Consider the following 120,071-nt stretch of genomic DNA (forward strand, 5'->3'; position numbering starts at 1 on the left):
TAAAAATACAAAATTAGCTGGACTAGGTGGCGTGCGCCTGTAATCCCAGCTACTCGGGAGGCTGAGGCAGGAGACTCACTTGAACCCGGGAGGCAGAGGTTGCAGTGAGCCGAGGTGGCGCCATTGCACTCCAGCCTGGGCGACGAGAGTGAAACAACGTCTGGAAAAACAAAAAAAAAAAAACAAAACAAAACTTGCGGAAAGAATGAAATGACCAAGACTTCTGCAGGGCCGCCCGTCAGGTTCTCAACTAGTCACTCTTCACATCTGATTCATATCTTAAAGCAGCCTCGCAGGTAGGTCTGCATCATTTTCCCATCCTACATCGGAGGCGCTGAAGCCCAGGCGGGCTTCCCGAATCGCCCGGGCCCACGCTGCAGAGTGAAAGCCACAGCGGCAAAGCCTGCACGCTGGACGCTGCGCCGGAGCGTCCCCAGGTGCAGCAGGCTGCGCTCCGTAAGTGGGTCCTGGCGGGAACCGCGTCCTGCTGAACCCCGATCAGGCCCGGGGAGACCCTGGGAGCGACGCGGCGGGCGGGGTCTGGGCCCGCGGCAGTGGCTGAAGCCTCGGCTCGCTCTTCCTCACAAGGTGCGAATCCAGCGCCTCCAGCTCGGGAGGGACCTGACGTGCGGGACGCGTCCGCCTCAGAACCCGAGGCGCGGCACATACTCGGCAAAGGCTGCCGGCGTCCCCGCAGCAGTGGGAGGAGACTAGGGATGCCCGGAGGAAGACGCTGACCCGGCGAGCACCTGAGCGCCCACCTGTGGCTCATCCCGGAGAGCCCCCACCGACCCGGGCGGGGCCTGGGGGGGCGTGGCTCCCGTCTCGCTCAGCCAATCAGTTCCCCGGAGCAGCCGCCCGCCCCCTCCTGGGGAGACAGCGCTTGCGCACTCGGGCCGAGGTCTCCTCGGGCCCCGCCCCCGGGGCGGTGCTGACGCTCGCGCCGACGCGCTCGACGTTGGGCACGTCGACGCCGGCGCCGCGCAGCCGGGCCCGCTCCTCCTCCGCTCCGCCAGTGTCCGGCCGCGGGCCGGCCTTAGTGACTGGGGCGGCGGGCCCCGGGGCCGCGGCGTGGGGCGGGCAGGCGGACGCCGGCCGCGGGCTGCCTTCGTCGGCTCCCAAGCTCGCCCGGAGCGAGCAGCCGCCCGCGAGCCGCCGCGGAGCCTCCTCGCCCGCTCCCGCCGGTGAGCAAGGTAAGGGAGCGGGACACTGAGGCAGGCTCGGGGCCCAGGCGTCACCGGCTGGTCTCGGTCTCTGCGGCGGCCACGCAGCCGGTTGGATGTGTTCGCGGGGAAGGGTGCGCTCCGGGGCGGGTGGGGGCGAGGCCGCGGCGCCGGGTCGCGCTGGGAGAGCTCTGGCGGGACCCCAGCGCCCCGAGGGATGGCTCCGGGGACTGCGCGCCGCCCCTCCCCGAGCCCTGCGCCCCGTGACCCGGGCGCTGGGGCGAGGGGCGGGGAACTGCGGCCGCTGAAAGCCCCGGCCCGAGCGGGCTCCGTTGTCAACGGTCCTCACCTCCGGGGTCCGGGGCTCCCGCCGCACCTGATACAGGAGGGGAAGGAGTGCTGTTCGAGCAGGCTGGAGGTCACCATCCCCATCAGGTGCGCCGCCTGGGCCATTCTCTCTCAGGGGTCCATCGCGCCCCGAATACTGCCCGAAAGACTCAGAAGCGACTTCCCCATCCCCTCGCGCTGTCTTTATATCCCAGACACTTAATAGCCTCTCATCATCTCACCTTTCACTTTTCCCTCTTTCCTAGCCGCCTCCGGCTGTATATCGACCTGCTATATTTCCATTGTGAGTTTTTTTTTTTTCGGTTGTAAACTTACGTAAGTTAGGTTGACTGATCAACCGTTGCAGCCATTGAAAAAAAACACTTCTACCAGCGTTTAACGAATCCAGTTCCTTTTAGTGCTCACCAGCTCCAGCTCAAGAATTCAGGGAGCCGTCAGTTCTTCACAGGAGCTGACTGCACACATTCCTGCAAGATGCCTGATGGATTTTGTACTTGTCAGTTTTGCTGGCTGTATGCTCCTTCTGTGCTTTTCCTGAAAAATGATTGGGTGACATGTGTTTTGACTTTCTTCCCCCCCCACCCCCCACTGGGAAGTAAAAAAAAATTAGGTAACAGAAGCACACTTGTTTTCGACAAAAACAAGTACAGCTTTGCAAACAGACTACCCCAGGGTTTGCCCTTTTTTGTGAGGGTAGTCCTCTGGTATCTTGACCCCTTCCCTGGATTTTTGTCTGTGTTAATGTCTTCGTGTTGTGTATTTCTGCACTTAATATTTGCCCGGTATATGTTTTCCCAGCTTATTTACACACAAAGCGTAACAGATCTGAGGATAATGAGGCTGCCCATCTTTTTAGCTACAGATACCTGTAAAGTTGCATATTTGTAGGAACCTGTATTCTGCACTTGATGACTGTAGCCTGGCTCTTTCATTTCAAGATGATGTGCGAGGTGATGCCGACCATCAGCGAAGCAGAAGGACCCCCTGGAGGAGGTGGAAGCCATGGTTCTGGCTCCCCTTCGCAGCCAGACGCAGATTCACATTTTGAACAGTTGATGGTCTCCATGTTGGAAGAAAGGGACCGCCTTCTTGACACACTGAGAGAGACTCAAGAAACACTGGCCTTAACCCAGGGGAAGTTACACGAGGTTGGTCATGAAAGAGATTCCTTGCAGAGACAGCTCAACACGGCACTTCCACAGGTATGAGTGCTTTTAACTTGAGACTCTGTAGATTATTCTCCACTAAATGTTTTTTTTTTTTTAATTGGTGTCATCTTTTGTTAATGTTTCAGAGGAGTATTTTCCATAACCATTGGTGAAATGATGGTTTCTGGTGTTTCTAAGTCAAATACAAAGTTCCTAGGGATTAAACTTCTTAGGGAGAACAAATTGTTGTACTCTAAAGTCATGTGAAAATACCTCATTATTTTCATTCCTATCTTTGGGAACTGCCTAGGTTCAGGAAGTTCTCCAGAGTTTCTGAAAAAGGGCTCTGAAGCAACCAATCTATGTGGTGCCTCCGTTCTGTTGTCTTAAACCTTCTCTTGCTAAACTTGTGCTTCCCATGGATTGTGTCTCATGTGTTTCTAATTTCCTAATATAATTTAGTAGACAAATAGGATTGATTTCACAGAAAAAAATATTTTGATAGCCCACCTTTATCAGAACATCTAGGTTTTGTAAGTCACATTTGTTTTAGGGGATAGAAGACTAGAGATTGATTCCTTAGGAACTTCTTCCTTGGTAGACGAGAATTTTAAAGCTTAGGCCGGGTGTGTTGGCTCATGCCTGTAATCCCAGCACTTTGGGAGGCTGAGGCAGGCGGATCACCTGAGGTCAGGAGTTTGAGTGAGACCAGCCTGGCCAACATGGCAAAACCCTGTCTCTACCAAAAATACAAAAATTAGTGGAGCGTGGTAACGCACACCTGTAGTCCCAGCTACTCAGAGGCTGAGGCATAAGAATCACTTGAGACAGGGAGGCAGAGGTTGCAGAGGAGCCAGATTGCACCACTGTCTCAAAAAAAAAAAAATTTTAAAGCTTAGAACAACTGAAATTATTTCTCTGAGTATATTACATTTGGACCAGTGTTTGAAAGACTTTGCTCATGGAGTTGAATGAGGATTTGCTTAATGGTAGGTAAAGGGAGAAAGTGTAAAAACTAGAAAAGTGTCAGGTGAGTGTCACGGAACATAGTGGTAGAGAAGTGGGTTACTTAGGTGTTTCAGAGCTGTCTAGGCCCTATGTTACTCATCCTAAGTGCCTTTGGGGTGCATTGAGGTAGACCCGCAGAAACACACATTTATACTTGCATGATGGGTCTGCAGTGATAACTTAGTAAATGAATAATTACTAGCCTTAATGTATTTCTTGGCTGTAGTCAGTTCTCCAGGAAGATTGATAAGCCAAACGTGGGTTTCCTTTATAGCAACAATGATTTGACATTAGAGCTGTATGTTCCTTTTTTGTTGGATTAGAGAATCATTAAGATTTTTCTCATTTTAATCTTATAAAATACTAAGTTTATTAAGGTCGAATTTTATTACTGCAATTTTTTTTTTTTTTGAGGCGGAGTCTTGCTCTGTCCCCCAGGCTGGAGTGCAGTGGTGCAATCTCAGCTCACTGCAAGCTCCGCCTCCCGGGTTTACACCATTCTCCTGCCTCAGCCTCCCGAGTAGCTGGGACCTACAGGCGCCCGCCACCTCACCAGGCTAGTTTTTCGTATTTTTTAGTAGAGATGGGGTTTCACCGTGTTAGCCAGGATGATTTCCATCTCCTGACCTCGTGATCCACTCGTCTCGGCCTCCCAAAGTGCTGGGATTACAGTCTTGAGCCACCGCACCCGGCCTTGTTGGGTCTTTTAATTTTAGCTGTTCTGGTGGCTGTTAGCTGGTAGGTGGCTCAGTATGGTCTGAATTTGCTGCTCCCTGATGGCCAGGAACATGCAGAGGTAAAGCATCTCTTCCTGTGTTCACTGACCATCTGGATGTCTTGTGAGACGGTTATCTTTTGCCCATCGGTTGGTTGGGTTGTCTAGTTTGTTTCTTACTGATTTGAAGGAGTTTTCTCTATATTCTGAGTACATATGTGCATGACAGATTGTTTTTAGACTCTCGTGTTTACCTTTTCACTTTCTCAGTGGTATCTTTTGATACACAGAAGTTTTAAATTTTTAATGTAGCCCAGTTGATCAATCTTTTCAGTAATGTTTAATGCTCTTTGTGTCCTGCTTAAGAAATTTGCTAGGTCAAGTTCATGAAGATACTCTACATTGTCTTCTGAAAACTGTAGTTTTAAATCTTCTGTCTGAAATTGACTTTGTTTATGGTATGTGATGGGGCCAAGAGTCTCTCTTTTTTTTTTTAATGGATATCTAGTTGACCCTGCATAATTTCTTAAAAAGACCATTCTTTCCCCAGTGTACTACATGCAGTGTCATCTATGTCATCTCAGTCCAGTGACTGTAAGTGTGTGGGTCTGTTTCTGGACTCTCTTCTGCTCCTTTGATCTTTTTGTCATCTTTGCATAAATAGCACAATGTCTAAATTGCCGTAGATATAGTCTGTCTTGAGATCTGGTAATTTAAGAAAAAGGTTCTCATTCGGTTGCCCAGACTAGTGTCAAACTCCTGGTCTCCAGCAATCCTCTCTCCTTGGTCTCCCAAAGTGCTGGGATTTCCATTGTGAGCCACCACACCTGGCCCTGTAGATGTTCTTTATCCAGATGTAAAAATTCTTCTCTTCTTAGTTTGCCAAGAGTTTTTTAAATACCGTGAGCAGATGTTACATTTCTTAACATGGATTTTCTGCATCTTTTGAGACAGTCATGTGATTTTTCTGTTATGTGGGAATTTAACTGTCTTTATTTGTTTGTTTATTTTTGAGGTGGGGTCTTGCTCCATTACCCAGCCCGGAGTGCAGTGGCGCCATCATAGCTCTCTGTAGCCTTGAGCTCCTGGGCTAAAGTGATCTTCCCACTCAGCCTCTCAGGTAGTTGGAATTATAGATGCACGTCACTGCGCCTTGCTTTTTTTTTTTTTTTTAATTGCTTATTGTTTGTAGCCTGGGGAAACAACCTCAGGAACTCCTGAGAAAGAGCACCTCCCTTTTAAAAAAGATTTACAATTGTAGAATAATTCCAACCTGATCTTGATGTATTCTCCTTTTACTGGATTGTATTTGGTAATATTTTGTTTAGGATTATTGCATTTATATTCACAAGAAAGATTGACTTGTAATTTTACTTTCCTTCAATGCCCTTATTGGGATTTGGTATTGAGGTTATGCTGGTTTCATAAAACAAGGTGGAATATATTCCTTCTTTTTCTACTCCCTAGAAGAGTTCCTTCGAAATTTGTGTTATCTTCCTTAAATGTTTTAAAACATTCTTTGGCAAAACCAGCTCCTGTAGTATTTTTAGAATTAATTTTATAGGTAGATGTAGGATTTTGAATATTTCTTCATGTGTCTATTTAGATAAAGCATTTTTCCCTGCTAGGGATTTGTTCAGGCCACCCAGACTTTCCAATTTGTAAGTTTAAAGTGGTTTACAGTCCTTATTATCTGCAAGATCTGTAGTGATGTCCCCTTTTAATAATTTTTGATATTGGTAATTCGTATATTGTCTCTTAATCAGTCTTGAGGGTTTATCAGTTTTGTAAGTTCTTTCAAGGAACCAACTGTTAGCTTTACTTTTTTTCTACTTACATTTGTTTCTATTGCATTAATTTCTACTTTTTTTTAAGCTTTGTTTTTTGAGATTTTTTTTATATATATATATATGTATATGTATATGTCTTTTTTTTTTTTTTTTTTTTTAGGTATATTTTTTTTTTTTTTTTTTTTTTTTTTTTTTGAGGCAGAGTTTCATTGTGTCTCCCAGGCTGGAGTGCAGTGGCATGATCTCAGCTTGCTGCAACCTCTGCCTCCAGGTTTCAAGCAATTCTCCTGCCTCAGCCCCCTCCCCGGTAGCTGAGATTACAGGCACCCGCCACCACGCCCAGCTAATTTTTGTATTTTTAATAGAGATGGGGTTTTGCCATGTTGGCCAGGCTGGTCTCGAACTCCTGGCCACAAGTGATCCACCCGCTTTGGCCTCCCAAAGTGCTGGGATTACAGATGTAAGCCATTGCACCTGGCCTTTTCTAGTTTCTTGAATAGATACTTGTTTTAACTTTTTTCTTTCTAATATATGTTTTTAAGCCTATACATTTCTCTCTAAACACACTTTTAGATGCATGTCACAAGTTTTTTTTTTTTTTGAGACGGAGTCTCGCTCTGTCGCCCAGGCTGGAGTGCAGTGGCCGGATCTCAGCTCACTGCAAGCTCCACCTCCCGGGTTTACACCATTCTCCTGCCTCAGCCTCCCGAGTAGCTGGGACTACAGGCGCCTGCCACCTCGCCCGGCTAGTTTTTTGTATTTTTTAGTAGAGACGGGTTTTCACCGGGTAGCCAGGATGGTCTCGATCTCCTGACCTCGTGATCCACCCGTCTCGGCCTCCCAAAGTGCTGGGATTACAGGCTTGAGCCACCGCGCCTGGCCTACAAGTTTTGATATGTCAAATTTTCATTATCTTTTATGTAAAAATAATGTTGTAATTTTCACTGCGGTGTTGTTTGTTGTTCATACAATTTTTAGAAGTGTATTTCTCAACTTCACTGTTTGTGGGGATTTTCTAGATACCTTTTTGTCGATTTCTAGCTTAATTATTTTAACATCCCTAAATATATTCTGCATTATTTAAATCCTTTGAAATGTGTTGAACTTTCCTAATAGCCCAGCATATACTCAGTTTTGTTAAATGTTTCCCAGGCACTTGAAAGTAATATATATTGATAGGAATGTAGTGTTCTATGTACATCAGTTATATCAATTGTTTGAGTCATGTAATTCAAATTCTAGTAGCCACATGCACAGATACAGTATACATTTTCAATTTAAGCCTGATTTATTACTTTTACTGCTTCCCAGACACTGCTGTTTCCTTAGATACTTGAGCTGGATTTAACTCCCTCCTACCTTTTGTGTCATTGTTTTATATATTTCAGTTTAATTTAATTTATATTTATTTTTAAAAATAGAGACAGCGTCTTGCTGTACTGCCCCAGCTGGTCTTCAGCTCCTGGCCTCAGGTGATCCTCCGCTGTTAGCCTCCCAAAACGGTGGGATCCAGGTGTGAGCCACTACACACTTTTAGCTGCGTCTTACAAGTTTATGTATTTTAGTTTTAGATATACTTTTCGCAGTATCATAATTGTTTTGTACAGTTAATGTTTATTTAGATTTATCCTCATAGTTACCTTTTTTTTTTTTGCTCTTCATTCTTTATTGTTGTTTCATGTTTCTGTCGGGGATTGCAGTTGTTGTTTGTTTGTTTTTTTCTTTTTTTCTTTTTTGAGACAGAGTCTCACTCTGTCACCTAGGCTGGAGTGCAGTAGCACAATCTCGGCCCACTGCAACCTCCATCTCCCGTGTTTGAGCGATTTTCTTGCCTCAACCTTCTGAGTAGCTGGAACTACAGGCGTGTGCCACCACATCCGGCTAATTATTGTATTTTTAGTAGAGACTGGGTTTCACCATGTTGGCCAGGCTGGTCTCAAGCTCCTGACCTCAAGTGATCTGCCTGCCTCAGCCTCCAAAGTGCTGGGAGTACAGATGTGAGCCCCTGCACCCAGCCTGTATTTCTTTTCCCTGAAGAACTTTATAAGGCATTTCTTTTAGTTCATATCTGTGGATAATGAATTGTCATTTTTGTTTGCCTGAAAATTTTCTTTTTTTTTTTTTTTTTGAGACGGGGTCTGGCTCTGTCTCCCAGGCTGGAGTGCAGTGGCCGGATCTCGGCTCACTGCAAGCTCCGCCTCCCGGGTTCACGCCATTCTCCTGCCTCAGCCTCCCGAGTAGCTGGGACTACAGGCGCCCGCCACCTCACCCGGCTAGTTTTTTGTAATTTTTAGTAGAGACGGGGTTTCACCGTGTTAGCCAGGATGGTCTCGATCTCCTGACCTCGTGATCCGCCCGTCTCGGCCTCCCAAAGTGCTGGGATTACAGGCTTGAGCCACCGCGCCCGGCCTGAAAATTTTCTATTTTACCTTTAGTTTTTTGTTTCTTGTTTTTTTTTAAGATGGAGTCTTGCTCCGTCGCCAGTCTGGAATGCAGTGGCACGATCTTGGCCCACTGCAGCCTCCGCCCCTGGGGTTCAAGCAATTCTTCTGCCTCAGCCTCCCGAGTAGCTGGGTCTACAGGCACGTGCCACCACGCCCAGCTAATTTTTGTATTTTTAGTAGAGATGGGGCTTCACCATGTTGGCCAGGATGGTCTCGATCTCTTGACCTTGTGATCTGCCCTCCTCAGCCTCCCAAAGTGCTGGGATTACAGGCATGAGCCACCACTCCTGGCCTTTTTTTTTTTTTTAAATAGAGGCGATGTTTCACCATGTTGCCCAGGCTGGGGTCAAACTCCTTGGCTCAAGCAGCTGCCTGCCTCAGCCTCCTAAAGTGCTGGGATCACCGGTGTGAGCCACCGTGCCCAACTTGCCTTCACTTTTGAAGAATGATTTTGCTGGGTATAGAATTATGGGTTCATGGTCATTTCCTTGCACCATTTTGTAGCAGCGAATTCATTGTTTTTTAGCTCACTTCCTTTTTCTTGACAAGTCAGCTTTTGGTGTTATTGTTGTTCCATTTGAAGTAATACTTCTTTTTTTTTCCCTTCTGGTTGCTTTTATTTTTATTTTTTGGAGAGGATATGACTTTTCTGAGTTTATCCACCAGAGTGGAAATAATGTCTGTGCAAAACCAAATGTTTGTTACTATAACTCTCCATCACAATTAAAATCCAAACAGTTTTTTGAAAACAGTCAACTCAATCAAAACCCACTACTTCAGAATCAATAGCTTCTTTGAAGCCACGGTAACAAATATGGTTAAGACTTGAATGTAGAAATTTGTTGGTTGGAAAGCTAATTAAACTTCCTACTTGCTCAAGTAGAATTACAGAAAGGCAGAATTGTGTTTTTCACAGAGATACAGTTCACTGGAATCAGCAACACTGGACAGCTGGTAGAGTGTTTAGGGTCCTGAGATAATAAGGAATCCAGGCAGCCTTTAGACAGTCTGCTGTTGTCCTTTGTTCCCAATTAGGTATTTGTGGATGTGTGGAATGACACCTTTACCAGCAATTGTAGACTTGATGAGAGACTGCAATTCTTCATCTCCACGAATGGCAAGTTGCAAGTAATGAGGGATAATATACTGTACTGTGAAGTCTTTTGATGGGTTTCTTGCCAGTTCAAGTACCTCTGCAGTGAGGTACTCCAGGATGGCTGTGCTATTCACAGCGGCAGTTGTGCCCACATGTCCAGGACTGATTGTCCTAGATTTCAGGTGTCAGTGAATACGGCCCACCAGGAACTGCAAATTGGCTCTCTGTGAGTGGGAAGCTGCCTTTGTTGGCCTTTCTGGAGTCCTTCCCAGCCTTACTGCCAGCCATTTTCAATTCTGCTGAAGCTCAAACAGGCAAGGCAGTGAAGGGACTAATCAGACACACAGCAAGATCTCACCAGCTACTCTTTCCTTCCACCAGGATTTGAAGCTGCCTCTGGTGGCTTGTAAGATTTTCTTTGCTTTAGGCATTAGCAAAACTCGATATTTGTTGTATTGGTGGCCTGTTCCTAATCAATTTTGGAAGTGTTGGCTCTTCTCTGTATAAATATTCCTATTTTTCACTCATCTTCACTCTGAGGGCCTCCATTTTTGTGTACATTAGGCTTTTCTTTTTTTTGAGATGGAGTTTCGCTCTTGTTGCCCAAGCTGGAGTGCAATGGCGTGATATACATTAGGCTTTTATCATGTCCTACATGTCTCTTGTGCTCCTTTCTGTATTTTCTAGACCTTTTCTGTGTATGTGTCTAGATGTGTGTGTGTGTATATATATGTGCATGTGTATATATATATATTTATTTATTTATTTTTTAGAGACTGGGTCTCTCTCTTGCCCAGGCTGGTCTTGAACTCTTGGGCTCAGGCAATCTTCCTGCCTTGGCCTCCTAAACTGCGAGGATTACAGACATGAGCCACTGTGTCTGGCCTGTGTGGCGGGGGTGTGTGTGTGTATATGTATATATGTATATATATATTTTTGGGATAGGGTCTTGCTCTGTTGCCCAGGCTGGAGTGTAGTGGTGCAATCTCAGCTCACTGCAGCCTCTGCCTTCTGGGCTTAAGCGGTCCTCCCACTTCATTTCCTGAGTAGCAGGGACTACAGGTGCGCACCACCACACCTGGCTAATTTCTGTATTTTCAGTGGAGATGGGGTTTTGCCGTGTTGCACAGACTGGTCTCAAACTCCTGGGCTTAAGCGATCCACTCGCCTCACTCTCCTAGTGTGTTGGCATTACAGGCTTGAGGCAGCGTGTGTGTGTGTGTGTATTTAAGAGACAGGTGGCTGGATGCGGTGGCTCACGCCTGTAATCCCAGCACTTTGGGAGGCCAAGGTGGGTGGATCACCTGAAGTCAGGAGTTCAAGACCAGCCTGGCCAACATGGTGAAACCCTGTCTCTACTAAAAATACAAAAAATAGCCGGGCGTGGCCGGCGCCTGTCATCCCAGCTACTCGGGAGGCTGAGGCAGGAGACTTGCTTGATCCTGGGAGGCGGAGGTTTCAGTGAGCCAAGATCATGCCATTGCACTCCGGCCTGGGTGGCAAGAGCGAAACTCCGTCTTGGAAAAAAAAAAAAAGAGACAGGTACTCTGTTGTTGCCGAGGCTGGAGTGCAGTGGTGCGCGCGATCACTGTTCACTGCAGCCTCAAACTCCAGGGCTCATGCAATCCTTTTGCCTTAGCCTTTTGAGTAGCTGAGACTATAGGCATGTGCCACCATGCCCAGCTAATTTTTAAATTTTTTTGTAGAGGTGGGGTCTTGCTATTTTGCCCAGGCTGGTCTTAAACTCCCGACCTCAAGTGATCCTCCCACCTCTACATGTCAAAGCACTGGGATGACAGGTGTGAGCTATTGTGCCCAAACTCTCAAGTCCAGGTATTTTTACTGACCCATCTTCCACCTCACTCACCCTCTCTTCATTTGTGTCCATCACCGTTTAGCCCATAGATTGAGTTCTTAATTTCAGTTGTAATTTTCAGTTCTAGAGTCTGCATCATTCCTTTTACTATTCTAGTTCTCTAGTGAAATGCTTTCCTTTTGTCAGGTATATTTTTGACTAGCTGACATTTGCATTGGGTAACATTATATAGGTCACCTCTGGATCCATTTCTGTTTTTCTTTTTTCTCTTGGTTCATTTGTTGATAGGCTTATTTTTATTTTTTTAATTGAGTCAGACATTATGTATGAAAAACTGTAGAAGCGCTGGGTGATGCCCTCTTCCTTCAGAAAGTTTCCCTGTGTCATCTGGCACATGCCCAAAGTAGGAACAGATCATCTCAGCTCAGGGCCTGGGTGACCAGAGGCTGGGATTCAGTCAGTAAGCCTCCGTTGGAGCTGCCTTCCCCCAAACCCCTGCTCCCGGTGTAACCATCCGGGGGTTCCATCTGAAACCCTGGAGTGTTTCCCAGGGCCCCTCTTTCTTGGCGTGTCTTGGAGCCCAAGTTTTGTCTCCTTAACACCATGAGACTACTGAAAGCCCAGCTTCTCAGCCAGGTTTGCAGAGTGTTGGGCTCATTTCCTGTGTCTCCCTTTTCTCTGGGATCTTGGCCCCTTAAGTCCTGGCTGACTGTCAGGCCTGTACTTCTTTTTGTCTTCCCATACCCTTGGGGCTTTCTAGAGCTCTTTAGCCGCTACTTTCTGCTGAGTTTTCTTCCCAGTTTATCAATGTACTGCCCCCAAATCCTTCCAAATTGTCAAATGCATTGACAGAAAGAGTGGGGGCTCCGAATAGTGGACTCACCTCAGTGGGCCTCTCTTTTGTTTGGAATATTGGTCCCTTCAGTTGTGGCTGCCTTGGCATCTCTTTGATGCCTGCAGACTTTTAAGTCATACTCTCCTTTTCCAGTTCTTGGTGGGTTGCCGTGCTACAGGCCACCCTGCATATCACTGAAAGTGCAGTCAAAGCGGGCGTGCTCGCTCTGTCTGCGGCATGTGCGGAGGCTGTAGACATTGGTTATCGTTACTTGATAGGGAGCATACAGAACCCCCTTACCTTGCTTAGTCTGCCTTGTCCAGTTTCTTTCTTTTTTTTTTTCCCAGTCTGCTTCTCATGACATTGTCCAGTTTCTAATCAGAATCCCCCATTTGCCCCTACCCAGTCACTTAACACTTAAAGACAATAGAGCAAGTGGCCCGCCCAGCGGGAGACACAGCCCTTGGCCTCCAGTTCCCGTCTTGGCCACTGTGTGGGCTCTTCCACCGTGCTCTAGTCTCTACTCTTCCCTTTGCCCTGTGCCAGACCAAGGGAGGGTTTGTGATGACATATGTGGCAGTGGCAAAGGAGGAGGCTAGGGAGGTAGGAGAGGTTGTGTGCGTGGTGTTTAGTCTTTTTTTGGAGATGGGGTCTTGCTATGTTGCCCAGGCTGGTCTCGAACTCCAGGGCTCAAGCAATCCTTCTGACTTGGCTTCCTGAGTAGCTATCACTACAGACATGAACCACTGTGCCCAGCTACCTAATGTTTATTCTGTGACTTGATCACATGTGTGTTTTCTTTTCAGTGCTGCTTTTTTTTTTTTGAAACAGAGTCTTGCTATGTTGCCCAGGCTGGAGTACAGTGGTGTGATCTCGGCTCACTGCAAGCTCTGCCTCCTGGGTTCACGCCACTCTCCTCAGCCTCCCCAGTAGCTGGGACTACAGGCAACTGCCACTACACCCAGCTAATTTTTGTTTTGTATTTTTAGTAGAGTTGGGGTTTCACCATGTTAGCCAGGATGGTCTCGATCTCTTGACCTCATGATCTGCCAGCCTTGGCCTCCCAAAGTGTTGGGATTACAGGCGTGAGCCACTGCACCCAGCCTTTTTGTTTTTTGTTTTGTTTTTTTTTAGAAGGAGTTTTGCTCTTGTCGCCCAGGCTGGAGTGCAGTGGCGTTTAGTGCAATGGCTGGAGTGCAAAGACAGCCCGTTTAGGAGGCGATCTCAGCTCACTGCAACCTCCGCCTCCCAGGTTCAAGCGACTCTCCTGCCTCAGCCTCCTGAGTAGCTGGGACTATAGGTGCGCATCACCATGCCCGGCTGATTTTTGTATTTTTAGTAGAGACGGGGTTTCACCATGTTGGTCAGGCTGGTCTCGAACTTCTGACCTCAGGTGATCTGCCCGCCTTGGCCTCCCACAGAGCTGGGATTACAGACATGAGCCATCATGCCTGACCAACCAACCGAGTGCTTTTTTTTTTTTTTTTTAAACAAATACTGCCTGTGGGCTTCTCTCTAATTTCATTTTAAAGTTTCAGCTGCATTTTCAAATTGAGATTTTATTTTAAACTTGAGTACAGTGATTTTTACAGTCTTTTTGAAAGCAACAAATGAGATTTTTAGAAGACCTCTCGCTTGAAGAACTCTAATGTATGAAACCTAGAAAAGAGACTGTTCACCTTTCATTGCAGGTGAGGTCCCAAATTTTGCCAGTCGGTCTCCCAGTCTGCTAACCCCTGAGGCAGGGCGTACAAAACTCAGAAGACTCTAACAAATGAGGTCTTCAAATCAAATCCAAACTTAGTGAAAAAGAAGTCTACCTGTGTCAGGGGTGTTCCCTGTCAAAGTGATGGGTGAGCTTCTGCTGGTTGCAGTGGAAGGTGTGCTGGTTGGATTGGGAAGGCAAGAGGGTGCAAGACAGCCCGTTTAGGAGGCGGTTCCTGCATTGTGGGTATGAAGTGTTACAGCCCAAACTAGGATGCTAGAATCCAAGGGCAGAGGGCAATAGAAAAGCACAACCTGGCAGAGCTGTGTGGGACTAGAGGATGAGAGCCGAGTGGCAGATGCCATGGTCAGGCTTGCTGGGAGACGGGGGTGGGGGAGGGTAAAGAGGAGACGCTGGTGTTTGGCAGTGTTGAGAGGTATTTGTGGTTGTCACAACTAGGGGCAGGGATGCTCCTAAACATTCTGCGGTGGAGCCCCCTCAACAAAGAATTATCTGGCCCCAAATGTTGGAAGTGTCCAGGTTTAGGTATAAAGAATCAGAAGCTTTTCTCAAGTATTGCTATTAGGTTGGTGCAATAGTGTTTGTGTTTTTGCTTTATTTTTAATGGCAAAAACTGCAATTATTTTTCCTTCAACCTAATATGAGGCAAAGTTGGCTACAACTGTAATTTGTTAAGTGCTGCAAACAAGGTACTTGCTAAGCTTAACTTAGTGAACAAGTTAGGACGAATTGGAATTAGGTAAAACTAGCTAAATGACTCTTCCCCGAGGATAAATACTAATGACTACCCCTTCAGATGGTGCCCCTCATGTGCTTTACTGACTGCTTTCTTAGTAGTAGTTGGTAAAACACCTCTTAAAATATCATACTTGCTTTCATCATCTTTGGTTTATGAAATCGTTGAATATATCCTTTCAGAATAATATTTGGCCATTTACATCTCTCTTTTGCACACACTGAACTTGCCATCTTGTCTTCCTGTTTCTACACCTTTAATTGTCAGCAAGGAGACAGAGTCCTCCCTCCTATTTTGTTGAGCCCTGTGTGAATATTACCGTTCTAGGCTCCTGCAGACACTGGTAGAGACAGACAGGGTCTCCGCCAGAAGGCTTTCACAGTACACCCATGTTCAAAGCAGGTGCAGGTTGTGAGACACATTCAGTTAGAATGAAGGGGTTCACAAGAAATCCATTATCTCGGTTGAGTAGGGTGGGCTGCCAGGCACACTGTGGTCCAGGAAGGTGAGGCTTTCGAGGGGATTGGCTTGGAGCTGAGAGATGAAGGCTAAGAGGAACCAGGTATGAGAGCTTTCTTGGCAGTGGGGCTACTTGAGCAAAATCCAGAGCAAGGGAGAGCTTAGCATTTAGCTGAGTCAAAGCTGGGGTCTGTGGCCATGGTTACTCAGCCTGGAGGGAAGGGAAGAGTGAACAAGGTAAGGTTGGCTAGGTAGGTTGACATGGGATCAGACAGAGGCAAAGATTTGCTTGTTTCTGTTTTGTTTAAGTACCTTAGGGCTTCAGTACTTTGTGTGCATCGTGGCCTCAGGGGAGGGAATGATGTGATTTGGCTGCGTTGTTATTTATTTATTTTTATTTTTGTATTTATTTATTTAAGATGGAGTCTCACACTGTTGCCCAGGCTGTAGTGCAGTGGCACGATCTCGGCTCACTGCAACCTCCGCCTCACGGGTTCAAGCGATTCTCCTGCCTCAGCCTCCCAAGTAACTGGGATTACAGGCGCCCGCCACCATGCCCAGCTAATTTTTAGTAGAGATGGGAGTTTCACCATGTTGCCCAGGCTGGTCTCGAACTCCTGACCTCAGGTGATCCTCCTGCCTCGGCCTGCCAAGTTTTTAAAAGATCATGCTATGTGGATAATGAGCTGGGGATGGAGGGAAGAATGGACCTAGGGTGGAAACCACTGGTTAGAGTAGAGCCACTTCGAGTGCATGGGTTTGGGCTACAAAGTTAGCAAAAATTAAAAACTCTTGCTGGGTGCGGTGGCTCATGCCTGTAATAGGAGGCTGAGATGGGCAGATCACCTTGAGGTCAGGAGTTCGAGACCAGCTTGGCCAACATGGTGAAACCCTGTCTCTACTAAAAATACAAACATTGGTTGGGTGTGGTGGTGGGCGCCTGTAGTCCCAGCTACTCAGGAGGCTGAGGCAGGAGAGTCGCTTGAACCCGGGAGGCGGAGGTTACAGTGAGCTGTGATCGCACCACTGCATTCCAGCCTGGGGGACAGAGCGAGACTCCATCTCAAAAAAAACCCCCAAAAACCCCTTAACATCACCCATCCCATAAAGCACAGAACAATGTATACTTTTTAATTGTCATACACATAAATGCATACTGTTTTAATGCAGTATACATAATGTTTATGTATGTAATGTATACATTTATTCAGGTATTTTGAGTGTCTGTATGTGCCATGCACTGTTGTAGGTGCTGAATATTCCGTAGGTAAAAAGGGTTATTTAGCCCACATTTCTTTTCGTTGTATGAAGAGAAATGGAAAAAACCAGACTTACGTAGTTCAGTTTGAACAAGTTAAATGCATGGATGATGTAATGTGGGAGCACTTTCCGCTTTTCATTTACGTTTGTGTAGACAGAACTCAGGGAGGTGGTTTTCCTTGGGAGTTTCACTGCCCACTGTACTCCTCTGCTCTCGACACCTGTGCCTCGCAGATGCGTTACCTGACTGTCACGCTGTGTACTTTCCTTTGGGTAGGCTTTAGGCTCCTTAAATTCAACATGGACTCAAACCGTCTTTCCCCCACATGGGTCCCCCTCCTGTGAATGGCAGTTTTCTACGTAGTCAGGTGGCTATGTCTCTTTTCTTCTGAGATGGAGTCTCGCCCTGTTGCCCAGGCTGGAGTACAGTGTCGCAATCTCAGCTCAGTGCAACCTCTGGCTCCTGTGTTCAAGCGATTTTCCTCCCTCAGCCTCCCAAATAGCTGGGACCGCAGGCACATGCCACCACGCCCAGCTAATTTTTGTATTTTTGTAGAGACGGTTTCACCGTGTTGGCCAGGCTGGTCTTGAACTCCTGACCTCTGGTGATCTGCCCGCCTTGGCCTCCCAAAGTGCTGGGATTACAGGCGTGAGCCGCTGCTCCCGGCCCTATGTCTCTTTTGTGCGCTAACCTTATCCTTCTAGTCTCCAGGACCTGTGACATGGACCTTTCCATCTCTTGGAGGTTACCCCTGAGGCCCACCGACTCTCAGATCTGAACCCTTTGTCTTCACTGGGTTGACTCCCATGTCCCCTGGCTGTTGTGGAGCTTCTTTCCAGTATCTTATCCCTCATTGCAGCAAGATCTTTCTTTTTTTCTTTTTGAGACAGGGTCTCACTTAGTCACCCAGGCGGAGTGCAGTGGTGTGATCAGGCTCAAGCAATGCTCCTACCTCAGCCTTGTAAGAAGCTGGGACTACAGGTGTGCGCCATTACGGCTGGCTAATTTTTGTGTGTGTGTGTGTGTGTGTTTATACACATATATATATACATACACACACACAGACACATATATGTCATTATTATTATTTTGTAGAGGAGTGGGGTCTTGCTATGTTGCCTAGGCTGGTCTCGAACTCTTGAGCTCAAGTGATTCGCCCACCTCAGCTTCCCAGAGTGCTGGGATTACAGGCATGAGCCACCGCGCCCAGCCTCCCCTCTGCTTTTTGTATCCCTTCGAGGCTCACAGTTCCCAGAGGTCTCCTTCTTGGTGGTAGAAAGCGGGGCCACTGCCTGAGGTGTGATTGCAGACCGCTCCTCTGACTCTCTCTCTGCAATTACTTGTTCCCGGGAGACTTTCAGCCTCATGGTTGTAGTGTCCATTGGTGTTCCCTGCTCGTGTCACTTCTTACCTGGAAGTTGCAAAGAGGTGATTTTTCCAGCTCTCCGTCTGTGTACAGTGATGAACAGATATTCCTGTACGAAGAAGAGCGTTCTCCTTTGTTCGCTTTCCAGCTCTCTCAGTCACTGAGTACACTGCGTATTAGAATCAGGCATCGTCGTTACTCCTTGGATGCTCATATTGTCCCTTTCAGATTGGCTCCTGTGTCTTTTTGCCAAGACCCCATTAGTTTTTGAGTGCTTCATTGCTTTCTGGCACAGAAATTTGTCCCAGGCCTGCTTTGTACTTTTCCTGCATCAGATCTGAAATCATTCCTCTCAGGAGGCCTGGTTCCCTTTAGTTGGAAGTGGCGTTTAGAAATCAGCATTTGGGGCTAGGTGTACCCATTTTCACGGGGATAGCATTTTTTTTTTTTTTTTTTGAGACGGAGTCTTGCTATGTCGCCCAGACTGGGGTACAGTGGCGCCATCTCAGCTCACTGCAAGCTCCGCCTTCCGGGTTCAAGTGATTCTCCTGCCTCACTCTCCTGAGTAGCTGGGATTACAGGCCAACACCACCACGCTTGGCTAATTTTTCTTTTTGTATTTTTAGTATTGACAGAGTTTCACCATGTTGGCTAGGCTGGTCTCAAACTCCTCAGAACTCCACCTGTCCTGGCCTCCCAAAGTGCTGGGATTACAGGTGTGAGCCCCTGTGCCCTGCTGAAGGTAGCATCTTTTATGTCCTTTCATTGGACCAGAGCTAGAAAAAAGCGTTCATTAAAAAAACTTCCAATTTCATATTGATTCTTCAAAATAAAATTTTTCCCCCTTGTTTTATATTTATACAGCTTAAACTGATGATTTTGATTTCTAATGATATTAACATTGTTTTCCTTATCTATGATATACATAAAATGGGTTCAACATTTTAATACATTGTTCTTATAATCAACCCTTTGAGTGAAGTTTAGGATTCCTTAGCAATTGTTTTGGCTTTAGAAATAAATACATCTTAAGAATATGTAGTTAGAATAGGCCGGGCGCGGTGGCTCAAGCCTGTAATCCCAGCACTTTGGGAGGCCGAGGCGGGTGGATCACGAGGTCAGGAGATCGAGACCATCCCGGCTAACATGGTGAAACCCCGTCTCTACTAAAAATACAAAAAACTAGCTGGGCGTGTTAGCGGTGCCTGTAGTCCCAGCTACTCAGAGGCTGAGGCGGGAGAATGGCCTGAACCCGGGAGGTGGAGCTTGCAGTGAGCCGAGATCGCGCCACTGCACTCCAGCCTGGGCAACACAGCGAGACTCCGTCTCAAAAAAAAAAAAAAAAAAAAGAATATATAGTTAGAATAATGGGTTTAAAACAATTTGTTGTAACATAACCAAAGTAATTACCAATTTGATAAACAGGTTCATTTGTTCCTATTTATTCTTAATTTCAGAGTTTGCATTTTATAAACTTTTTAAGTAGCTGGGACTACAGGCATGCGCCACCAGCATGCGCCACCATGTCCAGCTTTTTAAGTGTTGGGATTACAGGCGTGACTCACTGCGCCCAGCCAAGTCTATTCTTTTTCAAACCAGGTGTGGTGGCACACGCCTGTAGTCCAAGCTGTTTGAGAGGCTGAGGTGGGAGGATCGCTTGAGAACAGGAGTTTGAGGCCAGCCTGGTTAACATAGCAAGACCCTGTCTCTCAAAAACACATTTTTAAAAAAGTTTTTCAGCCAGGTGCAGTGGCTCACGCTTGTAATCCCAGGACTTTGGGAGGCCGAGGCAGGTGGATCACTTGAGCTCAGGTGTTTGAGAGCAGCCTGGGCAACATGGCGAAACCCCGTCTCTACAAAAAGTAAAAAAATTAGCCAGGCTTGGTGGTGCATGTCTGTAGTCCCAGCTACTCAGGAGGCTGAGGCCCGAGAATCGCTTGAGCCTGGGAGATGGAGGTTGCAGTGATCCAAGACCATACCACTGCACTCCATCCTGGGTGACAGAACGAAACTTTGTGTAAAAAAAAAAAGTTTATTATTTTTCAAATACACAAAACGTACGTGGTTCAAAAGACCAGAACTGTGTAAAAATGTAAGGTCAGAAGTCTTACACCCAGCCCTGTGGCACCCACCGCCAATAGGCGGAGTGAGGACATGTTGGGTTTGCGTGGAATAGTCCCAGTTTGTGCCTGTTATCCTGGAGCAGTTAGTGACAGCACCTTCTTTCACTCTCAGGACTGAAGCACAGCTAAGGCTTTGTTGGCGCCTGCTCGTGCTAATTTAGAGATGTGGACAAAATGTTTCCACTTTGTGGATTTTTTTCCCCTGTAGCTAAAAGTAAGGGCTTGGCCGAATCCTGCAGACTTGGATTGAGGTTCTCTTGGCAGGGGAGGTCTAACCATGGAGTTCATACTCTTTTCACAGAGTCTCATTCTTATTCGGAGGAGGAAATTTCATTTTACTCTGAAAATAAATTTGGGAACTTGAAGCATATTGTACGTTTCCAAGTTTTTCTGCTTTGCAAAGGACTAATTATTCTTCCTGCTTATGTAGTTTTAAACCTTTGCCAGTACTAATATAAAAATTGATTTCAGGTAGTGACATGCTGAAGTTGTTGAATCATATAGAAAAATTAAAGTTCTACTTAAGATGAATCAGTATTTCTGAGCAATTGATCTCTTGAAATCTTTTTTTTTTCCTTGAGACAGTTTCACTCTTGTTGCCCAGGCTAGAAGGTAGTGGCAAGATCTCGGCTCACTGCAACCTCTGCCTGCCAGGTTCAGGCGATTCTCCTGCCTCCGCCTCCCGAGTAGCTGGGATTACAGGCACGCGCCACCACGACCAGCTAATTTTGTATTTTTAGTAGAGATGGGGTTTCTCCATGTTGGTCAGGCTGGTCTTGAACTCCTGACCTCAGGTGATCTGCCCGCCTGGGCCTCCCAAAGTGCTGGGAGGATTACAGGCGTGAGCCACTGCGCCCGGCTGATCTCTTGAAATCTTAAGGTGCTGTGAAGAAGCTAGTGCAGTCTCTTCCACCTTAAAAATAATTTATGGGGGAAAACATGAATGACAGCCGAGGTCATAGTATCCTACGTACCCTAAAAGAAATGTGGCAGGATGAGATTATTTTGATTTGTCTGAGTATTAATTTGAATACTCTGATGTGGTATTTCTTTTCATACAAATTAAAATCTAAAGAACTTCACTTGTGATTACGTGTGAGATCCCACTGATGCAGGAAAGCTTAAAGAAATTCTAAGTAAAATTTTACTTAGCTGCCCCGTGGCTCAGCTCGTTTTCCTCCACCATAGACGCTGAGACATTCACATTGGCCGGTGATGCTTAGCCGACAGGCATTGTGCTCTTTGTGCTACCTGAAGGCACTTTACAAACAGTGATTCAGTGCATTTCCCTTCCTCTTTCTTTTTGTGACTGATGGAGATCTGTTGACTTAAATAAATAGTTTATTTATGTAATTATGTATTTTTGAGACAGAGTCTCACTCTGTCATCCAGGCTGGAGTGCAGTGGCATGGTCACAGCTCACCATGGCCTCCATCTCTCTGGGCTCAGGCAATCCTCCCACCTCAGCCTCCCCAGTAGCTGGAACCACAGGCATGTGCCACCACACCTGGCTAATTTATTTATTTATTTATTTATTTATTTAGAGACAGTCTCGCACTGTTGCCCAGGCTGGAGTGCAGTGGCATGATCTCGGGTTCAAGCAATTCTCCTGCCTCAGCCTCCTGAGTAGCTGGGACTACAGGCGCCCACCACCACGCCCGGCTAATTTTTTGTGTTTTTAGTAGAGATGGGGTTTCACTGTGTTAGCCAGGATGGTCTCGATCTCCTGACCTCATGATCTGCCCGCCTCCGCCTCCCAAAGTGCTAGGATTACAGGCGTGAGCCACTGCGCCCGGCCAGTCGCCTGGCTAATTTTTGTATTTTTTTGTAGACAGAGGGTTTTCCCATGTTTCCCAGGCTGGTCTTGAACTCCTGGGCTCAAGTGACCCCCCTGCCTAGGCCTCCCAGGTGCTGGGATCACTCATGTGAGCCATCACGCCCGGCTACTGAATAGTTTAGAAGCAGGCCATGTGCATCCTTTCTGATTGCCTCTGTAGGTAGATTCCACTCTGCCTCCCCTGTGTGGATTCCCGCGTTGGGGTGCGGGCTGGCAGGTTGGCAAGGAGAGCTGTAGGTTTGTGTGGAGCGTGGGCTTGGAGCCAGCTGAACTCACACGTCCCCTTTCCCTTGTTACCTTTGTCACGTTCCCTTATTACTGAGCCTTCTGTTTTCTTACAATAAATTAGAGATAATAATCATTTGAGTAGTTTTTAGCAAGTAGGTATTGTCTACTGTGTGTAGGGTACCGTCCAGGGGCTGGGTATATGGATGTTTGGGAGACAGAATGAGATAATAGTGAATGTGTATTGCCTCTAAGCCTCTTTATCGGAATGAGCCACTGAAACCTCGTAACAGCACTATAAAGCAGAACACTATTATATACCCCATTTTGTAGATGAAGAAATTGAGGCATAGAGATGTTTGGAAACTCGTTCGGGATCCCCTAGACATTACATGGTAGCGGCTGTTTTTGAACCCAAGCAGTCTGACTCCAGAGTTCCTCAACTGCATGAAAAGATTGGGCACAACAGTATTCCTCGCACCCCTCTGTCCCTCTGTAGTATTACTGGAGTGCACACACTTATGGTTCTTTAGCAGAGGGATTTGTCTCTCAGTCAGATCCCCTTCCTCCCCTCGGTACCTGCTCCACCTTTGAGCAGCCAGGGCAGCTGCTTGGGCTTCCCTGCCCGGGATGGGTGCCTAGTCTGAGCAAAGTGCCTGCCCATGTGGCCTGCTGCCTGGTGCTATTCTGTCCCCAGTGTTGAGCATAGCCCCTGGCACACCGTAGACACACACACAGTGATGCGTCCTGGAATGATGAAATAATTTCCTAAACAGGATCTTTTAACGATTACCTACCTGTTTTTCAGTGGCTCATCTAATTCTGTTCCTAGCTCTTCCACGCGGTTAATCCAAGGCATTTAAAATTTCAGTTTTTTTCCCCTTCTTCATTGCTTTTTCCAGAAACTTTTTCACAGTGCAGAACAAGGGGATTTAAGTGTGCTATATGTTGGCTTCATAGCAAGTGTGTGACGCTATTGTTTGGTTTCCCATCAATCAACTCTTGGCCCATCATAAAATTAAAATTTGCTAACCTGCAATTTCGTTGGTATTTTGATGATAACTTGAAACAAATCACTGGAACAGTAGAGAAGCAAATGAAACCAATGACTTGGGAACAGAACAGAGTCGTGGTGGCAAGGCCACTCCCCCTACCCCACTGCGTTTGGCACATAGGAGCTGCGGATTCACAGAGTGTGAGAGCAGGTGGCTCAGGAGCCAGCGGCATCTTCTGGTCTGCCATCACTTAATCTGCCGGAGTCTTGTGTTCCTTCTCTGTAGAATAAAGTAGGTGGACTGGGCCCTGTAGTTTAAAGCTTTCTGGAAGAAGCCAGGCTCCGAAGGGTCTTTTCCATAGGTAAAACTGTGCAGAGTGGCTCAGGGCAAAGTCAGCTGCCCTGGGGAGCCACTTGCTGAGACCCTCAGCCTCTGCTTTACCCTGCCCTCGAAGGGGTCTTAGGAAGACAGTTGGAAAGCCCTAGGACTAGTGATTTGATCCCTTTCAGCTCTCTGATTCTTGAAATATTCTGTACTTGCTGCACAGTTTTTTTTGTTTTTTTTTGACAGGGTCTTCCTGTGTCACCCAGGCTGGAGAATGCAGTGTGATCAAGGCTCACTGTAGCCTCAACTTCCTGGGCTCAAGCAATCCTCCCGTGTCAGCCTCTCGAGTAGCTGGGACCATCGGTGTGCTGTGCACCACCATGCCCAGCTGAGTTTTGTGTTTTTTGTAGACACAGGGTTTTGCCATGTTTCCCAGACTGGTCTCAAACTCCTGGCCTCAAGCGATCCTTCTACCTTGGCCTCCCGAAGTGCTGGGATTACAGGTGTGAGCCACTACACATGGCCTGCACAGTTCTTTTTTTGCAAATTGTAGATAAAGGTTAAACTTTGATTCCAGTATTCACCTGCAGAAGACATGAGTGAGTATTTGGAGATGGCGAGGCGATGAAAGTTGGTGAGGGTCAAGGGAGAGGAACACTGGGAAGGAAATCCAGTGTTCCTGCTAAAGGGATACGTCCACATCCTTTAGACATGTGACAGAAAGCAGGATTTTGGTGCCTTTGAGTGGGATGTAACTCCTACCTTGAGTATCATGAGGCTTTGCAACAAAGGCAAAAAGTCAAAAGGGAAATGGTGAGAATTTTCTTCATCACATTTGTTTCTGTGTTTATGGAGAGTTGCTTGTTAGTGCGGTTTGATTTTGAGGTTGTGTGTAAGAGCATGACCTTGGGGTCTGGACTGTTCCGTTAGCTCTCCGCTGCTCACTGTGAGATGTGCTTCACAGACTTGTGGTGAAGATAGTTAATTCCCATGAAGCTCTCAGAAGAGAGCCTGGTATTTAATAAGCATTCAATAAATGTTAGTCATTCTTCTAATAGTCATTATTGAATGGGCTACAGAAGTTTGGTTTTGGTGAAGAATGCTTTTCCTTGTGATTCCCAAAGTTAATTGTGGTCAATAGAAAACAAAACTAGAGAGGCTGGGCACCATGGCTCATGCCTGTCATCCCAGCACTTTGGGAGGCTGAGGTGGGAGGATCACTTGAGGTCAGGAGTTCGAGACCAGCCTGGGCAATATAGCAGGACCCTATTTCTACAAAAAATCGAAAAGATTTGTGTGTGGTGGTGCATGCTTGTAGTCCCAGCTACTCAGGAGGCTGAGGCAAGAGGATCGCCTGAACCTAGCAGATTAAGGCTGCAGTGAGCCATGATCACACCACTAGTACTCCAGCCCGGGTGACAGAGCAAGACTTGTCTCTAAAATGAAAAAAAAAGAGAAAAATGAAAAAGAAGGTGTAAACTGTATGGAAACGTATGGTGTCCACAGTAACAGTCTCTCCTTGCACTCAGTGTGTCCACAGTGGGTGTATTGTCTGAAGGGCGCATTCATGCTTGAGAAGAATGGATGAAATTCAAAATATGAGTAACGGGTAAAATAAGCCTGCTAAGTCAAAGGGCCTGTTACGCACTACCTGTGTATACGAGTAACGGGTAAAATAAACCTGCTAAGTCAAAGGGCTTGTTATGCACTCCCTGTGTGATCAGCACAGAACAATTATTGTAAGGATTCTGACTGGGTCACAGTGTCTCTGGGAAGGTGGAGAACCAGGCTTGGAGGATGCTGGTTAGCCAGGCCCCGCTAGCTGGGCCCCGTTTCCCCCTAATGTCTGTGCTCCGAGGTTGTCACCAGCAGATGCAGGAGGCTGGGAGAGCAAGTTTCTGCTGCTTTCAGCCCCTCGTCTGGGCCACTTGCTGTTCCTCAAGAGTGGACCGTTTCCCATCCATAGGAAGAGGCTCAGATGCTGGGTGGCCAGCATGCCTGACAAATGGCAACAGCATAACTGAAACCCTTGACAGCTGGGCCTTAAGATCTGAAGAGAGCAGTTTCGCATTTGCTTGCATGGCGGTGGTAATGCTCCTTCCCTCTGGAATGATCAGGAAACAATGCCATGTGATTCTCTCCTCTCTGCTCTGACTTTCCTCTAGGAAGAAGAACACATATTGAATGAAAATCCAAATCAGGTGTTTGGATTTCCTTCCGTCAACTTTTCTGTTGTATCACTGCCCATGTTATTTTTATTCCTGTTCCTGATTATTCTATTTCAAGGAGAAAGGTTCATAAACAAGAAATATTGCCTTTTTGATGGTGTGGAGTGGGGTGCCTGGTTGTCAGCTGAGTGGTAGAAGGCTCATGCAGGAGGAAGTAGTGGGTGGGTAGAATAAAGGTTTTATATCGGAAAGAATCTGCATTCCAAGGTTGTTTTCTTGTGCAAACCATAGAAATACTTGTTCCTAAAACAGTTCAATGATGAATTAAGAGATTGCTTAAAAGCACATTCCTATAGATAGGGTCTGGGTGCTTTTCACAAACCCATGAATGCCTGGCACTTTCTTTTTTATGTTCCCTAAACTATTTTTACTCTAAATGGTTGTTATTAAAAGGCCCAGGTGCTGCCAGGAAGTGACATTTTCTAGAGTGTACCTGATAGTGTTCATTCCAGAACCTGTTTATTAAAAGACTTCCAGGCTGATCTGTCCCACAGTGCTGGCCTGAGAACATCAGCTGCTACTCAGAGGGCTTCCCTGGGCTCGGGGAATATTATAGGTAGAATTAATGAGAACTAACATAAAGTATCTACCCTGCTAGCCTGCACAGAGTAGACATTCGTTTGATGTGAGGCATCTCTCTGCAAACCGCTCAGCACAGCCCCCCAACACAGGGAAGATGGAGAGAACTCAGCTGCTCTGTGCACTTGGTTTTGGTCCCCACCATGGTATCTTCCCCTGAAGACACCATCTGCATTGGGCTGTGAGTCCCAAGCCACTTACTAGCTGAGTGACCTTTGTACCTCTCTCATCTGCCTGGGTCTGTATTCTAATTTGTAAAATGAGGTAATTATGAGTGCCTTACTGGGCTGCTGAGAGTAAAATGTGATAAAATATATGAAAGTATTTTAAAAATTATAAGGCATTAGAGAAATATAGTTATTGCAGTTTACATCTTTTGAGTACCTAGTATATAGCACCTTAGAAATATTTTTTGTTCAGGAAATTGCTTGAATTTTGTTCAGGAAATTGCTTGAATTAATAGGGGTACTTGTTCTTAAGTTTGTATTTCTATTTACTAAGCTTAATAGAACACAGGGAGAAAATTTCTAATACAGGACCTTCGTTTACAGTTGTGTATCTGGACCTTTGGCTCATCTTGAGATGCCTTCTTGTTAAAGTAGAGGGTGAAACCATTCATAGAGCTCTCGTCTGACTGCTTTGCCGGTCGCAGTATGCAGCACATGAACGTTTCACGGGACCACCGTGCAGTAATGTGAGCTGTCAGTATTACTCAGTGAATTCCATATGCACTGACCGTGTGAACACTTCTGCTTTGCTCGGTTCCTGGTTGTGGCTTGGGGTTTTAACAGTGATGGGCACAGCCTTTCAGCTGGGAAGCGTGGAGTCTAAGTAGACTCATGGAAGTGCAGTGAAGCGGTGGCTGTGCAGTGGCACAGTAGACAGAATCCAGTGTAGCTCAGGAAAGGAGCTGGCCCCGTTGCCCTCCGAGGGGCCAGGAGAGCCTTCCCAGAGGAGGTGGAATGGTTGAACTGAGGGTTGTGAGGTCTGATTCAGCATCGAGGGGATCATGGGAGTGAGCAGCAGTGGGAAGAGAGGCTTGATTGGAGGAGGGAGCACCCAGCAGCTGTGAAGGGTAGGGCAGCCACACTGGTCCTTAGAGGGGATGCTTTCCCAGGGAGCAGTGGGAGAAGGGTGGCTGACCAGGAAACAGGAAAGGCAGGGAGGGCTGTGAGCTCACAAGAAGGTGGCTATCCAGGGCTGAAGTACGTTCTCTAAGAGCCTTGTGGGAGGTTGGAGATGGGCAGTGGAGTCTGGACAGGCAGAGGGAGGGCACTGTAGCAGCTGAGCTGTGAGCTGGAGACAGGGCACTTGAGGCACTTCCTTGGTTGACAATAAACCCTTTCTTTTTATCATTTCTACCAGTCAGTTATGTCGTTTTCTGGTAGGCAATGTCGTGCTTGTTTAAGAAAACTGCGTGAGACAGAATCAAAAACTTTTACAAGTCCATTTATATTTGTACATTCAGCCTTAGCTGTATGGTCTCGAACACTAGAGTGTTGTGTTTTCTTGACTCATCAACAGAATATCATACTCTGACACACTTTTTTTTTTTAAGAGATGTGATCCCACTGTGTTGCCCAGGCTGATCTTGAACTCCTGGGCTCAAGCAATCCTCCTGCCTCGGCGTCCCAAGTAGCTGGGACTACAGATGTGCCACCACACCACAGGAGGAAATCCCTAGTAAAGCATCTTTCACTTCCAGCTTTATACCAAGACCTTTGATTCATTCTGAGATACCTGTTTATTAAATGAGCAAACTTCCCATCTTTGACCTGATATCTCTAAGACCATGTCACAGACTGAAAGGAAAGTGGCAGCCCAGTTTTCCTTGGTCTTGCGTATGCTGAGGCTTGAGTTTTCAGTTGTGGTCTTCGGTGTCTGTGAAAATACTGGCCAGTGTTCTCAGCTGGCGTTCCTTGCATTCTTTCAGCATTGCACTGTGGTTCTAGACCCCGGTCTGACGCAGTGTCGGGCAGCCCTTCTGCGTGTTTGTGCTGCTCTTCGGTAGCACTTGGTCTAGCAGAACATACCAAGTCCTGTCTGCAGAACCTTGACATGTCAGGCTTGGAAAGTGGTCTCAGAATGCTTACTCACACACATCTGGGACATTTCCAATGTAATAAATGTCTCGGAAAAAGTTTGGCAGATTGTTTAATTACATGTAAAAGCTGCTTGTGGCTTTCCTTGCTAATATGAGCCTGAAAAATGCTAACTACAATTATAATGAAATCAGGGAAAGCTTGCACATACGCTAAGGTTTTTCTGGAGAATTGCTTACCTGTGAACTCTGAAGCCGTTCCTGAGTGGTGCCAGTGTGGTATTGTAGCATAAGAAGAAATGTACATTTGGTCTGTGCCCTGGCCCCTGGCACAGAGCTCCTCAAACCCCTGGACTCTCAGGAGTGCTGAGAGTGTCCTTATGTGCTGATCAGGTGACTGGTGACTGGCCACCCTAGGTAGCCTCAAGGTAAGGACTGGTCACTGGAGGCCGGGCATGGTGGCTCACACCTATAACCCCAGCACTTTGGGAGGCTGAGGCAGGCGGATCACTTGAGGTCAGGAGTTCAAGAACAGCCTGGCTAACATGGTGAAGCCCCATCTCTACTAAAAATACAAAAATTAGCTGGGCGTGGTGGTGTGCACCTCTAATCCCAGCTACTCGGGAGGCTGAGACAGGAGAATCGCTTGAACCCGGGAGGCCGAGGTTGCGGTGAGCTGAGATTGTACCACTGCACTCCAGCCTGGGAGACAGAGCGAGACTTTGTCTCAAAAAAAGAAAAGAAAAAAAGAAAAAAGGGCTGGTCACTGGGAACACCTAGGCAGGATTAGAGGGTTAGGACTTTGAACTCCATGCCTTAGCTTCTGGTTGAAGGTTGGACTATCTAGTGGCCAATGATGTAATCAGTCATGCCTATGTAATGAAGCCTAAACCCTAAAATGATAGGATTCTGGGGGCCCTGGGTTCCTGAACATGTAGCAGTTTCTGGAGGGTAGTGCCCTAAGAGGGCATGGAAGCACCACACTCCTTCCCACTTACTTTGCCCTGTGCATCTCTCCTGTGCACCTGGGTCCTTTGTGATAGCCTTAAAAAAAATAATTAAAGATGGGAACGCACTGTGTTGCCCAGGCTGGTCTCAAATTCCTGGCCTTAAGCAGCCCTCCCGCCTTAGCCTCCCAAAGTGCTGGGATTACAGATGTGAGCCAACATGCTCAGCCTGTGATATCCTTTATAATAAATGGGTAAGTGTAAGTAAAGTGCTTCTCTGAGTTCTGTGAGCTGCTGCAGCAAATTTAGTCGAACCTGAGAAGGGTATTATGGGAACCATGATTCATAGCTGCTTGGTCTGAAGCACAGGTCACAACCTGGGACTTGTGCTTAGCACCTGCAGAGGACTGGAGCGGTCTTGTGGGACTAAGCCTTAACCCTGTGGGATCGACACACTCTCCAGGTAGACAGTGCAAAATTGCATGGGATTAGAGGCACACAGCTGCAGAATTGCATGGGATTAGAGGCACACAGCTGCAGAATTGCATGGGATTAGAGGCACACAGCTGCAGAATTGCATGGGATTAGAGGCACACAGCTGCAGAATTGCGTGGGATTAGAGGCACACAGCTGCAGAATTGCGTGGGATTAGAGGCACCCGGCTGCAGAATTGCGTGGGATTAGAGGCACCCGGCTGCAGAATTGCGTGGGATTAGAGGCACCCGGCTGCAGAATTGCGTGGGATTAGAGGCACACGGCTGCAGAATTGCGTGGGATTAGAGGCACCCGGCTGCAGGATTGCGTGGGATTAGAGGCACCCGGCTGCGTGGGATTAGGCACCGGCTGCAGGAGTGCGTGGGATTAGAGGCACCGGCTGCAGTGCGTGGGATTAGAGGCACCGCGACTGCAGGGAGTGGCGTGGGATTGAGGCACGGCTGCAGGTGCTACACCCGACATCTGGTGTCAGCAGTGGCGGTGTAGGTGGAAGTAGGGAAAACGCTTTGATTTTTCCTATCCTCATTGGCCAGGGAGGTCAGCACCCCCTCGTTTTACTAGAGAAGGGATGTTAATCAAGTGCTCTGCCCTTCTCAAGTTCAAGGTGCCTGAGACACTGGCACCCCTCCTGGCACCTGTGTCTATTTGCTCCATGTTTTGATTGTCCTATCACTGCCAGCGTCACTAGGCATGACCACCGTGTTCCAGAGCATGTGGCAGTTTGTGAGTGACAGAGTGGCAGCCAGTGGCCTAGTGTCCCGCAGGCAGAGCAGACTGTTTGTTTCTCTATGGCAAGTATGCGGCAGTGCCACCAAATGGTGGTGTCAAATGATGCCCAAATGGCTCACCAAAACCTGAGTGACAGTTTCCACAGCAAAAAAAAAAGGGGGGGAGAAAACATAGGTTCAGAATTTCTTGGAAATGTTTGAAATGCATGTGATAGAACTCTAGGTAGGAAGTGGGCTTGTTAGATACAGTAACTTAGCATGCATGCAACTAGAGTAAACAGTTTGACCTACCAACCCAGCGACCCATCTGTTTATTTTACTTTTTTTTTTTTTTTGAGACAAGGTCTCACTCTGGCCAAGCTAGAGTGCAGTGGCATGATCACCGCTTCCGCAGCTTCGACCTCCTGGGCTCAAGGGATCCTCTCACCCCAGCCTCTTAAGTAACTGGGACTGCAGAGGCACACCACCACGCCTGGCTAATTTTTGTAATTTTTGTAGAGATGGGTTTTCACCCTGCTGCCTAGGCTGGTCTCGAACTGCTGAGTTCAAGCAGTCTGCCTGCCTTGGCTCCCGAAGTGTTGGATTACAGACGTGAGCCCCTGAGGCTGGCCCCCATCTGTTTGTTTTAATAAATATGTAGGACTGAATTTGACTCACAGTTGACTAAGTTACATTCTAAAGTGGCCGGAAAACTTTTATTGGTAGTTTCCTTCATAGGAAAATTGGGAGGTTCTCACTCAAAATTGGCTTATATGGCCGGGCACGGTAGCTCACGCCTGTAATCCCAGCACTTTGGGAGGCCGAGGCGGGCAGATCACAAGGTCAGGAGATTGAGACCATCCTGGCTAACATGGTGAAACCCCATCTCTACTAAAAATACAGAAAATTAGCTGGGTGTGGTGGCGGACACCAGTAGTCCCAGCTACTTGGAAGGCTGAGGCAGGAGAATGGTGTGAACCCGGGAGGTGGAGCTTGCAGTGAGCTGAGATGTGCCACTGCACTCCAGCCTGGGCGACAGAGCGAGACTCTCTCAAAAAAAAATTGGCTTATATTTGGGCATATGTTAGGATACATGTAATGTTTAAATGAAAGCAATAATTTGAATATCAAGGTAACTAGTGATAAGTTTATGGTTATTTATACTGTTAAGTAATAGGGTATTTTAATCTATCCCTTATTGCCATGGGGAGGTTTAAAAAAGCAACATTAAAAAAGGAGAAATTGTGCTGACATTTGAACAAAATAAATGGATTAGTTTTCAAGTAATGTTTTATTTTTAGGAATAGTAAGGCAGCCCTCATTTTGCGTGGTGGTACTGTGGGACTAGAAAAATGGCCTTTTGGGCCAAAGTGGTGCAAAGTGACCTTTTTCTTTTGGAGTAAACATATGCGCACGCACATGCGCTTACCTGCGAAGCAATCTGAATTGCCAGTGGGGAAATGGATTACTTGCGATCTTTAATTTTTGTTGTTGTTGTTGTTAAGGCATAAAAATCTCTCTTACTGTAAATTATAAACATAGAGGAATGACAAGCAGTAACACATTGATGAAATACACTGTAATTTATAACATTAGAAACATTGATAGTTAAAGTACATAACCCTTTGACACAGCAGGTTCATTTCTAGGTGGATAGCTTAGAGCAATCTGGCGTCTCCTTTTAATAGTATTTTAACGTACAATTTTTATCATAAAATGACATTCCTAAAAAAACCTTACCTAAGCACATAATTTTAGAAAAATCAATACAGTGTCTCAATTGTAATGTAAAATAAATAAGAGGAAATTAGTTTACAGTAAAATGTTTCATTGTATAAATGCTTGGGCATGACAACGCTAGAAGACAACAGGCCCGATGTGTGTACTTTCTGATGACCAATGTTTGGCTTTAAGAGAAGATTGTCAGAAGCTACTGCAAAGAAGAATATAGGAACACGAAGGAAGAGGTGACTCTGCTGGATAAAAATGTGTTAGGATAGGTAAAAGTAGACCAGTCATTTATACGTAATAAGAGAAAAGGTAAATAATGAAGTTAGAGATAACATGCCATTCGTATTATAGATTGTCACCTGGAGACAATGAGGAAGTATTATAATCTCACAAAAAAAACCCTAAGCCGCCTTTGTTTCCAATGAAATGTCAGAATCATTCCCTGGGTCATGTCAGACTCGGAGGAGCAACAAGACACCACAGAAAACATATGCTTCCCACCTCACCCAGCAGATGGCCAGGCACGCACCCAGTCGAGTACATGAAAAGATTTTGGAGATTCCTGTATGATAGGCAATGGGGAATGGAGAATGGATCTGAAAAAAGGGAAAATTAACATCAAGGTTTAATAACACACCAGGATGGTAAGGCCACAAGGAAACAAGCATTTTATTATGTTGCTGGCCTACTGGGGATAATTTAGCAGTATCTTTTAAATTACAAATTCCCTTTGACCCAGAAATTCTAAGATTTTATCTTACTGATATACTTTGTACAGGTATAGAATGATGCATGTACAAGGTTATTCATTGCCATATTATTTGTAATAGCAAAAGATTGGAAGCAGGAACGTAAACCTCATCAGTAGGTGAACAGTTAAATTATGATTCATATTCTATGTATGCCAGGAAGCTGTAAAAAGGGAGGAGGATGTTATGAGCTGATATGGAAATATCCTTAACTGAAGAAAAGCAAGGACGAAGGAATATATTTGCCTATATATGCATTAAAAAACATCTCTAGATAAACAGGAAAGGCACAAGTTTATTACCTACTGTGTGGAAGAGTGAACAGGGCTGAAAGGGAGATTTCTCTATATCCACCTTTATTACTGATTCAAAAAAAATTTAGTACTTTTTCTAAAGGTGTGTGTAAAAAAAAAAAAGAAATAAAAAGGTCTGTTAGGCTGGGTGTGATAGCCCCTGTAATCCCAGCACTTTGGGAAGCCATGGCAGGAGGATCCCTTGAGCCAGGAGTTCAAGACCAGCCTGGGCAACATAGACAGACCTTATCTCTACAAAAAAAATTTTAAAAATTAACTGGGCATGATAGTGTGCACCTGTGGTCCCAGCTCTTAGGAGGCTGAAGTGGGAGGATTGGTTGAGTATGGGTGTTCAGGGCTGCAGTGAGCCATGGTTACAGCACTGCACTCTGGCCTGGGCAACAGAGCAAGACTTGTCTCTAAAAGCAAATAAAAAAGCCCTGTCCTAAGCTCCTTTCCTTTGCTGCTGCTACCACTGTTATTAAACCTTGTTGGGGCCAAAATGTATTTAGAAATACGGGTTATACACTGACCTTAGTGATGGCTTTATTATTTATTTATTTATTTATTTTGAGACAGAGTTTTCCTCCTGTTGTCCAGGCTGCAGTGCAATGGCGCGATCTCGGCTCACCGCAACCTCCGCCTCCTGGGTTCAAGCGATTCTCCTGCCTCAGCCTCCTGAGTAGCTGGGATTACAGGCATGTGCTACCATGCCCGGCTAATTTTGTATTTTTAGTAGAGATGGGGTTTCTTCATGTTGGTCAGGCTGGTCTTGAACTCCCGACCTCAGGTGATCCGCTTGCCTCAGCCTCCTAAAGTGCTGGGATTACAGGCATTAGCCACTGTGTCTGGTCATTGATGGCTTTAGACTATCAAGTTCAAACAGGCGTTTTCTGATTTCATGCTTTGAAGACAGTTTATGATTCAGTAATTTTTTGGCACGTGCATAGGTCTATTAGATATTTGAAATTGAAAAATATTTTGTATTCCTGTAAGCATGATCAGTGCCAAAAGTCACATACTTGCTCTGTTGGGAACTTCGAAAAATACTGTATAAACTGGATGTCGTATGTTAATGTTATTTTCTAGTGTTTTAAATTTATCCGAAACTCTTGTAAGCGAATATTCTTTTTAAAAAATTGATTGCAGAGGCTGGGCACAGTGGCTCACCCCTATAATCCCAGCATTTTGGGAGGTCAAGGTGGGAGATTCGCTTGAGGCCAGGAGTTCAAGACCAGTCTGGGCAACATCACATCTCTTAAAAAACAAACAAACAAACAAACAAATGACTTGGGCACTGTGGTGCACATCTGTAGCCCTAGCTACTTGGGAGGCTGATCCTAGGAGTTGGAGGCTGCAGGGAGCTATGATTGTGCCACTTCACTTCAGTCTGGGTGACAGGGCGAGACTCTCGAAGAGGTAAACAAATATAAGAATAAAAAGGTGATTGTAGAAGGCTTTCATTTCTATTAGAATCAAGGGTTTCTGCCCTTTATTTATTTTTATTTTATTGGTTTGGTTCTGCCCCTCCCCTCAGGCTAAGTTTAAACATGTTAATTAGAATGTTTTTTCTTTGGCTTTTTTTACTAATATATACTTGAATTCCGAAGTATATGAAATATACATTCTCAGTAATATTTCAGGTTGTTTTGAAACATTCATGCTAACATTAAAAAAAAATTTTTTTTTTTTTTTTTTGAAACGGAGTCTCGCCGTGTTGACCAGGCTGGAGTGCAATGGCGCGATCTCGGCCAACCGCAGCCTACGCCTCTCGAGTTCAAGCGATTCTCCTGCCTCAGCCTCCTGAGTAGCTGGGATTATAGGCATGCGCCACCATGCCCGGCTAATTTGTATTTTTAATAGAGACGGGGGTTTCTCCATGTCGGTCAGGCTGGTCTCGAACTCCTGACCTCAGGTGATCCGGCTGCCTTGACCTCCCACAGTGCTGAGTTTATAGGCATGAGCCACTGTGCCTGGCTGCTAATATTTTTAATTGTCTTGCTTGTTTATTCTATGGAATTGTATGTGTTTAAGTATTGAAATGCTAAAAACAACCAAAAATAGTTTGGTTTGCTCTTAGCAGAATGATAAAAGTAGAGGAAGCAAAACTTAGAAACTCCCATGAGAAAATCCCAGTTTTGCCAAAAAAATAAGTTTTCCAAAAAAGAGAAAGGAATAAAAAGGAGTGGAGCTACCATATGCTACAACATATATGACCTTGAAAATACTATGCCAAGTGAAAGAAGCCAGGTACAAAAGGCCACAGAGTGTATGATTCCATTCCTGTTAAATGTCCAGAACAGGCAGATCCACAGACACAGAAAGCAGATTGGTGGGTGCCTAGGGTGGAGTGGGGAGGGAGGGTTGGTGATGATTACTGATAGCTATGGGGTTTTTTTGGGGGGGCTGACGAAAATGTGCTGTATTAGATAGTGGTAATGGTAGCACAACATTGTGAATATGCTAAAAACCACTGAATTGTACTCTTAAAATGGTTGGGATTGAGAATTTTATGTGACTTTTATCTTGACAAAAGTTTTAAAACATAAGAGCAGTATGGTCATAAGTTTTTTGAGTGGAAATTCACATCAGTGTTTCAGTTACTATGAAGTAATGCAGCTCCCTTCAGAGTGAAAACAAAAAACAAGTTAAATTGTCAAGGATAATACAGTTTCAGAGCTGACAGACCAGATGGATTATAAATTGTGTTCGTTATAAAGTGGCTGACAATGCCACTTTAGCTGGTGAAGAAACCACATCTTGAATTAAGGTGTCCCATGTTTGGCCTTCAGTGATACTGATTTGACATTTAGAAACACACAAATGCACCCTCCTTAGTTGCTAAGCCAGAAGTGAAGAGAGAGGCACAGTGAATTTTTAACCTCTTCATCCATGTACTTTTTCTTTTTTTTGAGATGGAGTCTCCCTTTATCGCCAGGCTGGAGTGCAGTGGGGTGATTTCAGCACAGTGCAACCTCCGCCTCCCAGGTTCAAGTGATTCTCTTGCCTCAGCCTCCCGAGTAGCTGGGACTACAAGTGTGTGCCACCATGCCCAGTTAATTTTTGTATTTTTAGTAGAGACGGGGTTTCACCATGTTGGCCAGAATGGTTTCCATCTCTTGACCTCGTGATCTACCCGCATCAGCCTCCCAACGTTCTGGGATTACAGGCATGAGCCACCGCACCCGGCCCCTTGTACTTTTTAAAAAGCACCAAGGGCTTTTGGCCGGGCGTGGTGGCTCACACCTGTTATCCCAGCACTTTGGGAGGCCGAGGCAGGCGGATCACGAGGTCAGGAGATCTAGACCATCCTGGCTAACACGGTGAAACCCCGTCTCTACTAAAAATACAAAAAATTTAGCAGGGCATGGTGGTGGGCACCTGTAGTCCCAGCTACTCAGGAGGCTGAGGCAGGAGAATGGCGTGAACCCAGGAGGCGGAGCTTGCAGTGAGCCGAGATCACACCACTGCACTCCAGCCTGGGTGACACAGCGAGACTCTGTCTCAAAAAAATAAAATAAAATAAAAGCACTAAGGGCCTTTTTCCTCTTTTTCTCTTCCAAATGAAAACCACATTCTGTTTTTGTTAAGTTCAAGCTGCAGTTGGTAGTGGTGGGCTCCTTGTCATTTAACAGAGACTGAACAAGTTCTGGAAGACAGGACCAGGTCTGAGGGTCAAGTGCTGTTAGCCGTCCACCCACAAGCCAAGGACCCAGTATCGGGAGAGCAGAGAGGCCGAGGACATACTGGTTCTTAGGGGCGCTCAAGGTTGTTCACCCTTGGAAGCAGTTTGTGAGCAGTGAAGGCAGGAAGGCAAGCTGTGAGCACCCAGGAAGCAGAGGCAGAGAACGTAGACATTCTTGGAGGATTTTTGTTAGCAAAGATAAAGGCTTTGGGAGGCTGAGGTGGGCGGTTAACCTGAGGTCAGGAGTTCGAGACCAGCCTGACCAACATGGAGAAACCCCGTCTCTACTAAAAATACAAAATTAGCCAGGTGTGGTGGTGCATGTCTGTAATCCCAGGTACTCAGGAGGCTGAGGCAGGAGAATTGCTTGAAGTTGGAAGGCAGAGGTTGCGGTGAACTGAGATTGCACCACTGCACCCCAACCCGGACAGCAAGTGCGAAACTCCATCTCAAAAAAAAAAAAAAAAAAAAAAAAGCAGGTGCAGGGCAGGCTAGAAATCCAGAAGGTTGTCAATAGACTGACAGTGATGGGGGCATGTGTGATCATTTTCCACTTCATGTGTCGGAATGCATACACCTGCTTTCTTCAAACTGTTAACAGTACTGCTGAGAACTGAGTTAACAGTTGAGGTATTAAGTAACTTCATTTTAGCCATGTGGCAAAAATCAACCAATGCATCACAAGCCAAGGATTTGCATTTGAGGGGCAGACAGAGAGGAGGTGTTAATGTGGAAGGGGCTGTGGGACACCTGTCGAGCCACTCTCCTGGGTTAGAGGGCTGGTGGCGATACTGCCTTTCAGTTGAATGGCACGTTTGATGGTTTTCTCATTTGATTGTTACGGTTGTGGACCATGGGTAGAATGTAGCTATCTTTGCACACATTTTGTAGATACATAAACCAAGGGGAATAATAACTTAAGTGACGTGTTTGAGGTTGGAAGGGTCAGTTCTTTTCAAACATGGAAGGACAGTGAATTAGCTTTTTTTTTTTGAGACAGGGTTCACCTTGTCACCTAGGCTGGAGTAGAGTGGTGTAGACATAGCTCACTGCAGCCTCAACCTCCTGGACTCAAGCAGTCCCCACACCTCAGCCTCCCGAGCAGCAAGGACTACAGGCATGCACCACCATGCCTGGCTATTTTCTGTATTTCTTTTTTAGAGATGGGGTTTCACCATGTTGCCCAGGCTGCTCGAAATCCTGGGCTCAAGTGATCCTGCCCGCCTCAGCTTCTCAAAGTGCAGGGATTACAAGCATGAGCCACCACTCCTGGCCGTGAATTAGCATTTTGTTTTGTGTTTTGTGTTTTGTTTGGAGACAGGATCTTGCACTGTTGCCTAGGCTGGTATGCAGTAGTGTGATCATGGCTCACTACATCCTCAACTTCCTGGGCTCAAGTGAGAGCCTCCCACGTCAGCCCCCAAAGTAGCGGGGACTACAGGTGTGCACCACCACAACTGGATCATTTTTGTATTTTTGGTTGGGACCTGGTTTCACCATGTTGCTTGGGTTGGTCTCGAACTCCTGGCTTCAAATGATCCTCCCACCTAAGCCTCCCAAAGTGCTGGGATTACAGGCATGAGCCACCGTGCCTGGCTAGCGAATTAGTATTTAAAAAATATGTACTTCTGGGTTCCCTCAACAGGAGTGTTGATTCAGCAGGGTGAGGCCCAGGAGTCTGTATTCGAATCAGCTCCAGAGGTGGTTACTGTGCAGCCAGTCTGTACTGCCCGTCATGCCCGTGCCACCTCAACACCGTGGAGTCTGCGTGCTTTGCTGATGCGAGAGCCCAGGTGTGCGGTGTGTTGTTTTTCCTGATAGGCAGCATTCTGGTTTTGTGAATGGGTGTGCCTTTGGTCCCATTGCCATCACCTGGACTGCGGACATTGACTGGGTTTCTCCTGGGTGCCCAGAACGTTGCCACATGTGCGGGCTTCTGCTTTTCAGAGTAGACTGGGGAAGACAGCTGGACATGCAGCCGGGAAGTGAGGAATGCCGGGGCTGGGGGTGGTTGTGACCACCTCGCAAGGGGACCTGTCTGTGTCCACGTGGGAAGCGGAGGAGGCCCCTGCAGGAAATGGCCTCTAGCTGGGAACATCAGGTAAGTGGGAGCTGGTCAGGGAAAGGCAGCAGATTCAGAGATCAGCAGGAACAGCCGTAGTGTGGAGGGCCAGCAGAGGAACAGACGGCATGTTGAGGGAGCTATAGATTGCTTTGTGACTGATGTGCTATGAGGCATGAGGTGAGGAGTGAGAAGTAGGAGTCAGAATGGGCAGAGGTGACTTCTGGAGCTGCCACTCTGACCTCTCTTCTGTGTGCTCCTGATAGAGTTTCAGGGACTGGATGAGGCAATCCGTGTTAAGTGCTTAGAACAATGTCTGGCAGATAGTGCAACAGAAGTGTGTGTTATGACTTCTCATTTGGGTTAGCAGTTATTAGGGGAGCTTTGGGCTTGACCTTAAGGGCAATGGGAAGTTACTGAAGGATTTTAAGCAGGAAAGTCACAGAGTCTGATTTGTTTCAGAAAACATAGAGAATGGATCGGAGTGGAGAAAGATTAGAGGCAGGGACGAGTCAGGCAGCTTTTGTAGTAGACTATGGAGACACAGTGGCCTGGATAAAGGAAGCTGGGGTGAGGAGGTAGAGGAGTGGGCAGTTCTAGAAGATATGTGTGTGAGGGCGAATTAGGGGTCCTCAGCAAGTGGTTACTGTGGAGGAGGAGGCGATGTGATGTCTCGGTGTCTGACTTGGACAACTGGATGCTGATGTCCACTGAGTGAAGGCTTATGAGGAGTTGGGAATTGGGGCAGGAAGAAGATGATGAGCTCAGTGTGGAGAAAGGTTTTTGAACCTCCAAGATAACTTGCCTGTAATCTCAGCACTTTGGGATGTGGAGGCAGGAGGATCACTTGAGCCCAGGAGTTTGAGGCCAGCCTGGACAACATGACAAACCCCCATCTCTCCAGAAAATTAGCTGGGCATGGTGGCACGTGCCTGTGGTCCCAGATAATTGGGAGACTGAGGCAGGAGAATCACCTGAGCCTAGGAAGTCGAGGTTTCAGTGAGCCATGATTGCCCCACTGCACTCCAGCCTGGGTGAGAGAGTGAGGCCCTGTCTCAAATAGAAATTTTAAAAAGGGCAGTTGGGCATTTGCCTAGAGTAGGTGATTGAAGCCGTGGACACAGGCTGGATCAGGCAGGCACACTGCATGGGGCGAGCAGCAGACCTGGAATGTGGAACCCCAGGAGCAGCAGCGTTCTGTGACTAGTCAGAGAGGAAACCGGGTGAGGTGAATAGATGGGGGTGAACAGTCAGAGGCTACCCAGTAGGTGAGGACTGGAGCTGGCCTTTGGGTTTAGCAGAGGAGAGGTGGTGAGTGCCATGCAAGCAGCAGGCGCTGGAGACAGTTGCAGTGGCGAGTAAGGGGGCAGGAAACAGAACTGAGGACCGACGGATGCAGGCTGGAGAAATGTTTCTGAACAAGTTACGTGTCCATGTGGACACCGTGTATTCTGATCATGTCCTTGGGTTTAGCATTGTTTAGAAAGACAGAGAAAGGAGGACTGATCTTTTTTGTTTTTAATGCTAAGCAATACAGACTTAAAAAAAAAAAAAAAAAAAAAAGTAAATTATCTTACTTCCAACCCTCATTCCCAACCATAGTGGGTAACCAGCATCAGCAGCTTGGTGTGTTTCTTTCTAGATTTTATCTTATGTATACTTGAAAAATACATAAAAGCATGTGCTTGCTTTTAACCAAGTAGGATCATACAGAAATGCGGTTCTACACTGTGTTTTTTTAACTCAGTATTTATTTGGTCACTAAATACTAAGTATGGGCATACGTTTTTTCAGTATGTATTTCTTAAAGAGAAACTGACAGGGAAAATAAATAAGATACTGTATTAGTCCGTTCTCACACTGCCATGAAGAAATGCCAAGACTGGGTAATTCATAAAGGAAAGGATTAATTGACTCGCCGTTCCACATGGCTGGGAAGGCCTCAGGAAAGTTACAGTCATGGGGGAAGGCAAAGGATGAGCAGGTCCCTCTTCCACCCGGCGGCAGGACGGAGTGCATGTGAGCAGGGGAAATGCTAGACTCTTATAAAGTCATCAGATCTCGTGAGACTCATTCACTATCACGAGAACAGCACATGAGGGAACCACCCTCATGATCCAATTACCTCCACCTGGTCCTGCCCTTGACCCATGGGGATTAGGGGGTTATAATTCAAGGTGAGACTTTGGGTGGGTTCACAGCCATATCAGATACAGTGGAACCTTAAAATGTTTGTGTAATCTGTTACATGCAAATAATGTCCGGTGATTGAAAAGCCAGTGCTACTTCAGTCACAGTGGCTTTGAATTCATGGTTAGAATTCAGTGAGATGATGAGACCAAATTTTCATAAAATTTATAAAAGCGTGAAGTTTGTGGTCTTCTTTTCTAGTGTCCTCCTGTGCCCCTTCTATCACTAGGAGTGATCCACCCTTCCATCTTATCTGTGGACTGATGGGCAGGTAGATATAGATGTTTATTAGCATACTTTTAATCATGGCACCAGAGTTTCAAAACATGATTTGCTCATTCATTTTAATATATAAACTTCCAATTTTCTTTATTTCAAATTTGACATACTTTTAAACCTAGACTGAGGCGAGTAGCTTCTACTGCCTGAAGATCACAGTGTGAGCTCTGCATGCCGGTTTCTCAGGTCCTTGTGTCCGTTTATTAGACCTCTCTTCGACTGAGAAGACACAGGCTTTGCCTCCTGTGAAGTTCTTTTTTTCTGTTTTTTTTTTTTTTTTTTTTTTTTTTTTTTTTTTTTTGTGGTAAAATACATGTAAGGTAAAAATTACATCTTAACCATTTTTAAGTGCCCAGTTCATGGCATTAAGTATAATCACATTGTTGTGCAACCATTACCACCATGCATTTCCAGAACTTTCTCATCTTCCCAAACTGAAACTCCATCCCCATTAAACACCAACTCCCTGTCTCACCCTCCCCACCCAGCATTGTCCAAACACCTACCATTCTGTTTTCTGTCTCTCTGAGTTTGACTGCTCTAGAGACCTCATATAAGTGGAATCCTACAGTATTCTCCCTTTTCGTGACTGGCTTATTTCACTCAGCCCAGCATCCGCAAGGTTTACCCGTATTGTATTATGTGTCAGAATTTCCTTCCTTTTTAAAAAATTTTTATGTATTTATTTATTTTTGAGACGGAGTTTCGCTCTCGTTGCCCAGGCTGGAGTGCAATGGCGCAATCTTGGCTCACTGCAGCCTCTGCCTCCCAGGTTCAAGTGATTCTCATGCCTCAGCCTCCCAAATAGCTGGGATTAAGGCATGCACCACCATGCCTGGCTAAGTTTTGTATTTTTAGTAGAGACGAGGTTTTGCCATTTTGGCCAGGCTGGTCTTGAACTCCTTGCCTCAAGTAACCTGCCTGTTTTGGCCTCCCAATGTGCTGGGATTGCGGGCATGAGCCACCATGTGCCACTATGCCCTGCCAATTTCCCTTCCTTTTTATGGCTGAATAATATTCCACTGAGTGAAGTTTTATTTCATTTTCAGCAAAAGGTTAGTGAAATAATGAAAAGTAATTAAAAAGCAAAGCAGAGCTATTGAAGGAGATTATAGAGAATAAGAGATGTGGAATTGTAACATGTTATGGCCAAGTAAAGAAAACGGGAAGAGGAAAGGGTAAGGGGCAGGGCCCAGGCACCCCTGTGAGGGTGGGGACCATGAGCCTCTGCTACCCCTTTCCCACTGGTGATGGGGGCTACTTTGAGCCATCGGAATGACAGGAAGAGAAAAGGTGGATCGCTTTTGGCAATAAACGTCACATCTGATCCATAGGACTTAACTTGAAATTGACCTGATTGTGGCTTTTGAGTAATAATGTCTGGTCTATATAATATGAACCTATTATCCAGATCTAAACCTTTTGTCCAGAAATGATAAACATCGGCATTATTAGGCATTATGTGAAACTAAGTTCTTAACTGATTTTAGTGTTATTTTCTGTCTTCTCAATCCTAGATAATGTCAGATAGAAATACATATTGGCATTCTTCTGACTTATATTTTAAATGAAAATATTCCAGTAATTATTGCATCTATTCTGTTTCAGAAAATACTTGACACTTTAATTATTAAATAGAGTGTCACTTTAAACTAGTGGTATATTTGACATAAACTTTTTTTTCCTAAATAGGAAAAAATGTACACTGACAATTAGATTCCTGTGATGTAATAAGGTAGATCATTTATTGCACATATTTGGGGTTCCTACCTTTTTTTTCCTGCAATAATAATACAAGCAGTGCATATAGGAACATGCTTTTGAGATCTTAAACTTTGGAATTTCCTGTCTAATGTTTACCTAAACTCCTAAGTTTAAATTTGCTTTGATATATTTTCAGTTGTTGGATTCTTCTGAGCAGAGAGAAAAGTTTTTTCTTTGAGTAGAATAATCATCAACGTCTATAAATTTGTTTTCTACTGTAGCCACAGTAGTATACCACAGAATAGTTTTGGTAGTTGAATATATTGGGAATACTTACATTTAAGCAAAATAATAGGAATTATCTGTATTCTCTTTGGTTTTAGAGGCAAATCTAAAATCTGGAAATTGAATGAAGATAGTTTGGGGCTCTTAGGAAAACCTTAGGGAAACTGTATGAAAGAGAAAAAGGCTTGCTGCTGGTGCTGGAAGAGTGACAGCGTGCTGGGGGTTTGTGTGGGAGTGAAGGTGGGGCCAGGTGGGAGCCTTCCTGTTTCTGGAGGGTTGGTCTGTGCGGGATGTGCAGCAGTAACTCAGGCTGCATGGTTCTTGCACCATCTGAGTTGTGAAGTGCTCTTCCTCCACTTCCAGGTCCTCCTGGTTATGAGGACTTAGGCTCTGACTAGGTCTTTTATTTAAAGGTGACGAAATTTGTTCATAATGGACTTTAAAAATAAAACGCCGATATTCCACCTTCCTGGGACTGACAGTCCTGGGACCCTGCCACCTTGTCAGGATCCTGCATCTCCTCTTCTGGTCCATTATTACCCTCCCAGCCCTGCCAGCCTTTCAGCTCCCTTGCCTCTTCTACTTCATTGCGCTTACCTGGCAGAAACCACCCCATTCAGTCTCTTCTCCATGCCCATTCACCTCCACTGACCCGCAGAGGCCCTGACTGCCGCCAGCATCCCTGTTAGCACATCCTGCCCTCTTTCTTCTACCCATCCTCTCCTCTAGATGCCATTTCATACCTTCTCCCCTCCTGTCTTCCCCAAATGCAGATGCAGAATGATGACATTGTGTTTGTTTTTTCTCTGTGAAATTGGAAGAAATCAGAAAAGAACTTCCACCAACTCCCACCTCATCTCTGGATCTGCACCCCATGTAGTCTGCCCTCTTTCCCTTTACTGCGGGTGATCTGTGTGCCCCAGAAAATGTCAGCCTCTCCTCTTAGTCGCTGGACTTACCTGCTTTCAGTTGGAGTCTTATCAGTTCCTACCTGCCCCCTGGAATCTTGCCCTCACTATGCAGATGTCTGTCTCATCCTGCAAAGGTCTTCCTTGACCTCCTCTCTTCTCCAGCCACTGCACTGTTTTCCTTCCCCTTTACTGCAGAGTTCCTTGGAAGAATTTTCTGTACTCCCTGCTTTACTTCCACTCTTCCCATTCGCTTTGGACTCCGTCTAGTCAGAGTTTTGACTCGCCACTGCAGCATGCTGCAGCTGTCACAGTCACCATTGATCTCCTTCCAGCAAGTCCAGCCAGCGAGCATCAGCCAGCTCATTTGATCCACCAGCATCAGTGAATACAGTTGATCATCCTCCTGGAAATAAGGATCTTCAAAGATCTTGAAGGGTTTCCTGGTTTTCCTCCTCCTCTCTGGTTGCTCCTACCCTCTTTTGCTGATGCCCCTCAATGAGACTGTGGGGGCTTGATCCCTATCTCTTCTCATCCTCCACCCAGGGCCTCACTGAATGCAGGGAACAAAATGATTATCCCCATTTGCAGTCTCTGCAACACACCCAAGAACTTCAGACTGTGAATTGCACTCGATTGTCTAATAACCACCTCAAATTTAGCACGTCCAAACCCAAACTTTGACATCTTCCCTTCGAAACATACTCTTCCCGTAGCACTCTGTTCTCAGGAACCAATGACTCCGTCATTCACTTGCTCCCTCCAGAATCCGTGGAGGCATCCTCGGGCCTTTCTTTCTCTGTGATCTTTGACCTGCCAGGAACTCCTGCTGGCTCTGCGGTGAACAGGTCCAGAGTCCTGCTTCTCACCACCTGCGGCGCTCCCACCCTGGTCTACTGCGTAATTGCAGTCATTTCTTACCCATCTCCGCGCTTCTGGTCTCGCCTTCTCACAGGCTGTTCTGAACACAACATCCAGGGGAATCCTTTGAAAACTGGTGAAGGGCACAGCTCATGAGAATTCTTACTTAGGCTCCTTCTTTTCTCTAATACTGATCTTAGTTCAGACCCTCGTTTTTCCCTGGGATTATTGCAGTGAACTCACCCAGCGACCTTTCATTGCTCCAACAAACCCATTTCGAGCACATCCCTTATGCTAATGATTGACTGAGACTTTACCAGTTTTGCCCCATTTTCTGTTCAGGGTCCTCAAAGTCTGTAGATAAGGCAATTTCTGTAGCCTTCAACATGAAATCCAGGTTCCGTGCTGTGTGCTGTGGTCTCTGAAGGGCTGCCCACTTCTGACCTCACCTGCTTCCTCCGTACACACTGCCCGTGCCCCAGCCCTGCTGAAGCCCTCACTTATCAGATACCTTCCTGCTTTTGTGAAAGAGGCTCTCACTGGCTCTACAGCTTGTTCCGAATTCAGCTCAATTCAAGTGCTGTGTCCTTCAGCAAACCTTCCGAGAAGCACTCCCACTTCCCATCATGGATGGCTTCTGTTCAGATCCTGCAGTATCCTGGGCACTTCTCACCCAGAGCACTTGCTGCTCTGAGGTTCCTACCAGCTTGTCTGTCTGTTCTTTAAAGCATCCTGAGGAGTGGACAGGCCTTGTTTCTCTGTTGCTGCAGCGGCCAGTCTGGACGAGATATGCACTATTTCTTGAATGAACTGTAACGTCCGATCGAGGTGGAAGCACTCACTTGTGCTTTGATGCATCTCCCCTCCAAACACAGCAGTGAAAAGGTACAATTTAAGTAGAGAAATAAACCCAAAAGCATAGCCAGCCCCTGAAGCAAGAGAAATACCCTTCAGTACACAAACAGACGAGAAACCTCACATGGTCAGCATGAATTGACTAGATTTCGCTGGCCACTGAGCTGCAAGCTCGAAGCAGGCAGTGTCAGTAGGAACCTAGGGTTTTTACAAGGGTAAGGGTAACAGGGACTAAAGTGCTCAGTGGAATTAGAACTAGATGTAGCTTTTTTTTTTTTTTTTTTGAGACAGGGTCTCGTCACCTGGGCTGGAGTACAGTGGTACGCTCACAGCTCACTGCAGCATCAACCTGCTGGGCTCAAGCAGTCCTCCTGTCTCAGCCTCCTGAGTAGCCGGATCTATGCTACTGGGTCTACGCATGGTGTGTGCTCATTTTTTATGTTTTGTAGAGATGGGGTCTCACTATGTTGCCCAAGCTGGTCTTGAACTCCTGGGCTCAAGCAGTCCTCCAACCTTGGCTTCCCAAAGTGCTGGGATTACAGGCGAGAGCCACCATGCCTGGCCTTAGATAGTTTTTGAAGCTGGAGTTAGATACGATTTCCCCATCTAAGGCAATTCTCTGCTATAGAGATTGGGGCTGTATTGGCAGTTGTGGTCCTAGGAAGGTAGAACGCAAGGCCTGGGATGAGTCCTGCTGTTCCATGATTCTCTGCCAGGGTCTGCACTGTCAGTGACATAACCACGTGACAGAATCCTGCATCACCACGGAAAACCTAGTTCTGGACTGAGGCCTTGGAAGGCTCGGAGGGCAACCACAGAACACTAGTGCTATGGGCTGAATACTTTTGTGTCCCCCGCTCTGCCAAAGTCACGTGCTCAAATCCCACTCTCTAGTTTCACTGTATTAGAAGGTAGAGCCCTTGGGAGGGGATTAGGTCATCAGGGTGGACTCCTTGTGAATGGAATAATGTGCTTAGAAGAGACCCCATAGAGATCCCTGGTCCCTTCTGCCTTGTGAGGTCACAGAAGCTGGCAGTTGGGCCCTCACCAGACACCGAATCTGCTGATGCCTTGCTCTTGAACTTCCAGCCTTGAGAACTGTAAAAAATGAATTTCTATTGTTTTAAGCCACTCAGGTAATGGGAGTTTGTTATAGCAGCCTGAATGGACTGAGCCACTAGACAGGGAGGAGAACGCCAGCAACAGAAAACCTTCTGTCACGATGAGCCTGAAACCCAACATCAAACTTTCTACCACGATGAGCCTGAGACCCCAATTCCTCTATACTCTAATACACATCCTCACAGAGTTGATGCCTTACAGAGCTGTGCATTTACTGCATCGGAAATTTAAGGACAGACAGTCTGGCAAAAACTGTCAAAATAAGTATGTTTAAGATGCTTAAAAACATAAATTAGCATCCATGAAAACAAGAAATTTTCCAAAAGGAAACAAGAGCAAGAAGATGTGACCCAAAAATAAAGGAAGAAAAAAAGGAAGAAGAACTTGAAATCTAGTAAATGAAAAGGATATGAGCCAGGATGATAGACTGTACTGGACATAGTCAAAGATAAAATTAGTGGATTGGCAGTTACTTCACAAAATTGACCCAGACAACAGGGACAAGGTGGAGGGGCACAGTGATAAAATTCAAGGTCCTGTATTCAGGCAAGCCTGGAGGCAACTCTTTACTTTGACTTGACAGTTATGTGCCACAATAATGGCTATTTATTTATTTATTTATTTTTTTGAGACGGAGTTTCGCTCTTGTTGCCCAGGCTGAAGTGCAATGGTATGATCTCGGCCCACCAGAACCTCTGTCTCCTGGGTTCAAGCGATTCTCCTGTCTCAGTGTCCTGAGTAGCTGGGATTACAGGCATGCACTACCACTTCCATCTAATTTTGTATTTTTAGTAGAGACGGGTTTTTTCTGTGTTGGTCAAACTGGTCTCGAACTTCCAACCTCAGGTGATCTGCCCACCTCAGCCTCCCAAAGTGTTGGGATTACAGGCGTGAGCCACTGTGCCTGGCCTAATAATGGCTTTTTAACTGAAGCTAGTTTGAGTCTGTTTGCTTTTTGCCTGCAAGAGGAATAATCTTTTCTCATGTACAAACCCCTTCATAAGATGACACTGTTTCATTAAAGTTAGGCATTAGATGATCTGACAGTCAGCTAGAGTTAATTATCAGAGAAGATGTAAATCAGGGCATTTGATATGATTAATATTGGCACATAAAAAAGAAATCTCTGAAACTTAAGACAAGGAAAACAAACTTGATGGGAGGACGTGGACAGGAGACCGGTTTGCTTAGCGGCCTATCTCCACCCTCCTCCTGCACACCACCCAGCCGAGGAGCCCACTTCCAGGAGACCCGTCTGCTCAGCGGCCTATCCCCACCCTCCTCCCTCAAGCTGCCAAGCCCAGGAGCCCGCTTCTGAATGCTCTGTTCGATCTCTGAAGAGGTTTCAACACTTGACAGGATCCTTATCAGGTTTTAAGACACATTTGGGTGATCTTTATTAGTATTGTTGAAATTTCTTTGTGTTTGCAAGTATGCATTGAAATACTGAATTGGGCCGGGCGCAGTGGCTCGCGCTTGTAATCCCAGCACTTTGGGAGGCCGAGGTGGACGGATCACGAGGTCAGGAGATCGAGACCATCCTGGCTAACACAGTGAAACCCCACCTCGACTAAAAATACAAAGAATTAGCTGGGCCTGGTGGCAGGCGCCTGTAGTCCCAGCTAGTCAGGAGGCTGAGGCAGGAGAATGGCATGAATTTGGGAGGCGGAGCTTGTAGTGAGCCAAGATTGCACCCCTGCACTCCGGCCTGGGAGACAGAGCGAGACTCCGTCTCAAAAAAAACAAAAAAAAAACACCTGAATTGAAGAGATATTCATGTTCTTTAGCTAATGTTATGGTCTTAGGAGCAGCCTTGTCTCCAAAACTCACAGTGTAATATATTTATAATATTTATATATATATTTAATTGCAACAAACTATACTAACATAAAACTTGCCAGCTTCACCAGTTCAGTGAATGCTAGATTCATGTAGTGAAATGTGCTTGTGTCCCCTCCCCACCCCTGCCGTGTTCAGCCTCTGCTGTTACTCCCCAGCCAGGCGCAGCTTTGGGTGTGTCCACAGTCACCCTGCTGCTCTCTTCCACTCTCTCTGACCACACTCAGTTTTGAGCCCCACAAATGTTTCTGTTGTCTTCAGCAATGCCCTGGGATAATTAGGAACCAATTCAGTGAAATTGTGCCTAATTCTAAAAACAGTTTCTGAAGTCAGTTTAGGAGATTTGTTCCCACCCTGGAGGGCTCCTGCAGCAAGAATTCTCCAGCTCTCCCTGCAGACTACCCAGCCGCAGTCCAGTCTGTGTCTCCATTAAACCCACACCTCCAGTTGCCTCCACTGCTCTTAGGTTTAAAGAGTGCCCTCAGGTTTGTTTAAACATCACCAAACTCGTTTCTCCCTGAATGACGCCCCTGGTCTTATGGTAGCAGCCAGGGCCCTCTCAGCTTGTCACTCCAGCCCTGCAACCACTGCCTCCCAGAGCCAGGGCACAGCTGATCAGGACCCCTGGTATTAGCCCGCCACACTCAAAGTTGAGCCTCCATTCCAGAGTGAAGGCTGGACAGAGGTAGGAAGGCCCCCGCCCATGACTGCACTAGCCAGGATGTGGCATCAGCAGCACGTAGCTGGGGTGTGGTGGAGCGGGGGAGAGAGCACTGCGTCGTCAGCTACAGCAGTCTGGAATGGAGTTGCTGCCTCACTGGCCTGGAAAGGGGAGGCAGGGAGCAGTCTTGGTTCAAATGCAACAGACTCTGGCCTTTCTTACTGAATTTTCGATTGTTTGCTGTGAACCCTTAGAATGATCTCCAGCGTCTTTGAATAGTTGTTTTCTTACAGGGTTCACCTGTTTTCCTTGGGAGCAAGCAGGTCAGTGGAGTTTCTTGTGCTGTCATGCTGGAAGTTGATTCCCCACAGTAGGGATTCTTGCAGAAGAAATATTACTTTAGAAGAGAGGCTGGGCACGGTGGCTCAAGCCTGTGGTCTCAGCTACTTGGGAGGCTGAGGCAGGAGGATCACTTGAGCTCGGGAGTCAAAGCTGTAGTGAGCCGTGGTCACACCATGCACTCTCGCCTGGGTGACACAGTGAGGCCCTGTCTCAGAAAGAAAAAGGAAGATAAGGAGGCTAGGACAGGGGTGGTGGCCTTCTAGGCCTTCTTTCCTCTCTCTCCAGCAACTCCAGATCACATGTCTGTGAGTCATTTAAAAATGTCTTCATTGAGTTCACGCCAGGATGCTGTTCAGGAAAATGTGTTGGACTTCTCTGGCTGCTGAGAAGGTGGACTTGGATTCCCCTTCTTTGCCTGCCGTCCTTGTGCCGGGGCCCAGGGATGGAAGAAAGTCAGATGGTCTGTCAGTGTTGTGATTTGTTAGGGAGTCTGTGGTCTTAGGCCAGTCCATTGACACCCTCTTTCTCTGGAGGATCACAGAGATCTCTTCCCCATAACTTGCAATGAGATTGCCTTTGTGCGAGGACCGTGAAGCCTTGATGAAAGGCTTTCTTCAGAGGGTCTTTCTTATTTATTTAATTTTGTTTTGTGATTTTCTAGGAGTTTGCGGCACTTACTAAGGAACTCAATGTATGCAGGGAACAGCTTCTTGAAAGGGAAGAAGAAATTGCTGAACTGAAAGCAGAAAGGAATAACACCAGGGTGAGTGTGACCTTTCTGTTCACCGTCTGCCCCTGGAGCCACTGTCAGAAGGAGGGGTGCTGTCTCAAAACAAAAGGACGACCCACTCTGTCCGGCCTGAAACACTTTTCATACCTTTTCCCACTGAGCAGACTGTGATTAGTCAGCATGATCACACATTAATGACTTGAAATTTGTGATGAGAAGTTATGATATTTTAATACAATTGAGGGGAATTTGTCTTTCTGCTGAATTGAAGGGACTTCATTTTAGCATGAGACTGTAAAGGAATTATTTGCCCCAGATTCAATCATGAAATTAAAAGTGCTCTTTAACGAGTCTTTATTTTGGCCTTTTATTTCAGCTGCTGTTAGAGCATTTGGAATGCCTCGTCTCCAGGCATGAGCGGTCTCTTAGGATGACCGTGGTGAAGAGACAAGCGCAGTCCCCAGCAGGCGTGTCCAGCGAAGTGGAAGTGCTGAAAGCACTGAAGTCCTTATTTGAACACCACAAAGCTCTGGATGAAAAGGTGCCATCAGCCACATAAGTCTTGGTTTGTGCACATACCGTGTATTAGGCCAGCTTCGCAAATGTTGGTGTAACTTTTATTTTTTGAAGCTTCTTGAACTCTTGGAAATAATTTCTCTAAGAAAACAGGGTTTTGTAGGTTTAAAAAGTACTAATTGGCATAAATGTCTTAAAATTACCAATATATATTGATTTGCTGTTACAGATTGGGTAGTATTAGGTTGTTGCAAAAGTAATTGTGGGCTTTGCTATTACTTTTAATGGCAAACCCTGCAATTACTTTTGCAACAACCTAGTATTTCAGGGGAAGATTTGTTTTTCTCAAACTTAATTTAGAGCCATTAACAAGTTTTCGTGACACTAAGATCAAGGACAGACATTAATGGTATTTTATTATATTACACTAATATATACATTAAGTGTATTACACTTAACTATGTATTAAGAATAAAATAAACAGTATACACACATACACACAAACTCAACCCCTTTTATTTTCAGGTGAGAGAGCGATTACGAGTAGCACTTGAAAGATGTAGTTTGTTAGAAGAGGAATTAGGTGCCACACACAAAGAGGTAAGCTTGAGACTTCATCATCAGTTGAACTGGGAGGTTTTTATTTTTATCCTTTAATTATTAAAAGAAGCATAAGGCCAGGCGCAGTGGCTCACGCCTGTCATCCCAGCACTTTGGGAGGCCAAGGCGGGTGGATCACCTGATGTCAGGAGTTTGAGACCAGCCTGACCAACATGATGAAACACCATCTCTACTAAAAATACAAAATTAGCCGGGAGTGGTGGCATGTTCCTTTAGTCCCAGCTACTCGGGAGGCTGAGACATGAGAATCGCTTGAGCCCAGGAGGTGGAGGTTGCAGTGAGCTGAGATTGCGCCACTGCACTCCAGCCTGGGCGACAGAGCGAGACTCTTGTCTCAAAAAAAAAAAAAAAGTAAAAGAAGTATAAAGACTGTCGTTGTGTGTATCACATGTTATTCATCTTCCCGATTGAGGACCAACCTATCTGGGTCATTTTAAGGACTAGAAAACTATGGTTACCTAAGGACTCATTTGGCCAGTGGATAATAAATTCCGTCTTTAATGATCTGGTTATTTTCGGATTGGATAGCATTGCCATATGCTTTCTCTTTTATACTATATTAAGCAGTTTATAGTTGTGTTTTTCCAAAAGGAGTTTTGCTATCTTTACTTATTTCTCTTACGTAAGGTATTTTACGCTCATATTCAATTTTTTGGTTTCAGCTAATGATTCTTAAAGAACAGAATAGTCAGAAAAAAACACTAACAGATGGAGTGCTGGACATAAACCACGAACAAGAAAATACACCAAGCACGAATGGAAAGGCAAGTCTGTAGGCTTTCTCTTCATTCTGTTTGATTTCATTTGTCCACAGCATGTGTCGGGTTATGTGGAAAATGGTTGCTAAAGTGCCGGCTTAGAGCTGAAGTGGTCATGAAAATTGTGTAATCCGACAGATTGCATAAGTCAGTTTTGATTTTAGCTGTTTCCTGGAAGTATTTTTATTTTATAGCTCACCAAACAAGGGTATTTAGGGTGTTTTTTTTTTCCCCCCTATCAGAGATCTTCTGATGGTTCTTTAAGCCATGAGGAAGACCTTGCTAAAGTAATTGAGCTCCAAGAAATCATAAGTAAGCAGTCAAGGGAACAGAGCCAAATGAAAGAACGCCTGGCTTCCCTCTCCAGTCACGTGTCAGAGCTGGAAGAGGATCTGGACACTGCTAGAAAAGATCTCATCAAATCTGAAGAAATGAACACAAAATTGCAACGAGATGTCCGTGAAGTGAGCAATAACAAAAATTACAGGCTTGTCATGAAGTTGAATGTTTGGGAGGTTTTATTTAATGATTTTTTTTCTCCTTTTGTCCCTTGCTCTCCCAATTACTTTCAACCTTTGGATTATTATATAAGTTATATTGAAAAAGAAAGAGTGCTGTGAAACTGCGATAAGATACCTCCCCATTTTTGTTGTGAAATCTCCTGTCCCTGAGCGCTTCAAAATAGAGGAGAACTAGTACCACTGACTGATGTGGCCATGGAGTGGACGCCACACCAGCCCCTCCTACCTGTGCTGCTTTGATATTCTTTAATGTCCTTGTTTGTAGATTCTTCATCTGTGCAATTTCTAGGCTGTCTTAATTTGTTCTTATGTTCAGATTGCCTTCTGTTGCACACATGCTTAGCAAGCAGACGTTGATCCTGGCTGTGCTAGTTCACGTAGGGCGATGTGACTATAGTCTGTTAACTGTGGGAAGGGGCGTTGCTGGCGGTCTTCTCGTTTTCTGACCTGCTCCTTCAAGGAACTCGTGGCATTGAATATTGATGGTCAGACAAATAATCAAGAGTGGAATTTGCTTCTACGTGGGTCATCAGGATCGTATAGTAAAAATATGTCGCAGTATACTCATTGCTAACAAGTATTTCTGCCATTATCACTATGAGAAATTATTTGATCATGGAACAGTGAGGCTGAGTTCTTTCTCAGGTGCCCTTCCTGTCACTTTCTAACCTGCGCTTTGTCCCTTGTCAGGCGCCTCAACCGTGGAACGTCTGCTTTTCAGTGTGATAGTTTGGCATGAGTAATTTCATGTAGGAATTCGCCACAGGAAGAGCATGTGTGTGTGCTGTGTCACCTGCTAGGTTCTATTCTTTGGCTATAGCGGGAGATTATGTGGCAGAGATTAACATGCTGAGAATTTTGAAATTCTTTTAAGACCTATCACTTTTATTTTTTATTTTTTATTTTAACTTTTAAGTTTGGGGTACATGCTTAGGTCTGTTACGTAGGTAAACTTGTGTCCTGGGGGTTTGTTGTACAGATTATTTCATCATCCAGGTACCAAGCCTAGTACCCATTCGTTATTTTTCCTGATCCTCTTCTTCCTCCTACCCTCCAGTGTGTGTTGTTCCCCTCTGTGCGTCCCTGTGTTCTCATCATTTAGCTCCCACTTATAAGTGAGAACATGAGGTATGTTGTTTTTCTGTTCCTGTGTTTGCTAAAGATAGTGGCCGCCAGCTCCATCCATGTCTCTGCAAAGGACATGATCTCATTCTGTTTTATGGCTTCATAGTATTCCATGTTGTATATGTACCATATTTTCCTGATCCAGTCCACTATTGATGGGCATTTAGGTTGATTCCATGTCTTTGCTATTGTGAATAGTGCTACAGTGAACATACACATACATGTGTCTATATAATAGAACGATTTATATTCCTTTGGGTATATACCCAGTAATGAGATTTCTGGGTTGGTATTTCCATCTTTAGGTCTTTGAGGAATCTCCACACTGCCTTCCACAATGGTTGAACTAATTTACACTCCCACCAACAGTAGGAAAACATTCCTTTCTCTCCACAACCTCACCAGCATCTGTTATTGACTTTTCCATAATAGCCTTTCTGACTGGTGTGAGATCCTGTGTCATTGTGGTTTTGATTTGCATTTCTCTAATCAGTGATGTTGAGCTTTTTTCCCCTATGACTTTTAGTAGTCACTTTTAATAGTTATCACTTCGCTAACCTTAGTCATTTTATAAATAGGGAACAACTTGAAAATAGTGAATTCTGGGGGTGGAGGACAGGTATTTCACAAGCAAAAAGTTCTGGTCCTAGCCTTAAGTGTTTGATACTGTTTAGTAATCATCTTGTAGACTTCAGGTAGTTGCGTCCAATTAAATTGAACTTGTACTTCTGTTTCCATTTGTCAATATGCCTGAATCTTGTAATTGTATGAGATTTCATCTAACCCTTATCCTAGAAAGTGAGACTTGTATCTCACTACTGTATCCATTGAGAGAGGCCACACCCTGTCCTGTGTAAGACCATTTGTAGCGTGAGGCAGACATAGACTGCGTCTTCTTTGAGGACACTTTCACCTCCTTGAAAAATATTTAGATATTTGAGTGTATATATTTTTATAATATTATGTAGAAATGGGAAAGCTTGGTCAACTGAGTGGCTAGACATAGTATTAAGAGAGACAAGTCTTTGTTAATCGTATAGGTGAATATTTATGATATTTGAGGTAGTTACATTTTCATTCACATTTGAGAAAATTGACATCATCTTCAATTTAATTTTGAGGACACTATTTTTTTTTTTTTTTTTTTTTGAGACAGGATCTCTCTCTGTTACCCAGGCTGGAGTGCAGTGGTGCCATCATAGCTCACTGCAGCCTTGAACTGCCAGACTTGAGCAATCCTCCTGCCTCAGCCTCCCAAGTACCTGGGACTACAGGGGCATGCCACCATGCGTGGCTAATTTTTGTTTCTTTAAAATTTTTTTGGCCAGGGATGCTGGCTCACGTCTGTAATCCTAACACTTTGGGAGGCCAAAGGAAGGCCAAGGAGGATCTCTTGAGCCCAGAAATTCAAGACCAGCCTGAGCGACATAGTAAGACCTCTATCTCTACAAAAAATTAAAAATTAGTGGATATAGTGGTATGCGCTTGTAGTCCCAGCTACTGGGAAGATTGAGGTGGAAGGATCCCTTGAGCCTGGGAAGTCAAGGCTGTGGTGAGCCCTGATTGCACCACAGCATTCCAGCCTAGGTGATAGAGGGAGACTGTGTCTCAAAAAATAAAATACAATATTTTTGTAGAGACAAGGTCTTGAACTCCTGGCCTCAAGCCATCCTCCCATCTTAGCGTCCCAAAGTACTGTGATTATAGGAGTGAGCTGCTGTATCTGGCCTGAAGATGCTAATTTTTAATTTGATTGGAAATTTGGGATTTAGTTCAGTTTTTTTCTCTCTTAAGTATCTTAATGTGTAATCTGTTAATTACGTACTTTTTTGTCCCCCCTGAAATACTAATTTAGGCCATGGCCCAAAAGGAAGACATGGAAGAGAGAATCACTACTCTTGAAAAACGCTACCTCGCTGCACAGCGTGAAGCCACATCTGTGCATGACCTCAATGATAAACTTGAAAATGAAATTGCAAATAAAGATTCTATGCATCGACAGGTAATGGATTTTATCGATCTTTGTCTGGCTTCAGTTAATTATTAATGAAATTAAAGACCCTTTTTCTCTCACTTTCATGTTGGAAATCAAGTCCAAATATCAAGTTTTTATGACCTTAGAATATTATGTTCAAGATATGTGGGAGTTCCTTCAGTTTACAGGTTTTGATAACATAGGATTTGATTTAACCATTTTGTCCTCAATTTTTTCTTTTGTTGTAATTGAAAGTTAATCTATTGCTTTTTAGCATTTTTACCAAAGGAGGAGAGAGTGGCAAAGAACTTCAAGGCAACTGGCTATTTGTTACTAAGTGGGAGCACTATGATAAATGAATAGTATGAGAAATAAAGTCTTGGTCAGACGCAGTGGCTCATGCCTGTCATTCTAACACTTTGGGAAGCTGAGGCGGGAAGATCACTTGAGCCCAGGAATGTGAGAACAGTCTGGTCAACATAGCAAGACCCTGTCTCTACAGAAAATTAAAAAAATAAATAATTAGCTCGGCATGGTGGAATGTGCCTTTAGCCCTAGCTACTCAGGAGGCTAAGGAGGGAGGATGACTTGAGCCCTGGAGTTCAAGGCTTCACTGTGCTATGATTGTGCCACTGGACTCCAGCCTGGGCCACAGAACAAGACCCCGTGTCTAAAATAAAAAATGCGGCTGGGCACGGTGGCTCACGCCTGTAATCCCAGCACTTTGGGAGGCCAAGGCAGGCGGATCATGAGGTCAGGAGTTTGAGACCAGCCTGACTAACATGGTGAAACCCTGTCTCTACTAAAAATAGAAAAATTAGCTGGGCGTAGTGATGCACATCTGTAATCCCAGCTGCTGCTCAGGAGGCTGAGGCAGGAGAATCGCTTGAACCTGAGAGGCAGAGATTGCAGTGAGCCAAGATTGCACCACTGCACTCCAGCCTGGGCGACACAGCTAGACTCCGTCTCAAAAAAAAAAAAAAGGCAATGAAGTCTATAGTAAGAAATTGTGTCTCCTGTGGTTTCGTTAAACCATACTTACTCTTGTAAGAGTATCACTGTACTCCAGCCTGGGTGACAGAGCGAGACTCTGTCTTTAAACAAAAAAAAAAAAGTTTCTTAGAAGTTATTTAGGAAGAGCAAATACTTTGGCAAGAGGTGTTTTGCACATTGAAACGAAGCCCAGGAAAGTGGGCATGTACTCCAGGCAACAGGAAAATTTGACCCAGGCCAGGCACAGTGGCACACACGTGTAATCCCACCACTTTGGGAGGCTGAGGCAGTTGGATCACTTGAGGTTAGGAGTTCACGACCAGCCTGGCCAACATGCCAAAGCCCTGTCTCTACTAAAAATACAAAAATTAGCCAGGTGTGGTGGCACATGCCTATAATTGCGGCTACTCAGGAGGCTGAGGCAGGAGAATTGCTTGAACTCGGGAGGTGGAGGTTGCAGTGAGCTGAGATTGTGCCACTGCACTCCAGCCTGGGTGACAAAGCAAGACTATCTCAAAACACACACACACACACACACACACACACACACGACCCAGAAGCAACCCCCATCACTGTAGCTCTTCCATCATGACTCTCTTAGTCTGTATCTGCATTTCAGTTTGTTTCAATCTGTTAAAAACTGATACAGCTAGATTTGCTGCATTTTGATGCTTTGCTCTCATTTTATAGACTGAAGATAAAAACCGCCAGTTACAGGAGCGCTTGGAATTGGCAGAGCAAAAGCTGCAGCAGACACTGAGGAAGGCAGAGACGCTCCCTGAGGTGGAGGCGGAGCTGGCCCAGAGGGTGGCAGCGCTTTCCAAGGTAGTGCCATGAGCTTTGTTCTGGTTCGGCTGCCAGGCCTGTGACTGTGCCTTGCCTGTGTACCTTGTTTGTCACTGTTCTTACTACATCAGCACCTAAATCCATGGAAGAGCACAGATTTGGTTTGAGTGCTCTTTCATCTGAGATTGGAACACTTCGTAAATGCCAGACGTGATCCTTTTATCCTGAAGTCTCCCTTGGTGTTGTGAGCTGTATACTATTTGTCCACAGCATGTGTGATCTGAGAGTTACTGCTTCGTAAAATTGTTTTGGTCACCAGCTTAAGCATAGGATAGAAGCCTCTGTAAAAGAAGGTAGTTTTTCTCAGAAATAGGAAGATGCCATTCTTTTAAAAACACCATCAAGATACATTCTTAATAAACATATTTTTAAGTAATTTTATTATTTTGAAATTACTTAAAAATGTGTTTTTAAGTAATATTTATTCATTTGTCCAACAACTGTTGACTAGGCATGTGCAAGGCACAGTCCCTCCAAGTTCTCACCATTCATGAGGGAAGTAGCTAAAGAGGTAAATGCTGTCATAGGTCCTGGGACCAGCAAGAATCCAGGGAGCACATCACTGGGCAAACACCCAGCCTCTGGGGCATGGGGAGCCCAGCACTGCAGTGCCAGGGAGGCGAGCAGCAGGAGCCGAGGCCGCTGTCCGTCGTCCTGAGTCTCCTGGCTCAAGCTTTTCAAGCTGCTGGGGAGGGCATCCTTCTGGACCATTCAGATGGTTTTAGGGCCTACAGACCTGTTCCTTCTAGCAAGTTTGTTGCTAACAGCTTAAGAGAACCTTTCCTCCCACTCCATGATCTGCTTTTAAAGTCTCAATTTCTTTTCTCCCCTGTTATCTTTCCTGTCCCTTGTCGGCTCTGTAGTCTGACCTTTTGTCTTCTGGGAGCTCTGCTGCTAAGGAAGCTAAACTGTTGGAACTTACTTCCAAGCTTAGGAAGGTAGAATGGGTGCACTGCTCCTTGCTTGTGCTTGCTGCTGCTTTCTGCTTTCCATGCTGACTGACCAGAAGCAGTCTAAGGATGGGGGAATCACAACTCCATTGAGATTGGGCCTAGGGGTTGGGGGGAAACACCCAGTCAGTCACCAGCAGCAGCCATGCTTCAGAATCACCAACACAAGAGGGCTAGCCACCTCCCAGCCCAGCACGTGAAGCCCCGTAAGCTGTGTTGATGGATGAGTAAATGCTTTCCGTTTAGTATGGCGGAGGAGTCCACGCAGAGCATGTCCTGCCTGTTGCCACTGCAGTAGTATGCAGCATGTTGTTAATGAAGTGTAAGGATGAGGTAAGCTGATGCTATTTCTGCTGACAGGCTGAAGAGAGACACGGCAACATTGAAGAAAGGTTACGGCAGATGGAAGCACAGTTGGAGGAGAAGAATCAAGAACTGCAGCGGGTGAGCATGCAGCCCTGAGGGCGGGGGCGCTGAGTGGGTGCTGCAAGGGCATTGCTCGGGCTGTGGGGAGCTCGGGGCCTCCCACCCCTGACTGAGATGTTGGTCCTCCAGCTCAGTTCTGGTCACGTGCATTTGTTTTGTGCCCTCATCTGTGAGTCGCCTGCTAATGTGTACATCCCACACAGTAGCAGTTTTCAGTCAGTGTTGGGAGCCGCAGAAGAAATTTGAGATCATAGGCAGTGCTTCAGGGGGTAGATTAGATCCCCACGTCCAAAAATGCTTCTTGCTTGTCTAGTGGCCTATGAGGGGAATTGTTCTAGGTACCTGTGGTACCGGCGTGGGTAGAGGCAGGCCCATTGTCCTGGATGACTAGTTCACTTGCCTAGGATGTGGCACTGAATTCCCAAATGCAGATCAGAGGCCTGACCTCTGTCATAGGTTAAAACACTGCAAACATCATGGTGTGCTGGAATGAATAGTTCTAAGCAAGGGCAACACCATAATTGAGCTACGGTAAAAAGCACTAGGAAGGAGTGTGGCAGTGGAGACTTCTGTCCATTGAATCCTAAGATTGTCTTCCTGGAAGAGTTGGACGGATGTCAGTATGGAACATCCAGGAAAAAGTAATAGCAAGAGCAGTCCCAGGGCCAGCTGGTACCAGGCCTGGGGGTTGGGCCGGATTTCTCTTTAACAAGTAGGTAGAGAAAGGAAGCGTGCAGCATCTAATTGTAGAACTCTTGCACTCTCACATCAACCCGCTTTATAATTTAAGGCTAGTAGATTTTGTTTTCACCAGAAATCTGTATTCTCGGCCATGTCCTGCAGAGAGTCAGATGAGCTTCCGGGAAACAATGATTCCCACTCCCAGTGAGAGGGTGCGTTTTAGGCAGTCCCCACCTCCCCTTCCGAAACGCACACGTATGCGCACAGACACAGCAGTGAACTTTAAGCTGTGTTCTTTAAAAATTATTTAAATGCTGACAGAAAATAAGCACAAAGAAGGATATTGTTTCTTTCCTAAGAGGAAGTATGCGATTCTCTGTATGCCCCATGATGTGCTGGACCCTTCCAGGTAATGAGAGTTGCTGCATGTTAGACCTTGTGAGAAAAGGAGAGGTCACTCCCCATGTTTTCCCAGTGCAGAAACTGGGCGCACGGGGGTTGAATGTACTACTGATGGTGCGGTCTCGTGGCTCTCTCCTCCTGCCTGGGCAGCATGACTCAAGTGCACGTCATAACCCCATGCCACTGCCCCCTGCCTGGGAGGAGCCCCCGAGCACTGCAAGGGCACTTGGATGATGAGGGCGTGGAGGTGCCACCTGGACAGGTGCCACCTGCTAACACTTCCTGTCCCCTTCTGCCTGTCATTTGAGAAACAGGTTTGTTTTTTTTTTTTTTTTGAGACGGAGTCTCGCGCTGTCGCCCAGGCTGGAGTGCAGTGGCCGGATCTCAGCTCACTGCAAGCTCCGCCTCCCGGGTTCACGCCATTCTCCGGCCTCAGCCTCCCGTGTAGCTGGGACTACAGGCGCCCGCCACCTCGCCCGGCTAGTTTTTTGTATTTCTTAGTAGAGACGGGGTTTCACCGTGTTAGCCAGGATGGTCTCGATCTCCTGACCTCGTGATCCGCCCGTCTCGGCCTCCCAAAGTGCTGGGATTACAGGCTTGAGCCACCGCGCCCGGCCGAGAAACAGGTTTTAAACCATGAACTTAATTATGGTTTTATAAAATAACAGACATGTCAGTTTTGTTACTACATATTAAAATTACTTAAGGTAATTATTTATAATTTTTGAATATAAATTTCCATTACAAGAAATTTAAGCAACATAGAGGTATAAAGAAAAAATATGAAAGTCTCTCTAGTGCTACTAATTTTTTTTTCCAAAACAAACTTTTTAGCTTTGTAAATTAAATTCACCCTTCCTCCCCAAATCCAGACCCAAGCTTTTAGTGACACAAGGGGAAATTCCTCTCCCAGCGTGGAGACAGGCTGCTCCTCTAAATATCTGCTATAAATCTGCTCCTTAAGTCCCTCTGACAGTTAACAATTAGGGACATTCCTGAGGAGTCCTGTCGCAGGAGCAGTGGGACCTTCTAGTTAATGATCTCTCCAAGACTTGTCCTGTGTTCCCCGTGTCCATGAGTTGGTTCTGGTCACCATGCAAAAATCCACTCAAGACGGCAGTGCGGGAAGCAACCGGGGAGGGGAGGGCACGCATGGGGCTCACCCTGTTGGTCCTTGTGCTTTTAAAATAATGATTGAGCATTTACACGAGGTTTATAAGTCTTTGTTTCTCCTGCTTTAGGCAAGGCAAAGAGAAAAAATGAACGAAGAACATAATAAACGTTTATCAGACACTGTTGACAAGCTACTTTCAGAATCTAATGAGAGGCTTCAACTTCATCTTAAAGAGAGAATGGCTGCTTTGGAAGATAAGGTAGGTTAGATAACACGGACATCGCTGGCGCTTTCCCACCCTCTGCCAAAAGACTGCTCATCTGCCCCTGAGCAGGCATGTGTAACAGTGGTTAGCAGCTGTTACCAAAAGTGGGAATTACTCTTTAAAGTGGAAAAGGTACACACAGTTATCCAGTCACTGAATTAACTTATTGTTTGCTATGTCCTTGCCCCATTTGCATGTATGGGAAATTGTTTATCATTCTTATTCTCTAGAATAACAGTAGGTAAGTGATTTTTATAAAGGGCCAGATAATAAATATTTTAGGCTTTTAGTAATTACAAGTAATTAAATAATTTTATGCCAATCAAGTAATTAGCACAAAAGCAGCCATAAATAACATGTAAATGAATGGGTGTGGCTATGTTCCAGTAAGATTCATTTGCAGAAATAAGCAGTGGGCTGGTTTTGGCCATCAAGTTCTAGTTTGCCAGCCCCTGCACTTGGATCATTTTTTGGGCCCAACCCTCACCCCTTTATTGTTCATGCATTAGAAGTTAATTTCTGGCCGGGCACGGTGGCTCACGTCTGTAATCCCAGCACTTTGGGACGCCGAGGCAGGCAGATGACTTCAGCTAGGAGTTTGAGACCAGCTTGGCCAACATGACCAAACCCCGTCTCTGCTAAAAATACAAAAATTAGCCTGACCCGGAAGCACCTGCCTGTAGTCCCAGCTACTCGAGAGGCTAAGGCATGAAAATCGCTTGAACCCAGGAGGTGGAGGTTGCAGTGAGCCGAGATCGTGCCACTCTACTTCATTCAGCCTGTGTGACAGCAAGATCCTGTCTCAAAAAAAGAAAAAAGTTAATTTCTGTCTCATTTATAAACAGGTCACTTAGGGAGTATCGTGTGCTAGAAAGGGTTTAATCAGCTGAAACCAAATAAATATTCCAACCTCTACCTTCATTCTTTTTCATTTGATTTGGAAAAAGTTGAAGGCTGAGCCTGGACTCTGAGCACTGTCGTCATGGAAACATGTTAGCTGTCGCCAAAGGGAAGGGATATCCTAGAATCTGTGTCAGAGAAGCTCTAATGGGTAGCAGCTGGATTCCAGTTTGATAAAGCCTGTCCTGACTATGCAGTGTCTCTAGCGATGAGACTCAGAAACTGCGCTGAGATTGGCTGTTAGGATTGGGGTCTGCTCATCTCAGAGACTAATGATTCCCGCTCATTGCATGACACGTTTATTTACATTGTGCTGACCATGGAGGGCATTTCCAGAGACCACACAGAGTCGTTATCCCACTCACCTCCTTGATCAGTGGGTCAGCCTTAATGGAGCAGTGTTTTTATCTTTGATTTTTTTCTTTGATTATCTTTGAAACTTAAATTCAGGTTTCACAAGTGACCAAGAAATTATAAAGTCTAAAAGCTAGTATAAGCCAGTTTAACTGACTAAAATGAACTTGCACCGTGAACTTGACATACCTACCTTTAGAAAGTTCATTTGGCGAGGAGTAGATGTTACATTAGTAAGAGACATAAGAGAAGGTGTCGCCGCCTGAGGGCCTGACTCTGGGACTATAGCAATGCTTGTGCTTTCTGGCTCCGTTCCCTTTCTGTGGTCCTTTTTCTTTTTAAACAGATACAGCCATGCTATGTATTTAAATGGGACATTTTAAAGAAACACTAACACTAAAGGACTATCTGTCTTTTTCAGAATTCTCTATTAAGAGAAGTTGAAAATGCAAAAAAACAATTAGAAGAAACACAACACGATAAGGTACTGAAATCTTCTCTAAATCCATGAAGAGGCGAGTTGAACTGAGTTGATGATGATGATAGTTACTGCAGATGTCTGACAGAGTGGAGATCAACTTGGTTTGTGGCTCTCATAGTCCACTGCCATAAGTTTCTAGCGCTCTCAGGCTTGTATGTTGAATGCCTTTGTATTTCAGGTGTATTTTGAGTCTGGCTGTGCATATGGTTCAGAATTCAGAGTCCTTTCTGGATTTATTTGAAGCTAAAATATTAGCATCAATGACAGTGCTGTCCAACAGAAATATTATATGAGCTGCATATGTAATGTTTAATTTTCTAATAGTCACATTTTAGAAAGTAAGAAATAGGTAAAATCTACTTTATTTAATTCAGTATATGTAAAATATTATTTCATTATGTATGAATAGTAACAGAACTGAGCTACTTTACATTATTTTTCCACTGTGTATTTCGTAGTCACAGCACATCTCCATTTAGACTAACCCATTACAAGGGCTCAGTAGCCACGTGTGGCTAGTGGTGGACAGCACAGCTCTAGAAATGAGATCAAGTATACTCATGACACAGGAATGGACGCATACCTGATGTAAGACAATTAAACACAATACAGAGACGCACAGGATGTGAATATTGGTCCCTTTCTCCCCTAAAAGAGTCTGCTTCTCTACAAAACTAATAATTGTTAATGGTTTGGTGTTTATCCTCTTAAAAGCTTTTCTATGACTAAGACACAGCTTTTCATTCATTAGGGCTTACAAAGTTAATATAGTAGTCTGAGTGTTTATGTTTATTGCAGTACTCTTGGAGAAAATTTTCCCAGAATTAAAATGTTTGGTATTTTTAACTGCTGATTTAACCTGTTAGGGTTATGCTCAACATCTGAGCACATTTGAAGTAAGTGATTTTAAAATCGCAAAGAGATAGCAGTAATGTAAGTCTTTTGCTTTTCTGTAGGATCAGCTTGTCCTGAACATTGAAGCACTGAGAGCTGAACTAGACCAGATGAGGCTAAGAGGTGCTTCACTTCATCATGGGTATGGTATTAACCAGTGAGCAGCTGTATTGTCAGCACCTGTGGCAGGTCAGCTCTTGGCTCTGTGGGCAGCCTAACTGGGTGCGGCTAATGGTGTGGCCTCAAGGAGCCTGTAGCTTAGTAGGAAGCAAGAGAGAAGAGTGAAATAACTCAAAGGTTAGAGCTTGGTACTGAGAACACACATCACTGGCAGAACTCCAAAACGCAGGAGGAGTTTTGATCAGTTAGTATTTGGATATATTAATCGAGGTGCCAGCAGAGTGTGACACTGATGATGTAAGAGCAGGATGACAGATCCCAAGATTTCACACCACAGATGCTGGCACGGGTGGGACAATTGCAGAGCAGTTGAAGGCCAGCAGTGGCGTGTGGCTGTGTTTCTCGTCAGCCCTGGGAAAGTGGAGCAGAAATGCAGAGCCGGACACCTGGACCCAGAGGAGGGGTCTCAGGGGACCCGGGGTCTCTCTCATCCTAGACAGCTGGGCTCCTTGTTGCTCATCGCCGTGGCCGTCTGCACAGCTTTTCCTGGAGAGCTTTCTACCTGGTGGGGCTGAGAGACTGAAACTGTTGTCCTGGAGGAGGCAACAAGTAGCTCTTGGGGCGGGTGAGAGCAGTGCCCTCCCTGGAGACCCTTTCCTGTGTGGAGTAACTTTTCCAAATTGATAGATTCTGCCTTAACTAGAAGAGAGTTTATTTCCTTTTCTTCTAATAATGATCATTCTTATTTTTCATATTTCAGCCGACCCCACTTGGGCAGTGTCCCGGATTTCAGGTTCCCCATGGCAGACGGCCACACAGACTCCTACAGCACCAGCGCAGTGCTGCGGCGCCCGCAGAAAGGCCGTCTGGCAGCCCTGCGAGATGAGCCTTCCAAGGCAAGGTCTTTGTGTGAAATACCTCTGCTTACGTGAAAGTTAACCTACTTATCCTGTGGCTTTCAGACTGCTTTGGAATAAAAATGTTGATAGGTCATTGCCTTTCTTGCCCTCCTCTCATTTTCTATTTTCTGGCTAAGAGTTTAGCTTTTAGAGCATTTTTTAAAATAGGGTTTTGTTTTTGTTTTTGTTTTTTTTAAAGAGATAGGGTCTGTGTTGCCCAAGCTGCTCTTGAACTCCTGGCCTCAAGCAGTCCTCTTGCCTCGGCCTCACAAAGTGCTGGGACTACAGGCGTGAGCCATTGTGCCTGGCGTCTGTAGTTTTTTTTTTTTCCCTTTCTTTCTTTTAATAGGAATTCTTATAAAAATACAGTCATTTTTAAATACAGTGATAATCATGGATTTAAAGTAGTGATTAAAAATAAATGAGTAGGCCAGGTGCGGGTGGCTCACGCCTGTAATCCCAGAACTTTGGGAGGCCAAGGCAGGTGGATCACCTGAGGTCAGGGGTTTGAGATCAGCCTGGCCAACATGGTGAAACCCCATCTGTACTAAAAATACAAAAAATTAGCTGGGCATGGTGGCAGGTGCCTGTAATCCCAGCTACTCGGGAGGCTGAGGCAGAAGAATCACTTGAACCCGGAGGCATTGCAATGAGCTGAGAAAGCATCATTGCACTCCAGCCTGGGCTGTAAGAGCAAAACTCCGTCTCAAAAAATAATAGAATAGAATAGAAATCTGGGTGCAGTGCCTCACACCGGTAATCCCAGTGCTTTGGGAGGATCGCTTGAAGCCAGGAGCTTGAGACCAGCTTCGGCAACACAGGGAGACCCCTGTCTCTATTTAAAAAAAAAAAAGAAAAACTTAGCTGCATGTGGTAGTGTGTGCCTATAGTCCCAGCTACTCGGGAGGCTGAGGCAGAAGGGTCCTTTGAGCCCAGGAGATTGAGACCAGCCTGGGCAACATAGTAAGACCCTGTCTCTACAAATAAAGAAATTAGCTGGGCATGGTGGCATGCGCCTGCAGTCCCAGCTACTCTTGGGGCTGGGGTAGAAGGATCCTTTGGGCCCCGGGAGGTCAACGCTATAGTGAGCTATGATTGCACCACTGCGGTCCAGCTTGGTCAACAGAGTAAGACCTTGTTTCTAAAAAATAAAAGAAGTAATTGAATACATATATTCATCATTTAGTGAAAAGAATTCACCTTTGAACATTTACCTTCTTTCTTTGGTCTGTTCAGCAGCGTTTGTTTCAATACATGTAAGTGTAATTTTAGCCCCCATAGTCACTCAACAGCTAGTTTGGGCCCGGCCCCATTACAGCCCTGTAGAGACCTAGGGCTGCAGCAGTGTGTAGTGAAACAGGAAGAATGCCTGCATCCCAGAGGACACAAACAGTCGACATATAAAGTCTAGTAGTGTGTGTTTGTTGACTATTGGTGTGTAACAAATTACTACGGAGCTCAGTGGCTTAAAACAGTGAACATTTCATAGTTCACGGCTCCTGTGAGCGCAGGAGCAGCAGAGCAGGACAGTCCTGGCTCAATCTGGCAAGACTGGAGCCGCAGAAAAACCCAGCTGGGGCAGGAGGCCTCGGGGCCATCACCCACCACTTGGATCTGGCCACCAGGGCTGCTCTGTGGTCCTTGCATTGTGATGCGAGCAGCCCGTACTCTAGGAGAGGGCGAGAAGAAAGTCCCACAGCCTTTCCAGTCCTGGTCTTGGATGCTGCAGCCTTCACTTCCTCTCTAGTCTGTTCATTGGAGTGAGGCGCTAAGTCTTGCCCACACTCAGGGTTTGGGGTGAGAATCACCCTCCACCTCTTAAAGGGATGAGTGTTAAAAGTGTTTGTGGACATATTTTTAAACCATCCCGGTATGTCAGATGGTAATAAGCACGGAAATGGGACTCAGGGGGGCCCTGAGTTGTGGAGTGAGCAGGGGAGTAAGAATTGTAAGTAGGGAGGCCAGGGAGACAGTATAGTGAGGGTGACGTCTGAGCAGGGATGTGAAGGGGGAAGGAGAAGCAGCACGTGGAACATGTTCAGTGTATTGTTATGGAGTGCCAACAAGATTTGCTGAGGGATTGGATCCAGGGTGAGAAGGAAAGAGAGGAGTCAGAGATGACTCCAAGGATTTGGGCTTGAGCAGCTGGAAGGATGAAGTCTGTTTCTTGAGATGAGGGAGACACTGGCTTGAGGGAGAGTAGGAATTGAGCCAGGGCCGTGTTCAGGTTGACAGGACTATCAGCTGTCCAGGGGAGGTGGCAGGTTGGCTGTTGACTACTCCAGTCTGGAACCCAAGAGAGACGGCTAGAACTAGAGATGAAAATTGAGACGTCTTGAGCATATGGATGGTATTAAGTAACATGAGACAAGATGATGTCATCTCATGGGTGCCTGTCGATGGAGACAAGGCCCAAGAATGGAGCTCTGGGGTGCTCCAAGACCATCGGTGGGGAGATTGGGAAGGAATGAGACAGAGGCATGACCAGCAAGGGGTAGGGTCCTGGGACCAACTGGGCAGAGTGCTCGGGGAAGAGAGGAGAGCAGCAGAGTCCAACCTGCTGATGGGCCAGGTCAGATGGGAGACGGGATCAAGGGACAGCTGGTGGCCTTAGTAACGGGGAGCACGTTGGAACTGCCATAGAGTAGTCCCACTGGCGGGGAAGTAAGCACTCAAAGCTTGCCTGCAGCAAGGTCTGGAGAAGTGGGAACAGGAAGACAGAATGGAGGCGGCTCACCAGTATCTTTTACTCTGGTTGGGAGCAGAACAGTGGAGGGGCGGGTGAAAGGAGACCCGGGCAGGGATGGGGGAAGGGCCTTGGTTTCTGCTGTGGTGTTTTAAGGTGAGATGGGGGAGAAAGTGTCCTTGTGCTAATGGGACGAGCTAGTGGAACTTGCTTATCCAGAGAGGGAGCCGTGATGGCCGGAGATCCGGGTGGGAGCCAGGGCTTGAGGCTGCTGCCCAGCAGGTGGGGCTGATCCCAGAGAGGAGGAAGGCTGAGTGCAGGCCTTGGTTTTGTCTCCATGACATGGGAAGGTCACCGGCTGGGAGTGAGAATGGGAGAGGAGGTGTTGGGGGCTTGAAGAGTGAGGCGGCGTGAAAGAATCACACCTGGGGGATTGTGTAGGTCCCGGCACACACACTTTACCCTCTGCATTCTGATGACATACGTGATGCCTCAGTCAGACATGGCCACTCAGCACTGAGCTGCCCATGCCGCGTACTCTGCCATTCTGGAGATCACCCTTGATTCTCTCAGTTGCTGCTGCCCTCCTTTGCTTGTTCAGGCTTGGTAGTAAGAGCCTCAGGTAGGGCAGGATGTGGACACACAGGTTGGTTAGAGGGTACTCGAAAACACGAAATTTACAACAACTGAGTGAACTCAATTGATATGGATTTAAATCTTTTTTTTTTTTGTAACTTTCCAGTAGCATGTATAATTGGAGCACAGGTGTATTTTTTTATTGATCCATATTGGGTATACATATTTAGGGGGTATATGTGATAATTTGATACATTCGTGTAATTACATCAGGGTAATTGGGATATCCATCACCTTACGTATTTCTCCTTTCTTTACACTAGGAACATTCAAGTTATTCCCTTGCAGCTATTTTGAAATGTATCACCTTTTTTTTTTTTTTTTTTTTTTGAGGCAGAGTCTCTCTCTGTCGCCCAGGCTGGAGTGCATTGGTGCGACCTGGGCTCACTGCATCTTCCACCTCCCAGGTTCAAGCAATTCTCCTGCCTCAGCCTCCCGAGTAGCTGGGATTATAGGCATAAGCCACTACGCCTGGCTAATTTTTGTATTTTTAGTAGAGGCGGGGTTTCGCCATGCTGGCCAGGTTGGTCTCGAACTCCTTACCTCAGGTGATTCATTCGCCTCAGCCTCCCAAAATGCTGGGTTTGCAGGTATGTGCCACCACGCCTGGCGTGTATCACCTAGTAATGTTAACTCTAGTCACCCTGCTGATCTATCCAACACCAGGTCTTGTTTCTTCTAAGGGTATATTTGCAGCCCTTGATCAGCCTCTCTTCATCCTCCCCCTCCCCATCCTTCCCAGCTGATTTTCGATTTTTGTTTCTGACTCTGTTCAGTCTCCCAGTTGTGTATTTCACCATGGAAGTGCCACATGTCCATGTTAGGGCGTTAATATCACAAGGGTCCAAGGAATGGATTGTTGCCCTCCCCAGTTTCTTAAATACTGCCTGCTTCATGTCAGTACCTTATAAGCATGGCCCATCTTTCTAAAATCTTTTGGGCTTTCATTAAAGAATTTATAAATTTCTGATAGATTTATGTTTCTACAACTAATGTTGTTACTTTATCTGCTGAGATTTGGTTTTCTTGTTTATAGGTACAGACTCTTAATGAGCAGGATTGGGAACGTGCCCAGCAAGCTAGTGTCTTGGCAAATGTAGCACAAGCATTCGAGAGTGATGCTGATGTGTCTGATGGTGAAGATGACAGGGACACTCTCCTCAGCTCAGTTGACCTGCTGTCGCCCGGCGGCCAGGCCGACGCGCACACGCTAGCCATGATGCTTCAGGAGCAGCTGGACGCCATCAACAAAGAGATCAGGTGTGTGCAGCCGTGCATGACACTCACCACACACGTGGGTGTCTCTGAGGAATCTCATCCTGCCTGGAAAAGTCTGGATGAAATACTATTAACATTTCTAAGTGTTCCATAATAATAGAACTTACTTAACTTCTGTTTTAAGAATTTTAAGTTCTGAAATTGCCCTCGAATATAAAATTCAAGTAACCAGGGCACTCTCCCCACAGTCACGGCACTGGTACCTTTTGGTAGAACATTGTGGGACCTGAGAGGTGTTCAGTCCTTCCCCTGGGAGGGTGCCTGAAGGGGCTCTGGGCCCGCCCGGCTCCCACTGCCATCCTGAGAGCTGCACTTGGAAGGCCATGTGAGCTGAGCACATCTGAAGGAGGCCGATCGGCCTACCTTCCTGACCCGGAGTGCAGATGAAAGGTGTGCACGGCGGTGGACTGGAAAGAGATGACAGACTGAAGCCTGCCTTGGATGAACAGCCTCCACAGGCCAGTGCCACTCACTAGAGAGACCAGTGCTCAGAACAAGTGCATGCCAGAGCGAGCACATAGGGTGGGAAGGGAGAGGGAGGGTTGCTTATCAACCCCCTTCTGGTCTGAGTGTCCCTCGTTGACCCTGAACCCTGAAAGGAGCGCGTTGCCGTCACCTGCCGTGTGTGCAGCCTCCTGCACAGAAGAGGCTGTGTGTAGTGTGTCCGTCAACCTCACGTGTTCAGGTCCCATCACACAGTGGCCTGGCACAGAACGCTGGAGCTCTTCCGGAGTGCACGCGCCACTCCAGTGTGCCTTTCCCTGTGTGAAGTTAACACGGACAGTGAGTGCTCAGAGTGCAGGTTTGCCCTCTAGTCTCATCAGTATTTTAAAGGGTTTTTCTTTAGCAACTTTAGCAGTTACAATGCAGAACTTCCAAAATGGGCCAACTGTAGAATGGAATCCAAGAATTGCTTTTATATTGACAAAGAGACCGGTAAACCCTGCCCACGCTGGCTTGGCCTAGGGACACAGCAGTGTGACCAGGGGGTGCCTGGGATCTACCCCCCAGGCCCTGACCTGACGTGCCGCTTGGCCAGCCTGAATCCAAGTGAGGAACAGGTGTGTGCGTGGAGTCCTGTGGTGGGTCTGGGTGGGGTGCTGCCAGGACTTGGTTGTGAAGTTTATGCGGGTAGAGGTGCCAGTCCTGAGAGAACAGGAGGTAAAGAAGAGAAGGTTAAGAGAAACATCAACAAGAGCTGTATTACTCCAGCTTTTTTTTGGTTAAAAAGAAAAAAAAATAGGGCTGTATGTTCTGAAGTAAGAAGTTGGTATGCTGCCGGTGTTTTTGACTTTATAAACTCCCATTTCATGTGCCATGTTGAAAACTGGTGAAGAGGCCCCTGCAGCAATCTGTTGCCAGGCATGGGGGCCCTTTGAAGGAGGAGGTGCAAAATAATACGATGCGTTCAGAAAGATAGTCTTTCCTCATCATTATGGGAACTGGGAAAGGATTATATACCTTTTGTTTTTATTTTTATTTTTATTTTTATTTTTTTTTTGGAGACGGAGTCTCGCTCTGTCGCCCAGGCTGGAGTGCAGTGGCCAGATCTCAGCTCACTGCAAGCTCCGCCTCCCGGGTTCACGCCATTCTCCTGTCTCAGCCTCCCAAGTAGCTGGGACTACAGACGCCCGCCACCTCGCCCGGCTAGTTTTTTGTATTTTTTTTAGTAGAGACGGGGTTTCACCGTGTTAGCCAGGATGGTCTCGATCTCCTGACCTCGTGATCCGCCCGTCTCGGCCTCCCAAAGTGCTGGGATTACAGGCTTGAGCCACCGCGCCTGGCCTGTTTTTATTTTTTATAATGTATTACTAGATAAAAGTGCTTCCTCTTTATGCAGAAAGTTGACCTGGTGTAAATGTTCTTCCCACTGACTTGTGGATTTTCTTCTATTAATAATGATTAGAAATGTAAGTAGAGCTTTAATTGGAAGGGTTATTGCAAGGTTTCTATATTTTAATACTAGAATAATTATTATTGGCACAGTCAAATATTAAAACTGCTGTCTAGTGATCCACTCTAGGATAGAGGATCATTAATCTTGAATTCCAAATTTATGTAGCATGGTTGGCATGAATCCAGAAATTTAGATGAGGATGGTAGAGAATCCCATCAGATAACACTCTGGTTCAAATTTAAACTTAAAAAAAAAAAAAACTCAGTATTTTCATTTAATCTAAACAGTTAAGTGTTTGGAAACTCCTAATTGCTTTGTGGGTCTGTTCTTTATATTAGAGTTCCTGATTTCCAGTTGAAGAAATCTGTAGAAGTCTTCAGCTTTGCTCTAAGAATAGGGGAGATAAGGGTCATAAAATTTTAAAATATTGCTTAGTAAAGAAACTATTAATTGCAACCATAGGAAAAATTGCCATCCAGTCTTCTCCAAAATTTTAGTGTAAATAAGTAAAATCAAATATGAATGATATCCAGAACCAACAAGACTCAATGGAAGGTTTACTTTTTGTTGTTGTAAGATGTAGTACATTAAAAAAGATTGAGGCCAGTGTGGTGGCTTATGCCAGTAATCCCACCACTTTGGGAGGAGGCTGAGGTTGGAGGATGACTTGACGCCAGGAGTTTGAGTCCAGCCTTGGCAACATAGGAAGACCTCGTCTGTACAAAACATTTTTTAAAAATGAGCCAGGCGTGGTGGTGCATACCTGTTGCCCCAGCTACTTGGGAGGCTGAGGCGGGAGGATCCCTTGAGCCCAGGAGTTCGAAGCTGCAGTGAGCTGTGATCATGCTACTGTACTCCAGCCAGGATGAGAGAGTGAGACTGTGTCTCAAAAAATATAAAAATTAGACTGGGCGCGGTGGCTCACGCCTGTAATCCCAGCACTTTGGGAGGCTGAGGCGGGCGGATCACAAGGTCAGAAGTTCGAGACCAGTCTGGCCAACATGGTGAAACTAAAAATACAAAAAATTAGCCGGGCATGGTGGCGCATGCCTGTAATCGCAGCTACTTGGGAGGCTGAGGCAGGAGAATTATTTGAACCCAGGAGGCGGAGGTTGCAGTGAGCTGAGATCGCGCCATTGCACTCTAGCCTGGGCAACAGAGCGAGACTCCATCTCAAAACAAACAAAAACATAAAAATTTTAAAAGAGTAGGACATTTTTGCTGAAGTGTTCATTGAGTAACTTACTATTGGAGTTTACTCATAGTAATACAGAGTATAAGCATGGTCTTTCTCATGCAAATACATTAATCTGTTTGCGGAAACGGGAGGACTGACTGCTTTTGTTTTATTTTAGGTTGATTCAGGAAGAAAAAGAAAACACAGAGCAGCGGGCAGAGGAGATTGAAAGTCGAGTTGGCAGCGGAAGTCTAGACAATCTTGGTCGTTTTAGATCAATGAGCTCCATTCCCCCCTACCCTGCTTCCTCACTTGCTAGCTCCTCCCCTCCGGGCAGTGGGCGCTCCACCCCACGAAGGATCCCTCACAGCCCAGCCCGGGAAGTGGACAGACTGGGCGTCATGACCCTTGTACGTATCCGCCCTTTCCCTGCTGTGGCTGCCCTCAGCATACCTGTATGAAATTTTGGACACTACAAATCTACCCACAAGAAAATCAAGTACATTCATTATTCTAAGAGGTTCAAGATTATAAAAACTAGTTATTATTTAATCATTCAGTTATGACAAACTAATTTTAACATTTGGGACTGGGCATGGTGGCTCACGCCTGTGATTCCTCAAACTTTGGGAGACTAAAGTGGGCAGATCACTTGAGCCCAGGAGGTCAAAACCAGCTGGGCAACATGGCAAAACCCTGTCTTTACAAAAAGTAGCTGGGCATGGTGGTGTATGCCTGTAGTCCCAGCTACTCTGGAGGCTGAGGCGGGAGGATCACCCGAGCCTAGGAGGTTGAGGCTACAGTGAGCCATGATTGCATCACTGCCCTCCAGCCTGGGCAGCAGAGTGAGACCCTATCTGAAAACAAATCCCAAAAAATATTAAAATTTTTTTTTAATATTTGGATGACCAGGCTAGCAATACACCATTTGTTTGTGTGACATTAGGCATGACAACTGTGCAAAAGTACAGCAGCCAGAAGGGGAAATATTTTCTGTTTTCTAGGAAAAACTACTTAGCAAAAGTAAATAAAGGCAGACATCAGAGTATATGGGAAAATGTATAAAGGGAGTCAGTGCATTTCTTTCCTTTTGGAGTGCCCAGCCAGCTTCCAGGGCATCTACTACCGGAAAAAAAAAAAAAGGAAAAAAGGAAAAAATGCGAAAGGGTTCTGCATGTGAAGCCGTGAACAAGCTAGCTGCTTCGTGGCTCCCTAAGGAAGCAGATGGGCTTCTTCCCTTCGCAGCTTAGGGTCACCTCTCACCTGGAAATGCGATGACCTTCTGGTGTTTGGCGTTTGCAAAGTGTGCGGGTCTGAGGAATGTTTAAAACTTTCCTGTGGGCCTGGCATGGTGTCTCACGCCTGTAATCCCAGCACTTTGGGAGGTCAAGGTAGGAGGATTGCTTGAGCTAGGAGTTAAGAGACCAGCCTGGGCAACATAATGAGAACCCCATCTTTATTTAAAAAAACAAAAAACCATCTTGTATATTTAGGATTTGTCAGTATGCTGTCAATGAAATATTTCATAATTAGACGATTTGCTTTTTAACTGCGCTTCTATCATATTTTTTCCCGTTACCATCTATTTTCATTTTTAGTTGTGTTGTTAGCCAGCATGCAATTAAATTGATGGTGAATCATTTTAGTGGCATATGAGGTGGTAACTAGTCTATTTTGCAGTGTTTTGAAATACTGTTTTTATAATTTACATCATCTAATTAGGTAATATTTTAAACTCTTTGACTGTTTTATTTGTGGTTTTATGCTTATTTCTGTCCAGAGAATTTGTAAAAACAGTTGTGTATGTTTATATATTTTTTCTGGTTTTGTAATGCCGTATGCTGGCTGACAGTCTCTATGCTTCCGTCATTGGTTTTGATTTCCTGTCATCCTTTTTTTTTATTATTTTAGCCATCTCCAGATTCATTTTTAATCCAGACCTCAGGTCCCCATCAGTCTGTAGTTTACTCATCCACCTCCCCTCCCAGTTCCACCCCATGCTATAGCGATTCTTCACAGCATGCTCAGGTAACCACGCAACTGTGTGTGTTCGATCATGTGTGAGTCTGTGCTGTGATGACTTTATTAATGGGTTGCTTTTCTCTTAGTTAAAAGTATCTTTTTCTCAATGATAATAAATTTACATTAGTGTATTACTATATAGTAAGTATGGATACAGGCAAGACATAGGTGTTTAAGAGTGTTTTTACTCAAATTATGTAGGATTTCTGTAATTCATAAGTGTTTCCTACATAAATAATCTATCTAAGCGTAGACTTAATGGAAGCTGTTTACACAGACAGTATGCTTTCTGGTTCTGATGATTGTATTCAAGACTGTAAATCTCATCAGCTTGTTGAATCTCATCAGCTGCTGTCTCTAATAGGTTATTTTTAAATTAAAATATCTTACTTGAATCATAGGATGGATGTAAAGATTCTACCTAACATTATGCTAGCTTTTGTTCTTATATATTTTCACAGGATACCTTGCTTTAAGCAATAACTTTATTTTTGAGAAGTGGTAAATCAAATTCTAGGTAAGGATTTCACATTAATGTCCAACAGGTGATTAACTAAAAGTAGGTTTGTTCAGTTTTATAATTGGTATTGCAGTAACTTCGTCATCAGTTGGAATATTTTTAATTATAACATGGATTTTATTAAAGAAAACTAAGTTATAGAGAGATTTGGCTTAGAATAGATGATTGTTAGGGTCGTTTATTATATAGAATGCCATATTTTAATAAAACACAAGAAATAGAATTTTATCTAAGTAATAATTTATAGTGTTTCTCTAATAAACCTTTAATAACTTGTATTTAAATTTTTTGGTGAAAAAATGGTTCTCTATCCAATTACATTTTCTCTAAATCCTGTCTCCTGTCATTTCTATTTTAATATATTTGCTTATACTGATCCTTGAATTTCTAACTTCAAAGTGTATAGTAAATCTGGTTTCTCTTCATTTCTTTGCACGCATCTATCAGCCTAGTGATTTAAGGAAACATCGTAGAAAGGTAAATTATTTAGTAATTTAACGTATCTTTGTATCTCAATAATGTATTGAAGAGTACCTATCATATTTTACATAAATACAGCACTATGTAGTTGTATAATAATGAATGGTTGGCATTTTAATGGAGGTGTCTAAAGTGACCTAGCACCTTACTGGATGATGGTTCTATTGGAAATTAGTCATTAGTGGTTTTCACAGAACACTGGGACAAATGTAACAGTTTGCCATTCTCTCACCTTTTTAGCCTTCTAGTCATCACATGCTTATTCATGGTAGACATAGTTTTAAAAATAAGAAATTACTCGTGCAAAGCTATGGATTGTAGATTCAGGGGGACCCATTTTTGTAATAGTCACAGCTAGCGTTGGGCTCTTGCCATATGCTGGGCACTGTGCTGAGTGTTTCCCCAGTCTGGTGCAGGCTGAGTGTCCCTGATCTGAGATGCTCAGGGCCAGAGGGATTTCAGATTTCAGATGTGTTTGAATTTTGAAATATTTGCATTACACTTACTAGTTGAGCCTCTCAAATCTGAAAATCCAAAATCTGAAATGCTCCACTGACCGTTTCCTTCAAGCATCATGTCAGCACTCAAATTAGAGATTTTGGAGCATTTTGAATTTCAAATTTTTGGGTTTGGGATGCTCAACCCATATTTAATCCCCATACACATCCCCGTGAGGTTACTGTTGTTATCCCCATTTTACAGATGTGGAAACTAAAGCTTAGAGAGGCCCCACAGTGCACAGTGCTGATTTGAGTTCAGATTTGTCTGATTTCAAAATCTGACAGGTGACCGCTTCACCATCTAGCCTTACTTGTCTCAGATACTCTGACCTCCCTGGCAGCATTCCCACAGAAGGAGGCCCAAGACCACTTCTCTTTAGAGATAACTGTGGATTGGGCCTTCCTGTTCTCGAAGGAAGTAGAGTACATTAAGAGCAGATCTGCTCGGTGGCTGTTCTTTATGTTGACCCAAAATCTCCCCCTCATAACTTTCACGCTCTGGTCTTTATTCTGTGCTGGTGTCTGAAACCCGCCTGATGATGCGGTGACTGGACAGCTGTTTAGATACCTAAAGGCATCTGTCTCTGACAAAAGCGTGGGACCTGGTCAGCAACTGTCTGTGAGCTCTCTGTTGGATGATTTAGTGAAACTGCTTGGGTTCGGATCCCAGTTTAATCACTGATGAGTTTGTGAGCTGGGGTCTGTTTCTACCTCAGTTTGCTCTCCTGAGAAGTGAAGATGATGATAGAACAGTGCCACTTAAAGTGGCATTGGACCTGTGGCTGGCTGTGGTGAGATAAGGAGCTTACACCAGCAGCAAAAGACACAGAGCACGGCCTTCAGTTCAGCTGACTTCTATTGGATTGTGTTTTCTTTATTTTTTGATAGCAAGATTTTCTCAGTGAAGGAAGCATCATGTTGATTGATACTTAGGCATGATAACCTGGCCCTGTTGGTCACTGGTAACTTCAGCGTGCTGCTTGGTGGCTTTGAGGAGCCTAGTCCTTGGGTAGTTGTGAGGTTAAACCAGGTGTGCGTGCAGAGTGTCAGGCCTGGTGCCAGACCTGGTCCACAGAAGACTGTCGCCTTCATTCTCTGTGTCAGTGGTGTTGGTGTGGACCAAGAGGACTTCCCTGCTCTCTAGTAGGCCTGAGCTGGGATGGAGGCGGAAGTCTGGCACGTGACAGCACTACAGCGTACGGAGGAGTGCAGAGGGCGGCGTGTGGGGGAGTGCGGAGAGTGGCCTGTGGAGGGATGCGGTGGGCAGCGCTGGCCAGGCTCTCGGGGCTTTCCCCAGACTCTGTTAACAGCTTACAGCCGGCTGCATGTCAGCTTGCCCTGTACCCTGTTTTTGGTTTTGTTTTTTTAAAACATATGATTGTTTTAACCTGAATTTTGAAACTTAAGCTTCATATTGATAATTTCTAGATATGAAAGCCTTTCATTGTCTTGTGATTGTAACTGGAAAGTAGGAAAGGGTGCAGGATTCATTTGCATTTTAACTGTCAGTTGAGATTGTGTCCTAAATGAGCACAGCTCCATTTTGCATTGAATGCACTTGGTCCTCCCTGAGCCACAGTGGGGCTACAGTAGGATTGATATACTTTACACAATCCCATTTAAAAAGCAGAAGTTCAAACTGAGCCCAGTGGTACATGCTTGTAGTCCCACCTACTTTGGAGGCCGAGGCAGAAGGATCAGTTGAGCACAGGAGTTTGAGGCTGTAATGCAAAACAATCACATCTGCAAATGGCCACTGCAGTCCGGCCTGGGAATCGTAGCAAGAACCTGGCTCTTAAAAAATTTTTTAATAAAATAAAGTTTACCGTTCAAGTCTTCCTGTTTATAGTAATGCTTGCTCAACGTGTTTTATGAAATCTAGTCCCAGTCAAAACCAGAAAACACAGATGTATAAGCAGGATCTGCCTAGACCCTGCAGGGGTGAGTCTGTTCACTGTTGTTGCCACCATCCTGCTCCCTCAGCACATGGGCATATTCATGCTCCACTGCAAAAACGAAAAACCCTGGGAGTCTGACAAAGATCATCTTGTAATGATAAGCCTGGAAGTATTTTCTTTTAAGCCATATTGAAGAAAAATGTTTAAACTGCATAGAAGTGCTTCAATTTATAGTGTCCAGTCCAAACATTATTGAGAAATATGAGCCATAGACATGTGTATGGGTGGCCATGGGCTGTTCCTTGTTTATTTTTTACCCTTTCAGACAAAAAGGTATTTGACAATTTTGCCCCAGAGGTTTCTGCCGTCTCTGGAGTGTCTTTCGAAGTACATCAGGAGGTAAACGTCGCTGGCTCTTCATTAGTGCGAGTTAATGCTGTCTGACATTTGTAACGATATGGTTTATAGGTGGTGTTCGGATCTCTGCAGCTGAGTGACTGTCCTCGTAATGTGCCTAGGATAACCCTGGGCTGCATGGAGGAGGCTGAGGATGAGGGGCATCCCTGTGTCCTGCTGGCCCAGTGCACGCTCGTGGGGAGGCAGACCAGGAGTCTGACGGCTCTGTGGTGCTGTGCTGCGTGGCCCTTCAGAATGGTGCCAGACTGAAACAAGACTTTCTGTGCTGGCAGAAAGCACCGCGAATCGATTTTCAAAAGAAGTTTATGGCTATTATGTAAGGCCTGAGTTTTTCACAGTCTGCTATTAACTGACTTTGCGCTTCTCTCACCCTTCAGTTGCCACCTTCCAGAGAAGAGGTACGAGATGACAAGACAACCATAAAGTGTGAAACCTCCCCGCCTTCCTCCCCGAGAGCCCTTCGGTTAGACCGGCTGCACAAAGGGGCGCTGCACACCGTCAGCCACGAGGACATCAGGGACCTAAGGAAGTAAGGAGCCTGCAGCAGCCCCGTGCAGAGCATACTTGTCTTTTCGTTTCCAGTGTTGAGAAATCGACGAATCTTTTCTTGACTAAAACAATGATTTTCTAGAATTGTCTGTTAATTCAGTTGAGTGTATTTACATGTTACACTTAGAATGCCTACCACTGCTCTGGGCTACAGTGAAATCCAGCAGAAAATGCATATCTGTTTGGGCAAGCTTAGTTTGGAAAGGAAGGAGTTAAATGATATCAGCAAGTTTTGGAAAAACTTCATGTCTTCAGAGTCTACAAATTGACTGCTTTCTATTCTTGATGGAGAGTTTGGCAAGCAAATGACAGACTTCGGATTGGAACCACCCTCTAGGACAACCTGTGCCTTTCAGACGCCCTCTTGCACCTTTTATAAGCTGTGGAGAGTTCCAAGTTGTACTTACCCATTTACTGAGTGTCCCCACTCAGGAAACCAATCAGCTGTTTTGTCACTAGTATGCCATCTATGCTCTCTTTTTTTTTTTCTTTTTGAGACAGTCTCGCTCTGTTGTCCAGGCTGGAGTGCAGTGGCATGATCTTGGCTCACCACAGCCTCCGCCTCCCCGGTAGCTGGGACTGCAGGCGCACGCCACCATGCCCAGCTACTTTTTGTATTTTTAGTAAAGATGGGGTATTACCATGCTGGCCAGGCTGGTCTTGAACTCCTGAGCTCATGATCCGCCAGCCTTGGCCTCCCAAAGTGCTGGGATTACAGGCGTGAGCCGCCGCGCCCGGCCCCTCTTTTTTCAGACTCCATTGGATTTTGGTTCTGTGCCAGGCAATATGCAGGGGAGGCATCAGTGACCCCTCAGGCAGTTAACATCGCCACGTTTCTCAGCTGCGCAGAGTAATGCCCAGGGCAGTTGTGGGAGCTGCTGGAGGGGTAGCAGGCGGACCACTGAGTTTTGGAACCTGATGGTGCGGAGTCAGGGCCTCCCCTGGAGGGAAGGGGAGCTCCGTGTCAGAGAGTCTCAGCTGCCCAGAATGGGTCTCTGTGCTGGCCTCACCGGGAGCCTGCCTTTGTCATGCATGATGCACTTGGTGAGGAAGATGTGTGTGAAAGAGACTGGAAGTGCTTGTAGGGAAGTTTGCAACTGTTAATATGTGAAGTATCCTACAAGGGCACATGGTAAAGATCCGTTTTCTTTCCTCGAAGCTCCACAGGCTCCCAGGACGGTCCCGTGAGCAATCCCAGCAGTAGCAACAGTAGCCAGGACTCGCTCCACAAAGCCCCAAAGAAGAAAGGCATTAAGTCCTCCATTGGCCGCTTGTTCGGCAAGAAAGAAAAGGGCCGACCTGGACAAACCGGCAAAGAAGCATTAGGACAAGGTTGGTTGGTTTTCCGCACCCTTCCCAGCAGCCAGGGGTCGGGGAGGAAGGCACTGCCTTCGGTGCCAGCAGTTCCCATGCGGTGCTCCGGCAGCCGTGTGCTCTCCAGGGAGCAGCGGCTGTGAAGGCCTGGGAGCTAGAGAGCAGCGGTTTATGCTCACTTGCCACTCAGGTACCCCACGTTTTCTGTCTTTGAGCATTTTTGTCTTGCGCATTTGGTTGTCTAGTCAGAAACTTAGGCTTAAGAAATGATTTCCCTCTGAACCTGCAAATATTCATCCGCCTATTTATGAAAACATAGAACTTTGTCATGCTGATTTTTACTTCTGGGCTGTTCTGCTTCCTCATAGCTGGCGTTTCCGAGACAGATAATTCATCTCAGGATGCCTTGGGACTTAGCAAATTGGGAGGACAGGCTGAAAAAAATCGTAAACTTCAAAAAAAGTAAGCTTTGTATTATTTCATCATCTCATTGCATGGTTTTCAGTTGTGCCTAAGCTCTAAGTAGTGTTCATTAATTATAATATGTAGCTATGTATATATACATTGTATTCTGAAAGCTTTACCTACAGCCTTAGTTAAGCCATACTTTCTGGAAGATTTAGAGTGTTTGTGAAATTTCGAAGAAACTCACACTGGTATCCCTATTGTCTTGGAAAGTTGTCCAACTAGGAGATAGGATGGGTGAGAGTTGGACTCGGCTGCCTGAGCACTGGAGTCGGCCCTGGCGCCTGCTCAGGTTCACTTTGTGACGTCGAGGAAGTGACTTAGCATCTCTGTGCTTCAGTTTTCTCATCTGTAAAGTGGGGATCCTAGTAGTACATACCTTGTATGGCTTTTATGAGAATTAAATGGGATGATATGCATGAAGTTATTTAAACAGTGCCAGCAAGTCATAAACAAGTTGTAACTGTGGCCACTACAGCGACTGTTGTTTGCCAGCGTTCAGCATTTGCTCTTCATGCTAGTAATCTGCCTGAAACATTTGTCATGTTGCATTTTTTTCTCTTCTATAGATTTTGTACTTTTATCTCAGAGAGACTCCAGATTTTATAGCCTGTTAATATTAAGTTTTAATTCTAAACTAAGTCTGCTTCTGACAATAAGCTGTAATATTTGGGATGGCTTTCAACAAAGGAGCACAGGCATTGTGATGCCCCGGGGTGAGGGCATGGAGGAATCAGGTTCCTGTCCCTGGGCCTTCTGGGATGTGGGGTGAGTTGTGTGTTGGCTGACCATAGATGAACTAGATAGGCTGAGACAATGCCCGAGTGAGCTAACAAACGATGAACAAAACTAAAGCCACTTCTGTAATAAAATAAGCAGTTTGTGTAGTCTATGGGGTAAGGCCTGAGCTTGAGAAATGTGGAAGATGGTAACGCCAGGCTTTGAGACAGGGTGAAACTTGATGGGCTGTGTGATGACTCTGAGTGTGGGAAAAATCATCTGGCCACTTTTAAGTGCCCTAAGAAACCAACGCTCATCTGGAAATTGGGGCCCAAAGACACTGGTTCCCAGAAGCACCAGAGCCTGCAGGGACCCTCTGCCCTAGAGGCCCCTTTGCCTTTAGCCCCCAGAGTTGCCGGCTGATTTTTTCTGTTGTGAAATCTGTCTCATTTTAGTTTTCTTTTCAAAGCCTTTATAAATAACTTTATTGATTATATTTTAGGTAAAATGCTCTTAAATGTTAACAATACCATAGGAATACTCAGGTTTTTTGGTTTCCTGTAAATGGAAATTTATAGAAACCACTTAACAGCAAAATCTGATTTGAACATTGCTATGCTTGAACTGTGTAAGAATGTTTTTTTTGTTTGTTTGCTTTTGAGACGGAGTCTCACTCTGTCTTCCAGGCTGGAGTGCAGTGGTGCGATCTTGGTTCACTGCAAGCTCCACCTCCCGTGGTCACGCCATTCTCCTGCCTTAGCCTCCCGAGTAGCTGGGACTACAGGCACCCGCCACCACGCCCAGCTAATTTTTTTGTATTTTTAGTACAGACGGGGTTTCACCGTGTTAGCCAGGATGGTTTCCATATCCTGACCTCATGATCCACCCACCTCGGCCTCCCAAAGTGCTGGGATTACAGGCATGAGCCACTGCGCCCAGCCAAGAATGTTTTAAAATAACTTGGGTAATTGCCATTTGGCCCTGTGAAACTTAATGTTAGGACTAAACTTTCTGCCTCCTGGAAACATCCTAGGAAAATTTCATTCCTTAGATTTTGCTAATGTTACTGTTTTTATTATAGTAAGTATGAGGAAGTGAAATAAAACTTCTCTGTCCTTTATGTTGTGCTTGGGATCCATGTGGAAGTTCTGAAATGTACCAGCTCCTTAGTGGGGAAAATTTCCAAGTACAAAGATTATTTGTCTGACTATAGAGGGCAGTTTCATTTCTTTCACTTAAACTGAGATAAAATTGATTTTAGAAAAAGTGCTTTATTGATTGATTGATTGATTAATTGATTGAGATGAAGTCTCTCACTGTGTCGCCCAGGCTGGAGTGCAATGGCACGATTCTGGCTCACTGCAACCTCCACCTCCTGGTTTCAAGTGATTCTCCTGCCTCAGCCTCCCAGTAGCTGGAATTACAAGTGTGTGCCACTATGCCCAGCTAATTTTTTAGAATTTTTAGTAGAGACGGGGTTTCACCATGTTGGCCAGGCTGGTTTTGAATTCCTGACCTCAAGTGATCTGTCCACCTCTGCCTCCCAAAGTGTTGAGATTACAGGCATGAGCCACCGCGCCCGGCCTAAGGTATCTACATATAAATGTGAAAAAAAGTTTGCGTTTTCCGGAAAAAGTATTATATGAATACAGTTTAATATTTATGCCATTCTTAAGAATGAAATTATATTTCTCAGAATTATTTTCTTCTCCTTAACCCCCGATTTCACTCAAAAGTGTGCTTTTAACTGCAAAATTTACACAGCCAGATGCTTTCACTTACAGAGAATTTAAGGAACCTGGTGAGTTTGGTGGCAAGCTGATTTCAAGTTTTGTAAGACACAGTGTGGTGGGCGCATTTGGTACCTGGGATACGTGGTAGTGAACCCGCAAGTCGGGGCTGGCTGTCCTAAAGACGTTCATCAGCTTTGATAGTGCATAGTGATTCCACAGCACTTCTGGAATTCCCCAGGGTTATTGAAACGCCATCTCTTGAAGTAACCTTGCTTTTAAAGTGTTCCCTTTTCATGTTCTCCTTTTTGTCTTCCTAGTGCTTTCTCAGGGTAATCAGACTTGGGAGATTTGCTGGGCTGAGTGTGGGCAGTCACCAGCCACAGGCTCTATGCTGAGCTTCCTGAGAGGATCTTTTTATTTTTTTATTTCCGCCCTTGCACGGTTGCCCAGGCTGAAGTGCAGTGGCACATTCACCACTCACTGCGGCCTTGACTTTTATTTTTAGTAGAGACAGCGGTCTGACTGTGTTGACCAGGCTGGTCTTGAACTCCTGGCCTCAAGTGATCTTCCTGCCTCTGCCTCTCAAAGTGTTGGGATTACAGGTGTGAGCCATCACATCTGGCCCAAGGATCTTTTTAGTTTTGCATAAGAAATGCTGATTCCATCCATTTCTCATCAGGGCGAGCCTACATCTTTCCTCAGGATTCTGCCAGTGTGCCATGGCCATGGAGCGTGGGAGGGGCTGTGGCTGGGTCACAGAACCGTACTTGTGGTGGTGGTATTTTTTTATGGTTTTTGGAGAGGGTCCTGCTCTGTCACCCGGGTGGCAACTGTACCTGTGAAAGCAAGTCTCGTTCACTGTGTGCAGGGTGCAGGGGATTGAACAGCTTCAGTCTTATGAAAGCAAGGTAATATATTTAGTTTGGATAGTTAAATGAAAGTACTTCCTCCCTATCCCTTACATACTGTTTGATCAGCAAAAACTCACACAAGCTTCTCATTATGAAAGACTTTACCATTATGCTATGTCTTAATTATAAAATGTACAGCATTATTCACAAATTATATGACCTTTTTGCATTATAGCATTCTCAGTAGCCAGTGAAAGAGCCAAGTCTGAGATCAAGCAATAAAGGAGGAATGTAGTTGTTCATGTAAAGGAACAGCCCAGAGGGCCAGGGTGGAGTGGCCTCAGCTATCTCCAAGTTCTGGACTCTGCATCCCCTCGACACAGGGGACTTCTTCCATAATTGGAACAGTTCCCCCAGAGAAAACAGGGGCTCTGGTGTTCCCACCTGGAGTGTCAGCCCAGGGGTAAGGTCCCATGTTTGATCTTAAAGATCATGGACTGGTCTGATAGGGGAGGGGAGCCAGGACACACACTGAGGCCTGGGCCTGCCACCCAGATGGGGTCTCCTCTGCCTTCTTCCTAACTTCCTGTGACTCTTACACACATCCGTCTACCTCCACTGTTTTAACAGTGTTTCCACTGTTGCTTCTGGACCCAGAAGCGTCTCCATTCTGGAAAAGACTTTATAAAAGCTAGTGATCATTGCCAGGAAGACGGTACTGGTGAAGTCCAGGACAGTGTACACCAGTCTCCAAGTAATAGAAGTAAAGGATTATTTTTTGACAGTTATTTTTGTTTACAGTGAGTATCTATTACATGTTAAAAAATGAAGTCTCTGGCAGAGTGCCAAGGCTGAGCATAAGCTGGAAGCCCTCCTGACTTGGCAGCAGTCAGATCCTCCTTGCTCCTTGGCCAGGCCACGGACGCTCAAGGCCTTAGCAGTTAACCAGATAGTCAGCATTCAGAGCTTTTTCTGGGATTGATGTGGCAGGAACTACCTGTACTACTTCCTAGACCCACCAGTGTGTGAAGGAAGCTCTACTGACTGTCGTTGAGGGGCATTTGTCCCAAGGGAACGGAAAGCAGGGTTTCAGCCACCACCTGGTGACTGGTGCCATGCAGTGTGCCCTTCCTCCCAACCCCTTCATTTCACGTCTTGCGATACCACTTCATACTCCTAAGAAAAGTCTGCGGCTATTGAAATGTATTGAAGAGCCAATATCAAATTTTTAGAAATAAGAGATTCTGTGGTATGTCTTACAGAAATTATTATAGAAAAAATGGACTAAAAGCAGCCTAGGGATGTTGAAATGACTTGGGGATATCTTTATGTGCAAACCAAATGTACGTGTCCTCTCCGTTACAACGACATCTCTCTGAGGCTTTTTATTTTTTTAAACAATTAGCCTCTTTGAAAGCCTTGTAGGTAGACACTTGAGAAATAAAATGAGATTCACCAAGCTTATAGTGTTATTTCTCAAATACCTATGTTAGACAACATTATGTTAACCGTGGGTATTTAAAAATGAGGCATATAGAATATTTCCCATCACATAAAGAGATCTGTGGCAGGACTGACGCCTGCCTGCCTCCTTGTGGTCACCAGTGACACATGGATTCTTGCATTCAGGATTCCCCTGCACTGAGAAGACTGTTAGGGTTTCAAATCTCCCGGGTAGGAGGCCTGTGGGTTAAGCCACAGATGACCCAGTGACTTGATTCAGCAAGTAATCAGCTAAATAGCAGTGTAGAGACAGCCATCCACTGCTTGCCTGCTAGATTAGATCATAACATTGTAGTGTTAAAAAGCTGCAATATTCTTTTTCCTTCTTTCTTTGGGTAAATGCTGAACATTTTTAAAGATTCTCATTGAGATAGGCTACTTTGTTTAGAGCAAGGTGTGGTTTCCTCTTTCCAGATAGTTGTCTTCATTGTTTAAAAAGGGACTTGTGATTGTTTTCCTTGAATGTCCTATACCTTGGATGTGAAGGCTCTGCTGCTGTTTTTTTTGTTGTTGTTGATTTTTTTGTTGTTTGTTTTTTGAGATAGAGTCTTGCTCTATCACCCAGGCTGGAGTGCAATGGCATGATCTCAGCTCACTGCAAATTCTGCCTCCCGGGTTCAAGTGATTCTCCTGCCTCAGCCTCCCGAGTAGCTGTGATTACAGGCATGCGTCACCATGTCCAGTTAATTTTTTGTATTTTTTTTTTTTTTTTTTTTTTGAGACGGAGTCTCGCTCTGCCGCCCAGGCTGGAGTGCAGTGGCTGGATCTCAGCTCACTGCAAGCTCCGCCTCCCGGGTTCACACCATTCTCCTGCCTCAGCCTCCTGAGTAGTTGGGACTACAGGCGCCCGCCACCGCGCCCGGCTAGTTTTTTGTATTTTTTTAGTAGAGACGGGGTTTCACCGTGTTAGCCAGGATGGTCTCGATCTCCTGACCTCGTGATCCGCCCATCTCGGCCTCCCAAAGTGCTGGGATTACAGGCTTGAGCCACCGCGCCCGGCCAATTTTTTGTATTTTTTATTAGAGATGGGGTTTCACCGTGTTAGCCAGGATGGTCTCGATCTCCTGACCTCATGATCCACCCGCCTCAGCCTCCCAAAGTTCTGGGGTTACAGGCATGAGCCACCGCGCCCGGCCTCTGCTGGTGTTTTTAAAGTTGGTAATAATTCTTTGATTCTGTAAGGAGGTGGGGATTCTGTAGGGAATCAGAGGGAGTCATTCAGTGTTTTCTCACTCAGGCATTCTTTGTAGTGTGCACAGAACTAATGTGGAATGGATGGTGTTGATAATGTAAAACTGTAGAAGATGAAAGGAAAATGATGAGAATTTGTAGTCATGTCTCAGAGTCTGTGGGGGATTGGTTCCAGGACCCCTCCTGAAGACCCAAATCCATGGAAGCTTAAGTCTTCTGTATAAAATGTCACGGTGTTTTCCATATAACATAGGCATAATCTCCCGTAGACTTCAAATCGTCTCTAGGTTCCTTAGAATACCCAGTGGAATGTAAATGCTTTGTAAATAGCTGTTGTGCTGTATTGATTTTTATTGTTTTTTCCCACTGAATATTTTTGATCTGCAGTTGGTTGAATGTGTGGATGTGGAAGCCACAGATACAGAGGGCAGACTGCGTACTGTTAGACTTTTGCAAATGCTCAGAACACTTTGTTAACTTATTTTATATATGCATATAATAGTGGTTCCTTGATTTTGTTTTTGTTTTTGCTGGTTTTAATTTTTGTTTTTTAGAGATAGGGTCTCACTCGGTTGCCTAGGCTGGAGTGCAGTGGCACAGTCATGGCTTACTGTAGCCTCGGCCTCCTGGACTCAGGCAGTCCTTCCACCTCAGCCTCCCAAGTAGCTGAGACTACAGGCATGCGTCACCATGCCTGGCTAATTCTTTTTAATTTCTTTTTAAATTTTTGTAGAGATGCATCTTATTATATTGCCCAGGCTGCTCTTGAACTACTGGCCTCAAGCAGTCTTCCTGCCTCAGCCTCCCGAGCAGCTGGGACTACAGAGGTGTGCCACTACACCGTGCTAATGTTTAAAATTTTTTGTAGAGATGGGGTCTCGCTGTGTTGTCTAGGCTGGTCTTGAACTCCTGGGCTCAAGTGGTCCTCCTGCCTCGGCCTCCCAAAGAGCTGGGATTACAGGTGTGAGCTACCATGCCTGGCTGATTCTCTAATTTTCAATATCTTCTCCTTTGTAGGCATGAATTGCTGGAGGAAGCCCGGAGACAAGGTTTACCTTTTGCCCAATGGGACGGGCCAACGGTTGTGGTCTGGCTGGAGGTACGTCCTTCATTTAACACGCAGTTGCATGGGTTACGGTATGTGAACTTGCAGTTCTGCCTTGTAGACTGTACCTCACTGTGCTGCTTTCCGCTTTCTGCCTCCAGCTCTGGGTTGGGATGCCAGCCTGGTATGTGGCTGCCTGCCGAGCAAATGTGAAAAGCGGGGCCATCATGTCGGCCCTGTCCGACACGGAGATCCAGCGTGAGATCGGCATCAGCAACCCCCTGCACAGACTGAAGCTGAGGCTGGCCATCCAGGAGATCATGTCGCTGACCAGCCCGTCCGCCCCACCCACGTCTAGAACGGTACGTTCAGAGACAAGCCCTGCATTCTCTGGAAACAGGGAGTGCCTCTCTGAAGGTATCACTGCCCTGTTTACATTGCTTCTCCAGTTCCTTAACAGCACATCAAGTATAGTTCCAATTCAAAATTTTAGCATCAGATACATTAGGACTTTTAATTTTGGGGGAATTGGATGGTCAAAGAAACTTCATTAAATGCTTTTATGAAAGATTGGCTAGAATGGCATCATACTATAAAAAAATATGAACTTTTTTAAACATAGAAAAGCAATTATAAATTTAAATATGAAAATATGAAAAATATGAAATATGAAAATACTTAAAAAATTGGTAGAGATGGGGGTCTCGCTGTGTTGCCCAGGCTGGTCTTACACTCCTGGGCTCAAGCAGTCCTCCCACCTCAGCCTTCCAATGTGCTGGGATTACAGGCATGAGCCACCACGCCCGGCTGAGTTTATCAAAATTGAATCGGTCTAAGGGTCTCTTGAAGGAAAAAGTTAATATTTAAGGACACATTTTATAATTGTTTTGAATTTCATTTTTCAGTTTTTGTGATTCAAACTGAATGAGTACTTAACATTTGTACTATATATAAAGATATTTGCTAAGCCAATTATAGTGTGTTTTTAAATGTTACTGGAATATAATATACATATAGAGAAACACACATATGAGTGAACAGTTAAATGATTTGTAAGTCAGCATCCCCTGTGTGGTCCACGCCTACACTGAAAAATGGGATCTGACCAGGGCTTTGAAGGCCTCCTGCTCCTTTTGAGGCACTGCCCCTTCCCTAGGGGTGAGTGCTTGGCTCCTGACGCCATAGACTGCTCTGTTTGTTTCATTCTTTATGTGGATAAACAAGATCCTGTAGTATTTACTCTCTTGTGTCTGGCTTCTTTCACTTAATGTTATGTCTGTGAATTCATCTGTATCATTCTATGTGTAAGCAGCATCTTGAGTAAAATTTTTGTGTCTAGTTCAGAGGACTGGCTCTTCCGCCTTCTTTGAAGCACCCATTTATTTATATATTTATGTATGTATGTATGTATTTATTTAAGTTCTTTAGTTTTTAGAGGCAAGGTCTTACTCTGTCACCCAGGCTGGAGTACAGTGGCTCAGTCATAGCTCACTGCAGCCTCAACCTCTTGGGTTCAAGCGATCCTCCCACCTCAGCCTCCCAAATACTTGGGACTACTGGTGTGCACCACCACACCTAGCTACTTTCTAAAAACTTTTTAGAGACAGGGTCTTGCTATGTTGACCAGGCTGGTCTCGAACTCCTGGCCTCAAGTAGTCCTCCTGCCTCAGCGTCCCTGAGTGCTGAAGTTACAGGTGTGAGCCACCATGCCCAGCCAGAAGCATCTATTGAAATATAGCTGACATACTAGTAAGAGATACTTGTTATCCCACCGTCAAAATTGATCCCTAAGGCATTTTTGTATTTTTTGTAGAGAATGGGTCTCACTGTGTTGCCTAGGCTGGTCTGGAACTCCTGGGCTCAAGCGATCTTCCTGCCTCAGACTCCCAAGTAGCTGTGACTACAGGCATGCACAGCCATGCCTGGAAAAGGTCCCTAAAGAATTCTGATCCTCCCTTCCCCATCATTCCAGTTTGTGAACAATTTTTTTTTTTTTTTTTTGAGACGGAGTCTTGCTCTGTCACCCAGGCTGGAGTGCAGTGACACGATCTCGGCTCACTGCAAGCTCCGCCTCCCGGGTTCACGCCATTCTCCTGGCTCAGCCTCCTGAGTAGCTGGGACTACAGGCGCCAGCCACCGCGCCCGGATAATTTTTTGTATTTTTAGTAGAGACTGGGTTTCACCGTGGTCTCGATCTCCTGACCTTGTGATCCGCCCGCCTCGGCCTCCCAAAGTGCTGGGATTACAGGTGTGAGCCACCATGCCCGGCCCTGTGAACAATTTTTTAAAATAAAAACTAAAGGGAAAAATAAAGATGAGATCACTGGTTGCCTTATAACCAGTGTTTTACTGTATTTGATTTGTTTGGCCTGTAGGTATTTTCCGTTTGGGGAGCTAAGGACCCTGGGAGCTCAGGATTTCAAGCAGTTCACAAATCTGCAAATGTTCATCCAACATGAGCTGTACTCATACAGTTTCTCTCCATGTAGGAAGTCCCTGAAAGCCCTTAAGAAGGGTTGTCCTACTTGAGAAAGAAGAACTATGTTAATAAAAACAAGAATGGTTATTGGGAGATAAGGGCAGGCCAACTCCAGATGTATAAAGTTCAGACTTTTTACACTGGCTGGATTCCCAGTCTCTGCTTTTAGTCTCCTCAGGAGAACACAAATTGTTGTTGCGATGAAGAGCCTCCCAGGCACACTTCTCCAAGGAGCACATCACCGCTGGATTCAGGGCTCCCAGTTTACCTTACAAAACAAGTTTTGAGGGGTTTTATTTGTTTTATTTATTTTTTTCTTCTTAGTGAACAAATTATGGTGATGAACAATAAGCTTTGTCCTCCCCTGTTGCTCCGAGAGCTCCTTTCCCATGGCCTGCCTCGGGAGCAGTGTCTGAGCTCTTCTCTGGTTGTTCTACATGAGAGTGGCCTTGCTGAAAATGAAGGTGCTGAGTGGTTTCTCCCGTGTTTATCCACTGTCTTCAGTAATGACGGAGAACACCTCACCTAAGGCAAACTTCACACCATGTCAAAGTGTAAGGAAGAAATCTCCCTCAAGTAGACACACAGGCCACTGTCTGTCTCGTGTCTGGTTCTGATGGCTGCACAGAGCCATCGACACTGCTTAGCACATCCATGACCCCCTCTGCCTGTGGCCTGCCTTCAGCCTTCCAGGCCATCACGGAGCATCTGCGGCAGAAAGCCCTCCAATGGCCAAAGCAAGAGTTTCATGCTGGGTTCTTTGTTGTTAATCTGTTTTAAATATATTGAATCAATAGTTACTTGAGAATTACTCAAAGTTTCCAGAAGTACACAACGTGTTTTCTTCTCTTGATATTTCACATACCTCGGGTAAGCATGGCATCTAAAGCTCTGGGCATTGTGTGCTCTTCTCCTGGTGGTGTTGACCACACGGTGTTAACAGGGAATGGTTATTCTGTACGGGCATCTGAACTGAAAAGTGAGAAGAGCGAACTTTGCCTCCTCGGCCCCTTCTCTGTGCCTGTGGCTTATGCGTGTGCCCCTCTCCTCTTTGTCACTGCTTCCCTTGCCCTGGATGTGGTTGGTGCACTGGGGTCACCTTAGACCACAGGAAATGTCTGGTTAACACATGAAGAGATGGAAACGCTCGCAGCCACGCCGCAAACGGTTAGTCACGCACCACAGCCTGCACTCCCCCCGCGCATTTTCCACTAAGACCGTCTGGGTTCTTTGCCTTTTTGTTGAAACAAAAATGTTATTTTCCATTCAATTGTTCCAGATAAGTATTTCCTTTAGTTATTAGTTGAATGTGTAAGTAGAATTTGTATTTTAGATTTTTTCCAGGAACTTAAAGTTGGTAGACTCTCTCTTTAGAATAGCTTTAACCTAGCTCTCTTTTTGGAGAGATCTCAGTTGAGCCTCCGTGTGTCTGTGTGGCCCTTTCTCCTTCCATGGATGTGCTTGGCATGGAGAGAGTCTACTTCTTGCATGAGAAGTTGAAATTGTTGGTTTTGCATGAGTTTTGCATGATGCTTTGCTAGTCTGAACTTTTTCACTCAGTGAAGCTGCATCTTCCCTGCAGAGTTGCTTTGCCTGCACTACCAAGCTCACCAATACTAATAGTTATGTTCTTTTGCATTCCTAACCACGTAACCCCAGGAAGATGAGGAGGGAAGCTGGGCTCAGGTTGGAGTCTTTCTGTAATATATTCTTCACTACATGTACAGCAGCAAAAAGCAATTGGAGTATGAAAACTTGTGTAATCTACTTTTTTTGATGTTTATAGCATCTTAATTTATTCAGCGTACAGGATTGTTAATGATTTGAAAGCACTAGTCAAGCATAGGATTAAAGAGTACGTCTCATGGACAATTTTGAACATTTCTCATATGGTGCCATGGCAGTTATTTTTAATTAATATAGATTGCTTTGTTTAACATATGATCTTTTATACAAAGTCTTGTGGCTTAGGCAGCTTCTGAGATTATGTATGTAATTTCCTGGTAGGGTAACGTTAATTACAAGATATACTGATGGGGAAATTGTGTTCTAATAAATTTCCAAACATAAAAATTGTTATAGTGACTTTTCCTCTGTGTCTTTGTGTTGATTTTTTTTACTAAATACTATCCTAATACTATGTCCACTTAAAGATTTTCTTACTAATGGAATCCTAAGGAATTAAGCCTCTTCTCGAGTGCTGTACATTTGAATTTTCAGCTGCTCAATTCTTTAACTCACCAAAAGCTCTATCCCAACTGTTTTGCATTCTGTACGTTCAGACAGCTTGCTGAAATGTCAGCGGTTCCTTCCGTGCGATGCCACCAGCCTTCTGTGGTCAGGTTGTGTGTCTCAGTGGCCTTCTGTGGTCAGGGTGTGTGTCTCAGTGGCCTTCTGTGGTCAGGGTGTGTGTCTCAGTGGCCTTCTGTGGTCAGGGTGTGTGTCTCAGTGGCACATCGCAGCCATGAGGCACGGACAGGCAGTTCTAGAGGCTTTCCCGAATGGACTGTATTCGAGGGCTTCAGAAGAATCATTGCATATCTGAAAGAATCAAAAAGATTTTAAGTCATAATTTTCCTGATTACGAGGTGATGATTGAAGCAGCTGTTTCCTATTCTTGGTGCTCCTAAAATCTAGTCCATTAGACTGTCCCCACACCTTTCTTTATTTATTTTTTATTTTTTTTAACCAAATAGAGTAGCTATAATGTGACTCTGTGGGCTTTTTTCTCTCTTGATTTAAGCATTCTGTGCCTCTCCTCCAGATAAATAACCTCATTGTTTAACTTGTTAGATATCTCTTTACAGGACCAATAATGACCATAAATGAATTATATAGGGTACATTTCATAATTACTTAAATTTCAGTATATTTTCCACCAAGTAGCAGAACTTGGTTAATACTTCAGTATGAAATTGCCTGAGTCAGAGACATGAAGTGTAAATTAAATAAGCTTGAGCTTGCTCTTTGCAGTGAAAATACAAACAAGACTGAGGTGTGGTGATGACTCCAGCACTAGCCGACATGCAGTCTAGTGGAAGCTCGCATCACTTTTCCCTCCTTCCTCCTTCCTGTCTTCCAGATAGGACTGCAACCGCTGCCAAGGGCAGTCCACAGTGGCCAGCTCTTAAACCGGGGAGAACTTTGAGCTGCCCCTAGACACTCAGGAGGAAAGCATCAAGGCGTGCTCAAAACCATGTATACCTCATTTGACAAATAGTAAGAGTGCTGGCTGCGCGAAACATCTGTGAGCAGGACACCCGTGGTCCCCCCATCATGGAGCTCCCATTTTATGGAGTTCATAAAACTGGGTTGTACTTGTGACTGTTTCAGTGATGGGAATAAACACTGTGCAGTGGGTGTCTCTTCTAGTTCGGATGTTCTCTTGACTGAGATCACCTGGTAGGTTTTTTTTTTCCAGAAGGCTGCTAACGCAGCCCAGGAGAAGAGGTGGGTCTCCCTGGGATGGAGCCTGATCCTTCTGGGAGTTTATGTTAAAGGCCACTTCAGGAGTCTGAGCAGAGCATAAAATGAGGAAACAGAAATAAGTAGGGTTCTGCTTCCATGCAGTTTTCTATTTAGACATTTCCTTTGTTTAATTTCCCCATTTAAGAATACATAATCAGCAAGCAAGAAAATAATACCAGATATCCATGCTACACGTATCAGGCCTGGGCCAGGTGTGGTGGGTGGCTCACGCCTGTAATCCCAGCACTTTGGGAGGCCAAGGCAGGTGGATCACTTTCAGCCCAGGAGTTCAAGACCAGCCTGGGCAACATGGGAAAACCCTGTCTCTACAAAGAATATAACAATTAGCCAGGTATCGGTGGCTTGAGACTGTAGTCCCAGATGTTTGGGGGGCTTAGGCTGGAAAATCGCTTGAGCCCGGAAATTGGAGGTTGCAGTAAGCCGAGATCATGCCACTGCACTCCAGCCTGGGTGACAGAGCAAGACCCTGTCTCTAAATAAATAAATAAATAAATATCAGGCCTGTAAGGGTAAGGTTTAGAAGAGTGAAACAAGCATGGTGATACTGTTAGATAGCTTGATGATTACCCAAAAATGTTTGGCATATTTCTTTCTTTTTAGAGAAAGTGGTGAAGCATTTTTTTTCTAGTAGAATTTAAACATTCTTTGTTAGACTTTGAGTTATTGCTTCTAGCTTGGACCAAATAACAAATGATACTGGAAGCCAGAGTTTCAAGACCAACATGGTGTTAGTTGAGAGCCATTACAAAGACCCCATAATGTAACTGCAGAATTCCGTGACCATAACTTAGTCTTCCTCAGCTGGAGACTTCAGGTACCTCGGGTACCTTCCTTCAGTATGTGCGTGTATGTAATGTGTTAGTTATTTTTTATTGTATACATTTTGCATCCATTCTGTTAGATTTATCCCTGAGGATTTTACAGGTTTTGATGCCACTATAAATGGTACTTTTTAAATTTCAATTTTCAGTTCATTGCTAGTATTTAGAAATACAGTTCATTTTTATAAATTGGCCTTGTATCCTACAACTTTGCTTAAACCCACTTATTCTGATAGCTATTTTGTAGATTCCTTTTCTACATTGATAATGTTATCATCTTCAAATAAAGACAATTTTATTTCTTTTGTAATTTATGTACTTTTTATTTCTCTTTTTTGACCTATTACAGTGGCTAGGATTTCCAGTACAGTGTAGAATGGAAGTGGTGAGAGTGGACATCCTTAGTTTGTTCCTTGTCTTAGGAGAAACACATTCAGTCTTTTTTTTTTTTTTTTTTTTAAGAGAGGATTTCACCATGTTGCCCAGGCTGTTCTCAAACTCCTGACCTCAAGTGACCCACCCACCTCTGCCTCCCAAAGTGCTGGGATTATAGGCAAAAGCTGCCATGCCCAGCTGAACATTCAGTCTTTTACATTAAGTATGATGTTCGCTGTAGGGTTTTTGTAGATGCCTTTTATCCAGTTGAGGCACTTTTTTCTTACATTTCCGGAATGCTTGGAGTTCCATAAATGATGACAAATCTTGTCAAATGCTTATTCTGCATCTTTTGAGATGATACGGTTTTTTTCAATCTCTTCATATGGTGAGTTTCATTTCAAATATTGAATCAACTTATGTTTCTAGAATAATAAGCCATACTTGTCATGATATCTTATTGTTTTAACTTATTGTTGACTTGGCAATATTTTGTTACATATTTTTGGATCTGCCTGAGGGCTATTGATCTATAGTTCTGTTACATCTTTGGTTTTGCTGTCAGGATAACGCTGGCCTCATAGAATGAGATAAGGTGTTTCAGACTTTTTTGGAACACTTCGTGTAGAATTTTGGTTATTTATTTATGTTGATAAATGTTTGGTAGAATTCAGTGAAGCTATCTTGGGTAGAGATTTTCTTTTTTTTGTGTTAGAAGATTTATGATTACAACTTCAGGTTCTAATAGAGATACGTGTTACCTGTTTCTGAGAAGCTTTGGTAGTTTATCTTTTAAGAAATTTGTCCATTTCGCCGGGCGCGGTGGCTCAAGCCTGTAATCCCAGCACTTTGGGAGGCCGAGACGGGCGGATCACGAGGTCAGGAGATCGAGACCATCCTGGCTAACACGGTGAAACCCCGTCTCTACTAAAAAAAATACAAAAAACTAGCCGGGCGAGGTGGCGAGCGCCTGTAGTCCCAGCTACTCAGGAGGCTAAGGCAGGAGAATGGCGTAAACCCAGGAGGCGGAGCTTGCAGTGAGCAGAGATCCGGCCACCGCACTCCAGCCTGGGTGACAGAGCAAGACTCCGTCTCAAAAAAAAAAAAAAAAGAAATTTGTCCATTTCATCTAAGTTGCTTAAAATTGTCCACAGTATTCCCTTATTCTTTCAATGTCAATTGAATCTGTATTGATGTCCCCTTTTTGTTGTTACTCTGTTTTTGTTTTTGAGACAAGATCTCACTGTGTTGCCCAGGCTGGTCTCAGACACCTGGGCTCAAGCCATCCTCTGCTTCAGCCTGCTGAGTAGCTGAAGTTACCGGCATGTGCCACCATACCTGGCTGCCCTCTAACTTTTTTTTTTTTTTTTTTTTTTAGATGGGGTCTCGCTCTGTTGCCCAGACTGGAGTGCAGTGGCTCAATCTTGGCTGACTGCAACCTCCGCCTCCCGGTTCAAGCAATTTTCATGCCTCAGCCTCCCGAGTAGCTGGGATTACAGGCATGTGCCACCATGCCTGGCTGATTTTTGTATTTTTAGTAGAGATGAGGTTTTGCCCTGTTGGCCAGGCTGGTCCCCTCTTTCATTCTTGATAGTGGTGATTTATGTCTTCTGTTTTGCCTTATGTAGTCCAGCTAGAGTTTGTTAATTTGATTAATATTTATGAAGTACTAGATTTTCATTTCACTAGTTTATTTGCTGTTATTTTTCTGTTTTCTGTTTCATTGATTTCTGCTTTTTTACCTTCTTCCTTCTGCTTGCTGGAGATTTCATTTGTTCTTCTAGTTTAAGTTTTAATTTTTTTTATTTTGAGACAGAGCCTTGCTCTATCCCCCAGGCTGGAGTGCCGTGGCATGATCTCGGCTCACTGCATCCTCCACCTCCCGGGTTTAATCCATTCTCCTGCCTTAGCCTCTCGAGTAGCTGGGACTGCGGGCACATGCCACCATGCCCAGCTAATTTTTGTATTTTTAGTAGAGATGGGATTTCACTATGTTGGTGAGGCTGGTCTCGAACTCCTGACCAAAGGTGATCCACCTGCCTCGGCCTGCTGGAGTGCTAGGATTACAAGTGTGAGCCACCGCACCAGCCTAGTTTAAGTTTTTAAAAGCAGACTCTTGGATCATTGATTTTCTAGGTCTTTCTGCATTGATAATCCTTTGACATGATTTTTGCTCTCAAGGTATTGTTTTAACCATTTCCCACAATTTTTGAATTTTTTAAAAGTTTCTTTAAAAATATTTTCTGGTTGGGCGCAGTGGCTCATGCCTGTAATCCTAGCAGTTTGGGAGGCGGAGGTGGGTGGTGGATCACTTGAGGTCAGGAGTTTGAGACCAGCCTGGCTGGCCAACATGGCGAAACCCCATCTCTACTAAAAATACAAAAATTAGTCGGGTGTGGTGGCTTGTGCTTGTAATCCCAGCTACTCGGGAGGCTGAGGCAGGAGAATGACTTGAACCCTGGAAGCGAGGTTGCAGTGATCCAAGATCGCGCCACTGCACTCTAGCCTGGGTGACAGAGGGAACAATTTCCCCTTGTAATTTCTTGATGTGAATTATTTAGAAGTATGCTAATTTTTAAATATTTAGTAGGGGACACCAGGCCAAAACATTGAGTTTTCTGGTGCAGGCAGGTCAGAGGAATGCCACTTGATTCAGATCCTCTTTAAATGTGGTTGTGTCACTGCAAAGTCTGTGCAGATGGTAAATCTCTGTTTGATGGGTTGAAAGCGTCATTCTATCTTCTGTTTGGTGAGTAAACATGTTGTTTGTTGGATGGGTATTTTCTGTTTAGCCAGGGGTTGGGTGTAGATGCCGGTTCATTGGGTGGTGATGTTCTATATTCTCTGTTGTTAGATTGTGATATTCATGTTCCTGTTTGTTCAAATTGGCGTTCCCTGTGTGCATTTATCGGTGGCATGTTCCATGTCCTGTTCTCGGGTAGGCGTGTTCTATATTCTGTTGTTGTGTAGAACCTATATGTTCTGTTGTTGGGTGGTGTCTCATGTTCTGTTGTTAGGAACAGTTTATTTGTATGTTCGACATTTGGTTGTTCATGTTCTGTTCTTGGGGTGGGATTAAATTGTATATTCTGTTGTTAGATTAGGCGTGTTAATATATTCTGTTGTTGGGTGGATTGTTGTATATTCTGTTGTTGGGTGGGTGAACAAATTATTTGGGCTGTTGAGTGTTCCTATATTCTGTTTGTGGGGTGAGTCATTCTGTATTCTGGTGGTGGTGGGATTGAACTGCCATGTTCACCAATTGTTGGTTGGAATGTTTCTATATTCATATTTGTTGATTAGGCGATGTTCTGTATTGTGGGTGTGTTCTATATCTTTTTTTGTTGGGGTGGTGTGTTCCTATGATGGCAATTCTGTTGGTATTATATGTTCTATTTGTGTGTGTTTGTATGATATGTTGTTTGGTGTTTGTTTCATCTTCCTGCATTTGTTGGTGCAGTAGGGTTCCATGTTTTATTGTTGTTTGGGTGGTAGATTCCTTATTCTGTTGAGTTGTTCTCCATATAATTAGTTGTGCAGTTAAGGTCATTCTGTGTTCTGTTGGTTGGGGTGTTGCATGTTGGAGTTTGGTTCTCCTATTCCAGGATTCACTAGATTGGCATGTTCTGTATTCATTGTTGGGTGGCTGATGTTCTATGTTCCTTGTTTGGTTGGTGTTCTACTCAATTATATTTGTTGGTGGGTGATCTGTTTACGTTGAATGTTGCATATTCTGTTGAGTCGGTTGTTCCATAATTTCATTGGTGGTGGATTGATTCCTATGTTATTCTGACCCCAATTTAGGTGAAGCGTTCTATAATATTTGTTGTTAGATTGGATTATTTGTAGTATATCCTGTTGGGTGGAGTTAGTTCCATACCGTGCCGGGGTGCTTTTGCCATTTGGTAGGATGGGATTTGAACTAAATTCTGTTTGTTGGTGTGTTATATTTTTGTTTGTTTGATGCCCATGTTCTATATTCTGTTGTTGGGTGATGACCATGTGTTCTGTAGCAGTTGGTGTGTTCCATGGTGGACAGGTGTTGTATGTTCTGTTTATTTGGGTGGCATGTTCTATATTCTGTTGTTGGGTGGCGTGTTCTGTATTCTGTGTTGGGTGGAGTGTTCTGTATCCTCTTGTTGGGTGTAAGTGCCGTATTCTGTTGTTGGGTTTGTTTATGACCTCTTGTTGGGTGAAATGGTTTAGCTGCGGTTGACCTATCTTGTTATTAGATTGGAAGCGTTCTGTCTTTCTGTTGTTGGAGTTGGTGGTTGCTGTTTGTTGGGTCAATATAGGTGTTCTATATTCTGTTGGGCATGTTCTGTTCTCGGGCAGTTCGGGCATATATTCTGTTTGTGCTGGGTGAGTTACCATATTGTTGGTGATGTTTCCTATGATGCAATTGTTAAGGTTGAGTGTTGCATATTCCATTGTTGGGTGGAGTGTTCTATATTCCGTTGTTGGGTCAATGTTCCTGTTACGGTTTGGTGGCATGTTCTGTATTACAATGCTGGGCAGGGTTTATATTCTGTTGTTGGGTAAGCGTGTTCCTGTTATTTGTTGCATTGTTCTGTAGTTGTTCTATGAACATTTGTTGGTGCCGGGTTGCGTTGTTGCCATTATAACGTTGAAGCGTTATATTCTGTTATTGGTGGAGTGTTCTATATTCTGTTGTTGGTGGAGTGTTCCATATTCTGTTGTTGGGTGGATTATGTTCCATTTGTTGAGTTGGGTTTATTTGTATTTCATTGCAACTGGTGGGAGTGTTGCCTGGTTTGGTTGTTTCGTTGTTGGTCAATGACTATGATGCGGTGGCAAGTTCTGTTGTTGGGTGGTGTGAACCCTGCCATTCTATTTATTAGAGTTGTGTTCTATATTCTGTTGTTGGAGTGGAGTGTGTTCTGTATTCCGGTTTTGGTGGCGTGTTCTGTAATATTCTGTGGTGGGTAGCATGTTCATTTTTCTTTAAGATTAGAAGCGTGTTCTATGTTTCCAATTTATCCGGATGGAGTGGTACCACATCCTTCCTCCATTTTCCGGTGGCGTATTTGTATATATTTATTAATGAAATGTTCTACATTCTGTTTGTTTGAGTGTAGTGTTCTATATTCTGTTGCTGGGTGACGTGCTCTATATTTATAGTTAGATTGTAGTATAGTGCTACGTTAGGTGGCATGTTCTATATTCTGTTGTTGGTTGGATTGTTCTGTATTCTGTTGGGTGGCGTGTTCTATATTCTGTTGGTGCGGTGTTTATATATTCGGTTGTTGGGTAAGTGTTCTGTCTTCTGTTGGTTGGTGTTTGCTGTTGGTGTGTTCTTCTTTGTTTGGTCGGATTGTTCCTATTATTTGGTGGCGTAGACTCATTCTTTTGTTGGGTGTTTCCATGTTTGGTTTGTTCGGTGGTTGTTCCTGTTTGGGGTGCAGGATGTTCCTATCTTCTGTTGGGTGTGATTGTTATATTCCATTTGTTGGGTTTGGTACCATCTTCTGTTGTTGGGTGGATTGTTCTATATTCTATTGGGTGGCGTGTTCTATTGTTGGTGGAGTGGTCTATATTCTGTTGTTGGGTGGCAGGTTCTGTCTTCTGTTGAGTGGAGCGTTCTGTGTTCTGTTATTGGGTGGAGCGTTTTATCTTCTGTTGTTGGGTGGAGGATTCTATCTTCTATTGTTGGGTGGCGCATTCTATATCCTGTTGTTTTGTGGCATGTTCTACATTCTGTTGTTTGGTGGCATGTTCTATATTCTGTTGTTGGGTGTATTGTTCTATATTCTGTTAGTAGGTGGCATGTTCTATATTCTGTTGTTGTTAGAGTGTTCTATATTCCGTTGTTGGTGTGTTATATCTCCCCTTATTGGGGGAATTTTTCTATATTCTGTTGGTGGGTGAATTGTTCTATATTCTGTTGTTGGGTGGATTGTTCTGTATTCTGTTGTTGGGAGGCGTGTTCTAGAAGAACATATTCTGTTTTGGATGGATTGTTCTATATGCTGTTGTTGGGTGGTGTGTTCTATATTCGGTTGTTGGGTGCTGTGTTCTATATGCTGTTGTTGGATGGATTGTTCTATATTCTGTTGTTGGATGGATTGCTCTATATTTGGTTGTTGGGTGGCGTGTTCTGTATTCTGTTGTTGGGTGGCATGTTCTGTATTCTGTTGTTGGTGGCGTATTCTATATTCTGTTTTTGGGTGGGTTGTTCTGTATTCTGTTGTTGGATGGATTGTTCTATATTCTGTTGTTGGGTGGCGTGTTCTATATTCTGTTGTTGGGTGGCGTGTTCTATACTCTGTTGTTGGATGCTGTGTTCTATATTCTGTTATTGGGTGGATTGTTCTATATTCTGTTGCTGGATTGTTCTATATTCTGTTGTTGGGTGGAGTGTTCTATATTGTTGTTGGGTGGTGTGTTCTATATTCTGTTGTTGGGTGCTGTGTTCTATATTCTGTTGTTGGGTGGATTGTTCTATATTCTGTTGTTGGATGGATTGTTCTATATTCTGTTGTTGGGGTGCGTGTGGCGTGTTCTATATTCTGTTGTTGGGTGGCGTGTTCTATATTCTGTTGTTGGGTGGCATGTTCTGTATTCTGTTGTTGGGTGGCGTGTTCTATATTCTGTTGTTGGGTGCTGTGTTCTATATTCTGTTGGGTGTATTGTTCTATATTCTGTTGTTGGGTAGATTGTTCTATATTCTGTTGTTGGGTGGCGTGTTCTGTATTCTGTTGTTGGGTGGATTGATTTCTCTATTCTGTTGTTGGGTGGATTGTTCTATGTTCTGTTGTTGGGTGGCGTGTTCTATATTCGGTTGTTGGGTGGCGTGTTCTGTATTCTGTTGTTGGGTGGATTGTTCTGTATTCTGTTGTTGGGTGGATTGTTGTATATTCTGTTGTTGGGTGGCGTGTTCTATATTCTGTTGTTGGGTGGCGTGTTCTATATTCTGTTGTTGGGTGCTGTGTTCTATATTCTGTTGTTGGGTGGATTGTTTATATATTCTGTTGTTGGATGGATTGTTCTATATTCTGTTGTTGTGTGGCGTGTTCTATATTCTGTTGTTGGGTGGCGTGTTCTATATTCTGTTGTTGGGTGGCGTGTTCTATATTCAGTTGTTGGGTGGCGTGTTCTGTATTCTGTTGTTGGGTGGCGTGTTCTGTATTCGGTTGTTGGGTGGTGTGTTCTATATTCTGTTGTTGGGTGCTGTGTTCTATATTCTGTTGGGTGTATTGTTCTATATTCTGTTGTTGGGTAGATTGTTCTATATTCTGTTGTTGGGTGGCGTGTTCTGTATTCTGTTGTTGGGTGGATTGTTCTCTATTCTGTTGTTGGGTGGATTGTTCTATATTCTGTTGTTAGGTGGCGTGTTCTATATTCGGTTGTTGGGTGGCGTGTTCTGTATTCTGTTGTTGGGTGGATTGTTCTGTATTCTGTTGTTCGGTGGATTGTTCTGTATTCTGTTGGGTGGATTGTTCTATATTCTGTTGTTGGGTGGCATGTTCTATATTCTGTTGTTGGATGGAGTGTTCTGTGTTCTTTTGTTAGGTGGCGTGTTCTATATTCTGTTGTTGGGTGCTGTGTTCTATATTCTGTTGGATGTATTGTTCTATATTCTGTTTTTGGGTAGATTGTTCTATATTCTGTTGTTGGGTGGCGTGTTCTATATTCGGTTGTTGGGTGGCATGTTCCATATTCTGTTATTGGATGGATTGTTCTATATTCTCTTGTTGGGTGGAGTGTTCTATATTCCGCTGTTGGGTGGATGTTCTATATTCTGTTGTTCGATGGTGTGTTCTATATTCTCTTTTTGGGTGGCGTGTTCTGTATTCTGTTGTTGGGTGATGTGTTCTGTATTCTATTGTTTGGGTGGCACATTCTATATTCTGTTGTTGGGCGCCGTGTTCTACATTCTGTTATTGGGTGGAGTGTTCTATATTCTGTTGTTGGGTGGTGTGTTCTACAAAATGTCAGGTCAGGTTGGTTAAGGGTTGTTAGTTTAGGTTTTCTATATTCTTAGTTTTTTCTTTTTTTGCTCTTTTCATCAATTGCTATGAGAAAGAAGTGTTGAATTTTTTCAACTGTAATTGTGGATTTGTGTGTTTCAGTCCTATTGGTTGTTGCTTTATCTCTTCTCTAAAACTATATTTTAACTTACTTTTACTGATTTTGAAATAGATTTTTTGTTTAGGAAAACAAAGTGTTAAAATGTAAACCAACCAGAGATAATTTTAGGGAGCAGTGTTTAATTCAGCCTTCAAACTTGTTCATGAGTCGTGATCAATCTTTGTTGTCATATTATTATATTAAAAACTATTTCAGAGAGGAAATTTGTAGCCAGGTACAGTTTTTTTTGTAGTTTGATTAAAAAGTTAAATTTATCACAATGAATCATATATTTTTAATGTTACGATTCCTGTTGTATAAAAATTTTACTAACAAATTTAAAAGGTGAGAAGAAGAGATCAAATTGTTTTGCAGTTATAAAATTATCACTAGTTTAGCCTTTGAGAATATAGGTAATAGATTAAAAATTCAATTTAAAAATGATTTAAACTGCTTTTGAGACTTCCTCCATAACTGACCTTTTTCATTTATGAAAAGCAGACACTCGCCTATGGGGACATGAACCATGAGTGGATCGGCAACGAGTGGCTCCCCAGCCTGGGCCTACCCCAGTACCGTAGCTACTTCATGGAGTGCCTTGTAGACGCCAGGATGCTGGACCACTTGACCAAGAAAGACCTTCGAGGGCAGCTGAAAATGGTCGACAGTTTTCACAGGTAACTTAATGGAGATAGTTCTTACTAATTGGCTAAGATTTTTCACTGTTACCATCTCTAAATCATCTCTCTTTTCTTCCAAATAGAAACAGTTTCCAGTGTGGAATTATGTGCCTGAGAAGGTTAAATTATGACCGGAAAGAACTGGAAAGAAAAAGAGAAGAAAGTCAGAGTGAAATAAAAGGCTAGTACATGACATTTAATTGATTTAGTTCACTCCTACTTGCTGGTGTGTTTGCAGCCTCAGTGACTTCCTGTTTTCCAAAAAATCAAGAAAGGCTAAATTTAAGTGGAGAAAACTAGTCTAGTGTCATTGCAGAGGAGGGCTGGATGAAGATGAGTGCTTTTGACATCCTCTTCCACAGCCAGAGAACTGTTCCCTGTGTTCTCACACCTCAGTCTGGAGGTTAAATGTCTCAGGCTAGTCATTTCCTATGAGTGGAGAGTTTTCCTTTGGTCATGCCCTGTGTACTCCTTCACTCCAAAATGCTGTTCCACACTGTTAGATAACAACAGAGCAAAGCTCACTTGATGATTCAAGTGTAAGAAATATGACTGGGGGCTTATCCAAGGGGTTCAGGAACACAGGAAAGCGCCATGCAGTTCTGCTCCCAGAGTGGAAGGAGAAGCAGCGTCCACATTTCAGCCAGTCCTTGAAGAAGGTGGAGGAGCTGCTTAGGGTAAGGAAAAGGCATTTCAGTTGGAAAACACAGGCCAGGGAGGTTAGAGGATGTGGGACATTCATCCAGAAGACGTGGGGTTGGTTCTCCTCTCTGTTGGGGAGCCTCTCACTCGGTACTCAAATTTATTTCTTTGTTTACTTATTTATTTTATTTTGAGACAGGGTCTCGCTGTCTAGCCCAGGCTGGGCTGGAGTGAAGTGGTGTGATCACAGCTCACTGTAGCCTTGAACTCCTGGGCTCAAGTGCTCTTCCTGCCTTAGCCTCCCTGGTAGCTGCTGGGACTACAGGCGTGAGACAGGGTCTCGCTATGTCACGTAGGCTGATCTCGATCTTTTGAGCTCAGGCGATCCTCCCACCTTGGCCTTCCAAAGTGTTGGGATTACAGGTGTGAGCCACCACACCCAGTCAGAATTTGGTTTTAAAGTTAGACGGTAAACATTAAGCTCAGAGTAATGACTCCCAGAATTCCTGGAATGCAAGGAAGTCACTAATAACAATAGCGATAAGAAGAGGCCAGCCTTACTCACAGTGAGTAGGCACCGGGTGGTGCTCCAAGCACTCCGGGGTTGGCTTCTTTCGTCTTTCCCTCAGCCCTGTCAGTCTAAGTGCTGTTTTCATCCCCACTTTTTACTAAGAAAGAAACTAAGGATAAAAATATGGTTGGGAGATGGCCCAGCTGAAGGGAAGTTTACTCATGATTGAGTTAATGTGAATCAGGAGAAAAGTCGTAAGTCGACATTTATACAATGTGTGTATAGGTATGGACTTTTATCCAGAAAAGGGCATTGGAAATGAAATGTCCATCTGTTTTGTTTTCTGTATCTATTTTACATCTTTTTCCAATAGACAAAAACTGTCTTTGGAAGTGATTGGTGATCATCTGCATATATTTTTATAGAGTGGCTATTTTTAGATCTAATAGAGCAAATTGAATAATTTGTTAATTTTCTTAAGATATTGTGACCAGGCATGGTAGCTTATGCCTGTAATCTCAACACTTTGGGAGGCCAAGGCAGGAGTATTATCTGAGCCCATGAGTTCAAGACCAGCCTGGGCAACACAGTGAAACCCTGTCAGTACCAAAAAATTAGCTGGGCTTCGTGACATACGCCTGTAGTTCCAGCTCCTCAGGAGGCTGAGGTGGAAAAAATCGCTTGAGCCCCAGAGGTTGAGGCTGCAGTGAGCTGTGATGGTACCAGGCTGTATCCAGACTGGGCGACAGAGCAGCACCTTGTCAATAAAAAAAGAGAGAGAGGAAAAAAAAAGATTTTCTGCAAAGCCTCTAATATGCTGGATGATATTTTTAAGTTTCTCTCATTTTAAAATGAGACAAAGACGTCAAGATTAGAAATGAGAGGTTTCTGCCGGGCGCGGTGGCTCAAGCCTGTAATCCCAGCACTTTGGGAGGCCGAGACGGGCGGATCACGAGGTCAGGAGATCGAGACCATCCTGGCTAACATGGTGAAACCCCGTCTCTACTAAAAAATACAAAAAACTAGCCGGGCGCGGTGGCGGGCGCCTGTAGTCCCAGCTACTCGGAAGGCTGAGGCAGGAGAATGGCGTGAACCCGGGAGGCGGAGCTTGCAGTGAGCAGAGATCCGGCCACAGCCAGGGCGGCAGAGCGAGACCCCGTCTCAAAAAAAAAAAAAAAAAAAAAAAAAAAAAAAAAAAAAAAAGAAATGAGAGGTTTCTGTGGAATTATGCAAAGTGTTCATTTTATTCTGAAGCCAGCTCCATCCGTGATGAAGTTTTCAGAAGACTCCAGTCTGTGTGTGAAGCATGTTTATACATGTTAGGTATTCACGTTCTTGCAGTCCTCTGGCTTCTGATCCCTGGATCCTCCTCATCTTCTTTTCTCTAGAAATAATAACTTCATTCCTCTTGTGCTCACTGGAAGGATGAGTTCTAATGGGAGAGTCTCCCTGAGAGTGGAGCAGGGCCAGGACACCATTGTCTCAGTGCAGCAAATGATTGTCTATTTAGCAGTGTCTCCCAGCACTTTTGTCAGGAGCCGAAGGATTAGGAACCATGGTAGGAATCTTTCTCCTGCATTCCCGGTACATGTGATAAAGATGGCTTTCTGAAGCCACTTTTATAATTGTCTTTATTCTTTTGCAGACGTGCTTGTTTGGAGCAATGATCGAGTGATTCGCTGGATCCTATCAATTGGCCTTAAAGAATATGCAAACAATCTTATAGAGAGTGGTGTTCACGGAGCACTTCTGGCCTTAGACGAAACCTTCGACTTCAGTGCACTGGCACTGCTATTACAGATCCCAACGCAAAACACACAGGTGATGCCAAGCCTGTCCGTGTCTGCATTCAGTGTTCAGTTGGTGCCCTGATTATAGACAGTTATTTGAATAGAAAGAAAACTTAGAAAAAAAAAAAAACCTTCAGACAACTAGTTTTTTTGTCTTTTTGTTTTTGGTCTATCACCTTTCCCTTTTCTGTTGAAAGCATGAGAGTCCTGCAATAAACCAGATAAGGAGGATCTTTCATTCCAGCCCATGTGCCTGATCAGAAGAGTGACATATATTTAGTTCTTACATGGAAAGGGAAGTATTTTTAGGTGTGCCACATGAAGATTTTATTAGTTTTGTTTTTATGGGTAATTGCCTTATGTAATTCTTTTTGACTTATGGGCTCATTTGAAAAACAGAGAACTTTTATTCCTCTACAGAACATTGAATATGCCAGGCGAGGTGGCTCATGCCCACAACCCCAACACTTTGGGAGGCCCAGGTAGGCAGACTGCTTGAGTCCAGGAGTTCAAGACCAGCCTGGCCATCATGGTGAAGCTCTGTCTCTACAAAAAAATACAAAAAATTAGCCAGGTGTGGTGGCACATGCCTGTAGTCCCAGCTACTTGGGAGGCCAAGGCAGGGGGATCACTTGGCCCAGGAAGTGGAGGTTGTGATGAGCTGCCATTGCGCCACTGCACTCCAGCCTGGGTGACAGAGTGAGACCCCATCCCAAAGAAAAAGAAAAAAAAAAAAAGGCGTTGAATATCTTTTGCCAGTACCCCTGACCAACCCACACACCCTTGTTAATATGACTCCAAGGATCATGGATCCCTTTCTGCAAAAGTCCATCCATAGACTCCACATTAGATGCCCTGATTTAAAATATTATTATGGTTCAATATAGTCATAGTAGTGAAGGAATTTTTGTTTGTTTGTTTGTTTTGAGATGGAGTTTCACTCTTGTTGCCCAGACTGGAGTGCAATGGTGCGATCTTGGCTCACTGCACCCTCTGCCTCCCAGGTTCAAGTGATTTTCCTGCCTCAGCTTCCCAAGTAGCTGAGATTACTGGCACATGCCACCACGCCCAGCTAATTTTTGTATTTTTAGTAGAGACGGGGTTTCACCACGTTGGCCAATCTGGTCTCAAACTCCTGACCTCAACTGATCTGCCCGTCTCGGCCTCCCAAAGTACTGGGATTACAGGCATGAGTCACCACACCTAGGTCCTAATTTTTATAGTTTTAGTAGAGACGGGGTTTTACCATGTTGACCAGTCTGGTCTTGAACTCCTGACCTCAGGTGGTTTGTGCGCCTCTGTCTCCCAAAGTGTTGGAATTACAGGCATGAGCCACCGCACCCAGCCAGCAGTGAGGGAGTTTAAGTCTTGGTTTAAAAAACAATTATGATGCTAACACCCTTCAAATTAGATTTGATGAAAGTTTTATTTGTTATCCTTTGGTTATTTCAGGCTCGTGCTGTCTTGGAAAGAGAATTTAACAACCTTTTGGTCATGGGGACTGATAGAAGGTTTGATGAAGTAAGTTTTTGGCCTAATGTTCTTTAAATGTCTATGAAACGTGTGTAAATGTTTAAATGTGTGTGAAATGTAAGCTGTTATTATTATACCCAGGACATCATGTAGCTAGGCAGTCTCTCTGGATGTTAGAAGTTAGGATTTGCTCTTATGAATTTATTAACAAATGAGCCTTTAAAAACTCATACCTGGGCCAGGCGCAGTGGCTCATGCGTGTAATCCCAGCACTTTGGGAGGCGGAGGCAGGGGTATCACCTGAGGTCAGGAGTTTAAGACCAGCCTGGCCAATATGGTGAAACCCCATTTCTACTAAAAAACACAAAAATTAGCCAGGCGTGGTGGTAGGTGCCTATAATCGCAGCTACTTGGGAAGCTGAGGCTGGAGAATCGCTTAAACCTGGGAGGTGGAGGTTGCAGTGAGCTGAGATTGCGCCACTGCACTCCAGCCTGGGCGACAGAGAGAAACTCTATCTCAAAAAGAAAAAAACACCCCCCAAAAAAAACCACAAAAGTAATACCTTCAAGAAGGTAGTTTTATTATTTTTGCTCTTTAATTTTTGACATCCCTCAAAAATGGTTTTCACATCATAAAACATTGGTTGCAGCTTAGGAATAGAGTCTGTAAGTTGGGTTTTAGGGACCACTAGGTATCCTACCCCAGTCCAGAGTATACCCCCCATAATCCCGTGCATTGGTGGGGTGGCGTGTTTCAGAAGTATATTAAAAACACAACATGTTAATTTCCCCTTCAAACCATGACTCATTTGTTTCACACTATTAGGAGTCTCTTAATTGGACCTTAAGAAAACTTGAGTTTGACAGAGAGAATAGAAGGCCACCTCTAAAGATGAAGCACTCGTTGGCTGTATCCTGGCATAAGATAGAATTGTTTATAGCTTAAAAATTGTTTGTAGAGCTGCACGTGGCAGGGGCATACCTGTACTCCCAGCTACTTAGGAGGCTGCAGTGGGAGGATGGCTTGAGCCCAGGAGTTTGAGGTTACAGTGAGCTATAATCACACCACTGCATTCCAGCCTGGGCAACAGATCTAGACTCTGTCTGTAAAAAAATAAATAAAAATGAAAAATAAACTATTTTTAAGATAAATAAAAATGTATTATGTAATAGCAAGAAAGTGATTCCTGCAAGGTAAGAAGTAGAACACGATGCTGGGGAGAAGGAGCACATCCCCATGGCCCAGCACCGACCTCACTTCGCCAGCTGAGGCCCAGCCGGACCATCACCACGCCCCATTTCACGCTGAAGTTCCAGTTTGGGCAATATATTGTGTGGTCATCAAGAAGGGATGAAATACACGTGAACAAGAATATGTACATTCTTGAGTTCAGCAGTCATTTTAAAGGACATTTAACTTTACATCTCTGACGTTTATTTTTTAAAATGCATCTTGTTTTTTGTTGTTTAATTTACCAGGATGATGATAAAAGCTTTAGGAGAGCACCTTCATGGAGAAAAAAGTTTAGACCAAAGGACATTCGCGGCTTAGCTGCTGGGTCAGCAGAGACTCTCCCTGCAAACTTCCGGGTCACTTCTTCTATGTCTTCCCCCTCAATGCAGCCAAAGAAGATGCAGATGGACGGTATGTGATGGGTCGCGCTAACCTGCCACTTGCTGGGAGCATGAGCAGCTTTTTGTCTGGAACATTAATAATGATCTAAAACGGTCCAGTTAATATGTTACAAGGCACTTGAGTATGGTTGCATGTCCAAATATAAATGTTTTTAAATTAACTCTAACATTTGTTTATAAAAGTTTAACCATAATAATAGAATTTTTAAAACATTCTTGTCTGGTTGAATCTTAGCATATTTTTCCAACTAATAAAGCCCAGTATTCGTCTGTGTTCTCCGAGGGAGACTGAGGCATACTTGTAAATACGTGTCTGTGACAGGCCGTGCTAGAAAGCTCTTTCTGGAAATAGTAGTGTAGTAGTAGCTTCCAAACCACATGATTCACTGCTCTCCACACCGGAGAATATAACAGTATATTTTAAAGAACACACAGTTTATAGCTTGTGTGAGCTCTGCCTGTCCTTTCGGCCCTCCCTGCTGCTGCTGTTCTGTGCAGTCACGTGTCTACCCATTAGAGGGCAGGGAAGGGAGGACGGTGAACCTCCAAGAAGTCCCCAGTGGAGCGAGGCAGCCATGAATATACCAGCCAGAGAGAGAGCATCACTGCCATGATTTCAAGCACAGTTTGGGATTTTCCCTTTGACAGCCGCTTTGATTTGAGGTTAACAGTTGACCATGGCTTCCTGACAGGTCTCTCAGCTCTGATCTTGTACTCATCTAATGAAAGGCAGTGCACAGGTTGAAGAGCCAGGCTGCCTAGGTTTGACTCCAGCTCTGCCGCTAGGAGGTGCATGACCCTGAGCAAGTCATTTAACTAAACTGTGCCTCGGTTTCCCCATCTGTAAAATGGTCGTCATGGTAGTGTCTTCCTCATAGAGTAGTTGCGATGATTAAATGCATCATTCATAAAGCTGGTGAAGTTCTGAGCCCGTGTCAGTGGGGGCCGTATGGCAGCCCCTGTGCTACACACAGGTGTCACTCATGCTCAGTTCTGAGGCCAGTGAGCAGACTGAAGAAAAGGAAGTGGCATTAAAAACTGTGCTAATCCTTGAGGCCAGGAGTTCAAGACCTGCCTGGCCAACATGGCAAAACCCCGTCTCTGCAAAAAAAAAAGTACAAAAATTAACCAGGTGTGGTGGCACATGCTTGTAATCCCAGCTACTTGGGAGGCTGAGGCATGAGAATCATTTGGATTTGGGAGGCAGAGGGTGCAGTGAGCTGAGATTGTGCCACTGGACTCCAGCCTTGATGACAGACTGAGACCCTGTCTCAAAAAAAAAAAAAAAAAAAAAATTTAAATGCTAATTAGGGGCCAGGTATGATGGCTTATGCCAGTAATCCTAGCACTTTGGGAGGCTGAGAGGCAGGAGGATCACTTGAGCTCAAGTTTGAGACTAGCCTGGGCAACACAGTGAGACCCCATCTCTACAAATAATAATAATAATAATAATTAATAATAATTGAAAACTGTGCTAATGGGGTTTTTGCAAATTTTTTTTTGTCATCAGCCCCTCCCATAAGTAAGTTCATAAATTTTGTTCTCTATCACCTGTATAAAAATCAAAAGAAAAGCACATTTATATAAAACCTTAGTTAAGCTGGACACTTTGGGTGAGAATAGCTTACTTTGTGGCATTTTTAGTAAAAGGCTGTATTATTTATTTATTGTTTGCCAGAGTTTGAGAATATACTTAAGGGGGAAAACTCAGTATAACTAAGAACTTTTTTAAAATTAGCATTTTTCCTCCAAGAGTCATGCGGATAATTCTTAGAAAATGTAACTGTAACTTGGCCTTCAGCTCAAGCGCTGTCACCTGCAGAGTCCACATGAGTGCTTTCTTGTTTCCTTGTGGCTTCCATTTCAGTTTTCCTTCTGATACATCACATTTCCCTTGTTAAATGTTAACAGGAATATTAAGAATGAGAGTTTGGATGGATGAAAAGTAAACCTAGGCCCGGCGTGGTGGCTCACGCCTGTAATCCCAGCACTTTGGGAGGCCGAGGTGGGTGGATCACCTGAGGTCAGGAGTTGGAAACCAGCCTGGCTAACATGGTGAAACCCTGTGTCTAGTAAAAGTACAAAAAATTTTGCCAGGCATGGTGACACATGCCAATAATCCCAGCTACCTGGGAGGCTGAGGCAGGAGAATGGCTTGAACCTGGGAGGCGGAGGTTGCAGTGACCTGAAATCATGCCACTGAACTCCAGCCTGGGCGACGAGCAAAACTGTCTCCAAAAAAAAAAAGTAAACCTAAAAGGTATAGAGAATTTATTATAAAGAAGACTTTTTACCCTTACATAAATAACTCAGGCACAAGCCTGCTAAAGGGATTATTATTATTTTTTTTTTTATTATTATTGAGACACGGTCTCACTCTGTTGCCCAGGTTGGAGTGCAGTGGCTCAGTCTCGGCTTACTGCAACCTCAGCCTCCCAAGTAGCTGGGACCACAGGTGCGCACCACCACACCTGGCGAGTTTTTTTAACTTTTTGTAGAGGTGGGGTCTCACCATGTTGCCCAGGCTGGTCTTAAACTCTTGGGCTCAAGCAATCCTCCTGCCTTGACCTCCCAAATTGCTGGAATTACAGGCGCGAGCCACCGTGCAGAGCAAAATTGATTATTTTAATGGCTTTTTAATTAAGGGAATGTGGGGTAAACTCCAGCAGGTCTCCCAGGCTCTTAGAGTCAGAGGGTTTGTGAAGATCATCTGTCCTACCCAATAGTCCCAACTGTCCTAACGTCTTTGCTGGAACCATGCAGGATGTTGATAAGAGTTCCTGGTATACCTGTGGGAAAACAAAAAACATATAACCGGGAGCAGCCAGTACCTGTTTCTGATTTGTAAAAACTTAAACTCCAGGTTGTTAATGGAAATCAGGCTTGTTTCTGGCCACACAGTGTGTTTCTTGAACAAGAACGAAAATCTGTGGTCTCTATGATTAATATTTCTAGTAGGAACTGAGACTGGGCTTCAGTTTTTAGATCAGCCCTCACCCCACTCCCTGGCCAACGCCCCACCCCTGCAGCCAGATCTCTGCACCTGCTCTGTTCCTCCCCAGGAGAAAAGGGCATGGCTTCCCAGACACCGCAGCTAGTGCTGGTCTGCGAGGTTCTCTCCCCTCCTCTGAGGCTGGCCTCGTACCCAGTGTCGTCGGCCTCTGTGCTCAGCGGGGCTGGTCTGCGAGGTTCTCTCCCCTCCTCTGAGGCTGGCCTTGTACCCAGTGTCATCGGCCTCTGTGCTCAGTCGGGCCGGGCAGCATCAGCAGTGCCGCGTGGTGTTTCCTTCATACCAGTGTCAGAGATGGAGAAAGCCCCATTGGTCTATGAATGTAGAGTTTAGTAACAGGCAAAGGGATCGCTCTAAGTAGGGTCATTTATGCAGATGTACATTTTGAAATTGTTACTGTCCCATTTGGTGCTTGGTATTTTGGAGTAGTGTTCCAGAGTCTCCTGGGGCTCCTTGGGAGCTGGGGAGAGCCACCACTGGGTGACACTTGGATCTCTCTCTCTGGCTCCATCCCGCCCACTCAGGCAGCTCCCCTCAGGTCCCTCCGTAGGCGCTGCTGTAGTTGTGAAGATGTGTGTCTACTTGTGCCCTCATGTGATGTTCTAAGACTAACTGCACGCTGTGTTTGCACGCTTCCTCTCGTGGCTGTTGAAACAGGCAATGTATCAGGAACACAGAGGTTGGATTCTGCTACAGTCAGGACTTACTCCTGCTAAAGTCTCCTGTTGGTGAGTAGAGAGCACCACAACCCCTGGAGGTGGCTCAGAGGCACAGCAGGAGTCATCGGAGCTGCAGTGCCAGACTAGGGGTGTGGACCATGAAAGCCAATGCAGTTTTTGGGGAATTTAAAATATATAGAGACACAAGCTCTCCGTACCCATTAAGATAATGTTGCTGTTACAATTGATCATAAAGAGGTTAGTGTGTCCTCTTTTTTTTAAGGGAAAAGAAAAATGTATTTTCACCGTTTCCTTAAACCTGAAAATGCTGACTCATTTAATTGTCTGTGGATGTCCTGCGGGTGCAGTGGGGAGGAGAGCAGAGCATGGCAGAGAGCGTCAGGGGAGTCTCTCACCCTGACGTCGTTATGCACATGGCCTTGATTCCTAAGCTTGCTTCGTTTTAAATACACATTCTTGAATGAAACAAGCCCAAAGTTTTGTGGTTAATTACATACTGTATTAAGTGTGACACTAATAGCCTGTCAGTTTGGAGAGACTGGTTCCTAAAACTACGGACTCTGGCTGGTGAGTGGCCCGCCCTCTCCTTGCTGTTCTAAGCAATTTTAAGGTCTCCGTTGGCATATTTGACTGGTTTGTTCATCTTTTATTTGTAATTGGTAACTTGTAGACGTAAGCCAAAATGAAGTCAGCCAAGGAACTGTCTCATTGATGTGCATAGCCCTTGATGTTCTAGCCAGTGATTCTCAGAGCAGCTACAGCACAGAAAGTGACGGTCCTGGAGGGGGAGGGGCCAGGGTTGGGACGTTTGGGCCCCAGCGTCAGAAGCTCCCTTTCGTCAGCACGGCCCAGCCTGCACTGAGTGGCTTTTTGTTTGTGTTTATTTTCCAGTTTACCCACACTACTTCTACCGATGATTACGCAGCATTTGAATCCAACAAAGACTACATTTTAGAATCCAATGGAATCTTTAATCTGTTAATACTTGTTATATGGACCCTAAGATATTTTATTACAGAGTTTTTAATTAGTGAAAAATTCATGAATACCATAGAGAAAATATTTTAGAATTTAATGTTTCTTATATTTATGTAAACTTATGACTCTTCATTTATATAGTTACTTACTTTTTCATGTATATCCAAGCTATAAATATCCTTTCAAATCATGTTCTTATACCTAATTTTAGTCTTTCAAATGAATGTACTGTAATGCTTGTATGTATAAATCCTATGAACAAATAGAGGGCTTTTGTAAATTATGCATTTATTGTAATTATCATTAATTTTTTAATGATAAACCATGAAAAGGATTTTACTACATTTATAAAATTATGACAGAAGCAATGTGCATTATCCTTTACAGATGCAGCCTAGCTCTACAGCAATCATTCTGAAATAAGCATACCTAATTTCAAGCAATTGTATTTTAATGACTGACCTTAACTATACTTTTTCTAGTAAGAAATGCTTTATTCTGCAGCATGAACAGATTTAAAATAGCTGGTGTTAAATATCAGCTCCTAATAAAATGTGGACTGAAAAGACTATCACAACACTATGAGAAGCCCCTAGCACTGGTTAACGCTTTCCTAGCCTAGTCTCTGGATTTGGGGAGCTTGTCTTCAGTGGCTGACAGAGACCGTGAGCTGGGAGCAGTTCTCTCAGCTGGAGAGACTCGGGATGGGGTAACCTGGGGACCAGCCCAGCCCCTGCGCCCTCTTCCCTGCCTCTGCTCCTTGGGAGCGGGTGGAGAGACACCCAGGTAGCTCCCCTTAGGGCCAGCCACCAAGCACCACGCGCTCATTCTGCAAGTCGGCGCACACAGCGGATGAGGCAGGAGACCCAGAAAGCAGTGCAGTGCAGCTCTAATAAAGGCCTTATTTTTCTTATGTAAATCATCTTTTTACATTTGTTTGTAAACATGTTTAAAGAATGAACCTAGTGGGACATTTTTAGACCTCGATGTTATAGCCATTTTGGATTGTGTAAGTTGCAGATGTGGCTTTTACTTTTTCAATGGCATATTAAAAAGCCAGCAAAGCGTGTCAGACCATGGCGTGGTATTTCCTGTGCAGCAGATACAGAGGTGGAGGCAGCCTGTCTTTTCACAGTTGGTTTCTGCTTTTAATTTACTTGTACAATTCATTGTTACTGTTCTGTTTTTCTATTAATCTTTTGTGAACTTCCTGATTATGTAACAAAGTATGTACAGTCTACTTTTGAACTATTTTTATCACAGTATTATTTATTGCTTTCTTCCAATAAAGTACTGAAGCATTTTCCACTGCCAATGAAGAATACTGAGAATAAGCTCTAATTGCATTGAAATTGACCATAGCTGTTTTGGAAGGCAGTGTCACCATATGGCAATTGGATTATAGAAGTCAACTGACAGAATAAAGCAGCCAGGAGATGAAGTGCAGGTTCAGGGCATCATCCTGCCTGCTTCTCTGGAGGTCCCCATTACCACAGGAGACAGGTGCCTGGTGTTAAATGCAAATGTGGGGGCTCACATACACAGTCCATGGGTAGGGCTCAAAGGCAGAGCCTAGGCCATGGACTGCGCGCATGCACACGTGTCCCTTAACACCGTTTCCCAGCTCCGCTTCCTTCCTCAGTGCTGGCTTCACACTCCCATCTGCTCTCCCTGCCTGCTCACGAGGTGGCTCCCAGGCCCGCACCCTTCCACACTGACAGCCTCTGGAAATCAGGAAGCCTGGGTCCCTAATAGCTCACATCCAGTCCTGAGCCGTGAAGCAGCCCAGCATGGCAGAGGGGAGACGACACGCTGACGGGCTGGAGGAGTCAAGCAGGTCCCACCCATGGAAGTGGGTGAGCTCAGTCCCCTCAGGCTGCAAGGCTGCAAGCTGATGCCCAAGAGGAAAGCCAGACACCAGCAAGTGGCCCTTCTCCTCGTCCCACCTCAGTGTGGCCACCGAGCCCAGGATTCGCAGAGCCCATGGCCAATACCACCCCGCCTGGAGCAGGCATCAGCGGCCACCTCCGACGTCACTGGGGTCTCTGTTTCCTCATTCTGTCTCCGCGGCTGACTCCTCTGAGGGGCACGTGCTGTCACGTGGGTCAGTGTCCTGGGACGTTTCTCCTGGGCAGCCATCAGGGGTATTCTGTGCTTTCCTGTTTAGAGCCTGTGTTTGCTGATCTTCCCACTTAACGTAGGGAAAGCCTTGTTTTCTGTACTTCCTCGTTCTTGAAGTTAACCGAAGTGTGAGATTTAAAACATAACGTAGTGCCTCCCTGCTGTTTTTCATCTAATAGTCCTTTCTGGCTGAACAAAGCCAAAGGCATGCCTCAAGTATCTTAAAACTTCCAGAAAAAAAGAGACTGAGCTGGGCGCGGTGGCTCACATCTGTAATCCAGCACTTTGGGAGGCCGAGGCGGGCGGATCACGAGGTCAAGAGATCGAGACCATCCTGGCCAACATGGTGAAACCCCGTCTCTATTAAAAATACAAAAATTAGCTGGGCGTGGTGGCACGTGCCTGTAGTCCCAGCTACTCGGGAGGCTAAGGCAGGAGAAACGTTTGGACCCAGGAGGTGGAGGCTGCAGTGAGCTGAGCTCATGCCACTGCACTCTGGCCTGACAACACAGCTAGACTCCATCTCAAAAAAAAAAAAAAAGGACTGGGGGCAGTGGCTCATGTCTGTAATCCCAGCACTTTGGGAGGCCGAGCTGGGAAGATCAGTTGAGGCCAGGAGTTCAAGACCAGCCTGGGCAACATAGTGAGACCCCCTTCTCCACAAAGAAAGAAAAAAAAATGGTGAAGACATCTTAAAATAATCAAAATGACACTTGACATGCAAATCGATTTGACGTCTAGGACCGTTAATCTTCAAACTCCAGTGTGCAAAGCATCACCCGGCAAAAGATGCAGTTGTGGGGGGTCCCCTCGGCATTCAAAGTGATTGAGCCCTCATTCATTCATTCATTCATTCATTCATTCATTATCTACTCTGTACCGGACTCTTTTCAGTGCTGGAGAGACCGTGGTAAGACAAAACTATTTCACCCTTCTAGGAAAAAGAAACATTGCTAGTCCTGTACATCCAGGGGAGAGCCCAGGAGTACGAGTTGCACCATGACATTGGTGTGGAGGGAGGGAGAAGTCCTCTGGGGAGGGCTGCATCACACACATCAAACGCCGAGAACCGTTTCATGTTCACGCTACGTATTTACTGTCTCCTATGAATAAAACCCCAGACGGGGTTTCAGAGAACACTAGTGCAAATGGACCCGTATTAGGTAATATGCCACCTTTCTTCATGTGACCTGTCATGCACCAGCTCCTTGTGATTTATTTATTTATTTTTTGAGACAGAGTTTCACTCTTGTTGCCCAGGCCGGAGTGCAGTGACACAATCTCGGCTCACTGCAACCTCTGCCTCCCGGGTTCAAGTGATTCTCCTGCCTCAGCCTCCCGAGTCACTGAGATGACAGGTGCACGCCACCACACCCGGCTATTTTTTGTTATTTTAGTAGAGACAGGGTTTCGCCATGTTGGCCAGGCGGGTCTCGAACTCTTGACCTGAGGTGATCCACTCACCTCGGCCTCCCAAAGTGTTGGGATTACAGGCATGAGCCACTGTGCCTGGTTGTGAATATTTTAAATAGGTCTTGCCAGTCGACCTCAGAAGCAGCCAATGGAGTACAATTTTTCACTCCTGATGAAGGGCAGTTGATAAGCATGACTCTGCCTTACACTACACAGTTCTCATCTTCAAATAGGCCAAAACATGCTCATTGAACAAAAGCAATTTAACTTAGGAATTGGGGTATTACAGAAACTGTAAGTCTTGAGGGAGTTGAATCACCAATTCTCCAACACCCTATTTTCATTTTTAAGGTTTTTGTTATAATCAAAGTAATACATGCACATCATTTAAAGTAAAAAGCCGGGCACAATGGCTCACGCCTGTGATCCCAGCACTTTGGGAGGCTGAGGTGGGTGGATCACCTGAGGTCAGGAGGTCAAGACCAGCCTGGCCAACGTAGTGAAACCTCATCTCTACTAAACATACAAAAAATTAGCTGGGCGTGGTGGCATGTGCCTGTAATCCCAGCTACTAGGGAGGCTGAGGCAGGAGAATCGCTTGAACCCAAGAGGCAGAGGTTGCAGTGAGCTGAGATCGCACCATTGCACTCCAGCCTGGGCAACAAGAGCGAAAATCCGTCTCAAAAAATAAAATAAATCAAAAAAGAACAAAACCAGCAGACCTTGCCCTTGTCCTTCCTCTCGTGCTTCCCACTCCCTAGACCATGGGGAATGGATTTGGCTATTCCTTCTATTTGCTTTGTTACTCCCAAATAATACGTGCTCAGCGTGGCCTCCTGCTTCCTCTATTTTGGGCCCTGTCTAGTGGCTTCTCATTGTGGCTGATGAGAATTTGAGCACCTGGCACCGCCCGTCCCCTCTCCCAGTCTCCCAGCTGAGGTTAAGTCAAGTCGTTGGGGTCAAATCCATGTTCCGTTTTCATTATTGTGACTATATTATTTATTGGTGAGTCAAGTGGGATACTTCGATTATAACACGGGGCACATGGTAAGACTACATTCCCCAGTATCCACGGATGAAATAACACGACGTCTGGGCTTTGCTTTACAATAATCTTAGGGGAGGGAGGGATCTGCTTATGAATTGAACAACACTGACCAAGTGGATTGATGATTGTTGAAAGTGGGTGGTGCATTCATGGCCGTTTTATTAATCCACCTTCACATTTGTGTGAGCTTTTCCATAATAAAATTTTTGCTGGGTGCAGTGGCTCACACCTGTAATCCCAACACTTTGAGGCCGAGCCTGTAGGATTTCTTGAGGCCAGGAGTTCAAGACCAGCCTGGGCAACACAGGCTCTGCCTCCGCAGTAAATTTAAAAATCAGGAGGGTGTGGTGGCACATGCCTGTGCTTCTCACTATTCTGGAGGCTGAGGTGGGAGGACCACTTGC

The 120,071-nt window shown here is 45.0% G+C and overlaps 1 protein-coding gene and 1 pseudogene across 13 annotated transcripts; one reads left to right on the forward strand and one right to left on the reverse strand.

The window, feature by feature from the left end:
* The first annotated feature begins 965 nt into the window (after window positions 1-965).
* Window positions 966-116,400, forward strand: PPFIA1 (PTPRF interacting protein alpha 1). 13 transcript variants are annotated; one of them, XM_009185426.4, is made up of 33 exons: window positions 966-1,193; window positions 2,450-2,713; window positions 50,640-50,741; window positions 51,085-51,249; window positions 51,750-51,824; window positions 52,508-52,609; window positions 52,846-53,067; window positions 56,105-56,251; window positions 57,908-58,042; window positions 58,927-59,001; window positions 59,374-59,457; window positions 61,764-61,895; window positions 63,577-63,639; window positions 64,593-64,672; window positions 65,411-65,546; window positions 69,908-70,131; window positions 73,402-73,633; window positions 75,135-75,251; window positions 76,213-76,242; window positions 79,438-79,589; window positions 80,769-80,941; window positions 81,292-81,385; window positions 88,404-88,485; window positions 88,593-88,793; window positions 92,015-92,077; window positions 92,570-92,596; window positions 104,188-104,363; window positions 104,450-104,547; window positions 107,165-107,340; window positions 108,762-108,830; window positions 110,262-110,427; window positions 114,085-114,155; window positions 114,999-116,400. In XM_009185426.4, exons 2-32 carry the CDS (start codon window positions 2,450-2,452, stop codon window positions 114,141-114,143), a joined length of 3,921 nt encoding a protein of 1,306 aa, XP_009183690.1. In that variant the 5' UTR covers window positions 966-1,193; the 3' UTR covers window positions 114,144-114,155; window positions 114,999-116,400. The 13 variants fall into 13 exon arrangements, with proteins under 13 accessions (XP_009183690.1, XP_009183681.1, XP_009183680.1 ...); XM_009185414.3 differs by lacking the exon at window positions 966-1,193 and adding an exon at window positions 1,504-1,598; XM_009185417.4 differs by lacking the exon at window positions 114,085-114,155.
* LOC116269787 lies at window positions 9,616-10,000 on the reverse strand (annotated as a pseudogene).
* Window positions 116,401-120,071: the final 3,671 nt, after the last annotated feature.

Source organism: Papio anubis, chromosome 12 (genome assembly GCF_008728515.1).
Source record: "Papio anubis isolate 15944 chromosome 12, Panubis1.0, whole genome shotgun sequence".
Lineage (NCBI taxonomy): Eukaryota > Metazoa > Chordata > Mammalia > Primates > Cercopithecidae > Papio > Papio anubis.

What these genes read in the sequence shown, in the direction of transcription:
- PPFIA1 (XM_009185426.4), top strand. Translation starts at nt 2,450, where the DNA reads ATGATGTGCGAGGTGATGCCGACCATCAGCGAAGCAGAAGGACCCCCT. An exon ending in TGCAACGAGATGTCCGTGAA is followed by an intron (nt 53,068 to 56,104) that starts GTGAGCAATAAC and finishes ATACTAATTTAG; the next exon opens with GCCATGGCCCAAAAGGAAGA. An exon ending in TCGCAGCCACGCCGCAAACG is followed by an intron (nt 92,078 to 92,569) that starts GTTAGTCACGCA and finishes ACGTAACCCCAG; the next exon opens with GAAGATGAGGAGGGAAGCTG.